At 47.4% G+C, this 141,260-nt stretch overlaps 1 protein-coding gene across 4 annotated transcripts; it reads right to left on the reverse strand.

The window, feature by feature from the left end:
• Positions 1–4,500: 4,500 nt before the first annotated feature.
• Positions 4,501–88,614, reverse strand: slco2b1 (solute carrier organic anion transporter family, member 2B1). 4 transcript variants are annotated; one of them, XM_052025687.1, is made up of 16 exons: positions 88,421–88,614; positions 88,285–88,332; positions 51,954–52,071; positions 50,897–51,034; positions 44,815–44,977; positions 42,248–42,469; positions 39,690–39,788; positions 37,298–37,428; positions 32,958–33,069; positions 26,772–26,936; positions 22,772–22,967; positions 20,581–20,731; positions 17,391–17,551; positions 15,629–15,693; positions 11,579–11,699; positions 4,501–9,275 (listed from the first exon to the last, which is right to left on the reverse strand). In XM_052025687.1, the coding sequence occupies exons 3-16, from the start codon at positions 52,044–52,046 to the stop codon at positions 9,074–9,076; spliced, it is 2,019 nt and encodes a 672-aa protein (XP_051881647.1). In that variant the 5' UTR covers positions 52,047–52,071; positions 88,285–88,332; positions 88,421–88,614; the 3' UTR covers positions 4,501–9,073. The 4 variants fall into 4 exon arrangements, with proteins under 4 accessions (XP_051881647.1, XP_051881648.1, XP_051881646.1 ...); XM_052025688.1 differs by lacking the exons at positions 88,285–88,332; positions 88,421–88,614 and adding exons at positions 55,090–55,154; positions 64,120–64,220; XM_052025686.1 differs by having other exon boundaries at positions 88,285–88,614.
• Positions 88,615–141,260: the final 52,646 nt, after the last annotated feature.

Consider the following 141,260-nt stretch of genomic DNA (forward strand, 5'->3'; position numbering starts at 1 on the left):
TGTATAAAAGTAAGGAAGTGTTGATGAGGCTCTGCGGGGCACTAGTGAGGCCTCATTTGGAATATCGTGCGCCGTTTTGGGCCCCCACATCTTAGGAAGGATGTGTTGACGTTGGAGAGGGTTCAAAGGAGATTTACGAGGATGATTCCAGGAATGAAAGGGCTTACGTATGAGGAGTGTTTGTCGGCTCTAGGACTGTACTCACTGAAGTACAGAAGAATGAGAGGGGACCTCATAGCGACATTTAAAATATTGATAGGAAAGGACAGAGTAAATGTGGCTAGGCTGTTTCCCTTGGTGGGTGAGTCCAGGACCAGAGGGCACAATCTTAGAATTAGAGGGTACAGTTTCAAAACAGAGATGAGGAAAAATTTCTTTAGCCAGAGGGTGGTGAATTTGTGGAACTCCTTGCCACGTACAGCAGTGAAGGCCAGATCAGTGGGGGCGTTCAAGGAGGAGATAGATAGATATCTAAATAGTCAGGATATCAAGGGATATGGGGATAAGGCCGGAAATTGGGATTAAAATAGGTTTTTTTTCTTCCCCCATTCCCCATTTCTCATTTCTATTTCCCTTTCCTTGGAGCAGACTTGATGGGCCGAATGGCCTGCTTCTGCTCCCTTGTCTTGTGATCTTGTGATCTTGTGAGCTGTGTTGTTGCAGAAGGGTGACCGTGATGGTATTGCCCATCCTGTAGCTTACTTTTCAAAGAAATTTAATGAGCATCAAAAGAATTATTCCACCATAGAGAAAGAATTACTGTCGCTTGTTTTAGCCTTGCAACATTTCAGTGTATATGTTTGCACTGCTCAGAAACCACTGACTGTGTATACGGATCACAACCCATTGGTGTTTCTGAGCTGAGTCAAAAACAAGAACAGAAGGCTGTTAAACTGGAGTTTAATTTTGCAAGAGTTTGACCTCATGATAACTCACATTAGAGGCAAAGATAACGTGATTGCTGATTGTCTTTCCCGATGTTAAATGGGAGACATGTATCTGTACTAATCTGATATTCTGGAATTGTGTAGAATGATAATTATTAACACATTACTAACTCTACGCGCAGTTAAAAATTTTGCTCTTGCACATCAAAATTTTTTTTAGGTGGGAGGTGTGTTACGGACTAGGTTACTAATGGGGAATGTCCCTTTAAGATAGAGTTGTGTGTGTGTGTGTGTGTGTGTGTGTGTGTGTGTGTGTGTGTGTGTGTGTGTGTGTGTGTGTGTGTAGTGTGATGACGTCAACAGAAGATAAGGACGTAATGACGTTGGTGGAGCAGACAGTCAGAGTCAGTGAGAAGAGAGAGAGAACGAGAGAGAGAGAGAGAGAGAGGGAGACCAGCCTGCTAGTTTCTCTATCAATGGATGAGAAACAATAACTGTGTCTGTCACTACAATCCACGTATGGGTTTTTGGAGTAATCCAGTGGAGTCCACTTTGTCGTTGACCTGTAGAAGGAAGCAGGTATTTGGATGGACGGCCACGATTCAAGTGCCTTTCGTGGTGGCAGATACTTCGGAACAAAGGAATGGAGCATCAGTGATTAAAGTGTCGTATGAGTTCCATCATGGAGCATTTGGATTTTGTAACCACTCTCCATTTTCTCTATCTACATTTCCTCTTCAGTCAACGGCAGTTGTTGAAGAAGGCTTTGCTCACATTTAGCCTTACGGCTTGCTGAACTGAACTTTGAGAACTGTTCCTGGACTTGGAGTTTGGGAATTTGCCACACACACACACACACACACACTTCGAGTTTAGTTTTTGGGGGTAATGTTTAAGAGCTAACATTTTGACTTCTAACATTCTAACATTTTTACTTTTATTTTTCTTATTGTCATAAGTAGCTATTAATAAAGTAGTTTTAAACACTGAATCATGACTTGGAGTGTTTCTTTTGTGGCTGGTACGTAACAGCTGGTTTGACTTTCCAAAATGTATCAGCTCACACTTGTCTGTATTGAAATCCATCTGCCACCCCTCGGCCCACTTCCCTAACTGATTAAACACGGTAGCGTAGCGGTTAGTGTGACGTTATTACAGCGCCAGCGATCGGGGTTTGATTCCCGTCGCTGTCTGTAAGGAGTTTGTACGTTCTCCCCGTGTCTGCGTGGGTTTCCTCTGGGAGCTCCGGTTTCCTCCCACATTCCAAAGACGTATGGGTAGGTTAATTTGGGTTTAAAAAAATGGGTGGTGCAGACTCGTTGGGCCGGAAGGACCTGTTACCACGGTGTAAATAAAATTTAAATTTAAAAAAAATCCCCTGTTATCTATGATAATGTTCTTCACTATCGACAACACCTCCTAATTTTGTGTCATCCACAAACCGGTGGTGTGGGACCTCCTGCCCAGCAGTAGCAGCGAGAAGAGGGCATGACCTGAATGGCCATGAATAGGTCCACACAGTGACAGCAGCTTGCCGACTGTGTCTGTAACCTGTTTTCAATGTTCAACATCGGGAACCTCTGATGACACTCCCCTCATTCGTGAAGTGCCCCAAGGATCAGAACTTGGCCCTCGATTATTTACAATTTAAGTTTTTCCAATGGCACTAAGATAGGTGGAAGGGCACATTGCGATGAGATTATCATCTCTCTGGAACTGAATATCGACAGCTTGAGTAAATGGGTGAAGACTCGGCGAATGGAGCTTACTCTGGGAGGTGCACATGATGATCGTTGGTGAGGCCACACTTGGTGTACTGAGGACAGCTCTGGTCACCCTGTCATAGACGTGGTTACACTGGAAAGAGCACAGAGAAGATTTACGAGGATGTTGCCAGGACTCGAGGGCCTGAGTTATAGGGAGAGGTTGGGCAGGCTGGGTCTTTATTCCTTGGAACGTTGGAGAATGAGGGGCGACCTTATAGAGGTGTTTAAAATTATGAGAGGCATAGATAAGGTGGACGGTAACAGTCTTTTTCCCAGGGTAGGGGAGTCCAAAATTAGGGGGCGTAGATTTAGGGTGAAAGGGAGAAGATTTAAAAGGGACCTGAGGGGCAACTTTTTCACAGAGGGTGGTGAGTATATGGAACGAGCTGCCAGAGGAAGTGGGTGAGGCAGGTACAATGGTATCATTTAAAACGCACTTGGATAGGTACATGGAGGGGTGGGGCTTGGAGGGATATGGGCCGAATGCAGGAAATTGGGACTAGCTGGGTGGGCACCGTGGTTGGCATGGACTGGTTGGGCCGAAGGGCCTGTGTCCCTGCTGTATTGCTTTATGACCAGGATGGGGAACAGTTACTTTCAGGTCCTTGAACCGACCTGCACACCCCTAACCCTACCTCAGCAACGGAACCCTACGGACCACCTCTTGCACTAGCACAGACTTGTGCAAAAGAACAAGACATTAGTGTGAAACAAGACAGACATTTTCTCCCTCTCTTCACTGTCTTGTATAAGTTATGTAAAATTTATATTCTGGGTGCTGTCTGTGATGCTGCTACAAGTTCTTCATTGAACCTGTACTTCACCGTACTTGTGCACATGACAGTAAACTTAACTTGATAAACTCAACTCAGCATCTCTTTCCCGACCACTGTACGACACACTCTTGCTCTTCCCACGAGTAAACAAATCACCATCCTCCGACTGATTGTGAGGGAGTGTGCGCTATCGGAACTGCGACATCAATAGAGTCATAGAGTCAGCAGAGAAACAGGCCCTTCGGCCCAACACATCCATACTGATCGTGGTGTTTACCCCCATCTACCCGCATTTCGTCCATTGCTCTGGTGATTCGAGTGCTTGTCTGAGAAACCTCAGCCCTGATAGGATGAATGCCAGATGAAAATGTCTGGATCAGTTATCCGATAGATGTGATTTCACCTGGAGGTAATTGTTACAGAGGTCTAACCCTTGTGTAAAAATACTCACACAAATGGTCTCACGTTGCAGCTATGTACAGCTTTGGTTTGGCCATAATTGGAGTAATATATGCAGTTCTGGTCATCCCATTATAGAAAGGATGTGGAGGCTTTGGAGGGGGTGCAGAAGAGGTTCACCAGGATGCTGCCTGGATTAGAGAGTAGTAGCTATAAGGAGAGGTTGGACAAATTCAGGTTGTTTTCTCTGGAGCGTCGGACGCTGAGGGGAGACCTGATAGAGGTTTATAAAAATATGAGAGGCAGAGATAGGGTAGACCGTCAGAATCTTTTTCCCAGATACTAGAGGGCATGGATTTGTGAGAGGGGGAAAGTTCAAAGGGGGTGTGCAGGGGTGTTTTATTTACACAGAGAACGATAGGTACTTGGAATGCGCTGCCAGGGGAGACAGTGGAAGCAGACACAATAACGACTTTTAAGAAGCATTTAGACAGACACATGAACAGGCAGGGAATGGAGGGATGTGGATCACGTGCAGGCAGATGGGATTAGTTTAATTTGGCATCGTTTTCGGCACAGACATTGTGGGCCGAAGGGCCTGTTCCTGTGCTGTACTGTTGTGTTTAGTTTCAAGGGACACTTTAAAACACACACACACTAAACAGCATACTGTTCCATAAAGAATTTATTTTATTGGCTTATAAATGTTATTGCATACAGTAGTTAATGTTGGATATAATTTGTTGTTTTCCCATTTAGAATTCTGTGCTGCGATTGTCTTGTAATGCTTTCACTTAGGACTTACACCTGTCTCTCCACCAACTCCCACCTGCGCGAGGTTATCCTCTTCAATGCTCACCCTCTGCCTCCCTCTCCCAAAGCCCAACAGCTCCGCAACGGGGCAACACTTTCACTGTGGGTTCGAGATCCCCCCCAAACCCCCCACAGCCCTAGATCTGGGCTGCCATTTGGTGTCAGGACAGAGGGAGTACCGCACTGTCAGAGACGTCACGTTAATCCGTGGCTTCTCTTGGCCGAAGTTAATGATCCCACCACTGCTCTATTTCAAGGGCGAGCAGCGGGAGTTCAGCCCGGCCCACTTTGGCCAGTTGCCTGTTCCTCAACCATCATCATTATCCCGGGGCGGTTTGTGGGAGCTTGCTATGCGCAAATGGGTTGCTGTGATACCCACATGACTGGGTGTTCCGTGGACTGAGGGAGGGAGTCAGGCCTCTTTCTACAGTCCCACAGAAGCTGCCAACCCCACAATCCAACTTGTTCTGCAATATCTCCTTGAAACAGGCCATTCAGCCCATTGAGTCCATACCTACAGTGCGGCCCTCCCTCAGCACTGCCCTTCCCACAATGCGCCACTCCCTCAGCACTGTGCTGCCAATCAGTGAAGACTCATCCCTCTATGGGAGATTCATCCAAGATTTCTGAGTGCAAATCCCTGCAGAGATGGTCCCGACCTGCGAACTAGAATGAGAATCGGAAGTAACTGCTGTAACTCACCCACCGTTTAGAGGCTCAACTCCCAAGCCTGTTTCCCAGTCTGTAGTCCCATGACTCAGTTATAATCCCTGTACCCAGCCCTAACCTCCACACCTATAATACAATAAACATCACTCAACAAATATTTCACAGCAGTGTGGTGAAGCAATCAAGATATGTACGTGATTTGGGGACTTGAAGTAGATTTCCTCTGGTGGGAAATTCTAGAACCAGGGCTTGTTATCATAACAGCAGTTTCTGGAGTAAACAGAATAAATGCAAGTCCTTTTTCACATTTTAACCCCATTTCAAATCATAAATGTCAAAATTTAACATGAATAAATGTTTCATATCTCACAGTTGAAGAATAAATGTACAAAAATATATCTGTAACATAGTTCATGAAAGTTCGAAAGATGGATTAATGTTTTGTTATAATCAACGCAATTTAAAGTTCACCTTTCTATTTACAAAGGCAACCAAGTTTTAAATTCCAAGGCGATGTTCTGGATTGGGACATTAGGCAGAGACATTGAATATAGGGAGAAGTTAACGCTCGAACACCTGCACCAAGTGCTTGGTACGCAGAGTTGTAACGTGTGACAACAGGGTCTGGGCTTGTGGAGTGTCATCCTCTTATCCCTCCCGACCTCAGTAACATCCTCCAGCCCTGCGACCCTCTGTTGTAGTTGGGTACTAACTCCACTGCACAGTTCCCATTGCTCTGCATATGGTGGCCATGCCTTCAGCTGCCTGGGCCCTGAGCTCTGGACCTCCCTCCCCAAACCTCTCCAGATCTCTGACTTCTGATCACCTGACCCAGTATGTCCTTGGAAGGCTCAGAATCTTTGATCATTAAAGCTCTTGTGAAATGTCTTGGCACAGTTAATCAGGCAGAGGTGCTACATTAATACTGTTGAGTCATCACATCTCTCAATGGCTCAGTGGATGCGTGTACGGATAGCGAATGAGGACCTGCATTTCTATAGCACCTTTCACATCATTCAGGTATCTGCAGCCAATAGAATGCAGCAGCAACGTGAAAACAGATAATAATCTGGTTTAATGATTTTGGGTCAAGTTCCTGGGCGTCGACATCTCGGAGGATCTATCCTGGGCCCAACACATTGACGCAATCACGAAGAAGGCATGCCAGCGGCTCTACTTCGTTAGGAGTTTGAGGAGATTTGGTATGTCACCAAACACTCTTACAAATTTCTATAGATGTACGGTGGAGAGCATTCTGACTGGTTGCATCACCGCCTGGTATAGAGGCTCCAATGCACAGGATCGCAAGAGGCTAAAGAGGGATGTAGACTCAGCCAGCTCCATCACGGGCACAACCCTCCCCACCATCAAGGACATCCTCAAGAGGCGGTGCCTCAAGAAGGCGGCATCCATCACTAAGGACCCTCACCATCCGGGACATGCCCTCTTCTCGTTCCTACCATCGGGGAGGAGGTACAGGAGCCTGAAGACCCACACTAAACGATTCAGGAACAGCTTCTTCCCCCCCCGCCATCAGATTCCTGAACGGTCCATGAACCCATGGACACTACCTCGTTATTCCTTTATTTTTGCACTATTTACTTATATTGTAATTTATAGTAATTTTATATCTTTGCACTGTACTGCTGCCACAAAACAACAGATTTCACATCAAATAAGTCAGTGATAATAAACCTGGTTCTGATTCAATGAATATTGACCCTCGAATTCTCACACTCCCTCAGCCTTGTCCAGCTGACAGCGCAGTACCCCCTTATCACTGTGCTTTCTGTAGTGAGCTGCTCCCTCACCACCAGACCCCCGGACGGTGCGCTGCTCCCTCACCAACACTCTGGAGTGTCGGCCTGGATCTGTGTGTTCAGGTTTCCGATCCAGGTGAATGAGATCTCGTCCATTCTGAGCAACAGCTGGCAGTGGCTGAGCCACTGGAAAGTTGGTGTGGCCCTGACAGATCCAATTGGCGCTGGAGAAGGATATTTGGCCCCTCAAGCCTGCTCTAGCCCATCGAAACCCATCCTTATTATACACCCGTATGAGGTCTCCCGTCAACCTCCTCTGATCCAAGGAGAACATCCCCAGACCCCCCAGCAGAGGATCTGTGTAGTTCTCCCCCCCCGAGGGTTGTGGAAGCCCCACTCGAGGCACCTAAACAGGAGGTAGATAAATTTCTGAAAGATCAGGGCATTGAGGGCTCTGGGGAACTGACACAAAGAGGACTTTGTATAAAATCATGAGGGTGAACACACACACACACACACACACACACACACACACACACACACACACACACACACACACACACACACACACACACACACACACAGTCTTTTCCCCAGGAAAAGGGAACTAAAAACTAGGCAGCATAGTTTTAAGGTGAGAGGGGAAAGATTTAAAAGGCACCTGAGGGGCAACTTCTTCACCTAGAGGGTGGTCAATATATGGAACGAGCCGCCAGAGGAAGTGGGTGAGGCAGGTACATTAACAACGTTTGAAAGACACTTGGACAGGTCCATGGATAGGAAAGGTTTGGAGGGATATGGGCCAAATGTGGGCAAATGGGACTGCCTTAGATGGCAATCCTGGTCGGCATGGACCAGTTGGGCCGAAGGGCCTACTCCTGCTCCTAATTTCACCTGTGCCCCTGTCTCTCCACAGAACTGGAGTCCCTCATTTCTGGAACCCTTCATTAAACCTCCAGTGCACCACCTTCCAAGGGACCAAGAGATGGGGATGGTGAGGACTGGGTTATCGAGAGGGGAAACTGGTCCGGAGTAGAAACACCAGCACAAATCAGAGGGGCCGAGTGGCCTGTTTCAATGCTAGAAACACTGCATCTTTCTACACAGGCAATATCCCACCGAAAGCACAGATATTTCACTCCAATTTATATAAACAGGGCACATAATAAGCCCTAAATCTTAGTTCTAGCTGCCTTGGTTCTGATGACATGAAAATATTGACTATTTCTCTCCCCACAGATGCTGCCTGCCCTACTGAGTGTTTACAGGACACTCTAATTTCTTTTTATATATTGAGTTTGGCAAATTGTATAGAAGGGAAGATGTGTCAACAGCTGCATACATGCAGGAACCGTGGCTGGTAGACATGAAGGGTAGCATATACCTGGGTAATTTTGGAGAGCGCCTAGTGACAATGGAAGGGCCACAGAAGAACAGATTGTCACAAAAATCCTGTAATCTTTAGGGGCACTAAGATGTTGAGTTTACACTTGAAGGGAGAACAGTACATGTCCACCATCTCCAGAAGAACTCAGGCATGATGTCTTTTGAGAGTCCAGAGGGACTTAAACGGTGTCACTAATTCTTGGCTGATAAACAAGAAATGTTTACAATACTTTCTTTCACTAAGTAGGGTCAACGTCTTCCCTCAAAGCCTGATTTTCTGAAGCCGGGCTAGTTTCCTGACAGACCTAGAATCCGTTGGGGGGGGGGGGGGGTTGTGGAGCACGGCAGGGGAAGGTGAGGAAAAGTCCTGCCCAACATTAGACGTGTGAACAAGAGGTGGTCCCCTCGCCTCCTGGGAGATTAGCTTCACAGAGCTCTCTCCCAAGATGGAAAGTTAGAAGAAATGTCATATCACAGACTATTACACAGTGAGTGAAGGAGATGGGAACTCAGGAACAGTCTGGGATTGACAGAACTTCATGGCCTCCTCTTTCACCCACTTGTTGCTGTCACTGGAGATTATATACAGATTATATTTCCTCTGCCTCTATAGCTCCTCACACCTGCAGCTGGGACTTGCTGTCAGAGCCTTGATCCATCAGAACCTCCCTCTCCTCACACTCCTTGGGAGGTGGCTGAATCTCAGTCGATGGCTTCGCTTGCTTTCCTTGTCTCAGTAAGTCCCTCTGGAGGAAGTAAAATGCCATCAGGAAGAGCAGGAAAGCAGCACACTGGAATAACATCTGGAGCCCAATGTACCTGGATGAGAAAACAGAACAAGAACAGTGTTACTTCCACCAGAATGCCACACCTTTTTGCTTTGGTACTGGTTTGACATCTCAGAAGATACAAGACATCTCCTCTTCGCTGGCAATCAACACAGGCGCACCTCAAGGCTGCGTGCTTAGCCCACTGCTCTACTCTCTCTACACTCCTGACCGTGTGGCTAAGCCCAGCTCAAACACCATCTCTAAATTCGCCGATGACACCACTATTGTTGGTAGAATCCTAGAAGGCGACGAGGAGGCGTACAGGAGTGAGATAGATCGGCTGGTTGAGTGGTGTCACAACAACCTCACACTCAACGTCAGCAAGACCAAGGAATAGATTATGGGCTTCAGGAAAGGGAAGTCAGGAGAACACACATCAGTTCTCTTTGAGGGGTCTGCAGTGGAAAGGGTGAGTAGCTGCAAGTTCCTGGAAAATCATCTTGGAGAATCCATCCTGGGACCAATACATTGATGCAATCATGAAGAAGACACACCAGCGGCTCTACTTCGCTAGGAGTTTGAGGAGATTCAGTATGTCTGCAAAGACTCTTACAAATTTTTATAGATGTACGGTGGAGAGTGTTCTAACTGGTTGCCTGGTATGGAGGCTCCAATGCACAGGATCACAAGAGGCTGCAGAGGGTTGTAGACTCAGCCAGCTCCATCACGGGCACAACCCTCCCCACCATCGAGGACATCTTCAAGAGGCGGTGCCTCAAGAAGGCAGCATCCATCACTGAGGACCCTTGGCACCTGGGACATGCCCTCTTTTCGTTACTACCTTCGGGGAGGAGGTACAAGAGCTTGAAGACTCACACTCAGTGTTTCAGAGACAGCTTCTTCCCCTCCGCCATCAGATTTCTGAACGATCCATGAACCCATGAACCAACCTCGTTATTCCTTTTTTGTTGCACAATTTATTTTTGGAATTGATTGTAATTTTATGTCTTTGCACTGTACTGTTGCTGCAAAACAACACATTTCACGTCGTACAAGTCAGTGATAATGAACCTGATTCTGACTCTGACAAGAGGAGGACATTCAGCTCATCATTTCAGTAGTCACAAAAGATCTACCCAACCCCAGCCCTATTTCCAGCAAGGAAGTTCACTGTCTTCTAGTCCACACCTTAGGACCATTTAATGTGGGGAGGGTTTCTGCCTCCCTCAAGTTCTCAGGCAGCGAGTTCCAAACCCCAGCAACCCATCGTATGAGTGCTGTAGAACAGAGAGACCTGGGGGTACAGGTACATAGTTCCCGATAAGTGGTGACACAGGGAGACAGGGTGGTGAAGGTGGTGTATGGCAGACTTGCCTTCATCAGACAGGACTGTGAGCACAAGGGCTGGGACATCATGTTACAACTATACGAGATATTGGTGAGACTGCACCTGGAGTAATGTGTGCAGTTCTGGTCTCCACACTATATGAAGGATGTCATTAAGTTCAAGAGGTTGCAGAAGAGATTCACAAGGTTGTTGCTGGGACTGGAGGGCTTGAGATACAGGGAGAGGTTGGACAGGCTGAGACATTTTTCCTTGGAGTGTAGGAGACTGAGAGAAGACCTTACAGAGGTGTGTAAAATCATGGGGGCATAAATAAAGCAAATGCATTCAGTCTTTTTCTCAGGGTTGGGGAATCAAGAACTAGAGGGAATAGGTTTAGGGTGAAAGGGGAGAGATTTAATGGGAACTAGAGGGCGACTTTTTTTTTACACAGAGAGCGCTATGTATATGGAACGAGCTGCCGGAGGAAGTGGTTGAGGCAGGTACAATAACAACTTTTAAAAGACAGTTGGACAGGTACATGGATAGGAAAGGTTTAGAGGGATATGGGGAAAATGTGGGGAAGATGGGCTTAGATGGGCATTTTGGTCGGCATGGACCAGTTGGGCTGAAGGGCCTGTTTCCGTGCTGTATGGCTCTATGAGTATGGATAGAAATATTGAGCAACACACAAAGCACTGGAGGAACTCAACGGGTCAGGCAGCGTCTGCGGAGGGAAATGGACAGTCAACATTTTGGGTCGAGACTTCATGTGAACTGTCCAGATCTATCAGTCCAGATGAAGGGTCTCGACCCGAAATGTCGACTGTCCGTTTCCCTCCACAGATGCTGCCTGAGCCGCTGAGTTCCTCCAGCATCTCGTGTTGTTACAGATTCCAGCATCAGCAGTCTCTTGTGTCTCCGGATAGAAATATTGTACAGCGGGCTGTGGGAGTGGAGGGAGTGGCTACTGGGAATCGTGACCACAATCCATTCAACAAAAGGAGAATAAGGTGAAGCATCTGTACCGGCTTCGGAAGAGATTGAGGTTGTAATATCGGCAGGCGGCCTTCGTCTTGCATTTGCTTTCCCATCGGATACACGTGCTGTCGATCGTGCTTCCATAGAGGATCGGACCAGGCAACCAAGCTTCAAAAGAACATGGACACACGAGGGAGTTAGTTGGTCAGGAGAACATGGACACACGAGGGAGTTAGTTGGTCAGGAACAAAGCCCACTGAATCAGAGTAAGGACAATTCAAAATCACAACTATCCCGCAATTCCCCCATCACTGACTCCCCCCACCCACTGAATCCCCTTCCACAGCCCACAGACACTCTCTCCCCCATCACCAACTCCCTCCACCCACTGAATCCCCTCTCACAGCCCACGGACACTCTCCCCCATCACTGACTCTCCCCACCCACTGAATCCCCTTCCACAGCCCACGGACTGGGTAGGTACCGTTGAAGAATGTCCCCACATCACCATTTGCTTCTGTCTCTCTCTCTCTCACACTCACACACTTATCAAACTTCCCCCTCAGGCTGTCTCTCCAGATTTGTCCTTGATGAGGGCACTAACATTGCCCTGGTAACCTAATGCCCTCATTAGGAAGGGCGTTGAAGAACAGCCCCTTCTGGATAATGACATACACTCAGGATGTCCCTGCTCATTGGACGGAGACGTTGGCTGGTTTAGTGTACATCTTTGTCACCAATGCAATTATAGTTTCCTTTCTGCTTTGGGAGGGAAGTGGGGCTGTGGTGAGTCTGGGTGAGCTCGTGACTGCTGTCTGTGCCTTTACTGAGATGGCTTCACGTTGGTGGTGCACTGTGCCAGGACACCAGGGAGAAATTTTACATCAGCCAGAGGGCCTTGGTTTACCATCTCATTTCAAACTGCCCCTGAGCGCTCTGGTTTCAGTCACCATGGCAAAACTAACATCTCATGGAGTGGAGTACCTGCCATTTTTCCTGAGGCAGCTCGCCGTGTGCTAATTGGCTGCTGTGTACCCTTACACGGGAGTAGAGACAATGGAGGTGGCACAGTGGGGCAGCTTGTAGAGCTGCTGCCTCCCAGTTCCAGTGACCCGGGTTCAATCCTGATCTTGGGCACTGTCTGTGTGGAGCTTGTACATTCTCCCTGTGACCCTGTGGGGTTTTCTCCCATATTCCAAAGACTTGTGGGGTGGTGGATTAATTGGCTGCTGTAAATTGCTCCTAGTGTGCGGGTGAGGAGGAGTAGAGTCTAGGGGGGGAGTTAAGAGTCATAGAGTCATACAGCATAGAAACAGGCCCTTCGGCCCAACTGGTCCATGCCGACCATGATTCCCATCTAAACTAGTCCTGTTTGCCCGCATTTGGCCCATATCCCTCTAAACCTTTCCTATCCATGTACCTGTCCGAGTACCTTTTAAATGTTGTTAATCTACCTGCCTCGACCACTTCCTCTGGCAGCTCGTTCTATATACGCACCACCCTCTGGGTGAAAAAGTTGCCCCTCAGGTTCCTATTAAATCTCTCCCCTCTCACCTTAAACCCATGCCCTCTAGTTCTTGATTCCCCAATCCTGGGAAAACGACTGTACGCATTCACCCTATTTATGCCCCTCATGATTCTATACACCTCTATAAGGTCACCCCTCAGTCTCCTAGGTTCCAATAAATAAAGTCCCAACCTGCTTAACCTCTCTCCATAACTCAGTCCCTCGAATCCTGGCAATATCCTCGTAAGTCTCCTCTGTACTCTTTCCACCTTAATAGCATCTTACCTATAACAGGGTGACCAAAACTGAACACAATACTCCAGGTGTGGCTTCACCAACGTCCTGTACAGCTGCAACATAACATCCCAACTTCTGTACTCAATGCCCTGACTGATGAAGCCCAGCGTACCAAAAGCCCAAAGTTGGTGGAGATGTGGGGAGAATGAAATGGGATTAATGCAGCATTAGTGTAAATGGTGGGTTCTGGCTAGTGTGGACTTGATGGGCTGAAGGGCCTGTTTCTATGCTGTGATTTTGACTCTATGTAGCAGTTCCAACAACACAAAACTCCCTCGGCATGGATCATTTACGTTAGGCAAACCCTGCAGTGCTTTGGTAAGGAGGACGTACGCTCAGTGTGAACTGTGGCTGTGGGTTTTCACGGTCATTGCTCCCAGATAGATAATTACTAAACACAAGTGTGGAGGCTGCTCTCAGGGGCATTGTGAATGGAGGACTGTGATCGGTGTGGTGAAGAGTAGGCTGTGGCTAACCACAGTGTCCCACGTGAACAAGCTTGAGGTTTTCCCAGGTTCCCTGGCTGAACAGCCCAGGTGTTGAATAGTAAGATAAGATATCTTTATTAGTCACATGTACATCGAAACACACAGCGAAATGCATCTTTTGTGTAGAGTGTTCTGGGGGCAGCCCGCAAGTGTCGCCACGCTTCCAGCACCAACATAGCATGCCCACAACTTCCAAACCCGTACGTCTTTGGAATGTGGGAGGAAACCGGAGCACCCGGAGGAAACCCACGCAGACACGGGAAGAACGTACAAACTCCTCACAGACAAAGGCAGGAATTGAACACGGGTACTGGCGCTGTAATAGCGTTACGCTAACCGCTACACTCCACCTGCTCTGTCTGTACCCATTCTGATTTTAAAGCCCTCACAACCTCCCCAGGAGAACAACCCCAGCCTCTCCGGTCCATCCACAGAACTGAAGTCATTCATCCCTGGAATTGTTTGGGGGAAATCTCTTCTGCACCCTCTCCAAAGTGTCACATCTTGCCTCTAGTCTGGCCCACAACTGGACACAGTCCTCCAGCTGTGGCCCATAACTGTAAATGGTCCTCCAGCTGTGCCCCACAACTGGACACAAACCTCTATCTGTGGCTCACAACTGGACACAGTCCTCCAGCTGTGGCCCACAACTGGACACGGTCCTCCAGCTGTGGCCCACAACTGGACGTGGTCCTCCAGCTGTGGCCCACAACTGGACGCGGTCCTCCAGCTGTGGCCCACAACTGGATGCGGTCCTCCAGCTGTGGCCCACAACTAGGCACAGACTTCCAGCTGTGGTAGAGCCAGTGGTTTATGTCAGCAAAACAAAAGAGCTGGTCTTTGACTTCAGGAAGCAGCACAGTGCACATGCTCCTGTTTACATCAATGGTGCTGAGGTCGAGAGGGTTGAGAGCTTCAAGTTCTTACAAGTAAACATCACCAAGAGCCTGTCCTGGTCCAACCACATAGACACCGCGGCCAAGAAAGCTCACCAGCTCCTCAACTAAATCATTCGGTGAAAGCAATTCAGCATGTCCCCTTTGACCCTCACCAATTTTTATCAATGCAGCACAGAAAGCATCCTATCCGGATGCATCACTGCTTGGTACGGCAACTGCTCTGCCCAGGACTGCAAGAAACTGCAGAGAGTTGTGGACACAGCCCAGCACATCACGGAAACCAGCCTCTCCTCCATGAACTCTGTCTACACTTCTCGCTGCCTCGCTAAAGCAGCCAACGTAATCAAAGACCCCCACCCACCTCGGACATTCTCTCTTCTCCCGTATTCCATCGGGCAGAAGATACAAAAGCCTGAAAGCACCTACCACCAGGCTCAAGGACAGCTTCTATCCCGCTGTTATAAGACTATTTAATGGTCCCCTAGTACGATAAGACGGACTCTTGACCTCGCAGTCGACCTCGTCATGGCCTTGCACCTTACTGTCTGCCTGCACTGCACTTTCTCTGTAGCTGTAACACTTTATTCTGCATTCTGCTATTGTTTTCCCTTGTACTACCCGAATGCACTGATGAGATGAAATGATCTGTATGGATGGGATGCAAAACAAAGTTTCTCACTGTATCTTGGTACATGTGACAATAATACACCAATTACCAATTGAAACAATGGATGTGAAAGGTGCTATGGATCTGTAAAGCTCTCTGTCACCAGGAGGAATGTCTGTGGGATGGATTGTTTGTGTCACTTTCCCCATGTTTGATTCTCCAGTGCGTGTCAATCACTGTCTCACTGGGAGAGCTTTACTCCCACTCTGTGTGTTAGCCCAAAGCCACCTTGTACGTACCTAGAACTCGGAATAACATGAACTGAATTCCTATTGCCAAGGATTTATCTTCCGGCTTCACTGACCTGTAGATCAACAACAAGAATGAACTGTGAATCTGTAGATCATTGACAAACTCTTTAACAGGGCATTGTTAATAACAGGTTGACTCATTGAATTACAGACAAGAGTTGGACAAACTTGGGTTGTTTTCTCTGAGCGCCTGAGGCTGAGGAGAGACCCGATAGAGGTTTATAAAATTATGAGAGGCATAGATAGAGTAGACAGTCAGAGACCTTTTTCCCCAGGGTAGAAATGTCAAATAAGAGAGGGCATGCATTTAAGGTGAGAGGGTGAAAGAGAGATGTGTGGGGTAAGGTATTTTTTACACAATGCTTTTTCTCTTTTGCAAAGGAGGTTTATTCAGTGATTACAGAATCATATCATTACAATCCTACAGTATTCCACAATTCACTCTATTTACAGTCAATAGTTTCAAATTATAACTTATAACACAGTCATCTCTATACAGAGCGGTGGGTGCCTGGAATGCACTGCCAGGGGTGCTGGTGGAGGCAGATACGACAGAGGTGTTTAAGAGGCTTTTAGAAAGACACATGAATGTGCAGGGAGTGGAGGGATGTGGATCATGTGCAGGCAGAATAGATTTAGTTTAATACGGCATTGTGTTCAGCACTGACATTGTGGGCTGAAGGGCCTGTTCCTGTGCTGTACTGTTCTAGGTTCTATGTACATCAAGAATACCACAAAGAAACTCTCCATCCATCCAGTCCTGATGGAGGGTCCCGATCCAAAACGTCAACTGTTCCTCCAGCATTTTGTGTGTGATGCTCCATCCGGTCAATATTTGCAATTTCACAACACGTTTATATATGGGCAAACGAATCGGCCCCTGAAGTCTGCTCCATCATTGAATGAGATCGTGGTCAACATAGGTTCAGGTTGCTGATCCATTGAAGAAAAATCCCAGCCAACCCACCAGGAGGGTCTCTGGGCAGTTCCCAGATCTGTGCAGCACTAGCCGATGTTGGTCTCACTGGGGCTTAGGGCCCAGGTTGGAATGGGTGAGAATGTGCGAGATATCTGACCCTGACCTAGTGTCCACTGACATTTACAGCAAAGGCTGGATTGGACTTTGTGAGATACCTTCTGAAGTCATAGAGTCATACAGCACGGAAACAGGCCCTTCGGCCCAACTCATCCATGCCGACCAAGATGCCCATCCAAGCTAGTCCCAATTGCTTGAGTTTGGCCCGTATCCCTCTAAACCTGTCCTATCCAGATTGCGTTCAGTTTTGGTCGCCCTGCTGTAGGAAAGATGTTATTAAACTAAAAAGAGTGTAGAAAAGATTTACGAGGACGTTGCCAGGACTTGAGGGACTGGGTTATGGGGAGAGGTTGGGCAGACTGGGACTTTATTAACGGAATACCTGCCATTTTCAGCGAGGGAGCTCACTGTGGAGACCGAGATGGACCCTGACCTTATGATCTACTTTGTGACCTTGCACCTTATTGTCTACCTACAATGCACTTTCTCTGTAGCTGTGACACTTTACTCTGTATTGTTATTGTTTTTACATGTACTACATCAATGCACTCTGTACTGACTCAATGTAACTGCCCAGTGTAATGAATTGACCTGTACGATCGGTATGCAAGACAAGTTTTTTACTGTACCTCGGTACAAATGACAATAATAAACCAACACCAAACTCTTCAGAAGACTGTTAAAGGTAAAGAGCAGGAAAGGAGTTGGGCTTACCTCAGCACCAGCATGAAGGACGGGGTCTGGCAAAGGGTCGCCACAAATCCCGTCAGGGTCAGGAAGAACATGAACGGCAGGAGCAGGTGGTAGCAGCCGGTACCACAGGTCCCCGGCTTCACCACCGCAGGGTCAGGAACGCAACCACAGTTGGTGTAATTCTTTGGAGGGGAAGAGAGAAAACAGGGTTACATTCTCACTGGAGTTTGTAACATAGAACACATCGAGTTTATTACTGTGTGCACAAGTACGGTGAAGTACGGTACACAGCATCACAGGCAGGTTTTTCATAGAACAGTACAGCAGAGGAACAGGCCCTTCAGCCCACCATATCTGTGCCGACCGTGATGCCAATTTTAACTAATCCCTTCTGCCTGCACGTGGTCTGTACCCCTCCATCCCCTGCCTGTTCATGTGCCCGTCTAAATGCCTCTTAAATATTGCTACCATATCTGCTCCTGCACTACAATAAGATGGACTCTTGACCTCACAATCTACCTCGTTATGACCTTGCACCTTATTGCCTGCCTGCACTTTCTCTGTAACTGTGACAACTTTACACTGCATTCTGCGTTGTTTTCCCTTGTACCACCTCGATGCACATTAATCTGTATGAATGGTGTGCAAGACAAGTTTTTCACTGTACCTCGGTGCAAGTGACAATAATAAACCAATACCATTTACCACCCCTGGCAGCCTGTTCCAGGTGCCCACCACTATCTGTGTAAAAAACTTGCCTTTAAACTTTCCCCCTCTCACCTTAAAGCAATGCTCTGTAATATTTGACATTTCAATGGTGGGACAAAGGCTCTATCTACCCTGTAGATGTTTATATTCTTCTGTCAGGTTGCTCCTCAGAGGTAGGGATCGAACCCACGTCTCTGGAGCTGTGAGGTAGAGGCTCTACCCGCTGTGCCACTGTGCCACCCAATTAGGATGGGATCTTACACAGGCTACTGTCATTGAAGACGTCACCTCAGGTGCAACAGCATTTCCCTGAAGCAAGGGATTGGACTTTTGTGCTCAAGCATCTGGAGTTGGACTTGAACCCACAACTTAATGACTTTATGGGGAGCCACAGCTGAAGGAAATGGTGGAGGCTTCTTCTTAAAGAGTCAATCTGTCAGAGGGGCAGTACTGAGGGAGCGTCACACTGATATCCGCAGGCACCCTGGGTGAGTTCCGCAATCGGTGGGCCCCTCAGGGGATCGTGCGTGTCGTGGACGGTGAGAATGAGATTCTGAAGTGTTTCACGTGCCTTTAGCGGGTGTTAGTTAGCGTTATTGCTGTAGTTATGTAGTTTGCATAGTTCTCTTCTATTTTCTGTATGAGTTGTAGTACTTTGACACTGGATGTCCTTTTGTAGTGGTTTTAGCCTTTGTATTGTAAAAAAAAGGGGCGGTACTGAGGGAGTGTCGCACTGTGGGAGGAGCAGTACTGAGGGAGGGGCACACTGTGGGAGGGGCAGTACTGAGGGAGGGTCCCACTGTGGGAGGGGCAGTACTGACGGTGTACCACGCGTACGCGGAGTGTGAGAGGTTGCAGCCCCTCTTTGAGTATCTGCGGGGGCTGCTGCTGAAGTTCTGGTTGCACTTCAGCCCGGCGCTGTTGGTCTACGGGCACCTGGTGCGGCGCGGGGAAGGGTGCGCGACGGATCTCCTGGTGGGTCTCCTGCTGGGCCAGGCCAAGCTGGCCATCCACGGGACGCGTCGGCGGGCGGCCGAGGGTCCCGGCAGGTCGGCCTGCCTGTCCGTCTTCCGCGCTTACGTGCGCACGCGGGTGTGCTTAGAGAGGGAGTACGCGGTTTCCGCGGGCACCCTAGCCGAGTTCCACGCTCGGTGGACCCCTCAGGGGATCGCGTGTGTGGTGGACGGTACGAACGCGATTCTCATTTGAAGTGTCACGTGTCGCGTTGACGGGTGTAGCGTCGCGTGTGTGTTTTGTTAGTATTAGTTGCATTCTCTATCGTAGTATGTCGTTGCGTAGTTTCTTCTTTTCTGTATTAGATGTCGTGTATTGACACTGGTTGTCTTTTGTAGTGCTTTTAGCGAATAAACGTTTATTATTAAAAATAAAGGGGCAGTACCGAGGGAGTGCTCCCCTATTGGAGCTGCCCATTTTAGATGAGACATTAACTGGAGGTCACAGAGTCACACAGCACGGAAACAGGCCCTTCGGCCCAACTCATTCATTTTGATCAAGGTGCCCACCTAAGCTAGTCCCATTTGCCCGCGTTTGGCCCATATCCCTCTAAACCTTTCCCATCCATGTACCTGTCCAAGTGTCTTTTAAATGTTGTTATTGTACCTGCCTCAACTGCTGTCTCTGGCAGCTCGTTCCACACACCCACCACCCTCTGCGTGAAAACCTTGCCCCTCAGGTCCCCTTTAAATCTTTCCCCTCTCACCTTAAACCTATGCCCTCTAGTTTTAGACTCCCCTACCCTGGGGAAAAGACTGACCATTCACCTTATCGATGCTCCTCAAAATTTTATAAACCTCCAATAAGGTCACCCCTCAGCCTCCTTCGCTCCAAGGAAAAGCCTCAGTCTATCCAGCCTCAAGCCCTCCAGTCCCAGTAACATCCTTGCGAATCTTTCCTGTCCCATTCCAGTTTAATGACAACAGTATCCTGGTGGATACAGTTTTTTCTCCCCCTGGTGTCCTGGGATACTGATCATGGAATGAAGCCATTATCAGGATAAAATACATTTTTCTAATTTATTTTTCAAATCACTTGCATCATCACTGCCTGTCCCTGCCTGCCCTTGGATTGAGAGACTTTATTGGGCCATTTCAGAGGGCAGGTTTGGAGTTACATATAGGTCAGGCTGGGTAAGGACAGCAGATTTGCCCATTCCTTTGCTCCCTCCTCCTCGCCCTTAACCCATGGTCACCATCACAACTGCATCCACAACCATCTACAAGAGGTGATGTCTCAGGAAGGTGACATCCGTCATCAGGGACCCCCACCATCCGGGCCGTGCCCTCTTCTCGATGCTGCCGTCCCAAGTTTCACGACATCTGTCAGTGATAATAAACCTAATTCTGATTTACGCACCCTTTCCCTATGTACGTTACAGTAAGTGTGATGTGTCCAGTTTATCTGTAGGTTCAAGTTTCCAATCTTTATGCTGTGTCAAATCATCTCAGTTGAGGCCCACAGGTGAACACCATCTCACCCAGCTTACCACAATTTTTCTCTGAGCGTTCACCTCAACGTTCTGACAACCAGCATGACACGGAGAGATGAACTCAATGGCACTGGCAGCACAGACGGGGTTGTAGACTTGATCCCGGCAAGAACATCCCTGATTACAGCTCATCCTAATGTCCAACGTACTGGAAATTGGAGAAGAAAGGTTGTAAAACAGATAAGAATTAATTATTTCCTCCACTTAAACACCAATCAACAAGATGGGGGTTCAGAAGTCAGTTCTGTATGTGCCAATTATCTCAGGGATCTACCTGTCATTCGAAAGACCAGCATTTATTGCCAGTCCCCTTAAGAAGGTCGGGGTGAGCCGCCTTCTTGACCCGCTGCAGTCCTTCTGGTGAAGGGGCTCCCACGGTGCTGTCGGGGAGGGAGTTCCAGGATTTAGACCCAGTGACGGTGAAGGAACGGCGAGATATTTCCAAGTCGGGACGGTGTGTGACTAGGAGGGGAACCTGCAGGTGGTGGTGTTCCCCTGCACCCGCTGCCCTTGTCCTTGTGGGTGGGAGAGGAGGTGAGTCTGGGAGGTGCTGTCGGAGTAGCCTGGGTGAGTAACTGCAGTGCGTTGTGTAGACGGTGCACACTGCAGCCACTGTGTGCCGGTGGTGGAGGGAGGGGGTGTTTAGGGGGGTGGGTGGGGTGTCGATCGGTTGGGCTGCTTTGTCCTGGGTCGTGTCAAACTTCTTGAAAGTTGTTGAAGCCGCATCCACCCAGGCAGGTGGGGTGTTTCATCATATTTCATATCGAGGGGGGATCTCATTGAAACCTACCAGATACTGAAAGGCCTGGATAGAGTGGACATGGAGAGGACGTTTCCATCAGTGGGAGAGTCCAGGATCTGAGGGCACAGCCTCAGAATAAAGGGATGTCCCTTAGAACTGAGAATGAGGAGGAATTTCTTCAGCCAGAGGGTGGTGAATCTGTGGAATTCATTGCCACAGACGGCTGTGGAGGCCAAGTCATTGGGTGTGTTTAAGGCAGAGATTGATAGGTTCTGGAGACACCAGAGACCGCAGATGCTGGAATCTGGAGCAACAGACAATCTGCCAGAAGAGGCCTGATGCAGGGTTTCAGCCGAAATGTCGACAATTCCTTTCCACCCACAGACCCGCTGAGTTCTTCCAGCAGAGTGTTTGTTGTATTGATAGGTATGGGGGTTAAGTGTTGTGGGGAGAAACTGGGAGAATGGGAGCTGATAAAAAAAACAGCCATGATTGAATGGCGAAGCAGTTGATGGGCTGAATGGCCTAACTGTGTTCCTATACCTCATGGTCTTACACCATGGCTGGCACACACAGCGGTAACATTGCCCTAGTAGTGAGGGAGATTGATATTTCGATCAGCTGGTGAGATGCTGAGCAGGCATGCTGCTTTGTGTCCTCAATGTCAAGTTCTGCAAAGCTTATTGCAACTCTGACCACCCAAACAAGCAGGTAGTGTTGCAATCACAGGCACCTAACACTCGATCTCAGACCCAGGTGCAGGACGCAGCATCAGGGTAGACTCTCTCAAAGTACAATGTGCCTGCTCTGCAACTGCTCTGCCCAGGACTGCAAGTAACTGCAGAGAGTTGTGGACACAACTCAGCACATCACGGAAGCCAGCCTCCCCTCCATGGACTCTGCCTACACTTCTCGCTGCCTCGGTAAAGCAGCCAACATAATCAAAGACCCCACCTACCCCGGACATTCTCTCTTCTCCCCTCTCCCATCAGGCAGAAGGTACAGAAGCCTGAAAGCACGTACCACCAGGCTCAAGGATAGCTTCTATCCCACTGATAAGACTATTGAATGGTCCCCTAGTACAATAAGATGGACTCACAATCTACCTCGTCATGGCCCTTGCACCTTATTGTCTGCCTGCCCTGCACTTTCTCTGTAACTGTAACACTTTACTCTGCATTCTGTTATTGTTTTACCCTGTATTACCTCAATGCACTGTTGTGATGAAATGATCTGTATGGATGGTACACGAGTTTTTCACTATACCCTGGTACATGTGACAATAATAAACCAATTTACCAATTTACTCGGTTATTGCTTTTCCCTGTACGACCTCGATGTACTGATGTGATGAAATGATCTGTATGGATGGCATGCAAAACAAAGTTTTTCACCGTACCTCGGTACATGTGACAAGAATAAACCAATTTACCAATTTTGCCTTACCTATTCAAAGGGTAATTCACTCCGGCGACCTTCTGCGTGGCACAGCCCAGGAACAGCAGTGGTGTGGCAGCACAGATGGACACAAAGATAGACAGGCAGCACATGATAGCTGAGCCTCGGAGATTAATGCTGAACCTCCTCATTATCACTCCACCCATTAGGATGCCCAGCACTGCCCCAGGGACGTGAACACTTCCTTGAGACAGAACAAAGTGAGAAGAGAACAGTCAAACATTCATCCAGAGTGGGCGTCCACACCAAGGATCGGGTACTGAGGCTTCCCAGCCAACGGTCCTGCACACAGCCCCAGGAGTATTAGGCTGTCAAGAGTGTTGTATACAGTTGGAGTATTGTGTTCAGTTTTGGTCACCCTGCTACTGGAAAGATGCCATTAAGCTGAAAAGCATACAGAAAAGATTTACGAGGATGTTACCAGGACTCAAGAGCCTGAGTTATGGGGAGAGGTTGGGCAGTCTAGGACTTTATTCCTTGGATCATAGGAGACTGAGGGGTGATTTTATAGAGGTGTATGAAATCATGAGGGGCATAGATGGGGTGAACGTGCACAGTATTTTTCCCGGGGTTGGGGAATCAAGGACTAGAGGGCATGGGTTTAAGGTGAGAGGGGAGAGATTTAAAAGGGACCTGAGGGGCAAATTCTTCACGCAGAGGGTGGTGGGTATATGTAACGAGCTGCTAGAGGAAGTGGTTGAGGCAGGTACAATTACAACAAACTCTCAGCCTCCGATGCTCCAGAGAAAACAATCCAAGTTTTCCCAACTTCTCCTGATAGCTAATACACTCAAAACATTTAAAAGGCACTTGGACAGGTCCGTGGATAGGAAAGGTTTAGAGGGATATGGGCCAAACACGGGCAAATGGGACTGACTTAGATGGGCATCTTGGTCAGCACAGGTGAGTTGGGCTGAAGGTCCTGTTCCCATGCTGTATTGCTCTATGACTGTAACCGATGGATGACACAGTGGGGCAGCTAGGAGAGCTTCGATCCTGACCTCCGGTGCTGACTGTGTGGAGTTTGCACATTCTCCCTGTGACCGCATGGATCTCCCCTGAGACCTCTGGTGTTTCCTCCCACATCCCAAGGATATGTGGTTGGAAGATTAATTGGCTGCTGTAAATTGCCCGCAATGCACACAAAATGCTGGAGGAACTCAGCGGGTCAGGCAGCATCTATGGAGGGAAATAAACAGTCGACGTTTCGGGCCGAGACCCTTCATCAGGACTGGAAAGGAAGGGGGCAGAAGCCAGAATAAAAGGGTAGGGGGAGGGGGAGGAGCACAGGCTGGCAGGCACAGTAGTGCAGTGGTTAGCGTAACGCTTTACAGCGCCAGTGACCCGAGTTCAATTCCAGCCGCTGTCTGTAAGGAGTCTGTATGTTCTCCCCGTGCCTGCGTGGGTTTCCTCCGGGTGCTCCGGTTTCCTCCCACATTCCAAAGACATACGGGTTAGGAAGCTGTGGGCGTGCTACATTGGCGCCGGAAGCGTGGCGACACTTGCGGGCTGCTCCCAGAACACTCTTCGCAAAAGGACACATTTCACTGTGTGTTTCGATGTACGTGTGATTAATAGAGATATCTTATTGGTGAGTCCAGGTGAGTGGGGGAAGGTAGGTGGGTGGGGGAGGGAGGGTAAGAGGGAATGATGTGAGAAGCTGGAAGGTGATGCGCGGAAGAGGCGAAGGGCTGAAGAAGGAATCTGATAGGAGAGGGCAGTGGACCACGGAATAAAGGGAAAAAGGTGGGCACGTCATGAGGGCAGGGGAGGGGAAGGAGAAGGGGTGACAGCGCCACAGGAATGAGGGAAAACAACTGTGAGGTGGGGAAGGAAAATGGAGGGGAAGTTCGAGAAATCGATGTTGAGGCCGTCAGGTTGGAGACTCCCGAGGCAGAATATCAGTGTTGTTCCTCCAACCTGCGTCTGGCCTCAACGTGGCAGTAGAGGAGGCTGGCCTCAATGTGGCTGAGTGGGTGTGACTGGAATCTGGGGGGAGTTGATGGCAATGGTGGGAGAGTGAAATGGGAGCTTGATGATCAGTGTGGACTCAATGGGCCAAAGAGCCTGTTTCCATGTGGTGTGACTCTTACAAACATGCATGATCTGTACACAGCAAGATCCCACATGCAGCAATGGGATGTCACTGGTTGGTGTGTTTTGGCAGAGTTAATCGGACAGAACTCTCGGCCAGAACCCCGGGAACATCTCACCAGATCTGTGTTGAGATAAGATGCCCACCTGAGAGGGCAGATTGAACCCCTCAACCTGAAAGATGGCAGTGCAGCACTCCCTCGGTACTGCACTTGAAGCATTGTTCCAGATCTTTGGCCCAGACCCCTGGGGCGGAACACGTCCAGAACTTTGCGATCACATCATCCAAGTGTGGACCACGAAGCCTCTACTGACGGCAGGACCCTGAGCCTGCCACTGGTCACACCACAAAGATCAATGCAAACTGCAGTCATCTTCACAGGGACCCTTGAGGGCCAGAAGACCCAGTGGTCTTTACAACCAGTGGTGCACTGTTGAAGTGGGAGGTAATGTGGGAAACTGCAAGTAATTTGGCTAACACGAGGGGGGCATAATTTTAAGGTGATTGGAGGAAGGTATAAGGGGGGATGTCAGAGGTAAGCTTTTTTTTTTACACAGAGAGTGGTGGGTGTGTGGAACGCACTGCCAGCAGAGGCTGTGGGGGCAGATACATTAGGGACATTTAAGGGACCCTTAGATAGCCACATGAATGATAGAGAAATGGGGGGCTATGTGGGAGGGAAGGGTTAGATAGCATAGTTGTTAGCATAATGCTTTACACCGCCAGCGACCCAGGTTCAAATCCGGCCACTGTCTGTAAGGAGTTTGTACATTCTCCCTGTGTCTGTGTAGGTTTCTTCCAGGTGCTCCGGTTTCCTCCCACATTCCAAAGACGTACAGGTTAGGAAGTTATGGGCATGCTATGTTGGCGCTGGAAGCGTGGCGACACTTGTGGGCTGCCCCCCAAAAAATCACTATGCAAAAGATGTATTTCACTGTGTGTTTTGATGTACATGTGACTAATAAAGATCTTATCTTAGAGCAGGATAAAATGTCAGCACAACATTGAGGGCTGAAGGGCCTGTACTGTGCTGTAATGTTCTATGTTCTATGTTTTAATTTTCAAAATCTTTTGCAAGAACAAGCAGGGCCTTGGTGAAACATCTCATTTGAAAAGCGGTTTCTCTGACAGGGCGGCACTCCCTCAGCACCACGCTGAAATGTCAGCTTGGATATCATGTCTCATTGCCTTGGGAAAGCAGCCAACATAATCAACTACTACCTCAATGCACTGTTGTAATGATCTGTATGAACGGTATGTAAGACAACCTTTTCACTGTACCTCGGAACATGTGACAATAATAAACCAATTTACCAAGTTAGTTTACCAAAGACCCCTCGCACCCTGGTCATTCTCTCTTCTCCCCCCTCCCATCGTGCAGAAGATACAAAGGTTTGAGAGCACGTACCACCAGGCTCAAGGACAGCTTCTATCCCGCTTTTGTAGGACTCTTGAATGGGCTTCTTGTACGATAAAGGTGAACTCCTAATCTCTCAATTGACCTCGTTGTGGCCCTTGCACCTTATTGTCTGCCTGCACTGCACTTTCTCTGTAACTGTAACACCATATTCTGCATTCTGTTTTCCTTTTGTACTAGCACGATGTACTTATGTATGGAATGATCTGTCTGGATGGCACGCAGACAAAAGCTTGTCACTGTATCGCGGCACACGTGACAATAATAAACCAATTACCAACCCGTTAGTATATTGATGGGCGATGGGTTGGAGGAGGGGACGGGGTCCCTGGCGGTTTGTAATATCACTGTCTCCCTCCAACTCCAACCCAATCCCCAACAATTCCGAGACTTCACCAACATTGGGAAGAGGAAGAAGGAAGGGCCGAGGGAAAGATCTGAGATTGTTCCACCACCCCCGACTCCAAGGTGCTCACCGATCAACAGGTTAGCAAACGAGGCGGTCACAGAGAACTGCTGCTCCAGGAACTTGGCGATGAAGACGGTGAGGCCAGACATCAGGGCCGACAGACACACCTGGGCCAACACCACCATCAGGTAAACCTGGCTCCTCAAGGTCCGCACCAGGATACGGGGGAAACCTGCCAGGAGGAAGGACGTAAGTAGGACAGCCTTAACAACACACAAATTAGAGGCAGCCACTCGGCCCCTCGTCTGCTCTGTCATTCAACAAAATCATGGCTGATCTGGTTATAAGTTCAACTCCACTTTCCACCCTGCATTAACAAAAATCTATCTACCACTGTCTTCATACCCCTTGTATAATTTGTGTTTAATTCATGTTTTTCTGTGAATGTTGTGCTTCTCGTATTATCAAGTTAATTGTCATCTGTACAAGTCCATGTGTGCACAGGTGCAATGAAAAACTTACTTGCAGCAGCATCACAGGCACACGGTACTAGAGGCACCACATTCACAAGAAAAACATAAATTATACAAGAAAGAACATAATAAGGACAAAAAAACAGTCCATTTTAGTGTCTTTACCTCTCGCTGTCTTGGTGAGGCAGCCAGCATAATCAAAGACCCCACCCACCCGGGTCATTCTCTCTTCTCTCCTCTTCCATCGGGTAGTAGATACAGGAGCCTGAGGGCACGTACCACCAGACTTAAGGACAGCTTCTACCCCACGGTGATAAGACTATTGAATGGTTCCCTTATACAATGAGATGGACTCTGACCTCACGATCTACCTTGTTGCGACCTTGCACCCCATTGCACGGCACTTTCTCTGTAGCTGTGACACTTTACTCTGTACTGTTATTGTTTTTACCTGTACTACATCAATGCACTCTGTACTAACTCAATGTAACTGCACTGTGTAATGAATTGATCTGTACGATTGGTGTGCAAGACAAGTTTTTCACTGTACCTCGGTACAAGTGACAATAATAAACCAATACCAAAGGTGCAATGAAAAACTTACTTGCAGCAGATTCACAGGCACAGAGCATCAGATACACAACATTCACAAGAAAAAACATAAATTATACAAGAAAGAACATACTAAGAACAAAAAAAAGTCCATTTTAGTGCGAAGGGGTTATAGTGTTGCTATACTGAGGGAGTGATGAGGGTTGTGCAGGTTGGTTCAAGAACTGAATGGTGCTGTGGGACTTCAGGCTTCTGCACCTCCTGCCCGATGGTAGCTGCGAGAAGAAGGCATGGCCCGGATGGTGGGGATCTTGCACGTTCTCCCTGTGACTGCGTGAGTTTCCTCCAGGTGCTCGGGTTTCCTCCCACATCCCAAAGACGGGTGTGTAGGTTAATTGGTCCCTGATATCCAGAACCAGATGCCGTTGCCTCAGAATAAGAGGTTGGCCATTGAAGACAGGAATGAGGAGGAATTTCTTCCCTCGGGGACTCGGGAATCTTTGAATGCAGAGTGTGAAGTCTGATTCCTGAATATATTTAAGGGCGTGATAGATTTTTGGTTTACAGGGAGTTAATGGGAAACGGGCCAGAAAGTGGTTTGACCAAACACAAACCAACCATTATCATATTATGAAGTGTAGCAGGGTTGAGGGCAGGATGGCCTCCACCTGCTTCTCTCATATGCTTGTGAAAGGTGCTACAGGAGTGTAGCTCTTCTGTTTCTCCCACATCATGGGGTATTTTGAACCTTGGCCGCTGCAGTTATGAAGCTCTACAGTTGCTCGTTTTGCTGTGAATGTGTTTTCATTCCTGACCCAGCGGTTGATGTGTGGCAGCTTGTTTCAATGAAGATAATGACCAGGTTCAGACTGATCAAAGTGAAGACTCACTCTCACAACACTGCAGTCACTAAGCAACACTGCAGACATGCTCTGTATCATCAACATTTACCCTGGTTTTCAAATCTTTCCTTGTTCACACTCTCCCTCCTCCCTCTGTAACCCACTACCCCAGCTCCTAATCTCCTATCTCTGTTACTCCCTCTGGCCCCTACACCCCTCCCCGTCTCTGCAACCCACTCCAGCCCCTACACCCCTCCCTATCACTGTAACCCTCTCCTAACCCCCACACCCCTCCCTGTCTCTGTAACCCCCTCCAGCCCCTACACCCCTCCCTATCACTGTAACCCTCTCCTAACCCCCACACCCCTCCCTGTCTCTGTAACCTCCTCCAGCCCCTACACCCCTCCCTATCACTGTAACCCTCTCCTAACCCCCACACCCCTCCCTGTCTCTGTAACCCCCTCCAGCCCCTACACCCCTCCCTATCACTGTAACCCTCTCCTAACCCCCCCACCCCTCCCTGTCTCTGTAACCCCCTCCAGCCCCTACACCCCTCCCTATCACTGTAACCCTCTCCTAACCCCCACACCCCTCCCTGTCTCTGTAACCCCCTCCAGCCCCTACACCCCTCCCTATCACTGTAACCCTCTCCTAACCCCCACACCCCTCCCTGTCTCTGTAACCTCCTCCAGCCCCTACACCCCTCCCTATCACTGTAACCCTCTCCTAACCCCCACACCCCTCCCTGTCTCTGTAACCCCCTCCAGCCCCTACACCCCTCCCTATCACTGTAACCCTCTCCTAACCCCCACACCCCTCCCTGTCTCTGTAACCCCCTCCAGCCCCTACACCCCTCCCTATATCTGTAACCCCCTCCGGCCCCACCAACCCTCTGAGATGTTTGCACTCCTCCAGTTCCAGCCCCCAATCAGCCTGCCCCACCCTCATTCCCTTTGCTCTGCCATTGGCAGCCTTGCCTTCAGCTGCCTGGGCCCATGGTCACAGCTGATCCGGTTAACCACCAATAAAACATCCCGGGAGTGTGGCTGCACTGCAGACACTGCGACAACAGACAAAAGGAGATTGCAAGTTAAATTCCAGCTGAGAGGTTGCCTGACCTTTCACCAGAACTGGATGGTTCTGACACAAACAGGAAAGGCTGGTTATCTGAAATTGAGGAGCTCACTGTTGAGTTCTGAAGTCTGTAACATGTTATGTTGCAGTTGTACAAAGACCCTGGTGAGACTGCATTTGGAATACTGTGTTCAATTTTGGTCACCCTACTATAGGAAAGATGCCATTGAGCTGGAAAGAGTGCAGAGGAGATTTACGAGGATGTTGCCGGGACTCGAGGGACTGAGTTATGGAGAGAGGTTAAACAGATTGGGACTTATTTCACTGAATTGTAGGAAAATGTGGGGTGATGTTATAGAGGGGTATAGACAAGAGACATTAGACAATAGGAGCAGAAGTAGACCATTCGGCCCTTCGAGTCTGCACCGCCATTTTGAGATCATGGCTGATCCTCAACAATCAATATTTTGTTCCTGCCTTGTCCCCATATCCCTTGATTCCCCTATCTATAAGAAAGCTATCTAGCTCCTTCTTGAAAGTGCCCAGAGAATTGGCCTCCGCTGCCCTCTGAGGCAGTGCTTTCCACAAATTCACAACCCTCTGGGAGAAGAAGTTTTTCCTCACCTCTGTCCTAAATGGCCTAGCCCTTATTCTTAAATCATGCCCCCTGGTCCTGGACTTCCCCAACATCTGGAACATATTTCCTGTCTCTATCTTGTCCAATCCCTTAATAATCCTGTATGTTTCAATCAGATAACCTCTCCGTCTTCTCAATTCCAGCGTGTACAATCCCAGTCTCTCCAACCTCTCAGCATAAGACAGTCCCGACATCCCCGGAATTAACCTCGTAAACCTACGCTGCACGCCCTCTATAACCAGGATATCCTTCCTTAACCCTGGAGACCAAAACTGGACACAATGCTCCAGGAGTGGTCTCACCAGGGCCCTGTACAAATGCAAAAGAATCTCTTTGCTTTTGTACTCAATTCCCCTTGTAATACAGGCCGACATTCCATTAGCCTTCATCACTGCCTGCTGCACTTGCTCATTCACTTTCAGTGACTGATGAACAAGGACTCCTAGATCCCTTTGTATTTCCCCCTTACCTAACCCCACACCATTCAGATAATAATCCGCCTTCCTGTTCCTGCTCCCAGAGTGGAGAACCTCACACTTATCCACATGAGGGGCAGAGATAGGGTGAATGCACACAGTCTTTTTCCCAGGGTTGGGGAGTCAAGAACTAGAGGGCATAGGTTTAAGGTGAGAGGGGAAAGATTTAATAGGAACCTGAGGGGCAACTTCTTCACCCAGAGGGCGGTCCGTATGTGGAACGAGCTGCCAGAGGAAGTGGTTGAGGCAGGTACATTAACAACATTTAAAAGGTACTTGGACAGGTCCATGGATAGGAAAGGTTTAGAGGGATATGGGCCAAACGCGGGCAAATGGGACTAGCTTAGATGGGAAATTGGTTGGCATGGACGAGTTGGGCCGAAGGGCCTGTTTCTGTGCTGTACGACTCTATGACTCTACGTCACAAAGCAAAATGAAGTGTTGTTCACGTTGGGTTTCATTGGAACGGTGCAGGCAGATAGGTCAGAGTGGGACTGGGACGAAGAATTAAAGTGACAGATGAACAGAACTTCAGTGTTGTCCCTTGGACTGAACGAAGACGTTCTACAAAGGGGGTCAACCAATCTACGCTTGGTTTCTCCTCACCAAATGCAGTACACTGGATTGGAAGAAGTGTAAGTGTATCACCAAAGACTCTTACAAATTTCTGTAGATGTACGGTAGAGAGCCTTCTGACTGGTTGCATCACTGCCTGGTATGGAGGTTCCAATGCACAGGATTGTAAAAGGCTGCAGACACAACCCTCCTCACCATCGAGGATACCTTCAAGAGGTGGTGCCTCAAGAAGGTGGCATCCATCACTGAGGACCATCACCACCCGGGACACACTCTCTTCTCGTTACTAACAACAGGGAGGAGGTACAGGAGCCTGAAGACACACACTCAAGGATTCAGGAACAGCTTCTTCCCCTCCACCATCAGATTTCTGAACGGTCCATGAACTCATGAACACCACCTCATTATTTCTTTTTTTTTGCACTATTTATTTATGTTTCTAATTTATAGTAATTTTATATCTTTGCACCACACTGCTACCGCAAACAACAATAATAAACCTGATTCTGATATCACTGGTTCACTTTATACAAAGTTATGTTCGACAGGTTTGCATTGAGTTCATGTTGATGAACTATCCCACTCAGCAAGCATGGACCTGTCTGGAAAGGAGTTCTGGTGAAGCAGCATGAACAAGCCAGTCCAGTTACACAACAGCACTCCTCAGGGTATAGAGTAAAGCGAGACCTTATCAGATTTCGTCCAGTAACCCTATCTTGTTCAATGATGTGCTTCTTGGGAGAAAATCTGGCCCAGCCGATACAGAACAGCAGACCCAACGATGTCCCAGTGGACAGGATTTAGAAGGATATGGGCCAAACACAGTCAAATGGGACTAGTTTGACGGGTACCATGAATGGCAGGGACAAGTTGGGCTGAGGGGCCTGTTTTCATGCTGTCTGACTATGAGTCATAGGGTAATATAGCATGGAAACAGGCCCTTCGGCCCAACTAGACTATACCAACCATGGTGCCCGTCAAGCCAGTCCCATTTGCCCGCATTTGGCCCATATCCCTCTAAACCTTTCCTATCCATGGATCTGTCCAAACAGCTTTTAATATGCCCAACTCTTCTCCTCAGCTCAGGGGCAACCAGGGAAGGACAATATGTGCTGGCCTCTTCCGTCAGAGCTATGGGAAGTTGTTATTAATTTCAAGGGCCCAGCACAGAGATAGGACAATGATTTCCATCCTATATCCAATAAGGCAGAACCAGAATCAGGTTTATTATCACTGACTTATATGACGTGAAATTTGTTGTTTTGCCGCAGCAGCACAGTGCAAAGATATAAAATTACCATAAGTTACAAAATAAATAAATAGTGCAAAAGAGGAATAACGAGGTAGTGTTCATGGGTTTATGGACCGTTCAGAAATCTGATGGCGGAGGGGAAGAAGCTGTTCCTGAATCATTGAGTGTGGGTCTTCAGGCTCCTGTACCTCCTCCCCGATGGTAGTAACGAGAAGAGGGCATGTCCCAGGTGGTGAGCATCCTCAGTGATGGATGCTGCCTTCTTGAGGCACCACCTCTCGAAGATGTCGTTGATGGTGAGGAGGGTTGTGCCCGTGATGGAGCTGGCTGAGTCTACAACCCACTGCAGCCTGGATATCGGAAAGACCTACTTTTGATGAACTGTAGCAGCGACATTTTCTGTGTCACATCATCCTCTTGTTTGCCCTTTGACTCGCCCAACTTTTTTTCCAAGTTGCTGTCACTTTGGTGATCCTTAGAACCCTGTGGGAAAAGCAAAGAGTCATCACGGTCATTCATTCAGATATTCCAACAGTAGGTTAAAAGCAGTTGGTCAGTTGGCTCTCTCTGCCCTGCTCTGCTCTTCAAAAAGGGCAGGGTTAATCTGACTGCAACCTCAACTCCCTATAGGATAAGATTTCTTTATTAGTCACATGTACATCGAAACACACAGTGAAATGCATCTTTTGCGGAGAGTGTTCTGGGGGCAGCCCGCAAGTGTCGCCACACTTCCGGTGCCAACATAGCATGCCCACAACTTCCTAACCCGTACGTCTTTGGAATGTGGGAGGAAACCGGAGCACCCGAAGGAAACCCATGCAGTCACGGGGAGAACGTACAAACTCCTTCCAGACAGCGGCCGGAATTGAACCCAGGTCGCTGGCGCTGTAATAGCGTTACGCTAACTGTTACACTACCATGCCTGCCCTACTTAACCTCCAATTACCTTACTTATCAAGAATTCATCTCCCTCTGCCTCTCAGAGATGTTCATCACTTCCACCTCCGCCAGCCTTTGAGGAAGACTCACCGCCCTGAACATAAAACATCTCACCTCATCTCTGAGTTACTTTTTTAAACAGTGATCCCTAGTTCTAGATTGTCCCACAGGAGGAAACATTCTCTCCACATCCACCTTCTCAGGACACCTCTGAACCTTTTGAATTTCAATCAAGTCCACTCTCACTCTTCTAAACTCCAGTGGACACAAGCCTAGCCTGTCCGACCTTTGTATCCGGGAGAGGAAGATGCACCACCAGGCTCAAGGACGGCTTCTATCCTGTTGAGGTTGCAGTCAGATTAACCGTGTCCTTTTTGAAGGGACAACTACAATCTGTTTGCCCGCTGCCATGCTGGGATTCGAACTCGTGTCTCTGTGTCAATGATCTAGACTTCTGGCTGCTGGTCCAGTAACTCAACCAGAATTGCACCCAAAGGTCCCATAGCAGGCCGAGTTGGAAATATTTTGCTGTTCACTGACCACTATCAGCACTGTGGGAGGATTATTAGATAGCGCACTGGGCAGCATGGATGTGTTGGGCCGAAGGGCCTGTTTCTGTACTAAACGACCCTATAGCCTTCACCAGAAGGACTGCATTGTCATAGAGTCATACAGCACAGACCAGGCCATTCTGCCCGACTCTTCCATGCTGACCAAATGCCTACCTGAGCTAGTCCCACTTGCCTGCATTTGGCCCATATCCCTCTAAACCTTTCTTAACTGTGTACCTGTCCAAATGAATTTTAAACATTGTAATTGTACCCGCCTCTACCACTTCCTCTGGCAGCTCGTTCCACACACCCACCACCCTCTGTGTGAAAAAGTTGTCCCTCAGGTCTCCTTTAAATCTTCCCCCTCTCACCTTAACCCTCTGCCCTCTAGTTTTAGACTCCCCTACCCTGGGGAAAAGACCGTGACCATCCACATTATCTGTGCTTCTCATGACTTTATAAACCTCTATAAGGTCACACCTCAGCCTCCTTCACTCCAGGGAAAACAGTCCCAGCCTATCCAGCCTCTCCTTATAAATCAAGACCTCCAGTCCCGGCAACATCCTTGTGAATCTTGGTTCAAGAAGGCAGCTCACCACCACCTTCTTGGGGCAATTAGGGATAGGTTATAAATGCTGGTCTTGGTGAATACCAAGAGGGAAAAACTGAAGATCTGAGTAGGTTTAACCATGCTGTCAAATTCAATTAACAAATCCAATAGTAATAGGTCGCATCTTTAGAGCTATAGAGTCATACAGCACGGAAACAGGCCCTTCGGCCCAACTGGTCCATGCCGACCAAGATTCCCATCTAAGCTAGTCCCATTTGCCTGTGTTTGGTGCATATCCATCTAAACTTTTCCATGTACCCGTCCAAGCACCTTTTAAATGTTGTTAATGTTGTAGAACAGTGTAGGACAGAGGGACCTTGGAGTTCAAGCACATGGTTCCCTGAAAGTGGAGCCACAGGCAGACAGAGTGGTGAAGAAGGCATTTGGCACGCTGACCTTCATCAGTCAGGGCACTGAGTATAAAAGTCGGGAGACCATGGTGCGGTTGTACAGGATGTTGGTGAAACTGCACTTGGAGTATTGTGTTCAGTTTTGGTCGCTCTGCTATAGGAAAGATGTTATTAAACTGGAAAGACTGCAGAAAAGATTTACAAGAACGTTGCCAGGATTTGAGTTACTGAGTTATAGGGAGCGGTTGGACAGACTAGGACTTTATTCCTTGGATTGTAGGTGACCGAGAGGTGATCTTATAGAGGGGCTTAAAATCTTAAGGGGCATAGATAGGGTGAATTCACTCAAGGTTGGGGAATCAAGAACTAGAGGGCATAGGTTTAAAGTGAGAGGAGAGAGATTTAATAGGAACTTGAGGGGCAACTTTTTTTTACACAAAGGGTGGTATGTATGTGGAAAGAGCTGCCACAGGAAGTGGTTGAGGCAGGTACAATGACAACTTTTAAAAGACAGTTGGACAGGTACATGGATTGGAAAGGTTTAGAAGGTCATTGGTCAAACACAGACAAATGGGACTAACTTGGTTGGGCATCTTGGTCTGCAGGGCCTGTTTCCCGGCTGTATGACTTTAACACTCTATAACATACCTGATCTCTAAAGGGCTTAGCCTGTATCTTGGTACTTGGCCCCTATCCCAGAAAGAACACTCTAAGCTCAGAAGGAACACAATGAAACATGAGATTCCACAAAATATTCCCACGGTCCCAGGTTTAACTGATGCAGAGCTCGGCTCTTCTTTCCCAGAAAGGTAGATGTATTGACTAATTTTGAAAGCGTTAGAACTGATAGACAGGGCTCACTCAATGACAAGGTTTGGAACAGGGGAATTTCCAGTACCTGCATTGTGTTTTTTCTTCATACTTTCATATTTCCTTTCATATTTCGTAATGGCAAAGAAGAAGGCCACTCCGTCCATTGAGTTGTTGCCAGCTCTCAGAGCAATCACAATCTCCCTCTTATTTTCCTGCAACCTTTCGGCCATTAACACACCCCATTTGAACCAGGGTCAATTTACAATGGTCTATTCACCTACCAATGCGCATGTCTCTGGGATGCGGGAGGAAAAGTTCAGAGGGATACAGGCTGAATACAGGCAAATGGAACTAGCACAATTACCATCACATGGTGATGGTAACTCAGTCACAAACTTACGCCCATTAGATGACAAGATTGGAAAATGCCAACGGCTCTACTTCGTTAGGAGTTTGAGGAGATTCAGTCTGTCTGCAAAGACTTACAAATGTCTATAGGTGTACAGTAGAGAACATTCTGACTGGTTGCATCACCGCCTGGTATGGAGGCTCCAACATGCAGGATCACGAGAGGCTGCAGAGGGTTGTAGACTCAGCCAGCTCCATCACGGGCACAACCCTCCCCGCCATCGAGTACATCTTCAAGAGGCAATGCCTCAAGAAGGCGGCATCCATCACTGAGGACCCTCACCATCCGGGACATGCCCTCTTCTCGTTACTACCATCAGAGAGGAGGTACAGGAGCCTGAAGACCCACACTCAATGATTCAGGAACAGCTTCTTCCCCTCCGCCATCAGATTTCTGAACGGTCCATGAACCCACGAACACTACCTCGTTATTCCTTTTTTTGTTGCACTATTTACTTATTTTTGTAATTTTTAGTAATGTTATGCCTTTGCACTGTACTGCTGCCGCAAAACAACACATTTCACGTCATCTAAGTCATTGGTAATAAATCTGATTCTGAGCTGAGATGGGCATCTTGGTCAGCATGGAAGTTGTGCTGAAGGGCCTTTTTCTGTGCTGTATGCCTCTATGATGCTAATGTGCCTATTAAAATCAGCTTAAGCAATTTGTCTGTGTCATCCTTAAACACCATATTAGGTGATCTCCCCTATCAGAGATTTCGTCTTTGTTCCACTCACCTTCTCTCTACCTGGACTAACTTGTTTCTTTCTTCCCTAGTTCTTCTCTATCTGAAACATTAACTGTCTCTCTCTCCACAGATGCTGCCTGACCTGCTGAGTGTTAATACATTTTCCGTTTTCATTTCAGATTTGCAGCATCTGCAGTATCTTGGATTTTCATTTGCTGTGGGTTTCTTTCAACGGGTGTAAAAGGAGTTGGTCTGAAGGCAAATGACTGTGCCAGGGCATAGATTGGACATTTCCCCCCTCACTGTACTCTGAAGCCTCCCCCAGACTGACACCTCGGCCAACGGACCTACCTCCTTGGGCATCTCCCTTGGGAAGAAGAAGTAGGGGAAGGAGAAGATCAGAACACAACTGGCTGCCATGAGGAAGCCCAACCACCAGGCACCCAACCAGCGAGGGTCTCCAAACTCCAAATCAATGTCCCCTGTAATAGAGAGAAAGCACAAAATAAGAACATAGAACATACAACAGTACAGCAAAGGAACAGGCCCTTCGGCCCACCATATCTGTGCCAAACATGATGCCAAATTAAACCAAGTTCCTTCTGCCTGCCTCGGTAAAGCAGCCAGCATAATCAAAGACCCCCACCGACCCCAGACATTCTCTCTTCTCCCCCCTCCTATCAGGCAGAAGATACAAGAGCCTGAAAGCACGTACCACCAGGCTCAAAGAGTTTCTATCCTGCTGTTATAAGACTATTGAACAGTCCCCTAGTACGATAAGATGGACTTTTGACCTCACAATCTACCTTGTTATGACCTTGCAACTTATTATCTGCCTGCACTGCACTTTCTCTGTAGTTGTGACACTTTATTCTGCATTCTGTTATTGTTTTCCCTTGTACTACCTCAATGCACTGTGTGATGAATTGATCTGTACGATCGGTATGCAAGACAAGTTTTTCACTGTACCTCGGTACATGTGACAATAATAAACCAATTTACCAATTCCAATTCCAATATGCCTGCACATTCATGTGTCTATCTATAAGCCTCTTAAATGCCTCTATCATATCTGCCTCCACCACCGCCCCTGACAGCCTGGCCCTGGACAAAAAAAGTTTCCCCGCACATCTCCTTTAAACTTTCCCCCCTCACCTTAAATGCATGCCCTCTAGTACTTGACATTTCTATCCTAGGACAAAGATTCTGGCTGTCTACCCTATCTATGCCTCCCATAATTTTATAAACCTCTATAGGTCTCCCCTCAGCCTCCGACGCTCCAGAGAAAACAACCCAAGTTTGTCCAACCTCTCTTTGTAATTCAATGAGTCGAACTATTATTAACAATCCAGTGTCACAGAGCTCATAAGTGATCTACACAGTTACAGTCCATTCTTGCTTGTTGATCTGTGGGTCAGCGAAGCCTGAAGATAAGTCCTTGGTGATAGGAATTCAGTTCACGTTATCCCAAGTTCAGGTCGAAACCCTACGTCAGGACAAATGCAGGGTTTCAACCCGAAATGTTGACAATTCCGTTCCCCCACAGATCCTGCTCGGCCGCTGAGTTCCTCCAGCAGATAGTTTGTTGCTGCAGGTTCTAGCATTTGCAGTCTCTTGTGTCTCCAGAGGTAGATGGATTCTTTTTTTTAAATTTTATTTACAGTGTGGTAACAGGCCCTTCCGGCCCAACGAGTCCGCGCCGCCCATTTTAAACCCAAATTAACCTACCCGTACGTCTTTGCAATGTGGGAGGAAACCAGAGCACCCGGAGGAAACCCACGCAGACACAGGGAGATGATACAAACTCCTTACAGACCACGACGGGAATAGAACCCCGATCGCTGGCGCTGTAATAGCGTCGTGCTAACCGCTACGCTACCGTTCTTAAGAAGGGAGGGGATAGACAGGAATGCGGATTTGAGATTACAATCAAATCTCATCGAATGACGGTGCTCCCAAGGAGTCTGCCCTAATCAACAAATCCAAACAAATCTGTGACACATGAAATTCTGCAGACGCTGGAATCTGGAGGAATACACACAAAGTGCTGGAGGAACTCAGCAGGTCGGGCAGCATCCGTGGAGGGAAATAAACAGTCGACGTTTCGGGCCGAGACCCTTCATCAGGACTGGAAAGGAAGAGGGAAGAAGCCAGAATAAGAAGGTGGGGGGAGGGGGAGGAGCACACGCAGGCAGGGGACAGGTGAGTCCAGGTGGGGGGGAGAAGGTAGGTGGGTGGAGGTGGGGTTGAGAAGATGCAATAAGCTGAGAGGTGATGGGCAGAAGAGGCCAAGGGCTGAAGAAGAAGGAATCCGGTAGGAGAGGGCAGTGGACCATGGAATAAAGGATGGGGGAGGGGAGGAGAGGAGATGGGCAGGTCATCAAGGTGGGGGAAGGGAGCCACAGGAATAAGGGAAGACAAAGGAGTGGGGGGTGGGAAGGGGGGGAGAGACAAAGGGGAGGGGTTACCGGAAGTTAGAGAAATCGATGTTGAGGCCATCAGGTTGGAGACTCCCAAGGCGGAATATGAGGTGTTGTTCCTCCAACCTGCGTCTGGCCTCAATGTGGCAGCAGAGGAGGCCGTGGATAGATGTGTCATTGTGGGAGTGGGATGTGGAATTGAAGTGGGTGGCCACCGGGAGGTCCTGGCTGTGGTGAGTGTGCTTGCACAGGGCCAACCCTGCTTCACCCCTGTGTTTATGGGTTAAGCTGCCCACAACGCACTGTCCAACTGAAGCACTCACCGGCTGCTGTCTTGTCGATGTCAATGAAGAGGCGGAGAACAGATGCGCCCAACACAAAGCCAAAGCCTGGGCCCAGGACAGTCACTGCGAATAAAATCCCTGCGGATGAAAGAAGATCTGGAGTGAAAACCTACACCATTCAAAGATGGCACAGATTCAATGGGCATCCTTCAAGGTTGTGGGAAACATGAATTAAACGGATGTCCAGATAGAGTTGTAGAGACATGAAGCATGGATCAAGCCCTTTGGCCAACCAAGTCCTCACCAACCATTGATCACCCACTTACACCTTTCCGATGCTAAGCTATTTGGTATTGCTATTGGTTTATTATTGTCACTTGTACCAAGGTACAGTGAAAAACTTGTCTTGCTTACTGTTCATACAGATCAATTTGTTACACAGTGCATTGAGATGGTACAGGGTAAAAACAATAATAGAATGCAGAGTAAAGTGTCACAGCTACAGAGAAGTGCATTGCAGGTAGACAATAAGGTGCAAAGTCATAACAAGGTAGACTGTGAGGTCAAGAGTCCATCTCATCGTATAAGGGAACTGTTCAATAGTCTAATCACAGTGGGATAGAAGCTGTCCTTGAGCCTGGCAGTATGTGCCCTCAGGCTCCTGTATCTTCTACCTGATGGGAGAGGGGAGAAGAGAGAATGACCCAGGTGTGGGGGTCTTTGATTATGCTGGCTAGTTTTGATTCTCCCCACATTCTCATTGACCAACCCCAAATTCTACCACTCTTCTACATTCCAGAGACAGTTTACAGCGGCCAACTAACCCAACATCCTGCCTGTTTTTGGGAAGTACTTGGATAGGAAAGGTTTAGAGGGATATGGTCCAAATGCAGGCAAATGGAACTCGATCAGATAGGCATCTTGGTCGGCATGGACCAGTTGGGCTGAAGGGCCTGTTTCCGTGCTGTGTAACTCTATAACTCTCTATGCGAGGAAACCCATGGGTGACAGAGAGAACGTTCAAATTCCACACAGGGAGCATTTGAGGTCAGGATTGAACCTGGATCTCTTGAGCTGTGAGGCAGGGAGCTCTACTAGTGCACCATCGAGCCACCTAGATATTTCATTTCACATTTCTGAACATTTAGTATGAGTGAACACTAGTGATGGTCTAAGCTTAGCAGGAGGTCAGGAAAGAAACAGTTTATGTGGAGCACCATGCTTGGCTGGTAACACTAAATACATACGTATTGTGCAGAGATATCCATGCACAGACTAATCTGTGTCCACAGCTACATCGTGAAAGGCCAAAAACTCCTGGAAATGTTGCAACACTAAATGACCCATTGTGGTCATCTCAGAAAAGATTTACGAGGATGTTGCCAGGACTCGAGGGCCTGAGTTACAGGGAGAGGTTGGCCAGGCTGGGTCTTTATTCCTTGGAATGTAGGAGAATGAGGGGTGATTTTATAGAAATGTTTGAAATTATGAGAGGCACAGATAAGGTGGACAGTAACAGTCTTTTCCCCAGGGTAGGAGAGCCCAAAACTAGAGGGCATAGGTTTAAGATGAGAGGGAAAAGATTTAAAGGGACCTGGGGGGCAACTTCTTCACACAGAGGGTGGTGAGTATATGGAACGAGCTGCCAGAGGAAGTGGTTGAGGCAGGTACAACAGTATCATTTAAGAAGCACTTGGATAGGTACATGGAGGGGAGGGGCTTGGAGCGATATGGGCCAAATGCAGGAAATTGGGACTAGATGGGTGGGCACCGTGGTCGGCATGGACCAGTTGGGCTGAAGGGCCTGTATCCATGCTGTATTGCTCTATTGTCACAAACCAGCAACAAAAGAAACACACTGAGCATGATTCAGTGTTAAAAACTATTTTATTAATCACTACTTATGATAATACGTAAAATAAAAGTTAAAAAAAATGTTAGTATGTTAGAATTCAAGAATGTTAAACCTCGAACGTTAACCCCAAAACTAAACTCGTCGTGTGTGTGTGACAAAGTCCAAAACTCCCAGTTCCGGAATGGTTCTTAAAGTTCAGTTCCGCAAGCCATAAGGTGAAACATGAGCAAGGGCTTCTTCAACAACCACCGTTGTCTGAAGATAAGATGTAGACGTAGAGAAACAGAGAGAGAGTACATACGAAATCCAAATGTTCCACGATGGAACCCCAGCGACACTTCAGTGTTTACTCGGTAGTGACTTCCTCACCCCGAAAGCATCCGAACCGTGGTCGTCCACACACAAATACCTGTTTCCTTCTACAGGTCAGCAACAAAGTGAACTCCACCGGATTACTTCCAACTTCCACACATGGGTTTCAGTGGCAAACACAGTTATTGTTTCTCATCCATCGGTAGAGAAAACAAGCAGGCTGGTGTCTCTCTCCCTTCTCTCTCTCTCTCTCCTTCTTCTGCCTTCTTCAAACACATTATTACGTCCTTTATCTTCTATTGACGTAAGCACGCCCCACACACACATACACACACACTCTCTATCTTAAAGGGACTTTCACTGAGTCCGTAACACTATGACTCTATGACACAAGAAATACAGAGTTGAAATGGTTGCTCCTTCAACTTACCAAGGTACAATGGTGAGTTCCTGTTACTGGCATAGTCATCCACATATGATATCCCAAAGGGTTGGATGGGCACACCTCCGACTCCCAACAACAGCTGCCCGACCATCAACAGTGACAACATGTGGTAGTCACCTTGAACGCTGTCCGTCCCACAGGTCTCATTGTTCGCTTGCTGAGCCATGGGTGTCAATTGGCAGGTATCAGTGATGTTGTCAACACTGCCTGGGGTAGAATAAGCAGCAGATCATCAAACTACAGTAAACCAGATGCCCTGAGTTCCCACTTCTCTGCAGAATAAGGAGACACCCATTTAAGATGGAGGTGAGGAGGAAGTTCTTATCTCAGAGGGGCATCACATTTTGGAATTCACCACGTCAGAGGCAGAATCTTTTCAAGCCTAGTGACATGGTGTCATGACAAAAACCTGTCCCTCAATGTCAGCAAAACAAAAGAGCTGGTCATTGACTTCAGGAAGCAGGGTGGAGTACACACCCCTGTATGTATCAGTGGTGCTGAGATGGAGATGGTTGAGAACTTTGTTTTTAGGTGTACACATAACCAATAACTTGTTCTCGTCCAACCACATAGATGCCACGGCCAAGAAAGCTCACCAGTGCCTCTGCTTCCTCAGAAGGCTATAGAAACTTGGCATGTCTCTATTGACCCTCACCAATTTTTTTTATGGGTGCACCATAGATGCATTACGGCTCAGAATGGTAACTGCTCTGCCTGGGACCTCAAGAAACTACAGAGAGTTGTGGACATAGCTCAGCACATCACGGAAACCAGCCTCCCCTCCACTGACTCTGTCTATACTTCTCGCTGCCTCGGTAAAGCAGCCAACATAATCAAAGACCCCACCCACCCTGGACATTCTCTCTTCTCCCCCCTCCCATTGGACAGAAGATACAAAAGCCTGTTAGCACGTACCACCAGGCTCAAGGACAGCTTCTATCCCGCTGTTGTAAGACTACTGAATGGCTCCCTAGTATGATGAGATAGACCCTTGACCTCACAATCTACCTCGTTATGACCTTGCATCTTATCGTCTGCCTGCACTGCACTTTCTCTGTAACTGTGACCCTTTATTCTGCATTCTGTTATTGTTTTCCCCTGTACTACCTCGATGCACTGATGTGATGAAATGATCTGTATGGATGCCATGCAAAACAAAGCTTTTCACTGTATCCCAGTACAAGATATGGAAATGGAGACCCTTCACCTGGACTGAAAGATAGAGGGAAGGGGGGGGACAAGAGCTGGCAGGCGATAGGTGGATCCAGGTGAGAAGGGGTGATGGGCAGATGGGGGAGGGGGGAGTGGAGATAGTGACAGAGGCCGGGAGGTGAGGGGTGGAGGTGACACAGGGCTGCAGATGGTGGGATCTGATAGGAGAGGAAGGTGGAGCCTGGAACCAAATGATGGTGGTGGGGAGGCAGATGGGAACATTGTGGGGGTGCTCTAGTGGTAGCCTGACCAGAAGTTTAACGATTGTTAATGTAAGTTTGTTCACTTTCAGAATACTTTGGAGAATTGGAACTGGAATTGGTTTATTATCGTCATGTGTACTGAGGTACAGTGATATGTTACATATCTTGCATATTGTTCATACAGATCAATTCATCACATCAATGCATTGAGGTAGTACAGGGTAAAACAATATAGAATGCAGAATAAAGTGTCACAGTTACAGAGAAAGTGCAGTGCAGGCAGACAATAAGGTGCAAGGTTATAACAAGGTAGATTGTGAGGTCAAGAGTCCATCTTATCGTACTAGGGAACTGTTCAATAGTCTTATAACAGCGGGATAGAAGCTGTCCTTGAGCCTGGTGGTACGTGCTTTCAGGCTTTTGCATCTTCTGCCTGATGGGAGAGGGGAGAAGAGAGAATGTCCGGGGTGGGTGGGGTCTTTGATTATGCTGGCTGCTTTTCTGAGGCAGCGGGAAGTGTAGACAGAGTCCGTGGAGGGGAGGCTGGTTTCCGTGATGTGCTGAGCTGTGTCCACAATTCTCTGCATTTCACAATCACAATTATGTTAAATGCAAAGATTTTCCCACCAAGTATAAAATCAAGCAGCTGCATCTCCATTTTCCATCAAAACTATTTCCAATAAACCCAAGCTCAAAATCTTTCCTTTGCCTCCTTTTTAGTTCAGTCTGTTCCCACCTATGAAGTCACAGAGCAGGCAAACAGGCCTTCGGCCCACTGAGTCCATGCTGACCATTCACACTAATCCCATTTTAATTCTCCCCCACATTCCCATCAACTGCCCCCCAGATTCTACCCCTCACCCACACACTAGGGGCAATTTACAGTGGCCAATTAACCCAATGACGCTGCACATCACTGGGATGTGGGAGGAAACCGGAGCACCCGGGGGAAACCCATGCAGTCACAGGGAGAACGTGCAAACTCCACACAGACAGCGCCGGAGGTTGGGATCAAACCTGGGGTCGCTGGAGCTGTGAAGAGCTGCCCCAGGAGTTCGTCATTTTGCAATTGAATGCTGCCCAGTCATTGAACCCCGCTTTGGAAAACAATCAGGTCACAAAGGAGGAGATACTCACTTGAAATGGTCCGGTCATACACATAGCGACCCATAATGAAGTGGGGAAGGGACATGGTGAAGGCTGCAACACTGACCAGAATCCCTCCACAGCCAATCAGCCGAGGCCGGTGAACCCGGCTCCCAAAGTAACTGATAAAGACTATGAACACTGTGCTTCCAATCTGAAACAACAGCACAGAGAAAAAAAATCTCGAATTGGAATTGGTTTATTGTCACATGTACCGAGGTACAGTGAAAAACTTGTCTTGCATACCGTTCATACAGGTCAATTCATTACACAGTGCAGTGAGGTAGTACAGGGTAAAAACAATAATAGAATGCAGAATAAAGTGTCGCAGCTACAGGGAAGTGTATTGCAGGTAGACAATAAGGTGCAAAGCCATAACAAGGTAGATCGTGAGGTCAGGAGTCCATCGTACTAGGGAACTATTCAATAGTCTTATAACAGCGGGATAGAAGCTGTCCTTGAGCCTGGTGGTACGTGCCTTCAGGCTTTTGTATCTTCTGCCTGATGGGAGGGGGGAGAAGAGAGAATGTCCGGGGTGGGTTGTATCTTTTTTTTATTATGTTGGCTGCTTTACCGAGGCAGCGAGAAGTGCAGACAGAGTCCGTGGAGGGGAGGCTGGTTTCTGTGATGTGCTGAGCTGTGTCCACAACTCTCTGCAGTTTCTTGCGGTCATGGGCAGAGCAGTTGCTGTACTAAGTGGCAGAGAGGGGGTAGAAAAGATTCACAGGAAAATTGGAAGGTTTGAGTTATAATAAGAGACTGGATGGGCTGGGAGTGTTTTCCCTAGAGCGAAGACTGAGGGGTGACCTTGTAGACCTATACAGCTTGGAAACAGGCCCTTCAGCCCAACCATACCTTAGCTGGCATGGTTGAGCTGTACCTGTGCTCTACCTGCTTCCGTGCTGTATAACTCTATGACTCCAAGGGTTGGGTAGGTTGGGCAACGATGTACTGGAGTTTAGAATGAGAGGTGATCCATTTCAAATACAATGTTCTAAAGGGGTTTGAGAGGTTGGATGCTGGGAGGGTGTCCCTGCTGCCCTTGGTGGGAGAGGTGGTGGGCTTGGGAGGTGCTGTCAGAGCAGCCTGGGTGAGTAACTGCAGTGCGTTGTGTAGACGGTGCACATTGCAGCCACTGTGCGCCGGTGATGGAGGGAGGGGGTGTTTAGGTAGGTGGATGGGGAGCCGATCGAGTGGGCTGATTTGTCCTGGATGGTGTGGAACTGCCTGGAGTTTACCTGATAGAATTTTACAACCCACAGTTTCATTGCTGCTGAGATTATTCTTTGAATAGTTCCAGATTTATATAATTAGTTAAATCTAAATTCTACAAATGATGCAGTGGGATTTGAACCACAACCTTTCGTTGCCTGAAGATTTCCGAGGTCAGAGCCCAATACCAAGAGTCTGTACCTTCTGAATGAACAACATACAACTTGAAAACAAGCAGGAAATATTCATTGCCACTCCTTTTTGTGATACTAATATAACTTGACAGCTGCCAACACATATCTACAATTATTACAACTGCACTAAACCAAGCTGAGGCCACAGACAATGAACGAGATTCTGAAGGTTGATTGGCAGCTGCTGAAATGCTCTGTCAATCATTCTTCAGTCTGGGGTATTTTCAGACAGATTACTTTCATAAACAAATCTTTCTGGCCTTTGAGGTGGAGGTGCTGCCTCTGACCAAGGGTCACACACTCGTAGACCCAGGTGCACACACGGTGGGCCCTTAAGAAGTTTCTAGATGAGCACTTGAATCTTCAACAGTAAAGCAGAGGAACGGGTCCTTCAACCTACAATGTCTGATAGAACCACAGAACAATACAGGCCCTTCGGCCCACCGTGTTGTGCCGTCCTTCAAACCATACCTAAGACTATCTAACCCCTTCCTCCCACATATCCCTCTATCTTAAATTCCTCCATATGCTTATCTAACAATCTCTTGAACTTGACCAACGTATCAGCCTCCACCACCACCCCAGGGAGCGCATTCCATGCACCAACCACTCTCTGGGTGAAAAACCTCCCTCTGACATCTCCCTTGAACTTCCCACCAATTACCTTAAAGCCGCGTCCTCTTGTATTGAGCATTGGTGCTCTGGGAAAGAGGAGCTGGCTGTCCACTCTATCTATTCCTCTCAATATCTTGTACACCTCTATCAGGTCTCCCCTCATCCTCCTTCTCTCCAATGAGAACAGCCCTAGCTCCTTTAGTCTCTCCTCATAATTCATACGCTCTAATCCAGGCAGCATCCTGGTAAATCTCCTCTGCACCCTTTCCAACACCTCCACATCCTTCCTATAATGAGGCGACCAGAACTGGACACAGTACTCTAAGTGTGGTCTAACCAGAGTTTTGTAGAGCTGCATCATTACTTCACGGCTCTTAAACACGATCCCATGACTTATGAAAGCTAACATCCCATAAGCTTTCTTAACTACCCTATCCACCTGTGAGGCGACTTTCAGTGATCTGTGGATATGAACCCCCAGATCCCTCTGCTCCTCTACACTGCCCAGAATCCTGCCATTTACCTTGTACTCCACCTTGGAGTTTGTCCTTCCAAAGTGTACCACCTCACACTTCTCTGGATTGAACTCCATCTGCCACTTGTCAGCCCAGCTCTGCATCCTATCAATATCCCTCTGCAAGCTCTGATGCCAATTTAAACTGCACATTTAGACAGGCACATGCAAATGCAGAGAATGGAGGGATATAGACCATATGCAGACAGAAGGGATTAGCTTAATTAGGTATCATTAACTTAATTTGTTTGGTACAACATCATGAGCCAAAGTGCCTGTTCCTGTGCTGTCCTATTTTGTGCTCTATGTTCTATTTGCCTGCACCTGGTCTGTATCCCTCTGTTCCCTGCCTGCTCATCTGTCTATCTGAATATCTCTTATATGTTGATATTGTATCTACTTCCTACTCCACTCCTGGCAGCCTGTTCCAGTAACCTACCATCCTCTGGGTAAAAATCCAGTAATGTAAATCTCCTTTCAACTTTGCCCCTCTCACCTGAAAGCTATGCCCTCTAGTATTTGACATTTCTACCCTGGGTAAAAGATTCTGACGCTCCACCCTATCTATGCCTCTCATATCCTCTATCAGGTCGCCCGTCAGCCTCCGATGTTCCAGAAAAAAGAATCCAAGTTTTCAACCTCTCCTTATAGCTCTCCTTACATTGGTAAGACCTCACTTGGAGTACTGTGTGCAGTTTTGGGCTCCTTATTTAAGAAAGGATGTGCTGACGTTGGAGAGGGTTCAGAGAAGACCCTCCAGGAATGAGAGGGTTAACATATGAGGAACGTTTGACGGCTCTTGGGCTGTACTCCTTGGAGTTCAGAAGAATGACAGGGGACCTCACAGAAACATTTCGAATGTTAAAAGGCCTGGACAGAGTAGATGCGGCAAAGTTGTTTCCCATGGTAGGGGAGTCTAGTACAAGAGGGCATGACTTCAGGATTGAAAGGCGCCCATTCAGAACAGAGATGCGGAGAAATTTCTTTAGCCAGAGAGTGGTGAATCTGTGGAATTTGTTGCTACGGGTGGCTGTGGAGGCAAAGTCATTGTGTGTATTTAAGGCAGAGATTGATAGGTACCTGAGTAGCCAGGGCATCAAAGGTTATCGTGAGAAGACAGGGGAGTGGGGCTAAATGGGAGAATGGATCAGCTCATGATAGAATGGCGGAGCAGACTCGATGGGCCAAATGGCCGACTTCTGCTCCTTTGTCTTATGGCCTCATAGCTAATACACTCTAAACTTTTAAAAGACGCTTGGACAGGTACACGGATAGGAAAGGTTTAGAGGGACATGGGCCAAACACTGACAAAAGGGACATCCTTGAATGGGCATTTGGTCGGCATGGGCCAGTTGGGCCAAAGGGCCTGTTTCCATGCTGTATAAATCTATCACTCTATAATTCACTTATGCTGGAGCTTGTTCCAACTGTGAAATGTTATGTTTTCATAGACCATAAAGTTCACATACATTTCTACAAAGATAGTATTATAAATCACCGATCATGCCTTAAATGGGTATGGAATGAAAATACGGGTCTCACACTAAAGGCACGACATTAGGGAGGGTTTAGAGTTGGAGAGTTATTCATTCGAGTCCGCATTGACCACCTACCAAGCATTACACTAATCCCGCACTAATCCCATTTAATTCTGTCCACATTCCCGTCAACTGCTCCCAGGTTCTACCCCTCACCCACACACCAGGGACAATTTACAGTGGCCAATTAACCCACCAACCCACATGTCTTAGGGATGTGGGAGGAAACCGGAGCACCCGGGGGAAACCCACGCAGACACAAGGAGAACGTGCAAACTCCACACGCAGACAGCACCAGAGGTCGGGATCGAACCCAGGTCACTGATGCTTTGAGGGAGGAGCTCTACTTGCTAGAGAGGTCCCAGGGACAAAGGACTTCAGATTCAATGGCCTTTGACCCCTCCGCCAACGGGGACAGTCTCTCTCTATCCGTATCCTTCCCAATATTAAATCCCTGTATCAGACCTCCTCACAACCTCCTCTGTTCCCAGGAGAACAACCCCAGCTTGTCCATCCATCCACAGAACTGTCCCTCACCCCTGGAATCGTTTTGGGAAATCTCTTCTGCACCCTCTCCAAAGTGTCACATCTTCCCCAAAGTGTGGCCCACAACTGGATACGGTCCTCCGGCTGTGGCCCACAACCAGACACGGTCCTCCGGCTGTGGCCCACAACCGGACACGGTCCTCCGGCTGTGGCCCACAACCGGACACGGTCCTCCGGCTGTGGCCCAACCAGTGTTTACAAAGGTTCACCATGACTTCATAATGACTCTGCGGCTCTGTTAATAAAGCCCAGGATCCTGTGAGCTTTTCTTTAACCTCTTTCACATTCTACCCTGCCACATTCAACGTCATGCACATATATCCCCAGATCTCTGTTTCGCTGTGTCCCTTTTGCAACTTCACCTTCCATATTTGTAGATTTGTTAATTTAAGCTCAAATTGAGTTCCCTCGGGGCCATTTGAACTTTGTTGGTCATTAGTGAAGTTCTCTGGATTTCTACCTTGGTAATGTAACTACACTGGTTCCATAAAAAGTGCTGGAGGAACTCAGCAGGTCAGGCAGCATCCATGGAGGGAAATAAACAGTCGACGTTTCAGGCTGAGACCCTTCATCAGGACTGGAAAGGAAGAGGGTCGAGGGTGTCATTTATTGCATCTGGTGCTCCCAGTGCAGCCTCCTGTATGTCAGTGAGGCCTGACGCAGATTGGACGACCACTTCATCGAGCGCCTTCGCTCCATCCGCCACAACAGCCGGGACCTCCCGTTAGCCACCCACTTCAATTCCACATCCCACTCCCACTCTGACATGTCTGTCCACGGCCTCCTCTACTGCCACGTTGAGGCCAGGCGCAGGATGGAGGAAAAACACCTCGTATTCCACCTTGGGAGTCTCCAACCTTAACATCGATTTCTCTAATTTCCGGTAACCCCTCCCCTTCTTTGTCTCCCCACCACTCCTTTGTCTTCCCTTATTCCTGTGGCTCCCTCCCCTGCCTTGATGACCTGCCCATCTCCTCTCCTCCCCTCCCCCATCCGTTATTCCATGGTCCACTGTCCTCTCCTACCGGATTCCTTCTTCTTCAGCCCTTGGCCTCTTCTACCCATCACCTCTCAGCTTATTACATCTTCTCCCCCTCCCCCACCCACCTACCTTCCCCCTCTCACCTGGACTCACCTGTCCCCTGCCTGCGTGCGCTCCTCCCCCTCCCCCCACCTTCTTATTCTGGCTTCTGCCCTCTTCCTCTCCAGTCCTGATGAAGGGTCTCGGCTCGAAATGTCAATTGTTTATTTCCCTCCACGGATGCTGCCCGACCCGCTGAGTTCCTCCAGCACTCTTTGTGTGTTGCTCCAGATTCCAGCATCTGCAGAATCTCTTGTGTCTACACTGTTACCATGAAGGGTAGGCCAAGGTCCAGGAATGTCCTCCAGAACCTCCACCACCAACTCCCGCGCCCCCCCCCCCCGAAGTCTCACTGCGCACCCTCGACACCTACCTCATTGAGGGAGGAGAGCATCCCCGAGTTCTGGCTAGTCATCCCAAATCGCTTCTCAACGGTTGAAATGATGCTCTTCATGTACCCAGACACCAGGAGTTGGGAAAACTGCAGGAGTCCATGGCACAGGACGAAAAACTGAAGCAGGAATGAAGACAAAGAGGTGTAGTGTATGTTAGAAACATCCTGCTCGCCCTACACCACCCAAACCCTTGTGGGCAGGCCGCATCTTCTCAGACACCTAAGAAAGTATGTATGGTCTTGATCGCCACATCAGTGTGGAGGGACCAGGTGAGTTGCTGGTGATATGGATGCCAAGAGCAAAGTGAAGAGGTTTAAGTTGGGGGGGTGGGTGAGGTGGGGGGGGGGTGGATGTTATGTTTGTTCTTCATCAAGAGACAAACTTCGTGTGGGCTTAACATCTGAGCATTTTATTAACCAACACCAGACTGGCTTGCTTTCCCTCCCTTTTTACAGCCACTTCCTCTTCTCTCGTGTGACCCCTTGCATTGCCTACTGGGAACTGTAGTTCTTTATTATAACTACATAATAACACAGGAATTCCAGAGCTTGGGACTGGGCATGGGTGCCATTGAATGACAGAAATTGGGTGTGTACAAACGGCCAGAAGTCTCTGAGGGGTGATGGAGGTGGAGGAGATGTGGAGGGAGCCGAAACCGCAGATTGGATTTGGAAAATAAGGAATGTTGAACCTCAAGCCAGGAGCTTCTGTCAGAAGTGGGAGGAGGGGGTGATTTGGGAACAGGAGTTGGGAACGGGATGTGATGGGGGTGTGAATTAACACGTGGTCCAGCAGCCAGTCAGCCTCCTCTACACAAGTACCCAGCTACACAGAGCCAGGTGTGGATGGGAGTTCCCTGGTAGAACCAGGCGTGGTAGGTTTGTTCACCGAGTGATCCAACCAGCAGAATGGATTCATTAAATATCTCAGATGCACTGCACACACCTAAATTAAAGGATAGAGGCAGCAGAGCTTGGGAGAACTGAACAGGAAGAGCAGCCCAGGGCAGTGCTGCCATGTGACATCCCGACTCACCTTTATGCTGTTGAAAGGGTTGGTAGTGCATCTCCGGGGCTTCTCCCCTTGGGTGAACTTGGATACAACAGCTGGAGGTCCCGTAATCCCCATCCTGGAAGCTGAGTCACTCTGGCCCCTGGAGGTGGGGAGGGGAGAGACAGACGGTGGGAGACGGGGGGGAGGAGAGAGAGGGGGAGGAGAGAGAGGGGGGAGGAGAGAGGGGGGAGGAGAGGGAGGCGGGGGAGAGAGAGGCGGGGGAGAGAGAGGTGGAGAGGAGAGGGGGGAGGAGAGAGGCGGGGAGGAGAGGGGGGGAGGAGAGGGGGGAGGAGAGAGAGGGGGAGGAGAGAGAGGCGGGGGAGGAGAGAGAGGCGGGGGAGAGAGAGGCAGGGAGGGAGAGGCGGGGAGGGAGAGGCGGGGAGAGAGAGAAGGGGTAGAAAGACAATGAGGGTCAACATGTTTAAGAAAATATTCTGCCAAATCAAACCAAGGCTTTACTTGCCATAACGTCCTGCATCAACACAAGTCATTGGAACTTTTTTTAACTGGACCTGTACACCAGCCTACACTCAATGCTTCAGCCTTGCACAGGAACTTGGATAATATCCACTTACACGTTTCATTAAAAAGTGAGGCACAAGAATTAGGAAGAGGACACATTCAGTGCCCAAGCCTCCTTCACCTTACAATGACCTGCAGATCTGACACGGTACGTTATCAACTGAAGCACAGGAAGAGTTCACTGGCTGTAAAGTCCCTCTGGCTAAACGCACACACACACGTGCCAAGGATGCATTGTGGGTGTATTAGAAACATGGAAACATTGTAGGAAGCCATTTGGCCCCTCGAACTGCTGCCCATTCAATGCAATCTTGGCTTTTGTGATACCATGTTCCATGCTCTTTCCATACCCCTTGCTGCCCTTTCTGTCAAGGAATCTACCTCCTGCTTCAATAAACTCAGTGACTTGGCCTCCACAGCCCTCCAGCATAGAGAGATCCCCAGGTTCACCTCCACCTCAATGAAGAAATCTCTCCTCATCTCAGTCCTAAGTGTCCTACCCCATATCCTGCAACTGTGACTGTGGTTCTAGACATCTCAGTCCAAGGAAAGATCTTCCTTACACCCGATCTATCTAACCCTGTCAGAAGTTGGTACATTTCAATAAATATCCTCTCACTGTTCCAGTGAATGCAGGCCTGGTCAATCCAACCTCTACTAATACAAGCAAATAAACAAACTGCTGGAGGAACTCAGCAGGTCAGGCAGCATCTGTGGAGGCAGAGGGATGGTCGAGGTTTTGGGTTGAGACTGAGAGAGTAGAGGGGAGATAGCCAGTATAAAGGTGTGAGAGGGAGGGGTGAGGCGGGGGCCAGTAGGTGATAGGTGGATCCTGGTGAGGTGGGCGGATGATAGGCAGATGGAGCCCGATGGGGGACGGGACAGGAAGGTTAGGCCAAGGGAGAAGAAACACGGGTGGATAGGTGTGTGAGTGATGGACAGATCGAAGAAGGAAAGGCGATAAAAGGAAGGGAACGCCTTAGTGGGCTGGTGGGAGTGGGAAAGGAACACAAGGGGATGGGTTCCCTGAAGCAGGTTTAGGTTTAGAGGGATATTGACCAAATGTGGGCGAGTGGGACTAGCACGCATAGGCATCTTGGTTGGGAAGATGTCTATCCGAGGGCCTGTTTCCGTGCTGTATAACTCTATGACTCCAAGTTGGAAAATTCAATGTTTGTACCATTGGGTTATAGATGCATCTGGATGGAAAGGTTTAGAGGGCTAAGGGCCAAACGGACACAAATGGGACTAGCTTAGATGGGAATCTTGGTTGGCATGGACTGGTTGGGCTGAAGGGCCTGTTGCCGTGCTCTATGACTTTGGCAACTCATTCCATATACGGATCACCCACTGGGTGGAAAAGTTTCCCTTGGGTTCGTGTTAGTTCTTGATTCCCCAACCCCAGGAAAAAGACTGTGTGCATTCAACCTACCTATGCCCTGTGTATTCACCCTTGGGCTGTAGACTACCCAAGTGGAAAATGAGTCTCTTGTGTCTCCTTTCCTCGTACAACATTCCTCCTATCCCAGGAATTAGTTTGGTGAACATTCACTGCATTCCTTCCATGGCAGGTACGTTCTTACTTGGGTTCGGAGCCCATGACGGCGCACAATGCCCCAGCTGTGGTCTAACCAAGCACTGTTTAATTGTAGTGAAACATCCTTGCTCAAACCCTCTGGTAATGAAAGTCAAAATACCATTTGCTTTCTTAATTGCTTGGTAAACTTGCTTGTTTGCTTTCAGTGATTGGTGTGTAAAGACACAGGTCCCTTTGTACATCAACATTTCCCAATCTACCACCATTTGAGTAATACTCTTTCTATTTTTCCTTTACATTTATCCACATTACACTCCGTCTGTCGCTCAACTTGTCTAAATCACCTTGAAGTCTCTTTGCATCTTCCTCGCAACGTACAATCCCACCCAATTTAGTGTCATTGGCAAACTTAGAAACATTACATTTGGTTCCCTCATCCAATAGAGGGTGTGAAGAAGCCCAAGCACTGATCCCTGCAGTAAGCCACCACTCAATGAGGATGTCTCATTCATTGCCCTTCTTTGCTTCCTGTCTGTCAATCAATTTTCAATCCGTGGGAGTAGAGTCATAGAGTTGTACAGTTCAGTCACAGGCCCTTCAACCCAGCAGGTTTCTGCCAACTATCATGCTTATCTATACTAATCTCTCTTGCCTACATTAATCCCTCATTTACCTGTCCAGATGCCTTTTAAATGTTGCTACTGTTCCTGCCTCTACCACATGCTCTGGCAGCTCATTCAAGACACCAACTGTTAGTTGTGTGAAAAATTTACCCTTTAGATCCCCTTTAAACCTCTTTTGAATTGATATTGGTTTATTATTGTCACTTGTACCTAGGTACAGTGAAAAACTTGTCTTGCATACGGTTCGTACAGATCAATTCATTACACAGTGCATTGAGGTAGTACAGGGTAAAAACAATAACAGAATACAGAGTAAAGTGTCCCAGCTACAGAGGAAGTGCAGTGCAGGTAGACAATAAGGTGCAAGGTCAAACAAGGTAGATTGTGAGGTCAAGAGTCCAGCTCATCATGTAAGGGAACCGTTCAATAGTCTTACCACAGTGGGATAGAAGCTGTCCTTGAGCCTGGTGGTATGTGCCCTCAAGCTCCTGTATCTTCTGCCTGATGGGAGAGGGGAGAAGAGAGAATATCCAGGGTGGGTGGGGTCTTTGATTATACTGGCTGCTTTACCGAGGCAGCGAGAGGTATAGACAGAGTCCGTGGAGGGGAGGCTGGTGTCCGTGATGTGCTGGGCTGTGTCCACAGTTTCTTCCTGTCCCGGACAGAGCAGTTGCCGCAAGAGAGACGTTATTATCTTCCCTCTCACCTTAAACCTCCAAACTCGCATGCTTTACTTACGTACACTAATCTCTCATAGAGTTATCGAGTCATACAGCAGGGAAACAGACCCTTTGGCCCAACTCGTCCATGTCGACTCTGTTCTCTGGAGAGCTGGTCTCATCTGCCTGCATTTGGCCCACAGCCCTCTAAACCTCTCCTATCCATGGACTTATCTAGATGGCTTTTAAACGTTGCTAATGTGCTCGCCTCAACCACTATTTCTGGCAGCTCATTCCAAATACGCACCACTCTCTGTGTGAAGAAGCTGCCCCTGATGTCCCTTTTAAATCTCTCGCCCCTGATCTTAAACCCACGCCCTCTTGTTTTTAGCTCCCCCTCCCTGGGAAAAAGACTGTGCCCTTTCACCCTGTCTATACCCCTCATGATCTTATACACCTCTATCAGGTCACCCCTCAATCTCCTACGTTCCAGGGAATAAAGTCCTAGTCTACACAACCTCTCCTTGTAACTCAGGCCCCCAAGTCCAGGCAACATCCTGGTAAATCTTTTTTGCACTTTTTCTAGTTTAATAACGTTTTTCCTATCACAGGGTGACCAGAACTGTACACAGTACTCCAAGTGTGGCCTCACCAATGTCTTATATAACTGCAGCATAACTTCCCAACTCCTACATTCAATGTCCTGACTGATGAAGGCCAGTGTGCCAAACGCCTTCTTCACCACCTTATCTACCTGGGACGCTGCTTTCAGCGAACTATGCACTTGCACTCCAAGGTCCCTCTGTTCCACAATGCTCCCCAGGGCCCTACCATTCACGGGATGTCCTACCTATATGGGGCATTATCAAAAGGCTTTCTGAAGATCTGATGTGCCCTCATCCATTCAAAGAGTTGTATCTTCGAGAAACTCCAGTAGGTTTGTTAAATGCAATTTCCTTTCGTAAACCTGTGCTAAATCAGCTGCAAGAACAAACGATCAGCATCGGTGCTGTCTTGCTGTAACTTTCAATATTCCTCACCCACAAACCTTGAATTTTCCATTTAGAGTCACAGTCATACAGACCTAACTTGTCCAATCAAGTTGCCTACCTGAGCCAGTCCCGTTTGCCTGCATTTGGCCGATATCCCTCTAAAACTTTCCTATCCATGTACCCGTCCATGTCGTAATTGTACCCACCCCTACCACTTCCTCTGGCAGCTCGTTCTATATTCTCACTATCCTCTGTGTGAAAAGGTTGCCCCTCGGATCCCCTTTAAGTCCTTCCTCTCTCATTTTAAACCTCTACCCTCTAGTTTTAGACTCCCCTACCCTGGGGAAAAGACATCACTATTCACCTTACCCATTCCCCCTCACGGTTTTATAAGGTCACCCCCTCAGCCTGCTATGCTCCAGAAAAAAGTAGTCCCAGCCTGTCCTGTCCCTCCTTGCAACTCAAACCCTCCAGTCTCGGTAACATTTTTGTGAATCTTTTTTGCACCCATTCCAGTCTAATGACATCCTTCCTATAGCTGGGTGACCAGAACTGCACACAGTACTCCAAGTGTGGCCTTACCAACGTCTTGTACAGCTGTGACTTGATACAGATTTGATCCCAGTTTCTGGGACAGAATCTCCGGTATGTGCCTGCTGACGTCACTGCTGTATTCTCAGCCTCTTTCCTGATCTCCTGACTGAATCTTGATACCGGTCTTATAATCTTTGAAGTTGTGGGCATGCTGTGTTGGTGCCGGAAGCGTGGCGACACTTGCGGGCTGCCCCCAGAACACTCTACGCAAAAGATGCATTTCACTGTGTGTTTCGATGTACATGTGACTAATAAAGAAATCTTATCCTATACTTCACAAGCAGACAAGCCCTCACCAGAATGAGGAGCTGACGTCTCCTTTCTACAGAAAGATGGAAGATCTTCCTGCATCTTAAAACCAACGTTATCTCCCTTCCCCAGTTCTGGCAAAGGGTCTTTGACCTGAAACGTTAAATCTCCTTCTCTCTTCACAGATGCTGCCTGACCTGCTGAGTGTTTCCAACATTTTTTTGTTTTTGTATCTATCAACTGCCTCAGGCTAATGGTTAGAATTACAATTTAGATTTCTCCTTCCAGTTTCCCAAGACTGACTTGTGGTTTAGTTTGATTCCAAACTCCAGTCACAATAGACCATCAATAAGCTTCACCAGTGACTCAAATGGACCCACCCTCAACAATAATGAACTCAGTCCCTCCTGAGTATGTGAATGATAGAGAGACAGAGAGAGAGAGACAGAGAGACAGAGACAGAGAGAGAGCATGATGGTGGGGAGAGAGTAAGAAAGAGCAAAGTGAGAGTGGGAGAGATCAGGGGGAGAGAGTGAGGGAGAGAGGGGAGAATGAGAGTGAGAGAGTGAGGGGGGAGAAAGAATGAGAGAGTGGGGGGCAGAAGAGAGAGTGAGAAACAGGAGGGGAGAGAGACTGAGAGTGAGGGGGGAGTGAGAGAGTTGAGGGGAAGAGAGTGATAGAGAACTGGGGATGGGAGAGAGAGCGAGAGAGAGAGTGATAGGGAGAGAGAGTGAGAGAGAGGGTGATAGGGAGAGAGATGGATGGAGTCAGTGTGAGAGCAATAGGGAGAGAGAGAAATCAAGGAGGGAGAGTGAGAGATTTTGGGGGAGTGAGAGAGAGAGACATGGGGAGAGTGTGAGAGAAGAGGAGAGGGGGAGAGTGAGAGAGGAGAGGAGGGAGTAAGAGAGAGAGCAAGGGGGGGAGAGTGAGAGAGGATGAAGGGAGAGAGATGGAGTGAGGGGGAGAAGTGACAGACAGACCAGGGGAGAGGGAGAAAGAGCAAGGGGGCGGAGAGGGACGGAGAGAGAGATAGGGAGTGAAGGGAGAGGGTGAGGGGGGTAGACACAACATTTACACATTAATGCCCTTGAGAAGGTGGTAGTGAGTCCCCTCCTCGAACCACTGCAGTCCTGAGTGTAGAAGCAACAGTACGACTGGGATCTTCCTGGGCCACATCAGAGAGCAGTCAAGGGTCCACCACATTGGTGGGGCTGGTGAGACACATAGGTCAGACCCAGTAAGGACGGTAGTCAGTAATGAAGGACATTAGTGAACGACCGGTAGTTCTGTAGCATAGACACTGCTGCAATGCAGGAAACACAGAGGCCAATCTTCACACAGCAAGATCCCAGAAATAACAAGTAATAATCAGGTGATGCAGTCGAGGGTTTGAACGTTGGGTGGGACTCCTTCTGATACGGCCGCATTATGGGATCTTTTAGAGAGGTTAGGGGAAACTAGTTTTAGAGGACACAGATTTAAGGTGAGAGGGGAAAGATTTAAAGGGCAACTTTTTAAGGGTGGTGGGTATATGGAACGAGCTGCCAGAGGAAGTGGTAGAGGTGGGTACAATTACAGTGCTCAATTTGGACAGGTACATGGATAGGAATGGTTTAGAGGGATAAGGGCCAAACGCAGGCAAATGGGACTAGCTCAGGTAGACATCTTGGTTGGCATGGACGAGTTGGGCCTGTTTCTGTGCTGTTTAAAGTTTGTAGGTTTAAGGTTAGAGGAAGGAGGTTTTAGGTTAGAGGAAGGAGATTTAAAGGGGAACTGAGGGTACGTTTTTTTTACTCAGAGAGGGGTTGATACCTGGAGCATGCTGCCAGAGGAGATGGTGGAATCAGATACAGTGGCTGTGTACAAGAGACATTTAGACAGACACTTAAATAGGCAAGGCATAGAAGGATATGGTCCTAATGTGGGCAAATGGGATACAAGAGGCTGCAGATGCTGGAATCTGGAACAACAAGCAATCTGCTGGTGGAACTCATGGGTCAGGCAGCATCTGTTGGGGGGGGGTGGTGGGGGGGGGGGAAGGAAACGTTGATGTTTTGCATCTAAAACATCCTGATGCAGGGCTTCAACCTGAAATGTCAACGGTTCCTTCTCCCACCCCACAGATGCTGCTTGACCTGCTGAGCTCCTCCAGAAGATTGTTTGTTGCTCTGGTATGGGTGGTGTGGGCAGCAGGGCCCGTTTCTATGACTCTTATTTAAAAGAAAATTAAAGAGAAAACGAGTAAGGATAAAGGTGACAAAGGAATGAGTCAAAATTTAATTCACCCTCCACATTGATTAAACCAAGTGTTAATCACTGCACACAATTCAAGAATATGACAGGGCCTAAACTAAAATGGAAAATACTGGAATCCAAGCCAGTCAAACAGCAGAAACTGGTTTCTTTACGCACAGACGCTGCCTGACCTGTTGAGTGTTTCCCGCATTTTCAGTTTTTGTTTCAGATTTCCAGCATCTGCAGGGGTTTTTTAAATATATTTTTTCTCCCTCAGAAACTGGTTTCTCTTTCCACAGATGCGGGCTAACCTGTTGAATTCCTCCAGTATCTTCTGTTCTTGTTTCAGATTCCGGGATCTGCAGTTTTCTTTATATTAAAGGTTCATTCAGTCCCTTGAACCCATTTTGCCTTTCACCCAGAAATTACTTATTTTAATTCTGGAGGCTGCGATTTAGCCCATTGACAGTTCCCATCAGATTTGACTCACCAATCCCCTCCCCCTCTCCTTACTTCCTTGTAAATTGCTAGATATAAATTGGTAAATTGGTTTATTATTGTCACACATACCAAGGCACAGTGGAAAACTTTGTTTTGCATGCCATCCATACAGATCATTTCATCACACAGTGCATTGAGGTAGTACAGGGGAAAACAATAACAGGATGTAGAATAAAGTGTTACAGTTACAGAGAAAGTGCAGTGCAGGCAGACTATAAGGTGCAAGGTCATAACGAGGTAGATTGTGAGGTCAAGAGTCCATTTTATCATACTGGGGAACCATCCTATAGTCTTATAACAGCAGGATAGAAGCTGTCCCTGAGCCTGGTGGTACGTGCTTTCAGGCTTTTGTATCTTCTGCCTGATGGGGGGTTGGGGGGGGAACAGTGGTGGGGTGGAGAAGAGAGAATGTCCGGGGTGGGAGGGGTCTTTGATTATGCTGGGTGCTTTACCGAGGCAGCGAGAAATGTAGACAGAGTCCATGTAGGGGAGGCTGGTTTCCGTGATGTGCTGAGCTGTGTCCACAACTCTCTGCAGTTTCTTGCAGGCACGGGCAGAGCAGTTGCCGTACCAAGCTGTGATGCATCCGGATAGGATACTTTCTATGGTGCATCGATAAAAATTGGTGAGCGTCAAAGGGGACATGCCAAATTTCTTTAGCCTCCTGAGGAAGTAGAGGCGCTGGTGAGCTTTCTTGGCCGTGGCATCTCGGTGGTGGGAGCAGAACAGGCTATTGGTGATGTTCACTCCTAGGAGCTAGAAGCTCTCAACCCTCTCGTAGGAGGGAACTAGAAACTTTCCAAGTGCCTCCCAGTCCTTCATATCTCCAGCTGGAAATCAAACTCCAACTATCTCGGAGTTAAAGTGATTGGCTAAGTGATAACACAGTGAACTGTAAGCAGGAGTGCCTAAAACCGCTAGCCAATGTGCGAGATTCTCCCTCTTTAAATAACCTGCTTCTGGTTTCAAGCTGGGAGACACAGAGACTGCAGATGCTGGATTCTGGAGCAGAAAATCAAACTGCTGGAGGAACTCAGCGGGACAGGCAGCATCTGTGGAGGAAAAGGGATAGTCTACATCCTCAGTCCTGTTGCAGGGTCTCGACAACCCCTTTGCCTCCACAGATACTGCCTGACCTGCTGAGTTCTTCCAGCAGTTTGATTTTTGCTAATGGATTCTGGCCCTAGATTTACCATCTTCCCTCTATCTTTCTTGGTCAAGGCCCTAAAAATTATCCCTTTAACCTTCTACAGAGTCATAAATTCACAGAGTTGTACAGCACAGAAACAGGCCCTTCGGCCCAACTCGTCCATGCCGACCAAATTGTCTCCTCAAGCTAGTCCCATTTGCCTGTGTTTGGCCTATATCCCTCTAAACCTTTCCTATCCATTACCTGTTCTAATGTATTTTAAACATTGTACGTGTACCCACCTCGACCACTTCCTCTGGCAGCTCGTTCCATATACCCACCACCCTGTGTGAAGAGGTTGCCTCTCAGATCCCTTTTAAGTCTTTCCCCTCTCATCTTAAATCTCAAGCACAGCTTCTATCCTGCTGTTATAAGGTTATTGAAGTGTTCACCAGTACAATAAGGTGGACTCTTGACCTCACAATCTACCTCGTTATGACCTTGCACCTTATTGTCTCAAACGAGAATGTTGCTGGGACTCGAGGGACTGAGTTAGAGGGAGATGTTGAGGAGGCTAGGACTTTATTCTTTGGAGTGTAGGAACCTGAGGGATGAACTTATAGAGATGTATAAAACCATGAGGGACATAGATAGGGTGAATGGTCACAGTATTTTTCCCAGGGTTGGGGAATCAAGAACTAGAGGGCACAGGTTTAAGGTGAGAGGGGAAAGATTTAATAGGAACCTGAGGGGCAACTTTTTCACCCAGAAGGTGGTGGATATACGGAACGAGTTGCCGGGTGAAATGATTGAGGCAGGTACAATAATAATAGTTGAAAGACATTTGGACAGGTACATAGATAGGAAAGGTTGAGAGGGATATGAGCCAAATGCAGGCAAATGGGACTATCTTGGATAGACATCTTAGTCAGAATGAATGAGCTGGGCCAAAGGGCTTGTTTCCATGTTGTCTAGCTCAATGACTATGTGACTGTGAGATGCCCGGGGCTCCGATCCTTAAACTCCAACTCCATGGAAACTGAGCTGCCCAGGGCTCCAATCCGTGAACTCCACTCCATGGAATCTGAGCTGCCAGAAGCTCTGATCCATGGACTTTGAGCATTTTCTCATTATCCCTGCCTGTATCTAAAGACTTCAGTTAGGCTGCCAAAACATAGCAGTGCCTTCAAGGAAATACATTCAAGAGGTAATCATTGCAATTTCATACAATGTCGTGCCAGACTGTAGGTTTATTTGTTTACAAAAAATAACCCAACCATTGATGATATTGTGAACAGAACAATGATCCCTTTGTGTGGCTGCACAAGCTAATTACTCATTAACTGTGGAACTGTACAGATTGGGCATTATCAGGGGTAGGGAACACTGAGTACAGAGTGCACCTACCAGTGACTCAGATCACGGACAATCCCGACACAAACCCTCTGGTTTGAAGACCGAGGTTAGATTTGATTGGGGTGTTTGAGAGGAGGAGATTCTCAACAGTAGGGAGTCCTAGTGTCATAGAGCACTACGGCACAGAAACAGGCCCTTCAGCCCATCTATTCCATGCTGACCTGTAGCAGGCATGGTAGGGTAGCGGTTAGTGTAACGCTATTACAGCGCCAGTGACCCGGGTTCAATTCCCGCCACTGTCTGTAAGGAGTCTGTACGTTCTCCCCGTGTCTGTGTGGGTTTCCTCCCACGTTCCAAAGACGTACGGATTAGGAAGTTGTGGGCATGCTACGTTGGCGCCGGAAGTGTGGCGACACTTGCGGGCTGCCCCCAGAACACACTACGCAAAAGATGCATTTCACTGTGTGTTTCGAGGTACATGTGACTAATAAAGATCTTATCTTAATTGAACACGCATCTACCACTTCCAGTGGCAGCTCATTCCACACTCGCACCACCCTCTGAGTGAAGATGTTCCCCCTCAGATTCCCCTTAAATATTTCACCTTTCACCCTAAACCTATGACCTCTAGTTCTAGTCTCACCCAACCTGAGGGGAAAAAGCCTGCATGCATTCACCCTATCTATAACCCCTCATCATTTTGAATAAGATCTCCCCTCATTCTCCTACGTTCCAGGGAGTAAAATCCTAACCTATTCAACCTTTCCCTTTAACTCGAGTCCGGGCAACATCTGTATAAATTTTCTCTGCACTCTTTCAAGCTTGTTGATATCTTTCCAGTAGGTAGGTGACCAGAACTGCACACAGTGCTCCAAATTCAGCCTCACCAACGTCTCGTACAACTTCAACATAACATCCCAATTCCTGTAGTCAAATCTCCCTGATTTATGAGATAAATGTCTCTGCTGGTGAAAGGGTGGTGGGCAGGTAGAGGGGGCACAAGTCTGCTATTCAGGGCATGCTGTGCAGGGATCATTTTAGGGAACTCTTCCTCACTCAAAGGGCAAATCTAGGGCCATCACGATAACTGAGGAGACACAGGAGACTGCAGATTCTGCAACCTAGAGCAACAAACTATCTGCTGGAGGGACTCAGCGGGTTGAGCAGCATCTGTGTGTGGGGTGAGAGGGAAGAAACTGTGGACGTTTCAGGTCGAAACCCTGCATCAGGTTGATAGCTGAGGAGCATGGAACATTGTACAGCACAGGAACAGGCCCTTCGGCCCACCATGTCTGTGCTGAACATAATGCCAAATTAAAATAAATCTCTTCTGCCTGTGCAAGATCCATACCCCCCATTCCCTGCACATTCATGTGTCTAAGATCCTCTTAAACCCCTCTATCATATCTGCCTCCACCCCCACCCCTGGCAGCCCGTTCCAGGCGCCCACCGCTCTCTGCGTAAAAAACAGAGATGGCATGCAAAACAAAGTTTTTCACTGTAGCTTAGTACATGTGACAATAATAAACCAATTTACCAAACTTTCCCCATCCATCTCCTTTAAACTTTCCCCCTCTCATTTCAAATGCATGTCCTGTAGCATTTGACATTTCTACCCTGGGAAAAAGACTGACTGTCTACCCTATCTATGCCCCTCATAATTGTATAAACCTCTATCAGGTCTTCCCTCAGCCTCTGACACTCCAGAGAAAAAAATCCAAGTTTGTCCAACCTCGCCTTGTAGCTCATACCCTCTAATCCAGGCAGCATCCTGGTGAACCTCTTCCGCACCCTCTCCAAAGCCTCCACATCCTTCCTGTAATGGGGCGACCAGAACTGCAAACAATACTCCAAATGCAGCCAAATCAAAGTTTTATACAACTGCAATATGACTTCCTGATCTTATAATCAGAGTTCAGGGACTAGGTAGATATTTGGTGCTCCCTCAGTACTGCCCCTCCCACAGTGTGTCCCTCCCTCAGTACCACCCCTCCCACAGTGTGAACCTCCCTCAGTGCCGTCCCTTTTTTTCGTTGACGAAAAGAATACTTAATATTTTATTTATGAACAGATTTCTCGGTAAGATAATGGACAACATAATGTGCAGATTCTGTAAAATAGCCGGCAGTGGGTCGATTTAAATTGCTGGTAGCGTTTGGAACTTGCATGACTGATAGTGTAATTCTTAACTTTCACAAGTTCGATTAGCACATTATCAATATTCACACCATAAACATCACTTCTTCAGCACAATGCTGCTTACAATCCACAGTGTGGATATATCACAGGTTACTGTCTCCTGTCCTGACTGACATCGATCCTTCAGCCAACATATACAGCAGGTGATTTGGATATCAGCTTCCTGAAGATGGGAGCTTGCTCTGTTTAAATTCCCTGACAATCCCTCAGTACTGCCCCTCCCACAGTGTGACCCTCCCTCGGTACTGCCCCTTTTTTTTAATAATAAACGTTTATTCACTAAAAGCACTACAAAAGACAACCAGTGTCAATACACTACATCTAATACAGAAAAGAAGAAACTACGCAACGACATACTACGGTAGAGAATGCAAACTAATACTAATGAAACACATACACGACGCTACACCCATCAATGCGACACGCGACACTTCAAATAAGAATTGCGTTCATACCGCCCACCACACACATGATCCCCTCAGTACTGCCCCTCCCACAGTGTGACCCTCCCTCCAGTACTGACCCTCCCACAGTGTGACACTGCCTCAGTACCGCCCCTCCCATTCCAGTCTATTGGGACAATCTCCTTTCACCTGTACTTCTGCGACCTTGCACCTTTGCACTGCACTCTCTCTGTAGCTGTGACACTTTATACTGTTATTGTTTTTACCTGTACTACCTCAATGCACTCTGTACTAACCCAATGTAACTGCACTGTGTATTAACCTGCATGATCGGTATGCAAGACAAGTTTTTCACTGTACCTTGGTACAAGTGACAATAATAAACCAATACCAATACCCTAACTACCCTACACATGTACCAATACATAGTTATAACTGTTACAATGGACATTACAATGGGAATGTACTGCCACTGATTCATCAGAGGGAGAAAATAGATTTGGACATTTCTCACTCCTACAGCACTGTATTACTCAATGAGCGTATCCTGGAAAAAGATAGCCATGTCTTTTGTAAATACTGAATTGAAAACAATGTAAGCACTGCAAATATGTTAATAAATCTTTTTCCAAAAAAAATAACACAGTGCCGGAGGTCAGGTTTGAAGCTGGAGTCTCTGGATTAGTGAGCCAGCAGTTCTGTTAGCTGTCTCATCGTGTTGACAATATTTAATTTAAAATGTTGTAAATTTGTAAAAGGAGTTATTTTAAAATAAACAGCAAACTAATAATAAAGTCAAAAATGAAATAAGAGGTCACGGTGATGTTCCATCTGCACTATTCCTTCACACGCTCCCAGGGCAGTGACGGGAGAGGTGAAACTAATTCTTTCCAAACCAACGCAGTGTTTCTCCATTAGTTACGTCACAGGCTCAGAGTCACAGAGTTATACGGAAAGGAAAACAGGCCCCTTCTCCCAACTCGTCCAAGCCGACCAAGATTCCCATCCGAGCCAGTCCCATTTGTCCGTGTTTGGCCCATATCCCTCCAAACCTTTCCTGTCCGTGTACCTGTCCCAGTGTCTTTTAAATGTTAGAATTGTACCCACCTCTGCCACTTCCTCTGGCAGCTCGTTCCATATACCCACCACCCTCTGTGTGGAAAAACTTGCCCCTTGGGTCCTTTTTAAATCTTTCCCCTCTCACCTTAAACCTATGCTCTCTAGTTTCAGACTCCCCTACCCTGGGGAAAAGACCACGACCATCCACCTTATCGATGCCCCTCACGATTTTATAAACCTCTATAAGGTCGCCCCTCAGCCTCTGACGTTCCAGGGAAACTTTAAATCTCCAATCTTCAAGTGCAGCAGTGGTGAAAGTTGTTACTGTGGGCCAAGACAGTATAGATGTCCTTTCACTGGAACTCACTCATAAATCCCACCTCGTTCCTGGGAAATGGGACCAGAGTTTGGGATTCAGTCCCGCAGGGAAGAGTGGAGGGGAAGTGGGATCAACAGAGGAGAATGGTAAATAAAACAGATGTTGCTGGAAATACATTGGAAGGAAACAGACAGCCTAGTGGCATGGTATCAAGACAGCAGCCTTTCCCTCAATGTCAGCAAAACAAAGGACCTTATCATTGGCCAGGAAGCGTGACAGAGTACACACCCCTATCTATATCAATGGTGCTGAGACGGAGATGGTTGAGAGCTTCAAGTTCCTACGTGTAAATATCACAAACAATTTGTCCTGGTCCAGCCATGTAGACGCCATGGCCAAGAAAGCACACCAGCACTTCTACTTCCTCAGGAGACTAAGGAAATTTGGCATGTCCCCTTTGACCCTCACCAATTTTTATCAATGCGTCATAGAACATAGAACAATTACAGCACAATTCAGGCCTTCGGCACACAAAGCTGCGCTGAACATGTCTCTACCCTAGAAATTACTAGGCTTACCCATAGCCCTTTATTTTACTCAGCTCCATGTACCTATCCAACAGTCTCTTAAAAGATCCTATCGTATCAGCCTCCACCACCGTTTCTGGCAGCCCATTCCATGCACTCACCACTCCCTGAGTAAAAAGCTTACCCTTGACATCTCCTCTATATCTACTCCCCAGCACCTTAAACCTGTGTCCTCTTGTGGCACCAATTCAGCCCTGGGGAAAAGCCTCTGACTATCTACCCTATCAATACCTCTCATCATCTTATACACCTCAATCAGGTCCCCCCTCATCCTCTGTCTCTCCAAGGAGAAAAGGCCGAGTTCCCTCAACCTGCTTTCATAAGGCATGCTCGGCATTCCAGGCAGCATCCTTGTAAATCTCCTCTGCACCCTCTGTATGGCTTCCATATCTTTCCTGTAGTGAGGCGACCAGAACTGAGCACAATACTCCAAGTGGGGTCTGACCAGGGACCTATATAGCTGCAACATTACCTCTCGGCTCCTAAATTCAATTCCCCAGTTGATGAAGGACAATATACCATATGCCTTCTTAACCACAGAGTCAACCTGCGCAGCCGCTTTGAGCGTCCTATGGACTCGGACCCCAAGATCCCTCTGATCCTCCACACTGCCAAGAGTCCTACCATTAATACTATATTCCGCCAACATACTTGACCTACCAAAATGAATCATAGAAAGCATCCGATCTGGATTCATCATGGCTTGGTACGGCAACTGCTCTGCCCGGGACCGCAAGAAGCTGCAGAGAGTTGTGGACACAGCCCAGTCCATCATGCAAACCAGCCTCCCCTCCATGGACTCTGACTACACTTCTCATTGCCTCGGTGAAGCAGCTGACATAATCAAGGACCCCTCCCACCCCGGACATTCTCTCTTCTCCCCCCTCCCATCCAGCAGGAGATACAAAAACTTGAGAGCACGTACCACCAGGCTCAAGGACAGCTTCCATTCCACTGTTATCAGACTCTTGAACAGACCTCTCATATGTTAGAAGATGAACTATTGATCTCACAATCTTCTACCTTGTTGCGGCCTTTGCACCATATTGTCTCCCTGCACTGCACTTTCTCTCTAACTGTAACACCATATTCTGCATTCTGTTTTCATTTTTACTACCTTGATGTACTTATGTATGGAATGATCTGTATGGATGGCATGCAGACAAAAGCTTTTTATCTATCTTGGTACATGTGACAATAAACCAATTCAAATATCACTCAGCCAGTCAGGCAGCATCTGTGGAGAAAGAAATAAAATCAATGTTTTAGGGATGAAGGATCTTCAACCTAAAACATTAACTGTTTCTCTCTCCATAGATGCTGCCTGACTTGCTGAGTGTTTCCAACATCTTCTATTTAAATGGGGATGGGATGCAATGGCAGTATGGGATAGTAACACCAGCACAGAGCAGAGGGGCCAAATGGCCTCATCTGTGCTGTTACCTCTGATGTTAAGTTCCCCAAAATATTGCTAAAACCTTGAAAAGAACATCCCTTACTGAAGCAGATGATCGCTTTCCTACAGCTGGCATGTCTTGACCTGTTTCAGATCACTGGTTAACAGAAGTATTTTTATCCATGTTTCCTGCTGCAATCGAGCTCAAATTGCTGATGCCACAAGAATGTGATTGAGAAATCACCTCCAGCACAATATAAAGCAAGTCCTTTATTCTTACTCAACATTCAACTTTATATTCAGAGGAACAATTATCTTCGGGCATGAATATTGGTTGATAAGTACGTTTATTAAACCCTGTTTCAAGTTAACACTTTCCATCTGAAGTTGGAAGATCATGTCCAATTTACTGCTCTTATAACAATAATCATTCCGCCCCTTTAACTCGTTGTGTTACATAAGCACTGGTCTTAACAACAGTTAAAAGACAGTTGGACAGGTACATGGATAGGAAAGGTTTAGAGGGATATGGGCCAAACGTGGGCAAGTTTAGATGGGCATCTTGGTTGTAATGGATGAGTTGGGCCAAATGGCCTGTTTCTGTGCTGTATGACACTATGGTTGCATAAAATTGTAAGAAGAGGGCCATTTGGTCCATCGAGTCAGTTTTATAAGATGCTGACTGGTCTAATCTTCACCTCAGCTCCAATTACTCACCTGATCAACTCTTAAAAGTCTGTCCTTGAATATACTTCGTGACTTCACCTCCACAACCTTTTGGAGGAGAGATTTCCAGATTCAAAATGGTATTGGTATTGGTTTATTATTGTCACATGTCCTGAGGTGCAGTGAAAAACTTCATTTTTCATGCCATCCATACAGATCATTTCGAAACATAAGTACATTGAGGTAGTAAAAGGGAAAACAATAACAGAATGTAGAATAAAGTGTCACAGTTACAGAGAAAGTGCAGTGCACGCAGACAATAAGGTGCAAGGCCATGATGAGGTAGATTGGGAGATCAAGAATTCATCTTTAACATACAAGAGGTCCGTTCAAGAGTCTTACACCTCCCTGAGAAAAGAAATTCCTCCTCACTCTATCTCAAATCGGCAACCTCTGATCCTGAGACTCTGCCCCCTGGCTCTAAATCCCCCCTAGCAGGGGAAACATCTTCTCGGCACCCACCATGTCAATCCCCCTCAGAATCATATGTTTCAACAAGATCACCTCTCACTCTTCTTAACTCAGCCAAACCAACTCATCCTCACTTCATATGACAACTCCTTTATCCCTGGATTTCATTTATTAATTCCTTCCGGCCCCATTACAGGGAGGATGTGGAGGCTTTGGAGAGGGTGCAGAAGAGGTTCACCAGGATGCTGCCTGGATTAGAGGGTATGAGCTATAAGGAGAGTTTGGACAAACTTGAATTGTTTTCCCTGGAGCTTCAGAGGGGAGACCTGATAGAAGTTTATAAAATTATGAGAGGTATAGATAAGGGTAGACAGTCAGGGTCTTTTCCCCAGGGTAGAAATGTCAAATACTAGAGGGCATGCATTTTAGGTGAGAGGGGGAAAGTTTAAAGGTGTGCAGGGCAAATTGTTTACACAGAGGGTGATGGGTGTCTGGAACGCTCTGCTGGCGTGGTGGTGGAAGCAGATACGATAGTGGGGTTTTAGAGGCTGTTAGATAGACACATGTATATGCAGGAGATGGAGGGATATGGATCATGTGCAGGCAGAAGAGATTAAGTTCAATTTGGCATCGTGTTTGGCGCAGACATTGTGGGCCGAAGGGCCTGTTCCTGTGCTGTACTGTTCTAGGTTCTACGTTCCATTAAACCTTCGCTGCACAGTCTCCAATGGAAGTACATCCATTGCTAAAAAATGGATGCTGACACCATATGCATTGCTCCAGGAGTGAACATCACCAATAGCTGTCCTGGTCCAACTATGTAGATGCCACAGCTAAGAAAGTTCACCAGCACCTCTACTTCCTCAGGTTAAAGAAATCTGGCATGTCCCTGTCGACCCTCACCAATATTTGTCGAGGCACCATAGAAGGCATCACATCTGGATGCATCACAGCTTGGTATGGCAACTGCTTTGCCCATGACCGCAAGAAACTGCAGAGAGTTGTGGACACAGCCCAGCGCATCACGAAAACCAGCCTCCCCTCCGTGGACTCTGTCTACACTTCTTGCTGCCTCGGTAAAGCAGCCAACATAATCAAAGACCCCCCCCCCCCCCCCCCCCCCCCGGACATTCTCTCTTCTCCCCTCTCCCGTCAGGCAGAAGATACAAAAGCCTGAAAGCACATACCACCAGGCTCAAGGACAGCTTCTATCCTGCTGTTATAAGACTATTGAACGGTCCCTAGTGCGATAAGATGGACTTTTGACCTCACAATCTACCTCGTTATGACCTTGCACCTTATTGCCTGCTTGCACTGCACTTTCTCTGTAACTGTAACACTATATTCTGCATTCTGTTATTGCTTTTCCCTTGTACTACCTCAATGTATTGAGGTGGTGAAATGATCTGTATGGATGGCATTCAAAACAAAGTTTTTCACCGTACCTCAGTATATGTGACAATAATAACCCAGTTTACCAATTTTCGTGCTCCATCCCGCTTAGAACTAATGTTCTGTATCACTTTTGTATCCCAGTGTAGGCAGGTGACAGAAGAATTAGGGAACAGTGGGTGGGCATCCGACAGAGAGGGTTACAGGGGTATGAGTGGGTGAATGGGACTGACAGAAGTGTTCATACAGCACGGAAACAGGGCCTTTGGTCTGACCGGTCCATCCCGACCAAGATGCCCATCCAAGCTGGTCCCATTTGCCCGCATTTGGCCCATATCCCTCTAAACCTGTCCTATCCATGTACCTGTCTAAGCACCTTTTAAATGTTGTTAATGTACTTGCTTCAACCACTTCCTCTGGCAGCTCGTTCCATATACGGCTCACCTTCTACATGAATAAGTTGCCCGTCAGGTTCCTATTAAATCTCTCCACTCTCACCTTAAACCTGTGCCTTCTAGTTCTTGATTCCCCAACCCTGGGAAAAAGACTGAGTGCATTCACCCTATCTATGCCCCTCGTGATTTTATACACCTCGAAAAGATCATCTCTCAGCCTCCTACATTCCAAGGAATAAAGCCCTAGCCTGTCCAACCTCTCCCTATAACTCAGTCCCTCGAGTCCTGGCAACATCCTTATAAATGTTTTCTGCACTCTTTCCAATTTAATAACATCTTTCCTATAGCAGGGTGACCAGAACTGAACACAGTACTCCAAGTGCGGCCTCACCAGTGTCCTGTACAATCGCACGATTACCTCCCAACTTCCATACTCATTGCCCTGGCTGATGAAGGTCAAAGTCATGTCATTTATGTTCCCACACCATTACAGTACATTTTCTCATATTTTCCTATGGCATAAAAAGGGGGCTATTTAGCCCATCAAGTCCATGCCAGCTGTTAGAGCACTCCCATTACTCCCACTCAGTGCTATCTAGGACACCTCGCATGCCCTCCAATTCCCCAGCCCCACTGTCTCATCTTCACTCTGGATGTCCTGTCTTTATACATCTCCGTAGGAAGGTCTTAAAGTCCTCCACTTCTTTCTGCTACCACAAATTACCTCAGACTCTTGCCCCACCACCCCCCTTGTCGTCCTTATATTGACCACGTCCCCTCTCCTCTCTCAGTCCTGATGCAGGGTTTCGACCCGAAACATCGAAGATTATTTGTTGCTCCAGATTCCAGCATCTGCAGTCTCTTGTGTCTCCAGTCCCATTCACCCATTTATTTCTGTGCAATCTACTTGCTGTCACACACCCATCAACCCCACCCTAATGATCCCACCGCCTTCCAAAACACGGAGTAATTTACAGCAGCCAATTAACCCTCAACCGCACGTCTTTGGGATGTGGGAGGAAGACAAGAATTACTTTCCTGGATTTTTGTTCCCAAGCCACATTCCTGTGCCATTCAATTCTGGTCACCCCATTACAGGAAGGATGTGGAGGCTTTGGAGAGGGTGCAGAAGAGGTTCACCAGGATGCTGCCCGGATTAGAGGGTATGAGCTATAAGGAGAGGTTGGACAAACTTGGGTTCTTTTCTCTGGATTGGTGGAGGCTGAGAGGAGACCTGATAGAGGTTTATAATAGAAAGCATCCTATCTGGATGCATCACAGCTTGGCACGGCAACTGCTCTGCCCGGGACCGCAAGAAACTGCAGAGAGTTGTGGACACAGCCCAGCGCATCACGGAAACCAACCTCCCCTCCTTGGACTCTGTCTTTACCTCTCGCTGCCTTGGTGAAGCAGCCAACATAATCAAAGACCCCACCCACCCGGGTCATTCTCTCTTCCCTCCTCTTCCATCAGGTAGAAGATACAGGAGCCTGAGGGCACGTACCACCAGATTTAAGGACAGCTTCTACCCCACTGTGATAAGACTATTGAATGGTTCCCTTATATGATGAGATGGACTCTGACCTCACAATCTACCCTGTTGTGACCTTGCACCTGATAGCACTGCACTTTCTCTGTAGCTGTGACACTTTACTCTGTACTGTTATTGTTTTTACCTGTACTACCTCAATGCACTCTGTACTAACCCAATGTAACTGCACTGTGTAATGAACTGATCTGTACGATCAGTATGCAAGACAAGTTTTTCACTGTACCTTGGTACGAGTGATAATAATAAACCAATACCAATAAAGTAATTAGAGGCACAGAAAGAGAAGACAGCTGGTATTGTTTTCCCAGGATCAAAGTGTCTAACACCAGAGGGCATGCATTTAAGGTGAGAGGGGGAAAGTTCAAAGGAGATGTGCGGGGCAAGTTTTTTTATACAGAGAGCGGTCGGTGCCTGGAATGTGCTGCCAGGGGTGGTGGTGGAGGCAGATACAATAGAGGGGTTCAAGAGACTCTTAGATAGGCATGTGGATGTGCAGAGACTGGTGGGATATGGACATTGCGCAGGCATAAGGGATTAGGTGTCATTAGCTTAATTAGTTCGGCACAACATTGTGGGCTGAAGGGCCTGTTCCTGAGCTGTACTGTTCTATGTTCTATGTTCATTCAGGGTCTTCTGACCTTCACAATTCTCTCAGGCACCTCACTGCTGGCAATAATACCTTCTCCAGTTGGAGCATTCCAATCCCCACAGTAACACAGGAGCACATCAGTCTGTAACTTTCAGTGAGGCGATCCACCTTTGCCAGCGTTATGCTGAGAATCTGACAGTAACTTTCTGAGGTGGAGGTGACGCCCGGGTTATGTGAGGATGCCTCTTCTGAGAACTGTCGGTAAGCTGATTTGCCCATCGGTCAGAAACCTCTGTGTTCTACAGTAACCTATATCGTGTTGTTCTACTTCTACACTTCTTTCATTCCATCGAGTAATCACTCCAACACTCCCCATAATTAAACAACTGGAATATATATTGTATCCAGTCATTAAGATAAGATTTCTTTATTAGTCACATGTACATTGAAACACACAGTGAAATGCATCTTTTGCGTAGAGTGTTCTGGGCGCAGCCCGCAAGTGTCGCCACACTTCCGGTGCCAACATAGTACGCCCACAACTTCCTAACCTGTACGTCTTTGGAATGTGGGAGGAAACTGGAGCACCCGGAGGAAACCCAGGCAGACACGGGGAGAACGTACAAACTCCTCACAGACAGCGGCCGGGATCGAACCCGTGTCGTCGGCGCTGTAATAGCGTTACGCTAACCGCTACACTACCATGCCTGCATTAATGAATACCATGGATTTCTGAACTTCCTCTATTAACCCCATGTGTGAAAATGCAGTCCCCAATATAGCCCTGGAACAGCCTGGATCTAATTTTAACATGGTACATATCGGATCAGCCCTGCCATAAAGGAAACTCTCTCCCCTGAGCCAGAAGAATTGTACTCAGAGAGTTAAACAGCATGGAAACAGGCCCTTTGGCCAGCTCATCCATGTTGACCACATTGTCTCTCTGAGCTCGTCCCATCTCATAGAGTCATACAGCACGGAAACAGGCCCTTTGGCCCCACTGGTCCATGCCAATCAAGAAGTCCTATCCTAGCTAGTCCCATTTGCCAGCATTTGGCCCGTATCCCTCTAAACCTTTCCCATCCATGCACCTGTCCAAATGTCTTATAAACATTGTAATTGTACCCACCTCTACCACTTCCTCTGGCAGCTCGTTCCACACACCCACCACCCTCTGCCCCTCAGGTCTCCTTTAAATCTTTCCCCTCTCACCTTAAACCTGTGCCCTCTAGTTTTGGACTCCCCTACCCTGGGGAAAAGACTGCGACCATCCACCTTATCTATGCCCTCTTGATTTTGTTAACTTCTACAAGGCTCCTATACTCCAGGGAAAGTAGACCCAGCCTGTCCAGTCTCTCCTTATAACTCAAACCTTCCAGCACATCCTTGTGAATCCTTTCCAGCTCAATGACACCCTTGCTGTCGCTGGGCGACCAGAACTGTATGCAATACTCCAAGTGCGGTCTCACCAACACCTTGTACAGTTCTCACATGACGTCCCAACTCCTGTACTCAATGCCCTGACCGTGCCAAACGCCCTCTTCACCCTCCTGTCTACCTGTGTCTTCACTTTCAGGGAACTATGGACTTGGCAAACTTCAAAGTGTAGTGTCTTCATGAACCACTTTTATAACTCTTTGCCATTTGTCAGAACACCTCCACCAGTCCTCAGTGCGTTTATAGTTCCATTTAACTTATACAATTATCAGGGTGTAAACATCACTGGCAAAGCCAGCGTTTATTGCCCATCCCTAACTGCCCCTTGAGAAGGTGGGGGTGAGCTCCTTTCTTGACCCGCTGCAGTCCTTCTGGTGAAGGGGCTCCCACAGTGCTGTTGGGGAGGGAGTTCCAGGATTCAGACCCAGTGACGGTGAAGGAACAGCGAGATATTTCCAAGTCGGGACGGTGTGTGACTGGGAGGTGAACCTGCAGGTGGTGGTGTTCCCCTGCACCCACTGCCCTTGTCCTACTGGGTGGGAGAGGAGGTGGGTTTGGGAGGTGCTGTCGGAGTAGCCTGGGTGAGTAACTGCAGTGCGTTGTGTAGACGGTGCACACTGCAGCCCCTGTGCACCGGTGGTGGAGGGAATGAATGTTCACAGTGGCACAACACTTAGCGGTTAGCGTAACACTATTAGAGCACGAGCAACCCGGGTTCAATTCCGGCCGCTGTCTGTAAGCAGTTTGTACATTCTCCCCGTGTCTGTGTGGGTTTCCTCCGGGTGCTGCGGTTTCCTCCCACATTCCAAAGACGTACGGGTTAGGAAGTTGTGGGCATGCTATGTTGGCGCTGGAAGCGTGGCGACACTTGCGGGCTGCCCCCAGAAACACTCCATGCAAAAAGACGCATTTCACTGTGTGTTTCGATGTACATGTAACTAATAAAGAAATTTAAATCTTAATCTTAATCATCTGGACTGCTCTCAGTATTGATGTACCTGGTGCATGTGTGGCCCACACACCACCCCAGCATGACAGCATTCACTGAGGCCTTTCCTGCTTCATCTGGCTAAGATGAAGGACTTGGGTTTAGGGTAAGTGGGAAAAGATTTAGAGGGCTTCTGAGAGGGACCTTTCTCACCCAGAGAGTGATGAGTACCTGGAAGACACTGCCTGAGAGAGTGGTGGAACATGTAAGAAATCTAGACAAGCACTTAAATCATCCAGGCATGGAAAGCTACACCCCAAGTGCTGGAGTTTGGGAATTAACATATTTAGAAGCAACGACATGATGGGCTGAATGGCCTGTTTCCTTACTGTACGACTCCATGAAAGAGGGAAATGGAAGAAAATATTTTTCCGTGCGCTTATTATTCAAACAGTATAATCAAACAATCCAAGCAGATGATAAATTTTGTTAAACCATTGCTGAGCATTGCCAAAGAAGTGTTATCAAGGAGCACATTGTACAGTCTGGAAAATTCCAGAGACGATTCACACTTGACAAAATATTTATGGTGAGTGGTTTTTGCAAAGGAGTTCAGCCAACAAGGGTTTTCTTGTGTTAACAACACACACAGAATGCTGGAGGGACTCAGCAGGTCAGGCAGCATCTATGGAGGGAAATAATCAGTCGACGTTTCGGGCCGAGACCCTTCATCATGGAAAGGAAGAGGGCAAAATCTGGAAATAAGAAGGGGGGAGCGGGAGGAACACATGCAGGCAGGGGACAGGTGAGTCCAGGTGATAGGGGCGAGGTAGGTGGGTGGGGGAGGGGGAATAAAACAGAGAGATGTAAGAAACTGAGAGGTGATAGGTAGAAGTGGCAAAGGGCTTGAAGAAGGGGGAATCCGATGGGAGAGGGCAGTGGACCATGGAGTAAAGGGAAGGAGGTGGGGAATAGAGGGGCAGGTCATGAGGGTGGGAGAGGGGAAAGGGAAGGGGTGAGGGGGCCACAGGAACAGGGGAACAAAGGTGGGGGGGGAAGGAGGGGGGTTACCAGAAGAGAAATCAATGTTGAGGCCGTCAGGTTGGAGACTCCCAAGGCGGAATACGAGGTGTTGTTCCTCCAACCTGCGTCTGGCCTCAACATGGCAGTAGAGGAGGCCGTGGACAGACATGTCAGTATGGGAGTGGGATGTGGAATTGAAGTGGGTGGCCACTGGGAGGTCCTGGCTGTTGCAGTGGATGGAGCGAACCAACCTCTCATTCCCCAGGTCACACGCCATCCCACCTTGGAAATAAATCACCATTCCTTCACCGTCACTGGGTCCAAATCCTGGAACTCCCTTCCCGACAGCACCGTGGGAGCCCCTTCACCAGAAGGACTGCAGCGGGTCAAGAAGGGGGCTCACCCCACCTTCTCAAGGGGTAAATAGGGGCAGGCAATAAATGCTGATCTTGCCAGCAACCCCCACATCTTAAGGATGGGAGTCAGCACTGAGCCAGACTGCTCAATGCCAGCAGTATTGTACTCAAGACACCAGTTACTTTTCCTCATCCCAACACCATATCTTCCACTTGTTTTCTGCTTGTATCTTTAACCAGCTTCTCTGGAACAAAAGGTGGCAGAGTGGTGCAGTGAGTGGGGCTGCTTCCACACAGCTCCAGTACCCTGGTTCAACCCTGACCTCCGCTTCTCCCTGTGACTGTCTGGGTTTCCTCCGGGTGCTCTGGTTTCCCCCCCCCACATCCATAAATGCAGGCACGGTAGTGTAGCAGTTAGTGCAACGTTATTACAGCGCCAGCAACCCAGGCTCAATACCGCCGCTGTCTGCAAGGAGTTTGTACGTTCTCCCCATGACTGTGTGGGTTTCCTCCGGGTGCTCCGGTTTCCTCCCACATTCCAAAGACGTACGGGTTAGGAAGTTGTGGGCGTGCTATGTTGGCACCGGAAGCGTGGCGACACTTGCAGTCTGCCCCAGAACCCTCTACGCAAAAGATGTATGTCACCGTGTGTTTCAATGTACATGTGACTAATAAAGATAAAGATCTTATCTTATGTAAGTGGGTAACTGGCTTATTGTCTTGCATACCATTCATACAGATCAATTCATTACACAGTGCACTGAGGTAGTAGAAGGTAGAACAATACAGAATGCAGAATAAAGTGAACATCATTAGTAATTCTTGGAGATAAAGAATTTAGATTTAAAAGCATAGAACAATTATAGTAGAAGTAAGGAGTGGATCTGCAGAGAGCAGCTTGTAACGAGTCATCATGCTCCAGCACTGTCTTGCATCTGACTGTACAAAGGAAGACAATAACAGAATGCAGAATGAAGTGTTACAGTTACAGAGAAAGTGCAGTGCAGGCAGACAATAAGGTGCAAGGGCCACGATGAGGTAGATTTTGAAGTCAAGAGTCCATCTTATCATACTAGGGAACCATTCAATAGTCTTATAACAGCGGGATAGAAGCTGTCCTTGAGCCTGGTGGTACGTGCTTTCAGGCTTTTGTGTCTTCTGCTCGATGGGAGGGGGGGAGAAGAGAGAATGTCCGGGGTGGGAGGGGTCTTTGATTTTTCTGGCTGCTTTCCCGAGGCAGCAAGAAGTGTAGACACAGTCCATGAAGGGGAGGCTGGTTTCCGTGATGCACTGGGCTGTGTCCACAACTCTCTGCAGTCTCTTGCGATCCTGGGCAGAGCAGTTGCCGTACCAAGCTGTGATGCATCTGGATAGGATGCTTTCTATGGTGCATTGATAAAAATGTGCAAGTTGGGTAGGTTAATTGTAAATTGCCCCTGGTGTGTGTGGGTGAGGGGTAGAATCTGGGGAGAGTTGATGGGAATGTGGGGAGAATAAAATGGGGTCTGTGTAGGACTAGTGTAAGAGGGTGGTTGACGTCAGTGTGGACTCACTGAGCGACCTATTATTCTGAGTCTGTAACCCCTGGTCCTGTCTCCTCAACCACAGGAGACACCCTACCTGAATCCACACAACTGGGAGCCTTGGAAGTTGCAACGTGATCTCCTCCACAGTCCAACTTTGGATCATAGTCGGGAATGAGGTGGTGAGAGTTGCTGGCAACTTTGGGACCCCTTGCCGATGCATGATTCCCAAATTTGGTGACTTTTCCCACAAAATCCAACCCATTTTCTGGTTAATGTCACACAGCTATTAGTAGGACCTTGTGTCTTCTCATTACCATGGTGACTACCATCCCAAAGTAATTCCCTGATTTGGCACATTCCGAGTTTGTGGAACTGCTGCTTTATATTACATTTGCTGCTTTCCTGTGCATACCCATGCTTGGCTGGTGTGAATGTGTCCATGCTCTGCAGAGTTGCAGGGACAGATATAGAACATAGAACATTACAGCACAGTACAGGCCCTTCGGCCCACAATGTTGTGCCGACATTTTATCCTGCTCTAAGATCTATCTAACCCTTCCCTTCCACGTAGCCCCCCATTTCTCTATCATTCATGTGTCTAAGAGTCTCCCACATGTATTTGCCCCCACAACCTCTGCTGGAAGTGCGTTCCACGCACCCACCACTCTCTGTGTAAAAAATTTACCCCCAACATCCCCCTTATACCTTCCTCCAATCACCTTAAGATTATGTCCCCTCATGTTAGCCATTGTCACCCTGGGGAAAAGTCTCTGACTGTCCACTCGATCTATGCCTCTTATCATCTTGTACACCTCTATCAAGTCACATCTCATCCTCCTCCTCTCCAAAGAGAAAAGCCCTAGCTCACTCAACCTATCCTCATTTACTGAGGTACAGTGAAAAACTTTGTTTTGCAAGCCATCCATACAGATCATCTCATTACAACACTACATTGAGGTGGTACAAGGGAAAAGCAATAACAGAATGCAGAATAAAGTGTTACAGTTACAGCGAAAATCTTGTACACCTCTATCAAGTCATATTACAATATAAAGAACAAACTGCAGTGATTCTCTCTTGCCAAACACACCGCAATATGGAGACACCAGAGAATGCAGATGTTGGAATCTGGAGCAAAGAACAAAACGCTGGAAGAGCTCAGCAGGTCGAGCAGCGTCTGTGGAGGCAAAGAGATGTCCGACTGGGTTGGCACCCTGCATCAGGACTTGACCTGAAACATCGACCATCCCTCTGCCTCCACAGACGCTGCTCGACCCCCTGAGCTCTTCCAGTGGTTTGTTCTTTGCTCCAGATTCCAACATCTGTATTCTCTGGTGTCTCCATATTGCAGTGTGTTTGGCAAGAGAGAATCACTGGATTCACAGAGCCCTGACTGTGTCCACGCTGCTCTGGATCTGTCCAAACAGGATAAAGCACACCAAAGGTTTAATCTTCCGTAGGATCTGAAATCTGAACCTTCCCTAGCAAAGAGCTGGCAACCTCTTGCAAAGGTTTTACGGCACGTTGCTAAGACCACCTCTGGTGCTGGCAATGTAGAACTTTCTCTTGTTTTGCTCTGAGTTTTAACCTTTGTGTCACGGAACAGCAGTGCACAGCATAACCCTCCTGTGCCCGACTATCGCCTACCTCATCCCACTAACCCCCTGCACACTCCACTGACCTGCTAACCCTCACTTTACCTCACTGCACCCCACTAGAGTCATAGTCATACATCACGGAAACAGGCCCTTTGGCCCAACTCATCCATGCCGACCAAGGTGCCCATCTTAAGTTAGTCCCATTTGCCCGAGTTTGACCCATATCCATCTGAACCTTTCCTATCCATGTACCTACCCAAATGGCTTTTAAATGTTGTTAATGTACCTGCCTCAACTACTTCCTCTGGCAGCTCATTCCATATACTCACCACCCTCTGGGTGAAAAAGTTGGCCCTCAGATCCCTATTAAATCTCTCCCCTCTCACCATAAACCCATGCCCGCTTGTTCTTGATCTCCCAACCCTGGGAAAAAGACAGTATACATTCTATTCCTAATGGAGCACACCTAATGAATGACATTAGTGAACCACCAGTAGCTTTGAGGCAACGCAGGAAACACAGAGGCTAATTTTTACACAGCAAGAACCCAGGATGAACAGTTAATAATCAGATGATGTGTTCGGTTGAGGGTCAGAACATCGGATGGGGCTCCTTCAGATACGGCCACATCATGGGATCTCTTAGAGGGTAGGGGAGATTAAAACTAGAGCATATAGGCAGGCATGATAGTGTAGCGGTTAGTGTAACACTTTACAGCGCCAGCGACCCGGGTTCAATTCCGGCCACTGTCTGTAAGGAGTTTGTACGTTCTCCCCGTGTCTGTGTGGGTTTCCTCCTGGTGCTCCGGTTTCCTCCCACATTCCAAGGACGTATGGGTTAGGAAGTTGTGGGCATGCTATGTTGGCGCCGGAAGCGTGGTGACACTTGCAGGCTGCCCCCAGAACACTCTACGCAAACGATGCATTTCACTGTGTGTTTCTATGTACATGTAATTAATAAAGATATCTTATCTTATCTTAAAGTGAGAGGGGAAAGATTTAAAGAGGACCTGAGCGGCAAGTTTTTCACCCGGGGGTGGTCAATATATGGAACGAGCTGTCAGAGGAAGTGGTTGAGGCAGGTACATTAACAACATTTAAAAGACATTTGGACAGGTACATGGATAGGAAAGGTTTAGAGGGATATGGGCCAAATGCAGGCAAATGGGACTAGCTCGGGTAGACACCTTGGTCAACATGGACGAGTTGAGGCAAAGGGCATGTTACCATGCTGTTTAAAGTCTGTAGGTTTAAGTTTAGAGGAAGGAGAATCTCTCCCCTCTCACCATAAACTGGTGCCCTCTAGTTCTTGATTCCCCAACCCTGGGAAAAAGACTGTGCGCATTCCCCCTAACAAAGTCCCTCATGATTTTATACCCATCTATAAGGTCACCCCTCAGTCTCCTACCCTCACTTTACCCTGCTAGCCCGCATTGTACACAACTAACCTCCGCTACATCTCACTAACCCCTGCTGTTCCTGTAACTCCCTGACCTCACAATCTACCTCATCGCAGCCCTTGCACCTTATTGTCTGCCTGCACTGCACTTTCTCTGTGACTGTAACACTTTATTCTGCATTCTGTTATTATTTTCCCTTGAACTACCTCAATGCACTGATGTGATGAAATGATCTGTATGGATGGCATGCAAAACAAAGTTTTTCACTGTACCTCGGTACATGTGACAATAATGAACCAATTACCATTGTACTCCATTAACTGCTTAACCACCGATGTGCCCCACTAACTCCCTTAGCCCCAACAATAGCCACTATCCCCTGCTGCACCCAGGTAATTCAGTTAATCCCTGCTGTAGCCCTGTTAACCCCCACTAACCACAGCTGTACCCCACTTGCTCCTTGTTCTGCTAACCCACACTACAGTACACCCCCATGGACAGAAGAAACACACACAAGATGCTGGAGGAACTCAGCAGGTCAGGCTGCATCTGTGGAAGGAAATAAACAGTCAACATTTCGGGTCATGACCCTTCACCAGGACTGGCCGACCCGAAACGTCGACTGCTTATTTCCCTCCACGGAGGCTGCCTGACCTGCTGAGTTCCTCCAGCACTTTGTGTGTGTTGCTCCAGATTCCAACGTCTGCAGGATCTCATGTGTCTCCGTGCAACAGGAGGGTTGCGTTCCTGAAAAAACGTCCTTGTCACGATATTCCGTAAATCGACAACATTTGTCGTTCCCTTCGCATTTTGTGTTTCGTCAATCATTCCCTTCTCACATAAATTCCGTCAGAGGGAATTTCTATTCTGTATCTCATATTTTTTGCTGGTGATTTGTGAATCCCATAAGGGTGAATTTCCATTACCTGGAGTGCTGTAACGCGGGGTATAACCTCAGTTTACCCCACAAACTCTGCTGATATCCACTGAAGCCCAGTAACTTTGGTCACACCTGGCCTGATCTCCTCTTGGTTTTAACGAAAGGAAATGGATTTGGGGATTGGGACTGTTGTGGAATTGGTCTCAACAACCAGCTAGATCAAGGAGTGGCTCCTGCATCCAGCTGAGCTCAGTGGCACACCCTACTAAACCCCTGCTGCATCCCACTGACCCTGCTAAGGGCATTGCATTAAGGTGAGAGGGGGAAAAGTATAGAGGAGATGTGCGGGGCAAGTTTTATTTTTACACAGAAAGTGGTGGGTGTCTGGAACGGGCTATCGGGGGAGGTGGTGAAAGCAGATACGAACATGAACAGGCGGGGAATGGACGGAGATAGAAGAGACCGCAGATGCTGGAACCTGGAGCCGAGGAACGAGCTGCTGCAGGAACTCAGCGGGTCGGGCAGCATCTGTGGAGGGAAATGGACAGTCGACATTTCGGGTCGAGATCCTTCATCTGGACTGAAAGATAGTGGGGAGAGAACAAAAGGGTGGAGGGAAGAGTTGGAGCAAGACCTGGCAGGTGACAGGTGGATGGAAGGATATGGTCCACATGCAGGCAAATGTGCAGTACAAATTGTCATCATGGTCAGCAGAGACACCGTGGGCCAAAGGGCCTTTTCCTGTGCTGTACTGTACTGTTCTAGGATTGACAGCTTGAGACATCTCCAGAAGCTCGAGGGCAAAAAAAAAAATTACCAAATGCTCTGCCTGGGATATATTCAATGACTCCGCCTCCACAACGCTCTGGGGAGGGAATTCTGAAGATCTGCCACCCTCTGTGAGAAGGCGGTGAATCTGTGGAATTCATTGCCACAGACGGCTGTGGAAGCTATGTCACTGGGTGTATTTAAAGCGGAGGTTGATAGGTTACGGGGAGAAGGCAGGAGAATGGGGTTGAGAGGGAAAAATAAGTCAGCCATGATCGAATGGTGGAGCAGACTCGATGGGCCGAATGGCCTAATTCTGGTCTGTAAGAAGAAATTCCTCCATATCTGCATCACCTTCTGAAAGCAAGCTCCCTGCTACTACATACCCTCACCAGGGCAAACACTCTCTCAGCACCCACCCTGTCAATCCCCCTCAGGAGGTTATATGTCTCACTAAGATCACCTCTTATCCTTCTAATGTGTTGGCCCAAGTTCCTCTCCCTTCCTTCACATATCACCCCCTTCATCTCAGAACTCAACACTGTGAACCTTCTCTGTGTTGTCTCCAATGCCTGAATATCCTTCTTAAACTTGTAGCAAAACTGCACACCATAGACATTGGCTTGATAGTAGGAAACAAAGGGTGATGGTGGAAGGTTGTTTCTTTGTGTTTAGTGGTGTTCCCCGGGGCTCTGTGCTGGGCCTATTGCTGTTTGTCATCTATATAATTGACTTGGATGAGAATGTACAAGGCAAGGTTGGTAAGTTTGCAGGTGACACTAAAATAGGTGGTGAAGATGGTCCTCAGAATTTACAGAGGGATCTTGATCAGCTGGGTAAGTGGGCCGAGGAATGGCAAATGGAGTTTAATTCAGATAAGTGTGAGGTATTGTATTTTGGGAAGACAAATCAGCGTAGGACTTTCACAGTGAACAGTGGAGCTCTGGGGAATGTTGTGGAACAGAGGGACCGAGGAGTACAAGTATATGGTTCCCTGAAAGTGATGTTGCAGGTAGACAGGGTGGTGAAGAAGGCTTTTGGCACACTGGTCTTCATCAGTCAGGGCACTGAGTGTAGAGGTTGGGATGTTATGTTGCAGTTGGACAAGACATTGGTGAGGCTGCGTTTGGAATATTATGTTCAGTTTTGATCACCCTGCTATAGGAAAGATGCCATTAAGCTGGAAAGAGTGCAGAGGAAATTTATGAGGATGTTGCTGGGACTTGAGGGACTGAGCTGTAGAGAGAGGTTAAACAGGTTGGGACTTTTTTCATTGGAGCGTAGGAGAATGAGGGGTGATTTTATGGAGGTGTTTAAATCATGAGGGATATGGAAAGGTTGAATGCCCACAGTCTTTTTCCCAGGGTTGAGGAATCAAGAACTACAGGGCACAGGTTTAAGATGAGAGGGAAGAGATTTAATAGGGTCTTGAGGGGCAACATTTTCACCCAGAGAATGGTCAGTATATGGAATGAGCTGCCAGAGGAAGTGGTTGATACAGGTACATTAACAACATTTAAAAGATACTTGGACAGGTACATGGATAGGAAAGGTTTAGAGGGATATGGGCCAAATGCAGGCAAATGGGACTTGCTTAGATGGGAATCTTGGTCAGTATGGACCAGTTGGGCCAAAGGGTCTGTTTCCATGCTGTATGACTCTATGACTGGTTCTGACTGGTTCCATCACAGCCTGGTATGGATGCTCCAATACATAGGATCGCAAGAGGCTGAAGAGGGTTGTAGACTCAGCCAGCTCCATCACGGGCACAACCCTCCCCACCATCGAGGACAATCTTCAAGAGGCGGTGCCTCAAGAAGGCGGCGCCTCAAGAAGGCGGCATCCATCACTGAGGACCCTCACCATCTGGGACATGCCCTCTTCTCATTACTGCCATCGGGGAGGAGGTACAGGAGCCTGAAGACCCACACTCAGTGATTCAGGAACAGCTTCTTCCCCTCCGCCATCAGATTTCTGAATGGTCCATGAACCCATGAGCATTACCTCGTTATTCCTTTTTTTTTGCACTGTGTAATTTATTATAATTTTGTCTTTGCACTGTACTGCTGCTGCAAAACGACACATTTCCTGTCATTCAGAGTCAGAATTAGGCTTATTATCACCAACATGTGACCAAAAAAAAGTTGTTTTGCAGCAACAGTACAGTGCAAAGTTGTAGAAGTACTATAAATTACAAAATAAATAGTGCAAAAGAAAGGAATAATGAGGTAGTGTTCATGGGTTCATGGACCGTTCAGAAATCTGATGGCGGAGGGGAAGAAGCTGCTCCTGGATCATTGAGTGTGGGTCTTCAGGCTCCTGTACCTCCTCCCCGATGGCAGTAACGAGAAGAGGGCATGTCCCGGGTGGTGAGGGTCCTCAGTGATGGATGTCGCCTTCTTGAGGATATCCAATAAGTCAGTGATAATAAATCTGATTCTTCTAATATCCAAGTGCAATCTCACCAGTAGGGTTGCATCAAAACTTCCTGACTTGTATACCTCGTATCCCTTGGCTAATAAGTACCATCCATTCGCTGATATTAACAATATTTACCCCTCAACCAATCTCATTAAGGAGTCAGCAAGTATTAGCATGTACTTGAAAGCTTCCTGTGTACTAAAGCAGCTGCTGTGTGTCTTCAATAAAAACAACTGTAACAGCACGGAGAGAAACTTGGCTCAGTGACAGGAAGGGGAAATGGATGTGAAAGATTTTTTTTCAAATTTTGTGGAATTATACCAGGACTCCCAAAGGGATTGACACCGAGGTCACTGCTTCTCTTAATATAGCTAATGGCTTGGGCATATAAAATAAAACTTGCAGATGGCAAATCAATTAGCAGGATTGCAGTATATTCAAGATATAGAGAGGCCAGTAGAATGGGCAAATGATGGTAGAGGAAATTTAACTCAGTGAAAGGTTAAAGTTAGTGCAAAGTGGTCAAAGTTGTTATAGTATTGATAAACTCTAGTGTCTAGGGTTTTGACAGCTGGTTCAAGACTGAATGGTTGAAGGGAAGCAGCTGTTCCTGAACCTGGTGGTGTGGGACTTCAGGCTTCTGATCCTCCTGCCCGGTGGGAGCTGTGAGAAGATGGCATGGCCCGGATGGTGGGGATCTTTGATGATAGATGTTGCCTTCTTGAGGCAGCACCTCCTGTAGATACTCCTGATGGTGGGGAGGGATGTGCCCGTGACGTATTGGGCAGAGTCCACTGAAATACTGAGGTACTTCACTCCTTGGAGTGTAGGAGACTGAAGGATAATCTCAGAGAGGTATATAAATTCATGGGGGGGGATCCAGAGACTGGTGAGTACAGGCAGTCCCCAGGTTACGACAGGGTTCCCTTCCTGTGAACTGCTTGTAACCAAAACAGTTTGCAAGTCGGAAATGCAGCCAGGAACCGAGTCCCCATACGGCAGAAGATGTCTGCAGTCCCTCAGCAGCCGGCAAATTTGACCCACCGATCTTCCAAACGCTCGGTCATACGTACGGGCTGTACCTAAGTCAGCTGTCTGTCACCTGGGAGGACCTGTACCTGGAATACACTGCTTGAGAAGCTGCGTGAAGCAGAGTTGTTTGCAGCATTTAAGAAGCGTCTAGATTTTTGTCAGGAGCTTCAACATCCAGACCCAAGAGCAGATTCTTCCCCACTGCTGTCAGACTCCTGACCCACTCACCTCTCTCACATCCCCTTCCCGGTGGTGCTGCCGAATTCTCAGACTCTTAACTCTACCCCTTCTGTTATTGTCACTTTAGCATTTGTTTTTGCACTGCCTCAGTTTGCACGATGATACGTTGCTCCATTCTGGTGTTTTGCATTCATTATTACTGTGTACACCGTTTACTCTGTGAGCTTCACACGAGCAAGGAATTTCCTTGCACCCTGGGGTATATGACCGTAAACTAAACTATCTAACAAGCAGTTGAATCACTAAAGCAAAGAAGCCTATGATCCAAGTGTTGGAAGGTGGGATTAATATGGATGGGGAACCAGTGGTGGGCATAGATAGGATAGGCCAAATGGCCTCTTTCCCTGCTGTATGTCCTTGGAACAGAGGAGGTTGTGAGGGGACCTGAGCGAGGGATTTTTAAATCAGGATGGGCACAGGGGGAGAAGATGGAGCGACACTGTTCCCGTTGGCGGACGGGTGGAGGATCAGGGGACAGAGAACAGGCTAAAGAATAAAGAGTGGGGAGAGGTTATTTTTCCCCAGTGACTGGTTAGGGTGGGAACACAGGATCAGCGGAGGGGCAGGTTCATACGGGAGCTGGATGACCAAGTGGGACTAGCTTGGATGGGTAACTTGGTCAGCATGGACGAGTTGGGCTGAAGGGCCTGCTTCCCAGCTATGACTCGACATGAGAGAGTCTGCAGGGCTGTGGGGAGAGAGACCTGCCTTTACAGAAAGACTCCACAGTCCAGAGCTCCCTTCTCTGCAGAACTTCGATCTAAGTTCCAAGGAGGTTCTGACAGCCGCTCTCCCCTCAACCGCGGTGGGGGGACCTAAAATGTTGAAGACCCGGGGGAAAGTAACCTTCAGTTCAACAAATTTCCCCCGAGTATTGCTGCCAAGTTCATTTGGCAGCGAATTCTCGGTGCTATTTCCTGCCTTAGAACCACAGTGAACATATCTTTAAACTTGGAATTCTTTCTACTTGTATCTGCCACTTTGAAATGCAAAATAAAGTCCGTCTCACAAGCACCTTGTCAACGTACAGAGAATCGCTTTGCTACACCTCGGGGGAGATTTTAATTTATCGATTTTTGGAAGTGTTTTATGGAAATTCTTTCTCTATAAAATGCCATACCCTCGGCATAAACTCCACAATCAAATATACCGTCTGCAACATGCAAACTGTAATCTCTTGAAAAGAAGCAATTAAATCCAGAGTTAAACTTTGCAAAGTTTAATTGCTCCAGACCTGTTGAATAGTTAACCTTGGCTGTTAAACAGCAAAAAAACTTACGTGTTCCACTCTTGAGTGGCTCTCTCTGGAATCTTGTTTCTGCGGAACCTTCAGGCGGAGGAACGAAGGAGTTACAGACGACTCATCCAGGCAGCCGCGGAAAATGTAAGGTCTCTACCGACGCGCTAACACTTACAGATCACCCAGTTGTGTCCCTATTCGGAAAAAGGGGGCGTAAGGACGCGAGAGAGGGGGCAGGACGCGGCCGTGCGGTCCATTTCCCGTGCTATCCCACACCCCCGTTCCTTGCTGCCCTCACACCGCCACGCAGAAAGAATCGCTTTCGCTGCTTAAAGAACTCTGCAGACAAGGAAGTCCTTTCCAACTGCGATGTCCAAGTTCCAGGGCTGCCTGTTGCTTCGTCAGTTTATTGTCCTGTGCACAAGTCCATGTGTGCACAGGTGCAATGAAAAACTTACTTGCAGCAGCATCACAGGCACATAGCATCAGATAAGCAGCACTCACAAGAAAAACATTAATTAAACACAATCTTTACAAGAAAGAACACAATTAGAACAAAAAAATACAAAGTCCATCGTAGTGCAAAGTGGTCCCAGTGTTGCTGTACTAAGGCAGTGATTAGGGTTGTGCCCCTTGGTTCAAGAACTGAATGGTTGAAGGGAAGTAGCTGTTCCTGAACCTGGTGGTGTGGGACTTCAGGCTTCTGTACCTCCTGCCCGATGGTAGCTGCGAGAAGATGGCACGGCCCGGATGGTGGGGATCTTTGATGATGGATGTTGCCTTCTTGAGGCAGCGCCTCCTGTGGATACCCCCGATGGTGGGGAGGGATGTGCCCGTGATGTATTGGGCAGAGTCCACTACTCTCTGCAGCTTCTTACGTTCCTGCGCATTTGAATTGCCGTCCCAGACCGTGATGCAACCAGTCAGGGTACTTTCAGCAGTACATCTGTAGAAGATTGTTAGAGTGTTTGGTGACATCCTTCCTATCACATCATCACATCAGTGCATTGACATAGTACAAAGGAAAACACTAACAGAATGCAGAATAAAGTGTTACAGTTACAGAGAAAGTGCAGTGCAGGCAGACAATAAGGTGCAAGGTCATAACAAGGTAGATTGTGAGGTCAAGAGTCCATTTTATCGTACTAGGGAATGATGTTCCAAGTGCTGCATCTTGTATCTGTCTGACAGCCAGCAGTTTGACAAAATGGGCAGTATTTTCATTTTTACCCAGCGTGGTGTCTGATTTGAGCTGGCCAGTAATATGCCCCAGTTGTCAGGCTGTTACCTTGCTGTTATCTTGCTGGCCAAGCGTTGCTTAAAATCAGGTAGTATGCAGCTAGAACCCAGCCTCTGAAGAGTCCTGGAAATTATTCTTTTTGAATATTTATCCAATTCAAACCCTTTTGAAAATTCTCATTGCATTGTAATAGCCTGTCCTGGCCACAGCCAAGAAAGCTCACCCGTGCCTCTACTCCCTCAGGAGGCTAAAGAAATTCAGTATGTCCCCTTTGATCCTCACCAATTTCTATCGATGCACCACAGAAAGCATCCTATCTGGATGCATCACGGCTTGGTACGGCAACTGATCTACTCAGCACCGCAAGAAACTGCAGAGAGTTGTGGACACAGCTCAGCACATCACGGAAACCAGCCTCCCCTCCACGGACTCTGTCTATACCTCTCGCTGCCTTGGTGAAGCAGCCAGCATAATCAAAGACCCCACCCACCCTGGACATTCTCTCTTCTCCTTCCTCCAATCAGGCAGAAGAGACAAAAGCCTGAAAGTATGTACCATCAGGCTCAAGGACAGATTCTAAACCACTGTGATGAATATTGAATGGTTCCCTAGTACGATAAGATGGACTCCTGACCTCAAAATCTACCACATTATGACCTTGCACCTTATTGTCTGCCTGCACTGCACTTTCTCTGTAACTGTAACACTTTATTCTGCATTATGTTATCATTTTCCCTTGTACTACCTCAGTGCGCTGATGTAATGAAATGATCTGTATGGATGGCATGCAAAAGAAAGTTTTTCACTGTACCTCGGTACATGTGACAATAATAAACCAATTTACCAATTTCTGCTGCCCTTTTAGAATCTGAATCAGATTTACACTCACTGACTGAGATGCATAGATGCTGCCTGACCTGCTGAGTTCCTCCAGCACTTTTTGCGCATTCCTCCAGATTCCAGCATCTGCAGAATTTCTTGTGTCTATGACGTGAAATTTATTATTTTGTGGCAGCAGTATGGTGCAAAGACATAAAATTACTATAAATTACAAAAATAAATAAATAGTGCAATAAAAAAGGAATAATAAGGTAGTGTTCATGGGTTTATGGATCGTTCAGAAATCTGATGGCGGAGGGGAAGAAGCTGTTACTGAATCGCTGAGTGTGGGTCTTCAGGCTCCTGTACCTCCTCCCCGATGGTAGGAACCATACCTTTTAGATATTGTGCTGCAAATTGCAAGTAATTGTTGAGTTAATAAAAAATAACATTCCCTGGTTCAATCCTGACTCCGGTGCTGTCTGTGTGGAGTTTGCACATTCTCCCTGTGACTGCATGGGTTTCCTTCAGGAGCTCCAGTTTCCTCCCACATCCCAAAGACAAGCTGGCAGATGAATTAATGACGGTAAACTAGCCTTGGTGTAGGTGAGTGAGTGGAGAACAGGGGGGCAATTCATTGAGACATACAGAAACAAGGACCTGTTACCCACTGAGTCTGTGCTGACCCTAAAGCATCCAACTACCCTACAGAAGGTAGAGAGAGAGAGCCTTCTCCTGAACACTTAGGATGTACACACAGAAATGGGCCACTCAGCCCATATTTGTGTTATCTTCTTGAGCCTCCTCCCTTCTTTCCTCATTTAAATCTATCAGCATTACCCTCCATTCCCTTCCCCCTCTGACGCCTGTCCATCCTCCCTATAAATCCATCGACATCGTCCCTCCCAACCATTCCCAGTGGGAACGAGCTCCAGATTCCCTCCCCACACTGGGCAAAGAAGTTTTCTCTGAATTTCCTGGTGCCCATCTTAGATTGAGAGCCTCTTCCACAAAACTTCAATACCCTAAGGAATAGAAGGCTATGAGCCCGATGCTGGAAAATAGAATTAGTATAGATGGGTGCAATGGTTGACAGGGATTTGATGGGCCGAAGGGCCTGTTTCTGTGCTGTACATCTCCGTGACATTATGGAAATGTTCACTCTCTCCACCACTATGAAGATCACCCCTCAGCCTTCTGTTTTTTCAGGAAAAGAAGAACCTGGTCTGTTCATTTTTACTGGGCCCTTCAGGTGTAGATTGAGCCAATCCCCAATATAGGTAGCACAAATTTCTACTGTATAGTTGATTGATACTCTGTCTATGTATAAGAGTCAGGAAGTCATATTGCAACCATATAAAACTTTGGTTAGGTCGCACTTTGAGTATTGTTTGCAGTTCTGGTTCTCCATTACAGGAAGGATGTGGAGGCTTTGGAGAAGGTGCAGAAGTTTACTTGCATCCTGCTTGGTTTAGAGGGTATAAGTTATAAAGAGAGGTTGGACAAACTTGGGTTGTTTTCTCTGGAATGTCGGAGGCTGAGGAGTGACCTGATAGAAGTTTATAAAATTATGAGAGGCAGAGATAGGGTAGACAGTCAGATTCTGTTTTTTCCAGGGTAGAAATGTCAAATATTGGAGGACATGCATTTAAGGTGAGAGGGGGGTAGTTGAAAGGCGATGTGCGGGGAACGGGATGTCAGAGGTAAGTTTTTTACACAGAGAGTGGTGGGTGCGTGGAACGCACTGCCGGCAAAGGTTGTGGGGGCAGATAAATTGGGGCATTTAAGAGAATCTTAGATAGACACATGAATGATAGAGAAATGGAGGGCTATGTGGGAGGGAAGGGTTAGATAGACCTTTGAGCAGGATAAAATGTCGGCACAACATTGTGGGCCGAAGGACATGTACTATGCTATAATGTTCTATGTTCTCTGTAACTGTAACACTTTATTCTGCATCCTGTTATCGCTTTTCCCTTGTACTACCTCAGGGCACTGATGTGATGAAATGATCTGTATGGATGGCACACAAAACAAAGTTTTTCACTGTACCTCGGTACACATGACAACAATAAAACAACTTCCCAATTTTATTTACCAATTTACCAACGTGGGCTGTTAAGTAGGAAGTTGACATTCAACACAAAAGTGCCAGCAAATGATCCACAAGGTACAAGTCGGGAGTATGAAGGGTTACCTGGCACTTGCCTGGATGAGTGCTGCTCCAACGTCTAAGTCCGAACCGACCATCAACCACCCAGTCATCCCAGTTCTACATCAATCCCAATTTCTTAATTCTCCCCACATTCACCTGGCTAAACCCTGATTCTGTCACACACTAGGGGTAATTTACAGCAGCCTATTAAACTACCAACTCACATGTCTTTGGGATGTGGGAGGAAACTGGAGCACCTGGGAAACCCACGTGATTATTGGTAATGATATTGGTTTATTATTGTCACTTGTACTGAGGTACAGTGAAAAACTTGTCTTGCATACCGATCGTACAGGTCAATTCATTACACAGTGCGGTTACATTGAGTTAGTACAGAGTGCATTGATGTAGTACAGGGTAAAAACAATAACAGTACAGAGTAAAGTGTCACAGTTACAGAGAAAGTGCAGTGCAATAAGGTGCAAGGTCACAACAAGGTAGATCGTGAGGTCAGAGTCCATCTTATCATATAAGGGAACCGTTCACAGTGGGATAGAAGCTGTCCTTAAGTCTGGTGGTACGTGCCCTCAGGCTCCTGTATCTTCTACCCGATGGAAGAGGAGAGAGGAGAGAATGACTTGGGTGGGTGGGGTCTTTGATTATGCTGGCTGCTTCACCAAGACAGCGAGAGGTAAAGACAGAGCCCAAGGAGGGGAGGCTGGTGTCCCTGATGCGCTGGGCTGTGTCCACAACTCTCTGCAACTTCTTGCGGTCTTGGGCAGAGCAGTTGCTGTGCCGAGCCGTGATACATCCTGATAGGATGCTTTCTACGGTGCATCGGTAAAAGTTGGTGAGAGTCAAAGGGGACAAACCAAATTTCTTTAGCCTCCTGAGGAAGTAGAGGCGCTGGTGAGCTTTCTCAAGAAGGGGGCTCTCTCCCACCTTCTCAAGAGCAGTAATTTGGATCTTCATTGCCTGAATGAATAAATAGTTAAGAGATATCTAAATATCGCCTGCAGTAGCCTGAGTTTAGAAGGTTAGTGGGTAATTGAATTGGAATGGTATAAATTGGTAAAAGCAATTTAATAGGGTTTAGATACTTGAGAGAATAGAGGAGTTGTGTACAAGAGTACAGATCTCTCACTACAGTTATACAGTGCCTTGTTAAGATCACTCCAGGTTTACTGGAGCACAAATTGTTTACTGCAGCACAAATTGTTTACTGCAGCAAGAGTAAGTAGGCTAGACTCCTATTCTCTTGATTTTAGAAGAACGAGGGATGACCTCATTGAAATATACAACACTTTTTGAGGTTGGATACAGGGAGGGTGCTTCCGTGCCCAAAGGGTCCAGAACTGGGGGTCTGTCTCAGAATGAGGGGTAATCGTCACTCAGAGTGTGTTGAATCTCTGACATTCTCTAACTTGGAAGACTGTGGAGGATGGGTCACTGAGTTCCTTCATTGATTGATGACTGAACATTAAGGGAATGGAGGGATATAGGGTCATAGTTTCATACAGATGGAACTAGGCCCTTCAGCCCATCTCATCCATGCCGACCGTGTTGCCTAGTGAGCTGGTCCAATCTGCCCGTGTTTGGCCCATAGCCCTCTAAACCTCTCCTATCCATGTACTTATCTAGATGGCTTTTAAATGTTGCTAATGTGCCTGCCTCAACCACTATTTCTGGCAGCTCGTTCCAAATACGCACCACCCTTTGTGTGATGAAGCTGCCCCTGATGTCTCTTTTAAATCTCTCGCCTCTGATCTTAAACCTATGCCCTCTTGTTTTTAGCTCCCCCTCCCTGGGAAAAAGACTATGCACTTTCACCCTGTCTATGCCCCTTATGATCTTATATAAGTCTATGGACCTTATGGAGATAATGCAGGAAATTGGTGCTGAGCTAAAAGTTCATCCACAATCTCAGGTACAAAGTACAAGGGGATGAATTTTGTCATCTCTCCTTCTTATGTCCTTAAGAACCACCGAACAGAGGAAATTGGGACCAGTTGCGTGGGCACTGTGGTCAGCATGGACTGGTTGGGCCGAAGGTCCTGTATCTGTGCTGTATTGCTCTGTGACTCTGTGAACCATTTCCCCTGCTTAGATCACACATGGAGCACTGTGTGCAGTTCTGGTCACCACACTATAGAAAGGATGTGGTTGCACTGGAGAGAGTGCAGAGGAGGTTCACCAGGATGTTGCCTGGACTTTAGCGATCGGGAGCAATTGGACAGGTTGGACTTGTTTTCCCTGGAGCGAAGCAGGCTGAAGGGGGACATGATAGAGGTATATAAAATTATAAGGGGCATACTACCTCAATGCACTGTGTGTAATGAATTGATCTGTATGATCGGTGTGCAAGACAAGTTTTTCACTGTACCTCAGTACAAGTGACAATAATAAACTAATTCCAATTCCAACTCCAATTCCAATCATTTTCCCAGAGTAGGGGTAATTAGATAAAAGAGGGAATAGGTTTAAGGTGAGAGGAAGGAGTTTTTAAGGGGATCTGAGAGATAAGTTTTTTTACACAGAGAATGGTTGATATCTGGAACGTGCTGCCAGAGGAGGTGGTGGGATCAGATACAGCCACTGTGTTTAAGAGGCAGTCAGATAGACACTTAAGTGGGTAAGGCATAGAAGGATATGCTCCTAATGTGGGTAATTGGAAGTAGTGTAGATGGGCAAAAAGGTCAGCATGGATTTGATGGGTTGAAGGGCCTGTTTCTGTGCTGTATGACTATGAACCAGAATCAGATTTTTTGTAACTAGAGCAGAATATTAGAGCAGGATTAAATGTCGGCACAACATTGTTGGTCGAATTACTGTGCTGTAACTTTCTATGTTCTCTGACTTATGACGTGAAATTTGTTGTTTTGCGGCAGCAGTACAGTGCAAAGGCATAAGAATCTATCAATAACAAAAATAAATAAATAGTGCAAAAAAAAGGAATAACAAGGTAATGTTCATGGGTTCATGGACCGTCCAGAAATCTGATGGCGGAGGGGAAGAAGCTGTTCCTCAAACATTGAGTGTGGGTCTTCAGGCTTCTGTATCTCCTCCCCGATGGTAGTAATGAGAAGAGGGCATGTCCCGGATGGTGAGGGTCCTTAGTGATGGTGACCTTGGCAGGGATAATCCGAAACAAGGGGGCTGATCCTTAACCCGATTCAGGCAGTTGTGGAGTAGAGACTGGGATCCTCATGTCAACAATGGGAAGTCACAGAGCGGTACAGCACAGAAACAGGCCCTTCGGCTGTTCTTTTTGCCCTTCTACACCAATTCCATTTGTCTGCGTTAGGTCCATATCCTCTATGCCTTACCTATTTAAGTTCTGTCTAAATTTCTCTTAAGTGTTGTGCTTGTGTCCAATTCCACATCTCCTCTGGCAGCAGTTCAGGGGAAAGAGGAACAGAGTTAACACTTTGACTTTCATGATTTTCATTCATTCGGGTATTAAGGGACATGCTGAAATGATGAACAATGGAATTATACTCCAGTAAATTGCAGAACAGGATGGAAGGGTGAAATGGCCTCTTCCCTTCCCACTGTAGAACGCAGAACAGTACAACACAGGAACAGGCCCTTCAGCCCACAACGTTTTCACTGAACATGATGATGCTGAATTAAACTGAACCCCTTCTGCCTGCACATGATCCATATCCCTCCATTGCCTGCATGTTCATGTGTCTAACAGCCTCTGAAATACCACTATCACATCTGCCTCCACCACCACCCCTGGCAGCCCGTTCCAGGCACCCACCACTCTCTGTGTAAAACCTCCCTCCAATCACCTTAAAATTATGTCCCCTCATGTTAGCCATTGTCACCCTGGGAAAAAGTCTCTGACTGTCCACTCGATCTATGCCTCTTATCATCTTGTACACCTCTATCAAGCCACCTCTCATCCTCCTCCTCTCCAAAGAGAAAAGTGCAGTGCAGGCAGACAGTAAGGTGCAAGGTCATAACGAGGTAGAATGAGAGATCAAGAGTCCATCTTATGGTACAAGAGGTCCATTCACTGGTCTTATAACAGTGGGATAGAAGCTGCCCTTGAGCCTGATGGAAGGTGCTTTCAGGTTTTTGTATCTTCTGCCTGGCGGGAGGGGGGGAATGTGGTCTGGTTCATTTGCAGAGGAGTTGTAAATGGAATTGAACACTGTCCAATCATCAATGAACGTCCCCACTGATGGAAAGAAGGTCATTGATGAAGCAGCTGAAGATGGTTGGGCCCAAGACACTGTCCTCAGGAACTCCTGCAGGGATGTCCCTGGGGCTGGGATGATAGACCTCCAACCAATGCAACCATCTTCCTCTGTGCGAGGTCTGACTCCAGCCACTGGAGTATTTTCCCCTTGATGCACTTTGACTCAGGTTTACCACAATTAAGTGCTGCCTTCACGTTGAGGGCAGTCACTCTCACCTTTCCATGGAATTCAGTTCTTTGATCCAAGTGTAGAGTCATAGAGATATAGAGCAATACAGCACGGATACAGGCCCTTCTGCCCAACCAGTCCATCCCAACCCTGCTAGTCCCAATTTCCTGCATTTGACTCATATCCCTCCAAGCCCCACCCCTGCATGTACCTATCCAGGAGCTTCTTCAATGCTACTGTTGTACCCGCCTCACCCACTTCCTCTGGCAGCTCGTTCCATATACTCACCACCCTCTGTATGAAAAAGTTGCCCCTCTGGTCCCTTTCAAACCTTTCCCTTAAACCTATGCCCTCTAGTTTTGGACTCCCCTACCCTGGGGAAAGACTGTTACCGTCCACCTTATCTATGCCTCTCATAATTTTAAACACCTCTATAAGGTCACCCCTCATTCTCCTACGTTCCAAGGAATAAAGACCCAGCCTGGCCAACCTCTCCCTGTAACTCAGGCCCTCGAGTCCTGGCAACATCCTCGTAAATCTTCTCTGTGCTCTTTCCAGTTTAACCTTGTCTTTCCTATAACAGGGCGACCAAAACTGTACACAGTTCTCCAAGTGTGGCCTCACCAACGACTAATACAACTGCAACATAATTGAGACAATAGTTGAGAACAAGTTTAGACCAAGGCTATGGAGAAGTTCTGGAGTTAAGTGTCCTGGAAAAATCCAATGGTAGAGCTGGTTCATGGGGCTGAATTGCTTACTTTTTCTTACATATTGCTCTGTTTTTCATAGATTAATCCATGTGGCTTTTATTGTAGTCTTCACTACCCACATTGTGCAAATGTTTCTTGACTACAAACTGTTAATTGGTAAGAATGTAAACTGCTTCAAATGTTGACTACATTTGCATTCCAAGAGAGCAGTTTACTGGAAATCCCCCCACACAAGGTCTATACAGGCTCAGGGTCAAAAAGTTGCAAGATTACAGACTGTTGCAAGGTCACTAGAGCACAGTCTTTTGTCAATTTTCATGGAATGGTTACAAAACAAAACAGCTGGTCATTGACTTCAGGAAGGGGTGCGGTGCACATGATCCTGGTTACAGTCACCGTGCTGAGGTCAGGAATGTTAAAAGCTTTAAATTCCGAGGAGTAATCCCCAATAGCCTGTCCTGGTCCAACCACATAGACGCCACAGCCAAGAAAGCTCACCAGCACCTCTACTTCCTCAGGAGGCTAAAGAAATTTGGCATGTCCTCTTTGACCCTTACCAATTTTTATTGATGCACCATGGAAAGCATCCTATCTGGATGCATCATGGCTTGGTACGGCAACTGCTCTGCCTGTAACCACAAGAAACTGCAGAGAGTTGTGGACACAGCTCAGCACATCACGGAAACCAGCCTCCCCTCCATGGACTCTGTCTATACCTCTCGCTGCCTCTGCAAAGCAGCCAGCATAATCAAAGACCCCACCTACCTGGGACATTCTCTCTTCTCCCGCCTCCCATCGGGCAGAAGGTACAAAAGTCTGAAAGCACGTACCACCAGGCTCAAGGGCAGCTTCTATCCCGTTGTGATAAGACTATTGAACGGTTCCCAAGAATATGACGGATTCTTGACCTCACAGTCTACCCCTTCATGGCTCTTACACCTTATTGTCTGCCTGCTCTGCACTTTCTCTGTAACTGTAACACTTTATTCTGCATTCTGTTATTGTTTTCCCTTGTACTACCTCAATGCACTGTTGTGATGAAATGATCTGCATGGATGGCATGCAAAACAAAGTTTTTCACTGTACTTCAGTACATGTGACCATAATAAACCAATTACCAATTTACCAATTTTAATTCCAAATGGATTTCTGAAGTTTCATTCTTTAACTGCCTGCAACTGTTCATAGAGTCCTAGAGTCATACAGCATGATGACAGGCCCTTCAGCCCAACGAATCCATGCTGGTCATCAGGTAGATCTCTAGACTGATCCCATTTAACTGTACTTAGATGTACGGTGGAGAGCATTCTGACTGGCTGCATCACAGCCTGGTATGGAGGCTCCAAAGTGCAGGATCGTAAGAGGCTGCAGAGAGTTGTAGACTCAGCCAGCTCCATCACGGGCACAACCCTCCCCACCATCAAGGATATCTTCAAGAGGTGGTGCCTCAAGAAGGCGGCATCCATCACTAAGGACCGTCACCATCCGGGACATGCCCTCTTCTCATTACTACCATCGGGGAGGAGGTACAGGAGCCTAAAGACCCGCACTCAATGATTCAGGAACAGCTTCTTCCCCTCCGCCATCAGATTTCTGAACGGTCCATGAACCCATGAACACCACCTCGTTACTCCTTTTGTTTGCCTTATTTACTTATTTTTGTAATTTACAGTAATTTTATGTCCTTGCACCGTACCGCTGCCACAAAACAGCAAATTTCATACCTCCTAAGTCAGTGATAATAAATCTAATTCTGATTCTGGTTCATAGCCTTCTCTGTCTTTGCGATTCAAGCGCTCGTCCAGATATTCCTGATATATTGTGAGGGTATCTGGCTCCACCACCCCCTCAGGCAGTCCATTCCAGATTCTAACCCCCCTCTGGGGGAAAATGTTCTTCCTCAATTTTCCTGAAAACTTCCTACCCCTTTTCTTTAACCTGTTCTCTCTGGATTTAGACACTGCTGCTATGGGGACAACTACCCTGCTCTCTGCCGAGTCTATTCTGCCCATAATATTGTACACCTCCTTTAGACCCCCCACTTCATTCCATACCAGGTGATATCTTGGTGAACCTCCTCTGCACCCTCTCCAGCACAATCACGTCCTCCCTTCAGTGTTATGACCACAGTACTCCAGCTGGGGCCTAATTAATATTTCATATCCACTCCTACATTGTATTCCTCGCTTAATGACGGCAAGTGTCCTATCTGTCTTCTTCACCACCTCGTCTGCCTGTGCTGCCACCTTCAGGGATCCTTGGGACTTGTACCCTGAGCTCCCTCTGTTCTGCAATACATCCCAGGCTTGTGTATGTCTGAGCCTCATTAGCCTTCTCGAAGCGCATCACCCCACAGTCCATCTTGCCAACTGATCAGTATCATCCTTTAGCCTAACACAACCTCCTCTCCGTCAACAACACCCCCAATCTTTGTGTCATTTGCAGACTTACTTACCATACCTTCTACACTCTGCTCCAGATTGTTTATGTATGTGTTACAGAGGGCATGCATTTAAGGTGAGGGGGGAGAGTTCAGAGGAGATGTGCGGGGCAAGCTTTTTACACAGAGAGTGGTGGGTGCCTGGAACGGGCTGCCAGGGGTGGTGGTGGAGGCAGATACGATAGAGGCGTTTAAGAGGCTCTTAGATAGGCACATGAATGTGCAGAGAATGGAGGGATGTGGACCATGTGCAGGCAGAAGGGGTTAGGTGTCATTAGCTTAGTTATATTGGCACATCATGGCTGAAGTGACTGTTGCTGTGCTGAATGTTCTATGTTCTATGTTCTATGACTGGTGACACGCATCCGATCACAAAATACAAACCTCATCCATCATTCTCTGCCCACCATCCAGGCCATGCCATCTTCTCACAGCTACTTGGTGCTGGAAGCGTGGCAACACTTGTGGGCAGCCCCCAGAACACTCTATGCAAAAGATGCATTTCACTGTGGGTTTCGATGTACATGTGACTAATAAAGATATCTAATTTAATGTAATCTAATTTTTACCATTGGGCAGGAGGTACAGAAGCCTGAAGTCCCACACCACCAGGTTCAGGAACAGCTACTTCCCTTCAACCATTCGGTTCTTGAACCAACCTGCACAACCCTAATCACTGCCTCAGTACGGCAACTCAATGACCATTTTGCACTACAATGGACTTTTTTTTGTTCTAATTGTGTTCTTTCTTGTAAAGATTGTGTTTAATTTATGCTTTTCTTGTGAGTGCTGCCTATCTGATGCTCTGTGCCTGTGATGCTGCTGCAAGTAAGTTTTTCATTGCACCTGTGCACACAGAGACTTATGCATCTGACAATAAACTCGACTTTGACTTTTGACTAGCACCAAGCTAATTTTATTCCAATTCGTCCTGAATTCTATGGTCACCATTAATCACCCATTTCACCCATCTTCACACAATGTTGAGAAAGCAAGTTAAACAAGCGTTCAGGACAGCGAGCTTCTTAAAAAGTCTTTTTTTCTTTTAAGAATATACCTCATTCACAACACATAAAGCAAGTACAATTGGTTCACTGATTTCTCTAGAAACATTTAACCTCATCTATTCAGTAGATTTTTCTTACAATGCATAAGCATTGCATCTCATTTTTCCTTCTTAAGCAGTACATTTCATTTGAATAAAAATGTAGCTGGGTGGATTAGCAAGCTTGCAGATGACACCAAGATTGGTGGAGCTGTGGACAATGTAAAGGACTATCAAAGAGTAGAGCGGGATATAGATCAGTTACAGATATGGGCAGAGAAGTGGCAGATGGAGTTTAACCTAGGTAAGTGTGAGGTGTTGCACTTTGGAAGGTCAAATGAAAGGAGAAAGTATACAGTTAATGGTAGGCCCCTTAACAGCATAGAGGGATCTTGGGATCCAGGTCCACTGTTCACTGAAAGTGGCTACATAAGTGGATAGGGTGGTAAAGAATGCATATGGCATGCTTGCCTTCATTGGTAGGGGTGCTGAGTGTAAGAGTCAGGAAGTCAGCTTCAGATACATAAAAACGTAGTCAGACCGCGCTTAGAATATTGTGTGCAGTTTTGGTCACCCCATTACAGGGAGGATGTGGAGACTATGGAGAGGGTGCAGAAGAGGTTCAACAGGATGCTGCCTGGATTAGAGGGTATGGGCTATAAGGAGAGGTTGGACAAACTTGGATTATTCTCCCTTGATTGACGAAGGTTGAGGTCAGACCTGATAGACGCTTTTAAAATTATGAGAGGCATAATAGATAGATCGGGTAGACAGTCAGGGTAGAAATGTCAAACACCAGAGGACATGCTTTTAAGGTTATAGGGGGGAAGTTTAAAGGTGACATGAGGAGCAAGGTTTTTACGCAGAGAGTGGTAGGTGCCTGAAATTGGTTACCAGGGGTAGTAGTGGAGTTTGGTGGAGTTTGAATTTAGATAGCCAGATGAATATGAAGGGAATGGAGGGATGTGGATGATACACAGGAGGAGGACACTTAGTATAAATTGGCATCAAGATCAGCACAACATCGTGGGCCGAATGGCCTGTCCAGTGCTGTACTGTTCTGTGTATTACACCTGTGGAGAGTTTGAGAGACTGTTGCACACACAAGGAAGTTATTGGTGAACCTTTATAAAGTGAGCAAGGTCCTGGTTGAATACTTGATATTATTGTGTTGGTGTTGGTTCATTGGTGCTCACCAGGGAGAAAGACGGGGAGGCTGGGGAGTTAAGGGAGGGGTATGAAGATATTCTGAAGCATGTGTGGATCAGGAAGAAGCAAGTATTGGTAATAATTGGTGTATATATGAGATTCACCAGGATGTTGCCTGGAATTATAAGGATATAGTTATAAGGAAAGATTAGATAGACTGAGTTAATTCTCACTGGAATGTAAAAAGCTAAGTGGTGGCCTTAAACAGGTTTAGTTTCAAATCTATTGTTGTCACAGGCAATACACACACAGGGTATAAATTAGCTCTTTGCAGCAGCAGCACAGTACATTACAAGACGAGGACAAATATAAAATAACATAAATTATACATAATTTACAAATGTACAAAATAAAAAATACTTCCTATGGTAGTGGTATCAGAAACAAGAGCTTTTTACACAGAGTGGCTGATGTCTGGAACACGATGTCTATCTATGGGCAAGGGAATTCTGACCGTATTATAGGCAGACGAGAAAGGGTTGTTGTTTTAATGAACTAGAAATGGATGTTCCATTGTTTGATAGAGTATCGCTGTACAAGTACCAATAGAAGAGATTGCCTTGTCAGTTTCCAAAGCAATCCCTTAAGTGGCCTCCCGCTGCGAACCAGCAGCCTGCGATTGTTGTCCTTGGTAAACTAGTTCATCTCGCTGCATACATTTTGTGTTTATTTCTTTCAAGTAAATTCCATAAGAGTGAATTTTTAGTCTGCATCTCAGATTTTTTGGTACTGACTTGTGAATTTGGTAAGGTGAATTTTGGTTACCCGAACTGCTGTAATGCGGGGGGAGTACACTGTATTGAATACAAGCTTTGACTCAATTGCAAAATTTGGTCTGTTTGTGTGGTCCTTTGTTTCTATGTGATGTGGCCCAATGAGTTGTTTGCCATGAGGAAACACACAAGGGGGAAAGGAATAGGAGGATCTGGAGAAGGGGGAGATGAAGAGTAGGTGTAAACGTGGTGCCAATACATCATAGAAGACAGAACATCAAAGGGTAAAGCACGGAACAGACTCTTTGGCCCTCAATGTCTGTGACGGACATGATGCCAAATTAAAATAAATCTCTGCTGTCTGTGCATGATCCATCTCCCTCCATTTCCTGCCTGTTCATGTGTCTATCTAAAAGCCTCTTAAACCCCTCTATCGTATCTGCCTCCACCACCACCCCTGGCAGCCCGTTCCAGGCACCCACCACTCTCTGTGTAAAAAACTTGCCCCACACATCTCCTTTAAACGTTCCCCCTCTCACCTTAAATGTATCTCCTCTAGTGTTTGACAGCTCTACCCTGGGAAACAGACTCTGACTGTCTACTCTATCTGTTCCTCTCATAATTTTATAAACCTCTGTCAGGTCTCCCCTCAGCCTCCGACGCTCCAGAGAAAACAACCCAAGTTTGTCCAACCTCTCCTTACAGCTCATACCCTCTAATCCAGGCAGCATCCTGGCAAACCTCTTCTGCACCCTTTCCAAATCCTCTGCATCCTTCCTGTAATAGGGCGACCAGAACTGCACGCAATTGGCTGCAATGAGCCGGGTTCGATCCCAACCTTGGCTGTTGCTTGCATGAATTTTACATGTTCTCCCTGTGACCATGTGGGTTTCTTCCGGGTGCTCCAGTTTCCTCCCACATCCCAAAGATGTGCTGGTAGGTTAATTGGCCTGTGGTGTATGGAAATGGCAAATGAATCTAAGGGGAGTTGAAGGGTGTGTGAGGGGAAGTAGGGGACAGGGATATAAGAGGGGGATTGAAAATGATGAGGTTGCTCTTCTGCGAGCTGCCATGGACCTGTGGTGTCTGTAAGGAGTTTATACGTTCTCCCCGTGTCTGCATGGGTTTCCTCCGGGTCCTCCAGTTTCCTCCCACATTCCAAAGACGTACGGGTTAGGAAGTTGTGGGCATGCTAGGTGGCGTCGGAAGTGTGGCGACACTTGCGGGCTGCCCCCAGAACACCCAACGCAAAAAAAGTGCATTTCACTGTGTGTTTTGATGTACCTGTGGCTAATAAAGATATCTCAATTGTCCTCCTCCTGCCTTGTAAGTGGGGCAGGAGAATGCCGGTGTGCTAAACACTAGATGGAGCAATTGAGTCAAAGAACCTCTCTCTGAGCTATGTTCAATGTAAATTTAAGACTCCTTGCCAAGTGGGAACCAGCTGGTTGCTCTGAGATTAACTTCCTTGGGTGTCTACGATTCATTAAACTCTCAAATAATCAGAACATGTTGACAATTACACGAAAATATTCAAAGAGGAGGTCCTGCTATGGAGGAGGCAGAATCCAAACTTAACTGTCAGAGAGAAATGTCGTGCAAGATGTTGGTGAGGACACACTTAGAGTATTGTGGACAGTTTTAGTCGCCCTGTTATGGGAAAGATGCCTTTAAGCTGGAAAGAGTGCAGAGGAGGTTTACGAGGATGTTGCCGGGACTCGAGGGACTGAGTTATGGAGAGTGGTTGAGCAGGTTGGGACTTTATTCATTAGGGTGTAGGAGACAGGGGTGATCTTACAGAGGTGTATAAAATCATGAGGGGCAGAGATAGGGTGAACGTGCACAGTCTTTTTCCCAGGGCTGTAGAATCAAGAACTAGAGGGCATAGGTTTAAGGTGAGAGGGGGAAGATTTAAAAGGGACCTGAGGGGCAACTTCTTCATGCAGAGGGTAGTCAGTATATGGAACGAGCTACCAGAGGAAGTGGTTTTGAGGCAGGTACATTAACAACATTTAAAAGACATTTGGACAGGTACATGGATAGGAAAAGTTGAGAGGGATATGGGCCAAGCTTGGGCAAATGGGACTAGCTTGGATGAGAATCTTGGTTGGCCGAAGGGCCTGTTTCTGTGCTGTAGGACTCTCTGACTCTATGACGGAAGGTGAAACATGAATATACTCCAAACAGAAAATGTCCAGCAGATCGGATGCCATCTATGGAGAAGGAAATTGAAACAGCCTTTCAGAATCTTTTCTGACCTGAGTATATCCAGCCCTTTCGTTTTTTTAATTGCAGAATTCCAACATTCATAGTATTTTATTTTCAGAACATAGAACATAGAACAGTACAGCACAGGAACAGGCCCTTCAGCCCACACTGTCTGTGCCGACCATGATGCCAAATTAAACTAAATCCCTTCTGCCTGCACATGATCCATCTCCCTCCATTCCCTGCATATTTATGTGTCTGTCTAAAAGCCTCTTGAACACCACTATCATATCTACTTCCACCCCACCCCTGGCAGCCCATTCCAGGCACCCACCACTGTCTGTGTAAAAAAAATTACCCCACACATCTCCATTAAACTTTCCCCCTCTCACTTTAAAGCTATACCCTCTAGTACTTGACATTTCTACCCTGGGAAAAAGACACTGACTGTCGACCGTATCTATGCCTCTCACTGCGAGATGTCCGTAGGGGAATGCTGCCGGCTGGCACATTCCAGGCTGCAGGAGTATTTGCTGAGGGACGCACTGAAGCTGGGCGCAGCCAACGCAAAAGCTCAGTGGGGATGACTACAGCTTAGGGTTCTTCTGCCACTGGAGAGAGAGGGGCGGGGACAGGCGAGAAAGCCCCTAAATATTGTAAATATGGGACCGGGTAGCTTCCAGGGAGCCACACGTGTGGCATCGGCGCTGTTTTCTATATCAGAAGGTAACACTAATGAATGATCTGTACAAGAATGTAAAGGTTTGCACTGTCTTGTAATTGTATATAGTTGGTCTTTTATTATGAATCAAAGTTATTTTGTATAAAAAAAAACTTCTATGAGGTCTCCCTTTTTGTGTTTTGTTCTTTGGCAGTCTCTCAGGGTTGAGGGTGTCTTCCTTCCCATCTGGTTCTGTTAGTTCTGAGGTTGCTGGAGAGGCTGATGTGGGAACCGGAGACTTTTCCGCAAAGGGGGCGGGAAGAGGCAGAGGGTTTGGGCAGGAGGATGGTGCACTCCTTCTGCCGATTACTGAGAGCTTTTGTGTGCTCCCAATGTGCCCACTCAAGTTCTGAACACCATCCCAAATCTCCTTCTCCACTCTGAGTGGTCATGGGCCAAGGATTCCCAGGGATCAGTGGGAATGGTGCATTTCTTCAAGCAACACACAAAATGCTGGAGGAACTCAGCGGGTCGGGCAGCATCTGTGGAGGGAAATGGACAGTCGACGTTTCGGGCCGAGACCCTTCATCAGGACTGGAAGGGAAGAGGGCAGAAGCTGGAATAAAAGGGTGGGGGAATGGGGAGGAGCACGAGCTGGTGGGTGACAGGTTGGGGGGGGTGGTAGGTAGGTGGGTGGGGGAGGAGGGGGAACTGGGAGTGATGTCAGAAGCTGGGAGGTGATGGGTGGAAGAGGCAAAGGGCTGAAGAAGATGGAATCTGATAGGAGGGGATGGTGGACCATGGAATAAGGGGAAGGAGGTGGGGAGCCAGAGGGAGGAAGGTATGGGTGACGGGCAGGTGGGAGGTGAAAGAGAAGGGGTAAAGGGGCCAGAGGGATAAGGGAAAACTGAAAAAAAGGTGTTGGGGGGGGTGGGAGGTGGTTACCAGAAGTTAGAAAAATCGGGATGAAAAAGCAACAAGATGTTGGAGGAACTCAGCAGGCCAGGCAGCATCCGTGGAGAAAAGCAGGCGGTCAACGTTTCGGGTCAGGACCCTTCTTCAGGACTGAAGATAGGAAAAGGGGAAGCCCGATATATAGGGGGGGAAAAGCAGAGCAGTGATAGGTGGACAAAAGAGGGGAGGCGGCGTGGGCACAGGGCGGTGATAGGTAGATGCAGAGATGGTGATGGGCAGGTGCGGGGGAGGAGGGGAGAGCAGATCCACTGGGGGATGGGTCAAAGGTAAGGGAGGCAGGTGGCGTGGGGGGGGAGGGGAGGAGAGGAAAAGGAGAGAGGGGAATAAAATGGCGAGGATAAAAAAGAGAGAGAGGTTGGGAAAGGGAAGAGAAGAAGGGGAAGAAATGGGGGTGGGGGGGGGAGTTGTTTAAAGTGGGAGAATTCAATGTTCATCCTGTTAAGCTGTAAGCTCTGAAGACGGAGAATGAGGGGCTGTTCCTCCAATTTGCATTTGAATTTCTCCCGGCAGCGGAGGAGGCCGAGGACTGACATATCAGTCATGGAGTGGGAGGGGGAGTTGAAGTGACTGGCAACGGGGAGGTGCAGATCGCGGTTACGGGCACATGCCGTCAGGTTGTTGAAGGTGACCAAGACGGAATGTGAGGTGTTGTTCCTCTAATCTGTGCCTACCCTCAATTTAGCAGTAGAGGAGGCCGTGAACAGGGAATGGGAAGCAGAATTAAAATGGCTGGCCACCGGGAGACCTTGGCTGTTCCGGCGGAGCAAAGGTTCTTGAGGAAGTGATTCCCCAACCTGCATCGGGTCTCACCGATATAGAGGAGGCTGCACCAGGAGCACCTAGATAAGATAAGATAAGATAAGATATCTTTATTAGTCAAATGTACATCGAAACACACAGTGAAATGCATCTTTTGCGTCGAGTGTTCCAGGGGCAGCCCGCAAGTGTCGCCACGCTTCCGGCACCAACCTATTATGCCCACAACTTCCTAACCCGTACATCTTTGGAATGTGAGAGGAAACCGGAGCACAGAGGGGAAACCCACGCAAACACGGGGAGAACGTACAAACTCCTTATAGACAATGGATGGATTTGAACCCGGGCGCTGGCGCTGTAAAGCATTACGCTAACTGCTACATGACTATGCCTGCCCAATAAATGACCCCGATGGATTCACAGGTGAAGAACTGCCTCATCTGAAAGGACTGTTTAGGGAAACATTTCTTCAAGGAGGCTTGGAGCACATCCTTGAATTTTTCCCTCTGTCTGGCTGGTAAAATCTTCCCTCAAGAACTCGGTTTATTCCAAGTATAGAACTGCCATAACTCAATAGGGCACAGGAACAGGCCCTTCAGCCCACCATGTCTATGCCAATCATGATGCCAAATTAAACAGATTCTCGCTTGGGGCAACGGCGCTTTGGTTAACCCATTTTCCACCATCAATGTCCCATGCAAACACTGCCAATCCACCAATTAAGCTACGACCATTTGGGGTGTTCACTAATTGGTTAATTCACTAATTGGTGGCACATGCTCCATATCCCTCCAATCCCTGCATGTTCACGCATCTGTCCAAATGCCACTTAAACACCTCTGCATCCCCCACCACCCCTGGCAGCCCATTCCAGGCACCCACCCCTCTCTGTGTAAAGAACTAGCCCTGTACATCTCCTTTAAACTTTCCCCCTCTCGCCTTAAAACTACACCCTCTCGCATTTGACATCTCCATCCCGGAAAAGTCTCTGACTGTCTACCCTATCTCTGCCTCCTGTCACGAACCAGCAACAAAAGAAACTCACTGAGCATGATTTAGTGTTAAAAACTATTTTATTAATCACTACTTATGATAATACGTAAAATAAAAGTAAAAATGTTAGTATGTTAGAATTCAAAAATGTTAAACCTCGAACGTTAACCCCAAAACTAAACTCGTCGTGTGTGTGTGTGACAAAGTCCAAAACTCCCAGTTCCAGAATGGTTCTTAAAGTTCAGTTCCGCAAGCCATAAGGTGAAACATGAGCAAGGGCTTCTTCAACAACCACCGTTGTCTGAAGATAAGACGTAGACGTAGAGAAACATAGAGAGAGTACATATGAAATCCAAATGTTCCACGATGGAACCCAAATGACACTCCAGTGTTTACTCGGTAGTGACTTCCTCACCCTGAAAAGCATCCGAACCGTGGTCGTCCACACACAAATACCTGTTTCCTTCTACAGGTCAGCAACAAAGTGAACTCCACCGGATTACTTCCAACTTCCATACATGGGTTTCCGTGGCAAACACAGTTATTGTTTCTCATCCATCAATAGAGGAAACAAGCAGGCTGGTGTCTCTCTCCCTTCTCTCTCTCTCTCCTTCTTCTTCTTCTAACTTCTTCAACAACGTCATTACGTCCTTTATCTTCTATTGACATAAGCACGCCCCACACACACATACACTCTCTATCTTAAAGGGACTTTCACTGAGTCCGTAACACCTCCCACCTAAAAAAAAAATTTTTCCAAGAAAATTTTAACCGCGCATACAGTTAGTAATGTTAATAATTATCATGCTACACAACTACAGACTATCAGATTAGTACAGATACATGTTTCCCATTCCCGTTCAGCCTCTAACTTTATCCGAGTTATCTCTTGTTCAGTCTCTAATTTCTTTTGTTCGGCCGCTAATCTCTTTTGTTCTCGTTCAGCTTCTAATTTATTTTGCTCTCGTTCAGCCTCTATCTTTGCCAGCTGCACCTGTGCCTCAGAAATTGCTATTTCACTGCCAGGAAACTGTTTTAACACTTCCTTCTCAAACACCTTCTTTTCCACATAACGGGCAGCTATCAGTCTCTGAATATCCGCCTTTCTCATAGACTGCTTTACTTCTGTAAGGTTTAGCCTTGTAGCAATCTTTATCAAATCATCCTTTTTCGCCACCTCCAATCCCTTTTGGGTTGGTGACTCCAAAAATGCCTTAATATCCATTGCTGCTGGTTTCCACACACACAAGCCAATTAAAAAGAATTTATCAGACCTCCCTCAAAAATCTTTGGATTGAATCCCGAACAAATCTTGTCAATCTGGGGAACAATCCCAGATGACACTCGTTAACCTTTGGATTGGATCCCGGACGAGCCCCCAATTTTGTCACGAACCAGCAACAAAAGAAACTCACTGAGCATGATTTAGTGTTAAAAACTATTTTATTAATCACTACTTATGATAATACGTAAAATAAAAGTAAAAATGTTAGTATGTTAGAATTCAAAAATGTTAAACCTCGAACGTTAACCCCAAAACTAAACTCGTCGTGTGTGTGTGTGACAAAGTCCAAAACTCCCAGTTCCGGAATGGTTCTTAAAGTTCAGTTCCGCAAGCCATAAGGTGAAACATGAGCAAGGGCTTCTTCAACAACCACCGTTGTCTGAAGATAAGACGTAGATGTAGAGAAACATAGAGAGAGTAAATACGAAATCCAAATGTTCCACGATGGAACCCAAACGACACTTCAGTGTTTACTCGGTAGTGACTTCCTCACCCCGAAAAGCATCCGAACCGTGGTCGTCCACACACAAATACCTGTTTCCTTCTACAGATCAGCAACAAAGTGAACTCCACCGGATTACTTCCAACTTCCATACATGGATTTCCGTGGCAAACACAGTTATTGTTTCTCATCCATCGATAGAGAAAACAAGCAGGCTGGTGTCTCTCTCCCTTCTCTCTCTCTCTCTCCTTCTTCTTCTTCTAACTTCTTCAACAACATCATTACGTCCTTTATCTTCTATTGACGTAAGCACGCCCCCCACACACATACACTCTCTATCTTAAAGGGACTTTCACTGAGTCCGTAACACTCCCATAATATTAGGTCTTAAATATTTCCCCTTACATAATAAAAACTGTTGTTTTCTTGTAGACTCCTAATTTTGCCATAATAATGAGCAAAATCTGTATTGTTAAAATCTGAAAATTCTGTGTTTGTTGGTAACTAAACTGCAATATTCATGGTTATGTTTACATGAGTTACTACAGCAGAGTAATTTGTGTGACGTTTGACATAAGTAGAGATTATTAAACACCTATAAAGACGCCAACACAAGAAAAATAACATTGGCAGTTTACTTATTTTTGCAATTGTACTAATTAACTGAGATTCTCGCTTGGGACAACAGCGCTTTGGTTAACCCATTTTCCACCATCAATGTCCCATGCAAACACTGCCAATCCACCAATTAACCTATGACCATCTGGCATGTTCACTAATTGGTTAATTCACTAATTGGTGGCACATGCTGGGTTTTGCCCATAGGAAGTTATTCATCCCTATCGTACAAAGAGATGTGAGTTTGTTGGCCAATGACAAGTCTTCAGTGAGTTCATTAGTTAACCCTTTAACATCCATGAAAAGTAAAAACACTGCCCCAGATGTGGACATCAGTTTGTTCGGACTTTGGTGTCTTATAGGCCTAACCAAAGAGCTTTTGAAGTGGATCCTGAAGTGACTGAGGACAACGTGGGAACTGCAGACTCTTCTACAGATGGGGCAGGTAGACTCTGGTGGGAGAGGTGAATGGGTGCTTTGTGAGGGGGTGCAGTCCTCCAGTGCTTACGTCAGGGCTCTGTGTGTTCCTGATGCACAGACTCGATGTTCTCAATACCCTACTTCCTCAGAAGACAAAGGAAATTTGGCATGTGTCCATTGATGCTGCTGCAAGTATGTTTTCATTGCACCTGTGCACACACGTACTTGAGCATATGACAATAAATTTGACTTTGACTTTGAACATCACCAATTTTTAAAGATGCACCATTGAAAGCATCCCATCTGGATGCATCATGGCTTGGTACGGCAACTGCTCTGCCCAGGACTGCAAGATATTGCAGAGAGTTGTGGACACAGCCCAGCACATCGTGGAAATCAGCCTCCCCTCCATGGACTCTGTCTACACTTCTCGCTGCCTTGAGAAAACAGTCAACATAATCAAAGACCCCACCCACCCCGGACATTCTCTCTTCTCCCCTCTCCCATCGGGCAGAAGATACAAAAGCCTGAAAGCACGTACCACCAGGCTCAAGGACAGCTTCTATCCTGCTGTTATACTATTGAAAGGTCTCCTAGTACGATAAAATGGAATCTTGACCTCACAATCTATCTCGTTATGACCTTGCACCTTATTGTCTGCCTGCACTGCACTTTCTCTGTAACTGTAACACTTTATTCTGCATTGTGTTATTGTTTTTCCCTTGTACTACCTCAATGCACTGATGTGATGAAGTGATCTGTATAGATGGCATGCAAAACAAAGGTTTTCACTGTACCTCAGTACATGTGACAATAATAAACCAATTACCAATTACAATATTTCTTGAGCAGGTTGGCAGCACAGTTAACCTCTCAGGGTGAAGACCCTTCCTCAGACCTGAAACTGCTTCTCTCTCTACAGATGCTGCCTGACCTACTGAGTGTTTACAGGATTTTCCATTTTCATTGCAGATTTCCAGCAGTTTTTTTATTTTCATTTTTTGAGGGCGTATCTTTTACAAGCTACACTTTGAACATTGTTGTCAACCAACTGCCAGTGTTGAGGTCACAAACCAAGAAAGAAACTGTAAACTGCTGTGCCTTGGAGACTCTCACATTGAGTATTATAAGCCACAGAGGTGATTAGCAGTGGTCCTCTGTTTACAGATGTAATTACATCTCGAAACTATTGCATCTAGTTAGTTCCTCATGCTAAGGAAGGGCTCTGAGCAATTACTGTACACTAATTAAGAGTCCAGTCACTAATAACGTGATGTGTCTCATGGGTTAATAGACTACTAAAGGAAGTTAAGCTCTAAGAGAAGTGGTTAACCATTGAAACATTTCGTTCATGTGCCTGTCATGATAATATGTACCCACCTCCCCCTCCAACTCTGGGAGACTGAGGGCAGCACAGCGTCTAGCACACCCCAGCTCCGGGAGACCGGGAGCAGCACAGAAGCCACCAGCGCACCCCAGCTCCAGGAGACCAGGAGTTGTACAGAGGCCATTGGCCCCCAGCTCCAGGAGTCCGGGAGCAACATAGAAACCGTCAGTCCCCAGCTCCAGGAGACCGAGAGCACCGTGATGACCAGCACACCCCAATTCCAAGAGATGGAGGGTACAGAACAAACAGAGCCAGAGGACAGAAGAGAAACAGAGACTAATCTCCCCCCAGCGACACCCCAGCATGGCCACACGCTGGGGAGGACCATTCCCAGCACCTGAGCCCAAACACTGCTTCAGTTCACCAAGGCTGTCAGCATGAGAGCTCAGGCTGATTGACAATGGACAATGATCCCTGAACTCAACTAACTATAGAGATAAATCTGGCATCTCTGAACGTGTGCAGGGTGAAGAGCACTGTGCGATGTGTGAACACCTTGTAATACCTTGCCAAGGTCAAGTCTGATGTAACCTTTTTACAGGAGTGTGGGCTGCCAGATCTCTGTAACTATCGGAGATGGTCGCAATGGCGGTCCCAGGGATTGTCTGTATGGTCGGGGGGGATGGTAGTCGTGCATCCGGCCTGGGGACTCTGTTGCGGGGAGGTAACTTCTCTCTCACTGAAGTCAAAGAGGTGGTGGAGGGGCGGATCCTCGTGACTGACGCAAAGTACTGTAACAATCCGCTCCGGCTAATCAATGTGTACGCCTCCCCCATGCGGAGCAAGGGGCTGGCTGCCTCAAGCAGCTCCCACCGCTGTTGGCGTCATCCCTACCAGTTGCTCTGGCCGGTGACCAACTGCATCATGAATGCAGCTGGACAATCCGGCAGTGCTGACAGGAGTCTGAACAGGAGACTGAGCGTTTCCAGGATTTCCCATTTTCAGTGCAGATTTCCAGCAGTTTTTTTTATTTTCAGTTTTTTGAGTGCCCATCTTTTGCAAACTACACTTTGAACATTGTTGTCAAACAACTGCCAGCATTAAGGTCACAAACCAAGAAAGAAACTGTAAACTGCTGTGATCAACACTGCCTTGGAGACTCTCGCGTTGAGTATTATAAGCCACAGAGGTGATTACCAGTGGTCCCCTGTTTACAGATGTAATTACATCCATGATACACTTTGACCGGAACGGACAGCTTAGTATGGTCCCGGATAGACTTCCCCTTCACATCGAAGGGAGACACGGTCAGATCCACCAACGTCACGCCGGTGTTCTTCTCTGACCACCGCCTCCTTCATGCCTCCTGTCACCTGCAGGAGGACAAGAGGCAGGCAGGGGGACGTGGAAGTTGAACATCAAGCTGCTGACCCCAGAGAACATGGAGAAACTGAAGAAGGATCACACAGGTTGGGGAACCGTGAAGTCCCTCTTTGACTCCCCGAGTGGGAAGCAACCAAGGAGAACATCAAGAGGTTCTTCATCCTCAAAAGGTGTTCAGAAAGCAAGACAGAGTCAGAGGGAACTGCGCCAACTCCAGACAGACTTGCAGCAACTTCTTCTTCTGCAGTCGAGGGGGGTGGATGTGAGGGAGGAACTCCGAGAGGTGGAGAGCCGGCAAGCTGCGCTCTTTGACTCTGAATCCTCGAAGATCATCTTCAGATCCAGGGTCGGCTTTATGGAGCAGGATGAGACGTCTTCGTGCTTCTTCTTCTGAAAGGTTCACAGGGGGAGCTCTGTGAATCGCAGCCTTAAGGAAGAGGACGGCTCAGTAACATCCTCACAGACGGACATACTGAGGATCTACAGATCCTTCTATGCTGGTCTGTTTGACAGTAAGTCCACCGACAGCACTGCCTCCTAAAATTTCATGTCCTCTATCATGGAGGTGCTAGACAACAGCAAATGGAAGGGTCTGGATCAGCCACTGTCCCTGGAGGAGCGGACTGGCTTCATCCGTTCCCTTGGCATGAATAAAACTCCCGGAAGTGACAGCTTACCAGCAGAGCTGTATTTGCCTCTGTGGGACTGGATGGGCGCAGACCTGCTGGAAGTGTACAACGCTATGCTTCTGGCTGGCAACATGTCAGACCCCATGAAGAAGGGCACCATTACCCTCATCAACAAGCAGAGAGACAGAAAGAGGACATCAGGAACTGGAGACCCATTTCACTGTTGAACGTGGACTATAAGATCCTGTCCAAGGCCATCGCCAACCACGTCAAGTCTGCTCTGGGACGGGTGATCCATCCGGACCAAACCTGTGCTATACCTGGCAGGAAAATCTTGGACAGCCTCGCACTGCTCAGAGATACTATCGCCTATGTGCAGGACAGAGGGGTGGACACCTGCCCGGTCAGCTTGGACCAGGAGATGCCCTTTGACAGGACATTACACATGTATAAATAAACCAAACATGTTGACGTGCTCTCCAAAATGGGCTTGGGGAGGGTCAGAAGTTGGATCCAACTGCTCTACACAGATATCTGTAGTGCAGTCCAACTCAATGGGTGGGAGACAGATTTCCCCATCAGGTCTGGAGTCAGGCAGGGTTATACACTCTCCCCGTCTTGCTTGTATGCTGCACTGAACCCTTTGCCGAATCCATCAGGAAGGACGAGAGCATAAGAGGGCTGACGTTGCCAGGCAGTGGGGGCACACAAGGCAAAACCTCCCTGTACATGGACGATGTCGCCGTCTTCTGCTCAGACCCATGGTCAGTTTACAGATTGATCAGCATCCGCGACCAGTTCGAGTTGACATCGGGAGCCAGAGTTAACCGCAGGAAGGGCGAGACCATGCTCTTCAGTAACTGGCCCAACCGATCCAATGTCCCCTTCACCGTCAGGTCCAACTACCTGAAGGTGCTGGGGGTCTGGTTCGGAGGGGCCGAGGCATGTAACAAGAATTGGCTGGAGCGGACTGGGAAGGTAAAACAAAACTTGGGTCTGTGGAAACTGCGTTCTCTGTCAATAACTGGGAGGTACTTGGTCATCAGGTGCAATGTGCTCTCAGGGCTGCTGTACCTGGCACAGGTGTGGCCTGTTCCCCGCTCCTCTGCCTCGGTAATCACCCGAGATGTCTTCCAGTTTATCTGGGGGTCCAAGGTGGAGTGAGTCTGACGGGTCACGATGCACAAGTCCCCAGAGAATGGGGGGAGAATGTGTACCCAATGTGTCACTACGTGCTGAGGTTCTACCTGTCCCTGGTGTTGCAGAGGATGGGCCCGGCCCCTCTACCACCTAACGCCACAGTCAGGTGGACATTGCCACAGCACCTGTTCTTCCAAGTAAACACCTTTGACTGCAAGTCCATCAGGCAGTGGTCAGCACAGAATGTACTGCAGACACTGCAGGACGGGGACACTACGGATTTGGTGGGTTTGTTCCATGAGCAAACGGTCCAAACCATACGGCAGAATGCCTCATTGCCAGATCTGACCAACGAGCACCAAGACCTCGCTTGGCTGGTGGACGGTCACGGTCTTTTTCCCAGGATTGGGGAGTCTAAAACTGGAGGGTATAGGCTTAAGGTGAGAGGGGAGAGGTTTAAAGAGGACCTGAGGGGTAAGTTTCTCCACACAGGGGGTGGTGGGTATATGGAACAAGCTGCCAGAGGAAGTGGTAGAAATGGGTACAATTAGAGCACTTAGAAGACTCTTGGACAGGTACTGTACATGGATAGGAAAGGTTTCAAGGGATATGGGCCAAACATTGGCAAAGGGGACTAGCTCAGGCAGGCAACTTGGTCAGCATGGATGAGTTGGGCTGAAGGGCCTGCTTCCATGCTGTATAATTTTCCATGTCTAATAAATCCAGCTAGGTTAGTTCCAAGAATGATGGCTTTAAGGAGAGATTGAGTAAACTGGGACTGTATTCCCTGGAGTTTAGATGAATAAGAGGTAATGTCGATGAAACTTTCAAAGTTATTACAGGGCTGGACACACTGGATGCAGGGCAGGGTGCCTCCCCCGGCCGACGAGTCTCGGACCAGTGGTCACTGTCTCAGAATAAGGGGTCGGCCAATTCAGGTCTTCACTCAGAGGGCGAATCTTTGGAGTCGTCTCCCCAGAGGCTCGGCTGTTGTGTTCATTCAAAACAGAGATCCATAGATTAAGGTAATTGAAAGACATGGGGATACGGTGTGAAAATGGCTCTGAGATAGAAGCTCAGCCATAATTTTGAGGAATGACACAGCAGATCTGAAAGGACAGATGATTTACTCCTGCTTCTACTTTTTGTGTTACATCTCAGACACAAGTTCAAGTCCCACCAGGGCAATTAAGTAAACCTGGAAATAAAAAGCTGCACTGGTGCCTATGGAATTAATATCCTTCAGGGAAGAATAGGCTCACAATGATCTGCAGCACCGAAACTGGCCCTTCAGCCCAACTCGTCCACGCCAACCAAGGTGCCTTGCTGAGCTGGTCCCATTTGTCTGTGTTTGGCCCATATCCCTCTAAATCTTTCCTATCAAAGTACCTTGATTTTGTCTTTTAAACATTGTGATTCTACAAATGTCTACCACTTCCTCTGGCAGCTCCTTCCATATACAGTACCTACCACCCTCTGTGTGAAAGAATTGCCCCTCAGATCCACTTCAGTTTTTCCCCTCTCACCTTAAACCTTTAGACTCCTCTCCCCTGGGAAAAAGGCTGTGACCATCTACCCTATTTATGTCCCTTATTATTTTATAAACCTCTACAAAGTCACCCCTCAGCCTCCTTCGCTCTGGGGAAAACAGTCCCGGCTTGTCCAGTGTCTCATTATAAGTCAAACCCTCCAGTTCTGGTAATGTGAATCTTTTCTGCACCCTCTCCAGCTTAATCATATCCACGCGACCAGCTTTGCTCACAGTGCAGTGTCACCATCATCATGCTTAGCTGTAACATGACTTCCTAACTCTTGTGTTCAATGCTCCATCCAATGAAGGCAAGCATGGCTGTACGCTTTCTTCACCACCCTGTCTATCTGTCTCACCATTTTCAGGGAACTATTACTTGTACCTCTGGGTCCCTCTGCTCTACAACAATTCCCAGGGACATGGTGATGACCAACAGACTGTAATCAGTGAGGATAGGCAGCAACACCTCCGCCACGATTATCCTCAACACTGGTGCCCCACAAGACTGTGTCCTCAGCCCCCTACTCTACTCCCTATACAATCATGACTGTGTGGCCAGATTCTGCCTTAACTCCATCCACAAGTTTGCAGATGATACCACAGTAGTGGGCTGTATCTCAAATAACGATGAGTTGGAGTACAGGAAGGAGATAGCGAGCTTAGTGACATGGTGTCATGACAACAACTTTTCCCTCAATGTCAGCAAAACAGAAGAGCTGGTCATTGACTTCAGGAGAGGGGGCAGTGCACATGCACCTGTCTACATCAATTGTGCTGAGGTCAAGAGGGTTGAGAGCTTCAAGTTCCCAGGAGTGAACATCACCAATAGCCTGTCCTGATCCAACCACATAGACGCCACATCCAAGAAAGTTCACCAGTGCCTCTACTTCCTCAGGAAGCTGAAGAAATTCGGCATGTCGCCTTTGACCCAAACCAATTTTTACTGATGCACCATAGAAAGCATCCTATACGGACGCACTTTGGCTTGGTACGGGAACTGCTCTGGCTATGACCTCAAGAAACTACAGAGAGTTGTGGACACAGCTCAGCATATTACAGAAATCAACCTCCCCTCCATGGACTCTGTCTATACTTCTGACTGCCTTGGTAAAGCAGCCAACATAATCAAAGACCTCTCTATGGACTCTTGACCTCACAACCTACCTTGTCATGGCCTTGCACCTTATTGTCTGCCTGCACTGCACTTTCTCTGTAACTGTAACACTTTATTCTGCATTTTGTTATTGTTTTCCCTCGTACTACATTGATGCACTGATGTGATGAAATGATCTGTATGGATGGCAAAGTTTTTCACTGTACCTCAGTACATGTGACAGTAATAAACCAATTTACCAACTTTACCAATGAATCTGAGGACCTCTCTACCTTGGAAGACCATGGACGTTCATTCATTGAGTTCATTCATCGATTATTGTACATTCAGGAAACCAAAGATATGGGAATCATCCAAGAAAATCGTGCTGGGGTAGAAGATATGCCATGAGATTTAAGTTTATTAAAAAATAACAGGGAAATCTTAATCAACTGAGTAAGTGGGCTGAGAAATGACAAATGGAGTTCAATTTGGATAAATGTGAGGTGTTGCATTTTGGAAAGTCAAATCCAGGTAGGACTTTCATGGCGAACCACAGGGCCCTGGGATTGTTGTAGAACAGAGGTACCTTGGAAAACAAGTACATGGTTCACTGCAAGTAGAGTCACAGGCAGACGGGGTGGTGAAGGTGTTTGGCACGCTGGCCTTCATCAGTCAGGGCGTTGAGTATAAAAGTTGGGAGGTCATGGTGCGGTTGTACAGAACGCTGGTGAGGCAACACTTGGAGTATTGTGTTCAGTTTTGGTCCCTCTGCTACAGGAAGGATGTTATAAAACTGGAAAAAGTGCAGAAAAGATTTACAAGGATGTTGCCAGGACTTGAGGGACTGAGTTACAGAGAGAGGCTGGACAGGTTGGGACTTTATTCTTTGGAGCTTAGGAGACTGAGATGTGATCTTACAGAGGTGTATAAGATCATGGGGGGGGCATAGATAGGGTGAATGCACACAGTCTTTTTTCCAGGGTTGGGGAATCAAGAACTAGAGGGCATGGGTTTAAGGTGAGAGGGAGAGATTTAATAGGAACTTGAGGGGCAACTGTTTTATGCAGTGGGCGGTGTGTATAAGGAATGAGCTGCCAGAGGAAGTGGTTGAGGCAGGTACGACAACAACTTTTAAAAGACAGTTGGATAGGTAAATGGTTTGGAAAGGTTTAGAAGGTTATGGGCCAAATACGGGTAAATTGGACCAGCTTGGATGGGGCATCTTGGTCAGCATGGACCAGTTGGGCAGAAGGACCTGTTTCCATGCTGTATAACTCTATGATCTTAAGGAGTGGCAGAGCAAACTGCTCCTCCTTCCTACGTTCTTTACTGTGGAATTATATCAGCTGAACGTTGTGAGTCACATCACAGCAATTACACAACCAGATGTAATCCTCTTCCCTGCCTCTAGCCTGTAACCACAAGTGACCCACACAGGAGGGACTGTGAGCTTCAGTGAATTGTTGCCTTGAGGGGAGTGACTCACAGAGCTTTCTTCTGCATTGCAATTTAAGGAACTTGGATTACCAAGAGTGAAGCTGAAATGTCATGGATGAGGTCAAGGGATTCACTGGGGAAAAAACCATCAGTTACTTTGCATGTTGGGAAATTAAATCAGTTCAGAACTTACACTGTAAATGTCAGGGCCCTGGAGAGTGTTGTAGACCAGAGAGACCTAGGGGTAGAGATACATGGTTCTCTGAAAGTGTGGCACAGGGAGACAGGGTGGTGAAGAAGGCATTTGGCACGCTGGCCTTCATCGGTCAGGGCACTGAGCACAAGAGCCGAGACGCCACGTTACAGCTGTGCAAGTCATTGGTGAGCCCGCGCTTAGAGTACTGTGTGCAGTTCTGGTCACCCAGCTATAGGAAGGATGTGATTAAGCTGGAAAGGGTTCAGAAAAGATTCACACGGATATTATTCCTTCTTTTTTGCACTATTCATTTATTTCTGCAATTTATAGTAATTTTGTGTCTTTGCACTGTACCGTTGCTGCAGAGCAACAACTTTCCCATCGGTGATTCTGATTCTGATGGGCTTGAGTTATCAGGAGAGACTGGATAGGCCGGGACTGTTTTCCCTGGAGCGAAGGAGGTTGAGGGGTGACCTTGTAGAGGTTTATAAAATCACGAGGGGTGTAGATAATGTGGATGGCCACAGTCCTTTTCCCCAGGGGAGGGGAGTCTAAAACGAGTGGTGCGTAGTATGAGTACGGAAGCGGGAAGTCTCGTTGCCGTGGTATCACAAGAACTAGAGCGGGAACGAGAGCGGGAAGCAGTTTCAAAAGGTAGGCCCGTTGTTGCTGTTCTTGTTGCTGTGGTGAGTTGATGGACCTGTTGATTAGTTGATTGGATAATTGGGCAGCAGCTGCTGATAAAAAAAGTTCTGGTCAAGCGGAGCGGCCATTGTGGGAGTGGGCAGTGTCAGAGTGGGGAGCTGAGGCTTTGGCTCAAGACGTTTCGGCGTGAAGAGGGGGAGTAGGTGAGCAGAGGCTGCTGGTAGGTTCTCTTTCTCTCTTTGTTATTTGTAATTTTCTTCGTACAGAACAGTGGGAAAGGCAGTCAGGGCAGAGGTCTGCTCCTCCTGTAGGATGTGGGAAGTCAGGGAGACCTCCAGCATCCCTGAGGACTACGTCTGCTGGAAGAGCATCCAGCTGCAGCTCCTTACAGACCGCGTTAGGAAGCTGGAGCTGCAGCTGGATGAACTCCGGATCATTCAGGAAGCTGAGGAGATGACAGACAGGAGCTACTGGGAGGCAGTTACATCTAGAGTATGGGATGTAGGTAGTTGGGTGACCGTCAGGAGAGGGGAAAGGAATAGGCAGTCAGTACAGGATACCCCGGTGACTGTTTCCCTTGATAAGTATATCGTTTTGGATGCTGTTGGGGGGGGGGGGGGGGGGAATGAATCACCGGTGGAGAGCCACAGCAGCCAGATCTCTGACGTGGAGTCAACAGAGGAAAAGCTGGAAAGCTTCCCCTGGTCCTTGGGTTTGCCCCTCAGTGAGGGCTACTAAAAATATCAGACCAGTTAGCCACGATTATGTTGCTGCCGGTGGCATCTTGCTGTGCATTAATTGGCTGCCTTTATTTCCCCTGCATTGTGACACTGAACATGCTTCTAAAGATGTCCATTGGCTGTGAAGAGCTCTGATGTAGAAATGCAACTGTTTTCTGTCCTTATAGGTATTCCCTTTGACTGAAGGGCCATTCCCATAAGTTCTAAATCTAAACCATTACCATCAAATTATTTGCTGATATGTTTCACCTGGTGGCCTGGCTGAGGTTTAGGAGCCCTATGGGAGCCATTGGACACCTAGTGAGAGTGTTGCCATGGAGCTAAAATGGGAGCGACCACAATGTGCTGGTTGGGTCTAGGGAGATCTGGCCCATTCAGTGAACCAATGGGATGGAAAGAGAGAGGTGATTCTCATTGGTCGGGGAGTCAGGAACTGTGGGAACAGTATAAACATGGGAGCCAGGAACCTCAGGAGTGAAAGAGACACAAGAGACTGTAGATGCTGGGATCTGGGATCTGGGATCTGGGATCTGGGATCTGGGATCTGGGATCTGGGATCTGGGATCTGGGATCATACAAAAGGTGCTGGCAGAACTCAGTGGAGGGAAATGGACTTGATGTTTTGGGAAAGGGACTGATATGTTTCGAGGAACTGCGCCTCATGTTCCCCCTGGGTGGTCTACAACCTGACTACATGAACATTGAATTCTCCAACTCCTGGTAAGCTGCTCCCGCTCTGTCCCTTTTCTCTCTCCTCCTGATCTACCCAGTTCCTCCCACACCCACCCCAGCCCCCATCACCCTGTTTCTTTCCCCTCCCCCACCCACACCATCTGCCCGTCACCCACACACCCCTCCCACTGGGTCCCCTCCCCCCCCCACTGTTCCCATCTGCCCTCCCCACCTCGCTTATTTGGCTCCATGCTGCACCTTCCTCTCCTATCGTCTACAGCCCTTTGTTGCCTCTTCCTAAAAAGAAGGGTCCAAATGAAGGGTCTCGACCCGAAACGTCGACCATCCATTTCCCCCACAGATGCTGCCTGACCCGCTGAGTCCCTCCGGCATCTTGTGACGTTGAAGAATACTTCTCTCTTTCACGATTGGCAGTGGTTCAAGAAGGCAGCTCAACACCTTCTTCCCAGGGGCCACCAGGAATGAGCAGTAAATGCTTGGTCATGCCAGTGATGGTGAAATCCTGAAAACAATCAATAAATATTTAAAAAAATAAGTCCTGAGATTGACAGATTTTTGTTAACCTGGATAAACAAATGAGGATATAAATCAGCTGTGCTTCATTAAATTGACAGAACTATACAGGACAACAGTAGAGTTTGTCACCACCTTGTCAGGTGCAACAAATGTTGGTCTTACCACTGTTGACCACGTGCTGATAAATTAATCAAAAAAGGACAGACAATGGGGCTGAATTGTCTCTTCTTATTCCTACAATGTGCCCTCATCTTTATCTGAACAATTGTACAAAATAATTGAGAAACAAGCAAATGCAAATGCTGAGTCTGGAGCAACAAACATCCTGCTGGAGGGACTCGACTCTCTGACTTCCTCCTGCAGATCGACTGTTGTTTAAAGGATTAATGTGACAATCGACAGTTAAAAGCTTTAAATATTGATAATATATTTTAGTTATTTATTGCTGGCAAAATTATTGCTCCTTGGTTGCCAGGTGCAGTACGAGCATCATACCGACTTGGAAATCTATCACCATTCATTGATCATCGCAGTAACTCCCTTCCTGACCTGGGCCCAGCACAGATGCAATCACAAGGAAAGCCCACCTGCACCTTTACTTTCTTAGAAGGTTAAGGAGGTTCGGCTTGTCACTGAACACTCTAACAAACTTCTAAAGGTGTACTATTGAAAGTATCCTGACTGGTTGCATCGTGGTCTGGAACAGCAATTCGAATGCGCAGGAACGTAAGAAGCTGCAGAGAGTAGAGGACTCTGCCCAATACATCACGGGACATCTGTCCCCACCATTGGTTGTATCTACAGGAGGCGCTGCCTCAAGAAGGCAACATCCATCATCAAAGATCCCCACCATCCGGGCCATGCCATCTTCTCGCAGCTCCCATCGGGCAGGAGGTACAGAAGCCTGAAGTCCCACACCACCAGGTTCAGGAATAGTTCAACCATTCGGTTCTTGAGCTAACCAGTACAACCACAATCACTACAGATTAGCAACACTGTGACCACTTTGTACTAAAATGAACTTCTTTTGTTCTAATTGTGTTTTTTTCTTGTAAAAATTGTGTATGTTTAATTTATGTTTTTCTTATGCATGCAGCTTATCTGATGCTATGTGCCTGTGCTGCTGCTGCAAGTAGCAGTTAGCGTAACGTTATTACAGCGCCAGCAACCTGGGTTCAATTCCCGCCGCTGTCTGGAAGGAGTTTTTATATTCTCCCCGTGACTGCGTGGGTTTCCTCTGGGTGCTCCGGTTTCCTCCCACATTCCAAAGATGTCCGGGTTAGGAAGATGTGGGCATGCTACATTGGCGCCAGAAGCGTGGCGACACTTGCGGGCTGCCCCCAGAACACTCTACGCAAAAGATGCATTTCACTGTGTGTTTCGATGTACATGTGACTAATAAAGAAATCTTAATATCTTTTTTTCATTGCACCTGTGCACACATGTACTTGTGCACATGACAATAAACTCGACTTTGACTTTGACCATTGCATCATTGACCATTGCACCATCAATTTCCTCGACCATCACTTGCCCATTCCACTGGCCTCTCTATCTTCTTGAAATATACTGTAGTCCTGCTAATTGCTCAATGCAGTTTCACGTTTAGTCATCAGCAAATTTTATCTTGTACACCCAAGCAATTAACATATCAAGAGAAGCAGTGATCTCGGTGTCAATCCCTTGCGGGACCCTGGTATAATTTCACAAGGTGGTTGGACTCCAACAGAAGATCACCAACAGCCTGTCCTGGTCCGACTACGTTGATGCCACAGCCAAGAAAGCTCACCAGCAGCTCTACTTCCTCAGGAGGCTAAAGAAATTTGGCATGTCCCCTTTGACACCCACCAATTTTTATTGATGCACCTTAGAAAGCATCCTATCCAGATGCACTACGGCTTGGTATGGCAACTGCTCTGCCCATGACCACAAGAAACTGTAGAGAGTTGTGGACACAGCTCAGCACATCACGGAAACCAGCCTCCCCTCCATGGACTCTGTCTACACTTCTCGCTGCCTCGGTAAAGCAGCCAGCATAATCAAAGACCACCCCCCCCCACCCCAGACATTCTCTCTTCTCCCTCCTCCCATCAGGCAGAAGATACGAAAGCCTGAAAGCACGTACTACCAGGCTCAAGGACAGCTTCTATCCTGCTGTTATAAGACTATTGAACAGTGTTCTAGTACGATAAGATAGACTCTTGACCTCACAATCTACCTCGTTATGACCTTGCACCTTATTGTCTGCCTGCACTGCACTTTCTCTGTAACTGTAACACTTTATTCTGCATTCTGTTATTGTTTTCCCTTGTACTACCTCAATGCACTGTGTAATGCATTGATCTGTATGAACGGTATTTTTCACCGTACCTTGGTACAAGTGACAATAATGAACCAATTTACCAAGGTTTGAAAAGAACAACCTTTCACTTCCATTTTCCCTTCCTGTCACTGAGCCAAGTTTCTCTCCGTGCTGTTACAGTTGCTTTTACTGAAGAAACACAGCAGATGCTTTAGTACAGAAGAGGCTCTAATGTACGTGGTAATGACTTGCTGACTTCTTAATGAGATTGGCTGAGGGGCAAATATTGCAAGTACTAGCTAATGGATGGTACTTATTAGCCAAGGGATATGGAGAAGTCAAGTAGGGAAATTACGATGCAACCTCACAGGGCATGGGTGAGATTGTACCTGCGGTATTAGAAGAATCTGATATATTATCACTGACTTATCGACACCTTCAACACACAGTGCCTCAAGAGGCAGCGTCCATCACCAAGGACCCTCACCATCCAGGACATGCCCTCTTTGTGTCACATCCCCTCATAAATGATAAATTGGTAAATTGGTTTATTATTGTCACATGTACCGAGGTACAGTGAAAAACTTTGTTCTGCATGCCATCCATACAGATCTTTTCATCACACAGTGCATCAATGTAGTACAAGGGAAAACAATAACAGAATGCAGAATATAGTGTTAGGGTTACAGAGAAAGTGCAGCGCAGGTGCACAATAAGGTGCAAGGCCATGACAAGGTAGACTGTGAGGTCAAGAGTCCATCTTATTATAGAAGAGGTCTGTTCAATCGTCTTATAACAGTGCAGTCCTTGAGCCTTGCAGCTGTCCTTGAGCCTGGTGGTATGTGCCTTCAGGCTTTTGTATCTTCTGCCCAATAGGAGGGGGGAGAAGAGAGAATGTCCAGGGTGGGTGGGGTCTTTGATGATATTGGCTGCTTTACCAAGGCAGTGGGAAGTGTAGACAGAGCCCATGGAGGGGAGGCTGGTTTTCGTGATGTGCTGAGCAGAGGTGATTTTACCTCAGATATACACTCTGTGCCTTAATTTATAAATCCCAGGATCCTGTGTGCTTTCTCAACCTGCCTGACGACCTTCAATGAGACCTCCAGATCTCTCTATTCCTGTACCCTTAGAATTTTGTCCAATAGTTTGTTTTGCGGAGGGATTGTCTATGGAGTCTCTGTGGGTGGAGGTTAGGAACAGGAAGGGGTCGATAATGGTGCTGGGTGTTTTTTATAGGCCGCCCAATAGTGACAGGGTTATTGAGGAGCAGATAGGGAAGCAGATCCTAGAAAGGTGTGAGAATAACAGAGTAGTTGTGATGGGGGATTTTAATTTCCCAAACATCGATTAGCATCTCCAGACAGTGAGGGGTTTAGATGTGGTGGAGTTTGTTAGGTGTGTTCAGGAAGGGTTCTTGACACATTATGTAGATAGACCTACAAGAGGAGAGGATGTGCTTGATTTGATATTGAGTAATGAACCTGGTCAGGTGTCAGATCTCTCAGTGGGTGAACATTTTGGTGATAATGATCATAATTCTATCTCCTTTACGTTAGCACTGGAGAGGGATAGGAACAGACAGGCTCGAAAGGTGTTTACTTGGAGTAAAGGGAATTATGAGGCAGGAAATTGGAAGATTAAATTGGGGACAGATGTTCTCTGGGAAAAGTACAGAAGATATGTGGCAAATATTCAGGGGGTATTTGTGTGGAGCTCTGCATAGACATGCTCCGATGAGACAGGGGAGTCATGACAGGATACAGGAACCGTGGTGTACAAAGGCTATAATAAATCTAGTCAAAAGGAAAAGAAAAGCATACAAAAGGTACAGAGAGCCAGGTAATGTTAGAGATCTAGAGGAGTACAAGGCTAAAAGGAAGGAACTTGAGAAAGAGATTAGGAGAGCCAGAAGGGGATATGAGAAGGCCTTGGCGGGCAGGATTAAGGAAAACCCCAAGGCGTTCTACAAGTATGTGAAGAGTAAGAGGATGAGATGCGAAAGGATAGGGCCTATCAAGTGCAGCAGTGGGAAAGTGTGTATGGATCCAGAAGAAATAGCATAGGTATTTAGTGAATACTTTACGTCAGTATTCACCACGGGAAAAGATCTGGGGGATTGTAGTGGGGACTTGCAGTGGCCTGAAAAGCTTGAGCATGTAGATATTAGAAAGGATGTGGTGCTGAAACTTTTGGAAAGCATCAAGTTAGATAAGTCGCCGGGACCAGATGAGATGTACCCCAGGTTGCTTTTGCGTCGTCTATAGAGATGGGAGAGGTTCCGGAAGATTGGAGGGTTGCAGATGTTGTTCCCTTATTCAGGAAGGGGAGTAGGGATAGCCCAGGAAATTATAGGTCAGTGAATCTTACCTCAGTAGTTGGTAAGCTGATGGAGAAGATCCTGAGAGGCAGGATTTATGAACATTTGGAGAGGTATAATATGATTAGGAATAGTCAACATGGCTTTGTCAAGGGCAGGTCCTGTCTTATGAGCCTGATTGAATTTTTTGAGGATGTGACTAAGCACATCGATGAAGGGAGAGTAGTAGATGTAGTGTATATGGATTTCAGCAAAGCGTTTGATAAGGTACCCCATGCGAGGCTTATGGAGAAGGTGAGGAGACATGGGATCCAAGGGAACATTGCAGTGTGGATCCAGAACTGGCTGGCCCACAGAAGGCAAAGAGTGGTTGTTGAAGGGTCGTATTCTGAGTGGAGGTCAGTGACCAGTGGTGTACCTCAGGGATCTATACTGGGACCCTTACTCTTTGTGATTTTTATAAATGACCTGGATGAGGAAGTGGAGGGGTGGGTTAGTAAATTTGTGGATGACACGAAGGTTGGGAGTGTTGTGGATAGTTTGGAGGGCTGTCAGAGGTTACAGAGGGTCATAGATAGGATGCAGAGTTGGGCTGAGAAGTGGCAGATGCAGTTCAACCCAGATAAGTGTGAAGTGGTTCATTTTGGTAGGTCAAATATGTTGGCGGAATATAGTCTTAATGGTAGGACTCTTGGCAGTGTGGAGGATCAGAGGGATCTTGGGGTCCGAGTCCATAGGATGCTCAAAGCGGCTGCGCAGGTTGACTCTGTGGTTAAGAAGGCAAATGGCGTATTGTCCTTCATCAACTGGGGAATTGAATTTAGGAGCCGAGAGGTATTGTTGCAGCTATATAGGTCCCAGGTCAGACCCCACTTGGAGCACTGTGCTCAGTTCTGGTCGCCTCACTACAAGAAAGATGTGGAAGCCATAGAGAGGGTGCAGAGGGGATTTACAAGGATGCTGCCTGGAATGCGGAGCGTGCCTTATGAAAGCAGGTTGAGGGAACTCGGCCTTTTCTCCTTGGAGAGACGGAGGATGAGGAGGGTCCTGATAGAGGTGTGTAAGATGATGAGAGGTATTGATAAAAAAAAGAAAAAAAAACTGGGCTAAAATTTCCCAGTAGAAACAGAACAATATTTGTCATCAACTCCATTCCTCCAAGTTGGAAAGTTATTGAAAGGGGATCTACATCATGTGAAAATATTGAATAAATGGACTCCAAATATCTTCAAATTTAAGCGAAGGATCGACAGTACCACTCCTAACTTTTTCCAAGTTTAAACATGATATAGTTTGAGAGAACCATTGAAAAGTAGTAGGGGGCATTGGATCCTTCCATTTAAGCAAAATGGATCATTCAGCCATTAATGTAATAAAAGCAATCATACGGTTAGCGGAGGCAGATAAATGGCCAGATTCTATCCTTGGTAAACCAAAAATTGCAGTGATAGGGTGAGGTTGTAAATCAATCTTCAATACGTTTGAAATAATGTTAAAAATGTCTTTCCTGTGGCGACTCACCGTCTAGTCGGGCGAACTGGCTCGGCAGTCGGGTCGCGCGGCGTCGGAGCGACGAGGCCCAAGATGGCGGCAGGCCTCGTCTTTCCGAGCGACGGGGAGAACCCGCGCGTGGGAAAGTCCTGATGACGTAGGACTTACGTCATTGCCGGTTGTTTTGGGCGGGAACAGTCTCCCTTAGAGGGCCTGCGCAAGGTGGGAAAATAAACCAGTTCTGTTCGACAATCCTCCGAGTAGAGTCTTGTTTTATTCTGCGGTAGCAACCGCTACATTGGTGACCCCAACGGTCCAAACGGCTTTTGGACCCGCGAAATGGACGACAGCGCAGCAGCCAACGCAGTGGCCCTCAAGCTGCCCACCTTTTGGTCACTTCGGCCCAGCGTCTGGTTTGACCAGGCTGAAGCGCAATTCCACCTTTGGCAGATCACCTCCGACTCCACGAAGTACTACCATGTGGTTAGCTCTCTGGACCAGGAGACAGCCGCCCAGGTTGGAGACTTCATCCAGTCGCCTCCGGAGGAAGATAAGTACCCGGCTTTCAAAGACCTTTTGATCCGGACCTTCGGCCTCTCCCATCGTGAGCGCGCCGCCCGCCTGCTTCATCTGGATGGCCTGGGGGACAGATCCCCATCCGCCCTAATGAATGAGATGCTGGCATTGGCCGAGGGACACAAGCCATGCCTGATGTTCGAACAGGCCTTCCTCGAACAGCTCCCCGATGACATCCACTTGTTGTTAGCTGACGCCGACTTCAGCAACCCCCGTGAGGTGGCCGCCCGGGCAGATGTCCTGTGGAGGGCCAAGCGCGAGAGCAGTTCATCCATCAGTCAAATCACCAGGCCGCAAGCCCAACGCCCGCCTCGCCCGGCCCCAGCAACCGAGCAGCCACGCCCCAGGAACGCAGACGACGACATGGGTGACCAGCTGTGCTTCTACCATCAGAGGTGGGGTGTGGAGGCCCGTCGATGCCGCCCACCCTGCAAGTTTCAGGGAAACGCCAGGGCCAGCCGCCACTGATGGCTACGGCGGCTGGCCGCCGACAGAGCCTCCTATTCATTCAGGACAAGAAATCTGGACGGCGTTTCCTCGTTGATACTGGAGCGGAGGTCAGTATTTTGCCCCCGACAGGCCGCGACACTCGTGACAGGCCACCAGGTCCTCTACTCAATGCTGCCAACGGTACAACGATACGGTCTTTCGGCACCTGTACGCTTCAATTACACTTTGGCGCCAGCCGTTTTACCTGGACCTTTACCCTTGCCACCGTCGCCCGACCACTCCTAGGAGCCGATTTCCTTCGGGCCCACAACCTGTTAGTCGACCTGCGAAGGAAGCGGTTAGTCAACTCTAGCACTCTCCGGACCTATCCCCTGGGAGAAATCAGCCCACCAGCCCCGCGCCTGGACTCCATTTCCCTTTCTGGCGATGATTTCGCCAAGCTCCTAGCCGAATTCCCATCGATTTTGGCACCTTCGTTTACAAATTCTAGGCCCATACACGGGGTACGACACCACATCATTACCACAGGGCCACGCCTTCATGCCCGTGCACGACGATTACCTCCAGACAAGCTCCGCCTGGCAAAGGAAGAGTTCCGTCACATGGAGGAGCTGGGGATTGTTCGCAGGTCAGACAGCCCCTGGGCCTCCCCCCTGCACATGGTCCCCAAAGCCACCAGAGGGTGGAGGCCCTGCGGCGACTACCGCAGGCTGAATGACGCCACCACCCCGGACCGCTATCCCATCCCTCACATCCAGGACTTCGCAGCGAACTTACACGGGGCCCGCATCTTTTCCAAAGTGGACCTCGTTAGGGGATACCACCAAATCCCGGTCCATCCGGATGACGTCCCCAAAACTGCCATTATCACCCCATTCGGCCTGTTCGAATTCCTTCGGATGCCGTTCGGCCTTAAGAACGCCGCGCAGACCTTCCAGCGGCTGATGGACGCGGTAGGCCGAGACCTGGACTTCGTGTTCATTTACTTGGACGACATACTGATCGCCAGCCGTAACCGCCAGGAACACCTTTCCCACCTCCGCCAGCTGTATTCCCGCCTCCGCGATTTCGGCCTCACGATCAACCCGTCCAAGTGCCAATTCAGACTTGACTCTATCGATTTCCTCGGCCACAAAATCACCAGCGATGGGGCAACACCCCTACCCGCCAAGGTGGATGCTATCCGCCATTTTGCCCGCTCCGACACAGTCAAAGGCCTACAGGAATTCCTTGGGATGGTCAACTTTTACCATCGTTTCATCCCTGCAGCAGCCCGTATCATGCGCCCTCTGTTCTCGCTGCTGGCTGGTAAGGGCAAGGACATCACCTGGACTGATGAGGCTGCGGCTGCTTTCGTTAAGGCCAAAGACGCCCTGGCAGATGCCACGATGCTGGTACACCCCAGGACTGACGTCCCGACTGCCATCACGGTAGACGAGTCCAACACCGCGGTAGGTGGAGTACTGGAACAGCTACTCGAAGGCTGCTGGCAACCCTTGGCATTTTTCAGCAAGCACCTTAGACCACCCGAACTGAAGTACAGCGCTTTTGATCGGGAACTTCTAGCGCTGTATCTGGCGGTCCGGCATTTCCGATACTTTCTAGAAGGCAGGCCTTTCACCGCTTTCACCGATCATAAGCCTCTGTCCTTTGCCTTCTCCAAAGTCTCCGATCCCTGGTCAGCTCGTCAGCAGAGACATTTATCCTACATTTCCGAGTTCACAACTGACATTCAACATGTCTCCGGAAAGGATAATGTCGTTGTTGATGCACTTTCCAGACCAACCATCCACAACCTATCCTTGGGTGTCGACTACACGGCCCTAGCTGACGCACAGCAAGCCGACGACGAACTGCCCAGCTACAGAACCGCAGTCTCGGGTCTGCAGCTCCGAGATTTCTTGGTTGGTCCAGGTCAGCGGACCCTACTTTGCGACGTTGCGACTGGTCAGCCCCACCCTATTGTCCCTGCAGCCTGGCGGAGACGCGTTTTTGACTCGGTACATGGGTTGGCGCACCCATCCATCAGATCTACTGTCCGACTGGTCGCCAGCAAGTTTGTCTGGCATGGCCTGCGCAAACAGGTCAGTGAGTGGGCCAGGACTTGTCCGCACTGCCAGACGTCAAAAATCCAGCGACACACCAAGGTCCCACCACAACAGTTCGAGCCTACCCGTAGGAGGTTCGACCATATACACGTCGACCTCGTGGGCCCTCTGCCGGTTTCAAGAGGAGCCCGGTACCTCCTTACCATCGTGGACCGGTTCACAAGGTGGCCTGAGGCAACCCCCCTGACTGACATCACAACTGATTCCTGCGCCCGGGCACTGCTCACAACTTGGGTCTCACGTTTTGGCGTTCCGGCCCACATCACTTCAGACAGAGGCACCCAATTCACTTCCAGTCTCTGGGCTGCATTAGCGAACCTGCTAGGGACGCAGCTGCACACCACCACAGCCTACCATCCTCAATCAAACGGGTTGGTGGAACGTTTTCACCGCCATCTGAAATCGGCCTTGATGGCCCGCCTGAAGGGTCCTAACTGGGTTGACGAGCTGCCTTGGGTCCTACTCGGCATACGCACTGCCCCCAAAGAAGACCTCCGCACTTCGTCAGCTGAGCTTGTATATGGGGCGCCACTAGTTGTCCCCGGGGATTTCATACCTGCCCTTCGGGACCAAGGGGAACAACCCCCAGCAGTCCTACAAAGACTGCGCGAGAAGCTTGGCGCCTTGGCCCCGATTCCCACCTCACGGCACAGTCAAGCCCCATCCTGCCAGCCCAAGGAACTACGGGACTGTAAGTTTGTTTTCGTTCGCAGGGGCACACCTCGGGCGCCATTGCAACGACCATATGAGGGACCTTTCCGAGTCATACGGAATAACGGATCCACTTTTATTTTGGACATTGGAGGCAGGGAACAGGTTTTCACGGCGGACCGCCTCAAACCGGCCCATTTGGATCCGCAACAGCCTGTCGAGGTTGCCACGCTGTGACGCAGAGGCCGCCCCCCTAAGCGGCCGCTGGCACAGCCCACGGACCTTGGGGACTGTATCGCCGGTTCTGGGGGGGGTTGTGTGGCGACTCACCGTCTAGTCGGGCGAACTGGCTCGGCAGTCGGGTCACGCGGTGTCGGAGCGACGAGGCCCAAGATGGCGGCGGGCCTCGTCTTTCCGAGCGACGGGGAGAACCCGCGCGCGGGAAAGTCCTGATGACGTAGGACTTATGTCATTGCCGGTTGTTTTGGGCGGGAACATTCTCCCTTAGAGGGCCCGCGCAAGGCGGGAAAATAAACCAGTTCTGTTCGACAATCCTCCGAGTAGAGTTTTGTTTTATTCCGCGGTAGCAACCGCTACATTCCGATATTTTTCCAAAAGAGGACAGGACCAAAACATATGTGTCAAAGAAGCCACATTCAATTTACATCTATCACGTATAGGATTTATATGGTGATAAAAACGAGCTAGCTTATCTTTGGACATATGGGTCCTGTGGACTACCTTAAACTGTATCAATGAGTGTCTGGCACACACTGAAGACGTATTAACTAAATGAAGAATTTTCTTCCAAGTCCCTATAGGTATAAATGTCTGGAGTTCACTTTTCCATTCATTCTTAATTTTGTCTAATGATTCTAGACGTATTTTCATAATTAAATCATAGATTATTGCTATCAAGCCCTTCTGATAAGGATTAAGACCTAAAATTTTTTCCGTAGTTTCAATTTTGTAAGGTGTCGGAAAAGAGGGTATAGTAGTTTTTAAAAAATTTCTAATCTGCAAATATCGAAAGAAGTGTGATCCAGGCAAATTGTATTTATTAGACAATTGTTCAAAAGATGAAAAACAGTTATCAATGAATAGATCACGAAAACATACTATTCCCTTCCTTTTCTGTATGGAAAAAGCTGAGTCAGCTCTGGATGGATGAAAGAAAAAATTTAATTGAATGGGACTTGACAAATTAAACTTGTTCAATCCAAAAAATTGACGAAATTGAAACCATATTCGTATTGTATGTTTAACTATTGGGTTTTTTCTTCCTTTTTGTTGTTTGTTTTTTTTTGAAATTTTTTTTGTTTAGTTTATATTGTTTACAATTTTTCTTATTGATTTGGTTTTTTTTAAAAATTACATAATAAATCTTTTTCTTTCTTTTATACTATATTCATTGATGAAGAGATCGTTGGATCTACAGATTTTTTAAATATTTTATTGTTCTTTACAATTATCTATGCTATGACTGTTATCCAGATCTCTTTGTATTACATGTATAAACATTGATGCTATATATCAATCTGTATTAATTTGAAAACTATTAAAAAGATTGAAAAAGAAAGAAACGTATTGATAGGGTAGATAGTCAGAGGCTTTTCCCCAGGGCTGAATTGGTGGCCACAAGAGGACATAGGTTTAAGGTGCTGGGGAGTAGGTACAGAGGAGATGTCAGGGGTAAGTTTTTTTACTCAGAGAGTGGTGAGTGTGTGGAATGGGCTGCTGGAAACGGTGGTGGAGGCTGATACGATAGGGTCTTTCAAGAGACTGTTAGATGGATAAATGGAGCTGAGTAAAATAGAGAGCTATGGGTAAGCCTAGTAATATCTAGGGTAGGGACATGTTCAGCACAGCTTTGTGGGCCGAAGGGCCTGAATTGTGCTGTAGTTTTTCTATATTCTATGTTCTGTGTTCTATGTTCCTCGTTCTGGCAACACTTCACCTTTTCATAGAGTCACAGAGTTGTACTGCACGGAAAAAGGCCCTTTGGCCCATCCCTGTCTATGCCGACCAAGATGTTTATTCACACTGATCCTATTTCCCAGCCTTTGGCCTGTATCCCTCTAAACTCCTGTTATCCATATACCTGCCCACATACTACTTAACTGTACTGAATGCACCTTACATTCAGCCACTTCGTCTGGCAGCTGGTTTCATATATCTACCACCCGTTGTGTTAAAAAGTTGCCCCTCAGGTTCTTACTAAACCTTTCACCTCTAAACTTCAAAATATGTCCTCTAGTTTTCGATTCCCCAATCCTGGAAAAAAGACCGATCGGCCTATCTATGCCCCTCTGATTTTATATACCTCTGTGTGATCAGCCCTCAGTCTCCTACACTCTGAGGAGTAAAGTACCTCAGTACCTCAGTGGTCTCTGCCCGATACATCAGGGGCACATCCTTCCCCAGACATCCCTGTAGATATCAGTAGCATCTACAGGAGTTGCTGCCTCAACAATGCAACATCCATCATCAAAGATCCCCACCATCCGGGCCGTGCCATCTTCTCGCAGCTCCCATCGGGCAGGAGGTACAGAAGCCTGAAGTCCCACACCACCAGGTTCAGGAACAGCTACTTCCCTTCAACCATTCAGTTCTTGATCCAAACGGCACAACCCTAATCACAACAGTTCAGCAACACAATGTCCACTCTGATCACTTTGCTCTAAAATGGTCATTATTTTCATTTTGTTCTAATTGTGCTGTTTTTCTTGTAAAATTGTGTATAATTTATGTTTAATTTATATTATTCATGTAAACGCTGCTTATGTAATGCTCTGTGCCGTGATGCCACTGCAAGTTTTTCACTGCACCTGTGCACACATGGACTTGTGCAGATGATAATAAACTTGACTTTGACTTTGACCTCCTGACAGCACCGTGGGAGCACCTTCACCAGAAGGATGGCAGCGGTTTAGGAAGGAGACTCACCCCCACCTCCTCAAGGGGCAGTTAGGGATGGACAATAAATGCTGAACTTACCTGTGACACCCAAATCACAACAACTGAATAACTAAATCTGATCATTTTACCAGCTCTACTCAGGGAGTAGCTGTGCTGAGGGACATGGAGAATTTGTAGATATTGAGCAGGCCACTTGCTAACTCATTGGCGATGAATGTCCGCAGAAGTTTTTATTTGCTGAACACACAAACATAATAAATTGAGACAGGGATGAGGCATTTGGACCCTCATTCCTGATCCATCATTCAATTGTGACTGAGTTATAGGGCAAGGTCGGGCAGGCTGGAACTTTATTCCTTGGAGCGTAGGAGAGAGGAGTGACCTTATAGAGGTGTATAAAGTCATGAGGGGCAGAGATAGGGTGAATACACACTGTCATTTTCCCATTATGTAATCGGCAACACAAGTCAAGGATGCTGATTACAAGGATGTTGCCAGGACTAGAGGGCCTGAGTTACAGGGAGAGGTTGGCCAGGCTGGGTCTTTATTCCTTGGAATGTAGGAGAATGAGGGACAGCCTTAGAGAAATGTTTAATATTATGAGGAGCGTAGCTAAGGTGGACGGTAAAAGTCTTTTCCCCAGGGTAGGGGAGTCCAAAACTAGGGGAGAGAAGTGTGAAGTGGGACACTTGGCAGGGGGAACAAGGCAGAAAATTACCACACCTACAGTTACATGACCATTGCTTCAAGCACGGGCATTGAAGGTCTGTGTTTACAAGCAATCACACACACACACACACACACACACGCACGCACGCACGCACGCACGCACGCACGCACACACACACACACACATGCACGCACACAAACACACACACAGAACACGCGTACAGAAGAAGTGTTAACAATTCCCAGAAGGTGAGGTTGATGCTAGCAGTGAGAACCTGCATCAATAAATGTCACGAACCAGCAACAAAAGAAACACACTGTGCATGATTCAGTGTTAAAAACTATTTTATTAATCACTACTTATGATAATACGTAAAATAAAAGTAAAAATGTTAGTATGTTAGAATTCAAAAATGTTAAACCTCGAACGTTAACCCCAAAACTAAACTCGTCGTGTGTGTGTGTGACAAAGTCCAAAACTCCCAGTTCCGGAATGGTTCTTAAAGTTCAGTTCCGCAAGCCATAAGGTGAAACATGAGCAAGGGCTTCTTCAACAACCACCGTTGTCAGAAGATAAGACGTAGATGTAGAAAAACATAGAGAGAGTAAATACGAAATCCAAATGTTCCACGATGGAACCCAAACGACACTCCAGTGTTTACTTGGTAGTGACTTCCTCACCCCGAAAAGCATCCGAATCGTGGTCATCCACACAAATATACCTGTTTCCCTCTACAGGTCAGCAACAAAGTGAACTCCACCGGATTACTTCCAACTTCCATACATGGATTTCAGTAGCAAACACAGTTATTGTTTCTCATCCATCGGTAGAGAAAACAAGCAGGCTGGTGTCTCTCTCCCTTCTCTTTCTCTCTCTCCTACTTCTTCTGCCTTCTTCAACCACGTCATTACGTCCTTTATCTTCTATTGACGTAAGCACGCCCCACACACACAAACACACACACTCTCTATCTTAAAGGGACTTTCAATGAGTCCGTAACAATAAATAACAGAAGATGCATCTGGGCTTGTGTTGCTGATTACATAATAGGCTGACACTGGTTCAGAATATCCTTGCGTAACTGTGAAACTCTTCATAGCTTGTGTTGTAATCCAGTTCTGCTTCAGTTTGACCTCAGCAACACTTTGTTGCTGCTTCTGGTGTTTAAATTAGTCTCTCCTCCTTTATGTGAAATTCTGTGTTCTTTATATTGGCCATATCCCTCTAAACCTTTCCATAGAACCATAGAACCATAGAACAATACAGCACAATACAGGCCCTTCAGCCCACCATGTTGTGCCGACCTTCAAACCACTCCTAAGACTATCTAACTCCTTCCTCCCACATATCCCTCTATCTTAAATTCCTCCATATGCTTACCTAACAACCTCTTGAACTTGAGCAATGTACCTGCCTCCACCACCACCCCAGGCAGTGCGTTCCATGTACCAACCACTCTCTGGGTGAAAAACCTCCCTCTGACGTCTCCTTTGAACTTCCCATCCATTACCTTAAAGCCATGTACCTGTCCAAGTATCTTTTAAATGTTGTTAATGTACCCGCCTCAACCACTTCCTCTGGCAGCTCGTTCCATATACGGACCACCCTCTGCGTGAAGAAGTTACCCTTCAGATCCCTTTTAAATCTTTCACTTTTCACCTTCAACTATGCCCTCTAGTTTTCAGTTCCCCTTCCCTGCAAAAAAGACAGTGTGTATTCACTCTATCTCTGCCCCTCATGATTTTATACACCTCTATAAGGTCACTCCTCTCTCCTACGCTCCAAGGAATAAAGTTCCAGCCTGCCCGACCTTGCCCTATAACTCAGTCACAATTGAATGGTGGATCGGGAATGAGGGTCCAAATGCCTCATCCCTGTCTCTATTGTTGCAAATAAACACCTCTGCGGACATTCATTGCCAACGAGTTGGCACGCGGCCTGCTCAATATCTACAAATTCTCCATGTCCCTCAGCACAGCTACTCCCTGAGTAGAGCTGGTAAAATGATCAGATTTAGTTATTCAGTTGTTGTGATTTGGGTGTCACAGATAAGTCCAGCATTTATTGTCCATCCCCTACTGCCCCTTGAGGAGGTGGGGGTGAGTCTCCTTCCTAAACCACTGTCATCCTTCTGCTAAAGGTGCTCCCATGGTGCTGTCAGGAAGTCAAAGTCAAAGTCAAGTTTAGTATCATCTGCACAAGTCCATGTGTGCACAGGTGCAGTGAAAAACTTGCAGTGACATCACGGCACAGAGCATTACATAAGCAGCGTTTACATGAAAAACATAAATTAAACATAAATTATACACAATTTTTACAAGAAAAACAGCACAATTAGAACAAAATGAAAATAATGACCATTTTAGAGCAAAGTGATCAGAGTGGACATAGTGTTGTTGTTCTGAGGCAGTGATTAGGGTTGTGCTGGTTGGTTCAAGAACCAAATGGTTGAAGGGAAGTAGCTGTTCCTGAACCTGGTGGTGTGGGACTTCAGGCTTCTGTACCTCCTGCCCGATGGGAGCTGCGAGAAGATGGCACGGCCCGGATGGTGGGGATCTTTGATGATGGATGTTGCATTGTTGAGGCAGCAACTCCTGTAGATGCTACTGATATCTACAGGGATGTCTGGGGAAGGAAGTGCCCCTGATGTATCGGGCAGAGTCCACTGAGGTACTGAAGTACTTTACTCCTCAGAGTGTAGGAGACTGAGGGCTGATCACACAGAGGTATATAAAATCAGAAGGGCATAGATAGGCCGATCGGTCTTTTTTCCAGGATTGGGGAATCGAAAACTAGAGGACATATTTTGAAGTTTAGAGGTGAAAGGTTTAGTAAGAACCTGAGGGGCAACTTTTTAACACAACGGGTGGTAGATATATGAAACCAGCTGCCAGACGAAGTGGCTGAATGTAAGGTGCATTCAGTACAGTTAAGTAGTATGTGGGCAGGTATATGGATAACAGGAGTTTAGAGGGATACGGGCCAAAGGCTGGGAAATAGGATCAGTGTGAATAAACATCTTGGTCGGCATAGACAGGGATGGGCCGAAGGTCCTTTTTCCGTGCAGTACAACTCTGTGACTCTATGAAAAGGTGAAGTGTTGCCAGAACGAGGAGGGGCAAAACAAACTATTGGACAAAATTTTAAGGATACAGGAACAGAGAGATCTGGAGGTCTCACTGAAGGTCGTCAGGCAAGTTGAGAAAGCACACAGGATCCTGGGATTTATAAATTAAGGCACAGAGTATATGTCTGAGGTAAAATTACCTCTGCTCAGCACATCACGGAAACCAACCTCCCCTTCATGGACTCTGTCTACACTTTCCGCTGCCTCGGTAAAGCAGCCAACATCATCAAAGACCCCACCCACCCCGGACATTCTCTCTTCTCCTCCCCTCCTATCGGGCAGAAGATACAAAAGCCTGAAGGCACATACCACCAGGCTCAAGGACAGCTGCAAGGCTCAAGGACTGCACTGTTATAAGACGATTGAACAGACCTCTTCTGTAATAAGATGGACTCTTGACCTCACAATCTACCTCGTCATGGCTTTGCACCTTATTGTCTGCCTGCACTGCACTTTCTCTGTAACCCTAACACTATATTCTGCATTCTGTTATTGTTTTCCCTTGCACTACCTCAATGCACTGACGTGATGAAATGATCTGTATGGATGGCATGCAGAACAAAGTTTTTCACTGTACCTCGGTACATGTGACAATAATAAACCAATTTACCAATTTATCAATTATGAGGGAATGTGACACAAAGAGGGCATGTCCTGGATGGTGAGGGTCCTTGGTGATGGACGCTGCCTTCTTGAGGCACCGTGTCTTGAAGGTATCGATAAGTCAGATTCTTCTAATACCGCAGGTACAATCTCACCCATGCCCTGTGAGGTTGCATCGTAATTTCCCTACTTGACTTCTCCATATCCCTTGGCTAATAAGTACCATCCATTAGCTAGTATTTGCAATATTTGCCCCTCAGCCAATCTCATTAAGAAGTCAGCAAGTCATTACCACATACGTTAGAGCCTCTTCTATACTAAAGCATCTGCTGTGTTTCTTCAGTAAAAGCAACTGTAACAGCACGGAGAGAAACTTGGCTCAGTGACAGGAAGGGAAAATGGAAGTGAAAGGTTGTTCTTTTCAAACCTTGGTAAATTGGTTTATTATTGTCACTTGTACCGAGGTACAGTGAAAAACTTGTCTTGCATACCGATCGTACAGATCAATTCATTACAAAGTGCATTGAAGTAGTACAGGGTAAAACAATAACAGAATGCAGAATAAAGTGTTACAGTTACAGAGAAAGTGCAGTGCAGGCAAACAATAAGGTGCAAGGCCATAATGAGGTAGATTGTGAGGTCAAGAGTCCATCTTATTGTACCAAGGAACCATTGAATAGTCTTATAACAGTGGGATAGAAGCTGTCCTTGAGCCTGGTGGTACGTGCTTTCAGGCTTTTGTATCTTCTGCCCGATGGGAGGGGGGAGAAGAGAGAATGTCCAGGGTGGGTGGGGTCTTTGATTATGTTGGCTGCTTCACCAAGGCAGTGAAAGTTATAGACAGAGTCCATGGAGGGGAGGCTGGTTTCTGTGATGTGCTGAGCTCTGTCCACAACTCTCTGCAGTTTCTTGCGGTCCCAGACAGAGCAGCTGCTGTACCAAGCTGTGATGCACCTGGATGGGATGCATTTTATGATGCACCCATAAAAATTGATGAGTGTTAAAGGGGACGTGCCAAATTTCTTTAGCCTTCTGAGGAAGTAGAGGCGTCGTTGAGCTTTATTGCCCATGTCGTCTATGTGGTTGGACCAGGACAGGCTTGGAACACATCCACACTCCGAGGAACTTGAAGCTCTCAACCCTCTCGACCTCAGCATCATTAATATAAACAGGAGCGTGTGCACCTCTCCCTTTCCTGAAGTCAATGACTAGCTCTTTTATTTTGCTGACATTGAGGGAAAGGTTGTTGCCATGACACCACATCACTAGGCTGTACTCTTCTCTGGCCTAAGATGCTCCATCAGCATGTCTGGCCTTGTGTAAGCCCCATCACCAGTCGCCACCAAGGCACCAACCTTTGGAGAGAGTTCATCCCTTCCCCAACCTCAGTCACCACC

This window comes from Pristis pectinata, chromosome 11 (assembly GCF_009764475.1).
Source record: "Pristis pectinata isolate sPriPec2 chromosome 11, sPriPec2.1.pri, whole genome shotgun sequence".
Taxonomy (NCBI): domain Eukaryota; kingdom Metazoa; phylum Chordata; class Chondrichthyes; order Rhinopristiformes; family Pristidae; genus Pristis; species Pristis pectinata.

Bases quoted from the DNA above. Each gene is read 5' to 3' on its own strand.
- slco2b1 (XM_052025687.1), bottom strand. From the start codon at position 52,046: ATGGGGATTACGGGACCTCCAGCTGTTGTATCCAAGTTCACCCAAGGG. The intron at 42,470-44,814 runs GTGAGTATCTCC...ATTCTACCCCAG, and splicing joins GTATGACCGGACCATTTCAA to GCAGTGTTGACAACATCACT. The intron at 9,276-11,578 runs GTACAGATGCTT...TTTCTCATCCAG, and splicing joins CTCAATCTCTTCCGAAGCCG to GTACATTGGGCTCCAGATGT.